General features: G+C 44.0%; 1 protein-coding gene and 1 long non-coding RNA gene across 3 annotated transcripts; both read left to right on the top strand.

Annotated features, from left to right (window-relative positions):
- The first annotated feature begins 25,272 nt into the window (after nucleotides 1-25,272).
- LOC124996944 lies at nucleotides 25,273-26,444 on the top strand. The gene is made up of 3 exons (XR_007110905.1): nucleotides 25,273-25,567; nucleotides 25,676-25,754; nucleotides 25,863-26,444. It is a non-coding gene; the product is annotated as an uncharacterized LOC124996944 (long non-coding RNA).
- A 4,208-nt stretch (nucleotides 26,445-30,652) lies between these two features.
- Nucleotides 30,653-98,062, top strand: col5a1 (procollagen, type V, alpha 1). 2 transcript variants are annotated; one of them, XM_047570111.1, is made up of 66 exons: nucleotides 30,653-31,111; nucleotides 45,661-45,828; nucleotides 51,390-51,603; nucleotides 52,020-52,182; nucleotides 62,836-62,964; nucleotides 63,595-63,696; nucleotides 63,789-64,184; nucleotides 64,693-65,205; nucleotides 65,314-65,370; nucleotides 66,655-66,696; nucleotides 67,110-67,172; nucleotides 67,304-67,378; nucleotides 68,880-68,972; nucleotides 69,275-69,331; nucleotides 69,415-69,468; nucleotides 69,627-69,680; nucleotides 69,850-69,903; nucleotides 70,008-70,061; nucleotides 70,138-70,191; nucleotides 70,586-70,630; nucleotides 71,322-71,375; nucleotides 71,847-71,891; nucleotides 72,446-72,499; nucleotides 72,594-72,638; nucleotides 73,801-73,854; nucleotides 74,969-75,013; nucleotides 75,138-75,191; nucleotides 75,730-75,774; nucleotides 76,120-76,173; nucleotides 78,028-78,135; nucleotides 79,404-79,457; nucleotides 79,795-79,848; nucleotides 80,574-80,618; nucleotides 80,814-80,867; nucleotides 80,942-80,986; nucleotides 81,083-81,136; nucleotides 81,226-81,279; nucleotides 81,382-81,435; nucleotides 82,018-82,125; nucleotides 82,220-82,309; nucleotides 82,781-82,834; nucleotides 83,028-83,135; nucleotides 83,354-83,461; nucleotides 84,458-84,511; nucleotides 84,605-84,658; nucleotides 84,751-84,858; nucleotides 84,945-84,998; nucleotides 85,091-85,198; nucleotides 86,857-86,910; nucleotides 87,026-87,133; nucleotides 87,243-87,296; nucleotides 87,398-87,451; nucleotides 87,553-87,606; nucleotides 87,722-87,775; nucleotides 87,862-87,969; nucleotides 88,111-88,164; nucleotides 88,275-88,328; nucleotides 88,458-88,565; nucleotides 88,757-88,810; nucleotides 88,899-88,934; nucleotides 89,194-89,247; nucleotides 89,372-89,639; nucleotides 89,843-89,955; nucleotides 91,614-91,682; nucleotides 94,059-94,292; nucleotides 95,607-98,062. In XM_047570111.1, exons 1-66 carry the CDS (start codon nucleotides 31,012-31,014, stop codon nucleotides 95,751-95,753), a joined length of 5,982 nt encoding a protein of 1,993 aa, XP_047426067.1. In that variant the 5' UTR covers nucleotides 30,653-31,011; the 3' UTR covers nucleotides 95,754-98,062. The 2 variants fall into 2 exon arrangements, with proteins under 2 accessions (XP_047426067.1, XP_047426066.1); XM_047570110.1 differs by lacking the exon at nucleotides 91,614-91,682 and adding an exon at nucleotides 91,485-91,553.
- The last annotated feature ends 46,117 nt before the right edge of the window (nucleotides 98,063-144,179 follow it).

Here is a 144,179-nt window from a genome sequence, read left to right as displayed (position 1 = left end):
TGATAGCTCATGTGGCACCTTTGTAGTCTGTTGTTAGCATGGAAATTTGCTAAGTCAATGTAAAGCAGGTCAAATACAATCATTCCGTGCATTTACATGCAGAGCTTAATCGAGCTATGCTCAAAATTCGACTAACTAATCGAATAACTGTTCCCCTCCTCCACACTAGGTGGCGATACGTGTCTTTTCAGCGGGATAATACCACGTTAATACGGCCCGATTTCCGGGTTGACCTATTACGTGATATAATAAACAGGAGTCGTTCATGCGGCGGATCGGCATTTCAAACAACAACCAGACGGATAATACTACATTTTTTAATATTGTACGTAATGTTCGCGCTACTTCTGGTGCAGGTAAGATCCGCGCTATCCCTCAGACGGCTCCGTTTCTCTTCTTCTTCTTCTACGCCCGGCTTTCTTGGACGTGTTTGTTCTGGGGTCACACGCCAGCGCAGCGGTGGTGGAGCATGCGCACACGCATTATCCGATGAGAACTCCGATTCCAATCGCAACGTGAGTAACGTGTTTACATGCATTTAAGTTCTCCTGTTATAGTCCGATTTAAGCAGTAATTCATTTTTTTTTCACGTGCATGTAAACGCACTGATTGCTAAATATCAACATGTTGGCATTGTGGTTCTAGCCTTAGCCATTTAGCTCAAACACTTGTCGAGCCTATGCCTTACAGAGCCACTACCATAGCTGTCTACACCGATCAGGCATAATATTATGACCGCTGCTGGGGATGGCTGGTGCCATCAAGGAGTGTCATTGCTATGGGGTGGGGGTTGCCTAGTGTGGTCTAGGTGGATGCTATATGTACAGCCACATGAATGCCAGGTCCAAACGTTTCCCAGCAGAACACTGTATTGTCGTGGTCAGCGTTAGTTTACAAACTAACATTGGTTGGCTTGACTATTGGAGTGTTTGCGACATCCGTTCAAGTGCAACTTTTTCAGACCAAATACTCGTTTGAACTGTTGAGATTCTGTTGTGGTTCTTACTCTTCAATACCACTGATGTTATATCCGTCCATGTCTTGTAAGCCACAGCTCAAGTTTGTGTATTTCTTCCTCAGGCTTCCAGAGCCATTCATTGCCGTCTTTTTAATGACAAAAACTGCTCTGACAGCAGATGGGATTACTTGATGCGATTTTAGTCGTCCATTAAAGATGACTGACAGACTCATCAAGCCCACGTCGCAAAGGAGCTTAAAGCTTCCCATCGTCCTGGACATGATGGGACATCAGTGATGTGGGGTTTTCTATTATTACCAGCGCGTTTGACTTAATGAGCAGCTCTTGTAAAATACTGCTGTTTACATTTTTCTCTGGAACGAGTGGAGGACATGTCTGGTTCTCATCCCACAGACTGGAGCCATCCTCTTTTTTTTTCTTTTTTCTTTTTTTTTTTTAGCGAACACCCACCCAGTCAAAGTATACACTCGTGAGACAAACCTCAAAGAAAATAAGGCTCCGTCAGGCCGTGTCAGACACATCTGTGACGGGCTTAACTCTGCTTGATTGAAGATGATCTGTACCCTCGGTGTCTGTCAGTCTGTCCCAACCCTCTGTTGCCTCTCTGTTTTTCACTTGGCGTCTCAGCACACCACTCCTCAACGTGATTGGTTTAAATCACGCTGACAGTAGGATACTGGATCACGGTCACAGTAAATGACAACTCTGTCATCCAAGACAGAAATGGAAGCAAAACCAAGCTCCGGGATGGGTTAGAGAGTGACGAGAGGGAGGGGAAATAAGAGCTCAGACATTACAAAAGAGAGGTGAAGCGGAGAGGAGGAGAGGAGGAGGAGGAGGAGGAGGAGGAGTGGGGAAGAGGGATCTGGGAGAAAGGGGTCGTAAATTGGGGCGGGTGGGGAGGGCGGTGGGCTGAGGGGAGAGCTGCCCGAAGCTTTTGAGTAGGAGAAAGAGAATCGAGGGAGGGAATGGAGGAAGGAAAAAAGTGACTGAAAGTTAAAACGTGGGAGCTGCGAGAACGTGAGGCAGGCGGAGCAGTGAGTGATGCAAATGGGTGTGATGGAATTTGCTCAAAAGTGGAAGCCAAACGCGCAGCTGTCAAGGACTTTTGTTCCCTTTAAAAACATCTTTCTCCCTTTGTGCAACTTGTTTCGACACACACGACGGCTGAAGAAAGCCTATCAGACGGGAACAGAAAAATGCGAAGCGGAAATAGCCGAGAGAAAATCGGCCGAACAGATTGAGACGGGCGAGAAATGAGAAACAGGGACGCTCGAAGTGAGGATCAGCAAGTTCTGGGTACATATGGAACAAAGTAGGAGTTGGGAGGGGAAAGTGGGGAAAACCATGCAGCAAGTCAGAAGTGAAAAGATCAACGTATCAGTGAAGGAAAACAGGAAGAGAAGAGGAAAGGAAAAAGAGAATTAATAGTATTTTTTCAGTGCACCATGTATCCCTCACCCTCCCTGTGGACCCAGGGCCTGCGCACATGTCAGCACACCAGTGCGCATATGTTTCTACTATTACATGATAGGCTGTGGAGGAAATATAGGAAAACCGTATCTGTGTGTGCATTGGGAGGGGGCAGAGAGGGAAGGGGCCTTTCCAACAATGAGCTCCACCTTCGTGCGCCTGAAGTTTTTCCAGTTATGGCCCAGAGTCCCGCCCTGTCCCACCTCCTCTCAACCCCGCTGCTTATTCTCTCGCTGAACAATGACAATATAACCTCAGGGTGAGCCAGACTCCTCGGCAGCATTACCTTCGATTCTGTTTTAGATCATTACAACCGTCTCCTGTTTGTCTAATCCTAACAAAATCATCTATGATTGTACCACATTAAACATTCGAGCGAAGCCTCGGAGGATTTGCCATTCAGTTTTTGTGCAAGCACAGTGATGTCAGAACATGAAAGAGCCGTCTGGTATGTGGCCGTTGAGTCGTGCCGTCTGCACGTTGATCTCGTGATGCTGATGTCTGGCAGGACCTTTTCTACAGCTGGGTTTGGTAAAGTGTGTTATGGTAACGAAAAGAAGAAGGACTCAGCAAAGCTGTGATGTCACCCCATGAGGTCATTTGTGCCCTTATGGAATAGTTTAACAGCTGCTGTTATGGGGGTTTAAATGAGCACCGTATACTTTAATTTCCAAGAAAGGCTTTTCGTTTCCTAATTTTGTGTCACTCTCTATAGAGTCTCTACACATCCAGGTTAAAGTAGGTTATACAGCATAATGTCATGTTATGTTCACTGACCAAAACATTCATGACGGATTTCTGTAGAGGCTGTTTTGAACCTCGAACCCTAAGAAATACGATTAATCACGATTAAATATCACCAATGTTTAATCTATATTAATAGCATCCACTGCAAACTGAGTCTATTATCATTATTAAAATGTTTACATGATTGTACAGATTCATACAATATAAATACTGAAGCTGTGTGATGTATATTTGAGCTGTATCTCAAGTATAAAGGCCACAACTTAGATATGTGTATATGTATATACACAAAATGAGAAATTAAGAACTTTATTGTCTACTACTAAAAGATCAACCGTGTGGTTACAATGCCATTCAAAGGGTTAATTATGCCTAACCCTTGAGATAACAGGCTAGTTATATAAAAATGTGGTACAGTTGACAGGAAAAGGTAAATTAGCTTTAAACAGCAGAACCATTTTAGTACCAGGCAGTAAAAAACTGTTATCTGTGTAACATAAAGGTTTGTGGGGGATTGAATCCTTTTTAGAGTGAGCCTCAAGTGGCCATATAAGGAACTGCAGGTTTTGGCACTTTCACTTTTCTGGCATTTGGTTAAGTGAAGCGAATTTCAGCTAAGTTCATGTTTAGTCATATTAACTTTCTTTTTAGCTATATTTTGGTCTCCATCTACTCCCGAAGGAAATATCTGGCTCAGATTGTTGCCGGGGTAAAAAAAAAAAAAACTTTTTTACATGTAAAAAGAAAGACGCTATGAGAAAAACAGTAGTTTTGGGACAAATCAATAGACAGGGTGATATCTCTTTATGGAACATGATCAAGATTATGTCTAATAGATTAGAATAAAAACAGAACAGCTGTGAGTTAAACTGTATTTTCTCATGTTATCTCGCCATGGCTTAAGCTGTAGATTGTGTATGTTAAATCATTAGCAGCATTTGGAACGTACATCTGTCACACGCTTTAATGTCTGAATACCCCAGAGGCACGGAGGAGGAAACACTTTGTAACCTCCACTCGCGGCAAATGGTCCTGTCAAACAAACTGTGTGTGGCACTAAATGTATACGAAAGAGAGAAACGTGTAAGTCTAGAGAGCAAGAAGTGGAGGAATTCCAAGGATAATGAGTTTATATTCTTCCGGTATTAGTGCACGAGTGTACATATTAGCACGGAGAGGGGCATTTTTCTCTGTGTCCATGCCTTTACAAAGTTTTGAGGGCTGTAAACGCACCATGTGTGTTTGCATGTGTGTATTTGGGAGGGGTGAGTAAAGACACAGATGGAGACCAGTTAAAGAGGAGAAGGGCAATATGTGTCCCATGTCAACAGAGTTTATATTTAGCAAAGACTTTGTGTGTTTGTGTGTGTGTATATATAAATATATATATTTAAATGTGGGGTTGGCCAGGAGCAGCATGCACAGGTGATGGTCAGTATTATTAGATAACTCATACGGTGTCTGACTTGTGGTTGTTGCTGGGGATATTGTGACTGTAGTGTCTCAGCAGCATGAGCGTCCTTTAACAAGTGTGTTGCCAAAAGCTGTGCACTAGGCATCGGGTGATTATTCTTCCACCCAACAGTGTATATACAGCACTGCTGAGGTGTTTAAATTCTCATCCATCATGCAGGACTACCAGGGAGGCATCTAATTGACCTGAAATTCTGCTTGCAGCATGACAACATCCCAAAGCAAAGGGGAAAAATCATGAAGTATCTATAAACTATCTTCAGCCATAGTAGTACAAGAAGTCCTGCAACATTTTTTTTTTTATTCTGGAACTTTGGGGAAATGCACACATAAGGAAACCAAGCAAAAAACCTTGTGTGAAATGACGTATTTTCATTTGTACACTTTAAACCATAGGTCTTCAACAGGGGGGTCTGCGGAGGTACTGCAGAGGGGTTGCAAAATCTTTTGTTGATTAGAATTTCTTCAAATACACATTATTGTGAATCTAACATATTTCAGTAAAGGGATAAATGGACGCCAAAGTGTACTAGTGTTTAGAACAAAGAGCAATCAGAATATGTAAGAGACAATAGGAGTGCGCATGCACACTAATCTCTGATCAGTATGTGTTTCAAATAAACAACTCTAGTAGTTGTGCAATAACCAGTGTGCAGATGGGTACACTCATATAAACTGGGGTTTTCTTTGCCACCGTTGTCCCAGTGCTCACTCTGGTGGACTCAGGCCATGCTTCTAGATGGGTTTTGTAAAGGGTCTTGGGAGAATTTGTATTGCTACTGACACTGTTTACATAAAATTGGATTGAATCAAAACTTTTGATCTACTGAGCTAACTGATGTGTTTTGGAGTACCAAATCATTTCAGGTTCCTGTATTAACCAAATAAAAGTTGAGATGCCTTCAGCTTTTTGACTGTTATACTATTTTAATGCAAATGTGCTTTCATTTAGCATATGTGACTCTTAGCTCTATCCATCGGCCACTTGGACCAATACTGCCCTTCATTGAGTCACGGCGCTAGCGTGACTAAAAGCCAAACATAGTCAAGAGCTGCAACCATGGCTTCAATTAAGTTACAACAAAAGAGCGCCAACTGTTTACCAAATTGCTTTTTTTTTTATTCAGAACAGACACATGCGTTTTTAAGTTCCTGATCTGAGTGTCTGTAAGTGGACTGAACTGCACATAATCAGAATCACTGCAGCCCTGTGAATCAACTGGGAGAGACACTGTGAATCCAGGACATTTGAACTCACTGTTAAGCCTTCTTGAGGTGTTGTGGGCCTAAATAAAGGAAACATCAGTGAAGGGAGGTGAACACTTGAAAACCCCAATGATGTGCCGCATACTGCCTACTGCTGTTGGCTAGGTTAGTTAGCTGGTGTCTCCTTGTTGGTTGCTAGTTGGTAGCTGACTGCTAGCCTGCTGGTTGATTTTTCAGTTGAACTGGGCTTCTAAATTTAGCCTCGGATCTTGGCACAAGGGATTGTAACATTTCATCCTGTGTAATAATGAACACTGGCATCATCTTCTAGTAAGTTCTCACATTAAAGAATCTGTCATCAAGCTGCAGGATCCCTACAGTTTGAGTTACTCCTTGCATGTCTGCTTGTGACACTTTCATCCATTCCATTCTGCTTACTTTTGCATTGTGCTTTCAACTTGCGATGACGTGTACAAGCCTTAAGCACTGTCCCATCCTGACGTGGACTCCTGGACTCTTAAGGAATAAAAATGCTGACTATTTCTAAAGAAAACACCAGGACTCTCTGGCTACAGCAAATCACCAACAATTTGATCCCACTGTGATGCACTGGTCAGATTTATGTAAGAAACCCTTGACTGAAAACTGGGCAGATAGAACAAAAAAGTCTGAGAAGTGACTGTTTAAGAACCCGTGAGGCCAAACACATGGTCTTCTATATAAAATGCTGGACCTGGAGGAAATGAATAAGCCAGTTGGCCATTGCTTTGTAATTCCTTGCGGCTCTCAAAGACACTTTCTTGATGCCTTTATTGATTTTCAGCTCGGCTCCCTCTATGCCCTGCTGTCCCCATCTGCCTCAGATAGAGTCTCTGGCTTTGCTGTGCTGTTGCTTTCACAAACAGGACAGAGGACCGAGCACTGAGCACTTCAGTGGTGTTGGTACATCTATTCAGATCAGCACTGTTAAAGAGTGACCTTTGACCCAGCAGTATGTGTTCCAACCAATCAAGATCAAACCAAATGATGGCATATCCTGTGAAAGAATTGGGCTGCATTCTTTCACTGGCAGTCCAGATGGCTGCTAAATCAATGCCAGGGTGCGCTCCAGGATTTTGACTGTTATGGTGGTTCACAGTCACATTAGCCCACATTTCACTGTGCGATTCGGCTTCTTTTTATCAGCACCTGCATGTGTTTGGACAAAATGGAAGAGGAACACAGTTCACTCAGTTCAGCCGGAGTTCAGCCTCCAGTAGGAAAAAATTCAGACGGCTTCACTGTCATTTAGTTGTTTATTTGCAGGTTCTGTGTCAATGAATCATATAACAATGCAGGACATTTTATCTAATGGGGCTACCAAGACTTCTAAGCATGTTCAAGATCTGATTAAAGCCCCTTAACGTGTGTCCTGTCCAACTAGAATCAAAATCATGAATGTTCTTTTGAATTTAAACTGATCAGGCATAACATTATGACCACCTTGGCTGCTGCCATCAACGAGTGTCATTGTTATGGGGTGGGTGAGTCAGCTTTTTTTGCACTGCCTATCTTGCACTAACTACCTCACTGTCCACGTTTACTATCCTTGCAATTATATTCCAATTTTTTTTAGCATTCCTTTAATTCCCAGTCCATACTATACTGACTGTCAGCGTGCAGTTATATTCTTGTATGTTTTGTACATTCTTTCAAATTTGATATTGTCTTTTGTTGTTTTTTTGTGTATATGTCTTACCTAATTCTACGCTACTGTGACAAGGCAAATTCCTATGTGTGGGATAAATAAACATTGTCTTATGTCTTGTCTGGTCTAGGTGGGTGGTACATGTAAAGTTGCAAAACATGACGTATGACTATCCCCGAATTAATGCACTCTGTGCAATGCCGGACACTGCACAGTTGTACACTGTACACAGAGTTGTACACTATACATATTGAATAGTAAAAGTATTTAAAGGTAACAAAGTTACAAAATCAACTAATATTAATCTTAAAATCCCTATGATTGTCCCATTCTGGAACACTGACACTAACATATCAGTTTATACTCAGATTTGTTCCCTGTGTCCCACTGCTTTTGAACTGTACTGCAGATGATTTACACACAAGTGGCAGATGATCCAACTTCCTCACAGAGAGACTTGGATCTTGCAGTGCACTCAGTCTTCCGTGAAGCTACTGTAATCTGCGAATCTGACACGTTCATGAAGAAGATTTTTTTCCTTTTTCTTTTTCAACCTGGAGGTAGTGGTTTCGGAAAAGGATGTCAGCAAGACTACATGCCATGTTAGACTCTCTGACCTCCTCCTTTCATGCCATGCTGTCAGTGTAATGAAGCTCATTCGGTTACCGGCTAATTCCACTGAGGTGTGCCAAGCCAAGGAGCGCTTGAGGCACTGATCTGTGCCACAACGGATGATTTGTCTGCCTGTCTATCTCGCTCAAACACGCAGGATTTCAGTACATGTGCACAGTTTTCCCAACGAGTAGCTACATTGTCTTCTAATTCACCCAGTCACATTCATCTTTCATTCTGACTCGTTTTATGCTTCTGTTTGAGTCATCTTTTATCACGTTGCATTGCATATCAACTTCTTTATCAAGAAACCCTTCCCCCCAGTGCATTCTGACGTCAGCCGTCTGCCAAACTGCAGCAAAATCGACTGCAACCAAATGTTAAGTCATCTTGTTTAATTCTCTTGGGTCATTATTTCTTCCCCATTCTTTCAGAGAGTGTGCGTTAAAGACTCTCTGACTACCACTGCTGGCTTCTTTTTTTTTTTAATAAGTTTCTGGGTGTACATTCTTCTCAGCGGGTTGCACGGCTTAATAACTGCCAGCAGCTCCCTTTTGGAGAAGACAAACCTCCACGCTTCCTCTCCCACACCTCCTTCCCCTTGGCCTCCCACCCTTCTTGTAATTTTCGGAAGATTCTGGAAAGCGCTACCTCACCCTTTCTATAACCCCCACCACCCCTCCCTTCCCTTCTTAAAAGCAGGGCAATAATTTATGTGCGACGTGCTGAAATGTTTCCACCACTGCTAAAGCTGGATTGTTAAAGACTAAAGTACATTTGTTCAACTGTAGTACAGTGCTGTTGGTCTGTGCTTTTGGTAGAGTCATTACCGCTGTGATTTTTTTTTGTTTTCTTTCTTTTTTTTTTTTTTTAAAGTGGAAGTGCCTGACTTAGAGTTATGGCCTCTGGAGAGATCAGACCCGAAATCTATTAGAGCATCCAGGTATGAGTCCTGTCTTTGTGTCTGATGAAAAGTGAAATCTCTCTCCATCTCTCCCTACCAACATCTGCTTGGAATGCGGCGGGGGCCAGCAGCCGTAAAGAGGACGGAAAATGGCGTGAGGCAAGGCAGGAAGGCAGGAAAGAGGAGGTTGCGCAAGGGGGGGAAAGAGATCAGTGGATGGAATATGAATGGTAGGGGAAAAGAAGAGACGGCGCAGTGCTACGGGCACGGAGACGATAAACCCGGAGATGATGGTCTAAAAACAAAAGATCTGGCGTAAGCCTCATCAGAGCCCTGCACACATGCCCCGAGAGTGCAGCACGCATCTCTTGCGCACACTTCAAAGGCCAGAGCTCAGGCAGGCCAAGAACGGTCTAGACGAGCTCTGCCCATCACACCATCCAGACCCCGCTCTGCTCTCTTCGCCCTGGCCTCTCTCCACTTCTTTTAACTTTTTTTTTTCCCCCAACCATGTGTCCCCCTTTGGACTCTGTCATTGATTTTTTTTTTTTTTTTTTTTTTGCCAGCACTGACAGCACTAACTGGAGAAATTCACTTCACTTCAAAGTCACGTTATCAGCTCCAAGAGGCTTTCAACTAAATGCTAAATGGTGATGCAATGATATAGGCGATGGATGCTTCTGTGCCAATTTGACACCATAGCTAAGCTATTAAAACCATAAGACCCGTCTTTACTCCTTGGGTTTCAGTAGTATTTGATCTGTTTTTATTTTTTGGGTCACCCTGGGTGTTAATAGCTTTCATTTCTTGATACATTGATGTTGATCTGTATTTTACATGTTTTATATGACATGCTGAATGTGAAACGATGTATATCACGACTGTACAAGACTTGAACCCAAATCCACGACTCAGAGACTCACAGTCTTAAAATCGCCGAATGCGAGGCGAATAAAACTATAAGAAAACAAATGACGCACAAAATCGCTCTCTACAAGGAAAAATACCAAGAAAACAAAAGACAAGAAAACTAAAACTCACAATGAGGAATAATCTAAGATAAGAATAACAAAGGCTCTAGGTAAACAGTGACCTGGCAAGACAAGGCAGAGATGACGCTGGTTCCAGACACTAATGGAGACACAGACAATACATGCACTCTGAGGTAATAAGGCACAGGTGAAAACATTCAGGGCGGGGAAGATAATCACAACAGCTGGAAAAAAACATGACGGACAAGATAGCCAAAACACAAAAGAAACGGTTAACAAAATAAAAGAGGGAATAACAGAAAAATAGAACACAATGCAAAACATGGGACACATGAGACAAAACATGAGAAGCTTTACAACGTACGTAACATACCTGTCGGGGCGACAAAGAGCACAAGAGCTGTGATCGGTCCACTTGGTAGTAACATGTTTCCTCTTTAGTATACCTGGCTGCCTCTTCATCTCCATTTTTCGAATTGATTGTTTTGGATCAATAAAGATGGAACACATTGAGGGAAAATTATCTGACGAGGTTCGGCTATATAAACATTTGTATGACTCGTCTTTTGCAAAATTTCTGCGAAAGTTTCAGTCGGCATTGTTGAAGCAAAAATTAAACCAACTGGCAAAAAAAAACACACCTTTGACTTAATTTTTGAGGGGCCGGGCTTAGCTGGAGGCAAAACATCTCAAACACTATAGCCTGTAAATGCCAGTTAGCATATTTCAACGGACTGTTTTGGCAAGAAGGAACAAAGAAAACGCATATTTTAGAGAACAAACTAATACACTCACTCCCCTACACTCTCACTCACTAGATGGACAATTTGACCAAAGGAGGACACAGAGGGGACAAAGTCTGGTCTGTCTTTATCAACTGAAGCCTTTCCAACAAATATATTACAAGAAGTAAGCAGAACCGCTGTGGAGGGCAACGTAGCGTATGCAACTTCTGCTTGGACACCTTTGAAGCATACAACTAGCGCTGCGTTAGCTAGCAGTTAGAATTAGCTTTAACATGTAACAAAAATCACTCAAATAATGATTAACTTTACGTAATATCAGTCACAATTTATTCTAAACCATAATGTAATAATGCATTACATATTAATCTTATCTATTATGAAGTGTGCGCGCTGTCTGACTCCAGTCCTTTCGGTTTTGGCCCCCAAAGACGATAGCAAGATGATATTTTAAGGGTTGACAGTGACAGTGTTCGCCTCAAGCTTCCCTCTGTTTTGCCTGTAGGGGTCTAGAAATGACTTGCAACGGCTACGTAGGTTACGTGAGCAGCAATTATTACAAAACATGAAGAACTGCTGAGGCTTATGGGAACGCCGTTACTTTTGCACATACAGTATATTGCTATTTTATACTGCTTGTGGGGACCGTGGACATAAGTACCAATGTAGATGTAGCAGTGTTTTGATGGAAAAGTTTAAATTTGACCTATTGTTGGTCCAGTGAATGCAGTAAGAAAGCTGGATGGGTGCCCTTGGTCCCACTGGCCAACTGCACTGCTGAGACAAAAATTCTCAGCCTCCCATAAAGCATTTATCCCGGAGACAAAGCATCTGTAAAACTGTTGACACTACAAACACCAGCTTCAAATGAGACCAGTTATTACTCTTTGTGTTGAATCTGCAAGCCACGAAGGTCGGAACTGTGTACAGCAGGGGTTTAGGACACGAACAAAAACAAGGAAGCTAACAAAAATAGTTCCGGCTTTTAAACTTTGTTCTTATAATACAAGGATATGTCAATAATCTGTTGCATCACTCGACGAAATGCCAGAAGTAATATGAAAAAAAAAGAGAAGCAAATTCAGGTCAACAGAAGTCATCCTCACGGGACTACGAATGTCTATTCAAACTTTTAAGCAATTTCTTTTGGTAGCTGCACGACTGAAGAGGGATTAGGGCATTAAAAAGTGGACAACTGCCGGAAGAGAAAGAGGGAGAGAGAATGAGATGTACAAAGAGTGGATGAGTAACTCCCCATTGAGCATTGGGAAAATCCCCCCTCCCTCCTTGCATCTTCCTCCCTCGTCCTGCACCAGTGGTTCCAGTCTTCATGCAGAGACCAGCTCTGGAAAGGACTGAATCGAGGTCTGATGCTGAGCAGAGAGACGGACATGTTTCGGGATTGATTCTGTCTCCCCATCAGTGCTTCACCGTCCAGTTTACGTCTTATGGTTTATGGAGTAAATTGCCTAATCCCGAGCCAGTCCGGAGTTGCCTTTGAAGGAAAAATCTTTGCAGACATTTTTTTTTTGTTCATTCAGAGTCCTGTGGCGCGGTCGTGTGTCGTCAGCCACATGAAGCAACCACATGCTGACTGACACGTCGCCTTTTGGTGCCACTCGTTCTTTGAATCATCGGGGCCTGTAGCCGTCTGCATATTTTTAGTCCGTGCCCATCTGTGTTTTAACAAAGACACCAAAACAGTTCAAGCCGCATGTTTTTTTTTTGTTTTGTTTTTTTTCTGTCTCGAACATCTCCACCAAATGTATCCCCTTACGACCCCCCAAACTCTGTGCCTCCCTTTCTGTCTTCCGCTCCCTCCCTCTTCTTTCCACGGAAAAAGACCCTCCTCCTGTTCTCTCTTTTTCCTTTTTCTTTTTTTCCCCCAACTGTGCATTCACCAGGAGACATCTGGATTTCCACTGCAGACCATAACATGGTAACAGCTCCAACTTTTATGATCTTAGCAAGAGAAGTGGCAAGTAGCAGCCGTAAAATGACAGACACCCAAGCAGGCGTTACTGTAACAGGCATGTTGTGAATGGGCAAGTTGTGCCTTTCATCCAAACTCGGATAAAAAAAAAAAACACATGTAGATATTCGATATATATCTGAGCAACAAATTCACAACAAGACGTCCCCGCTGCGCTGCGAGTCCCCCCTTCCAGACGCTGTGTTTATCGAGACCAAAAGAGCACTTTGGCACGTGCTGCAGTGTTAAGATTTTCCATAGGAGTGCTGCCAAACCTCGATGAGATGTTTGTGATGAATTGCGTTAGATGGAAAGTGTATTAAACAGGGCTGAGTGGGGAGATTACCAGTAAAAAAAGAAGGACACGGAGTGGAACAGTTGTGTACATGTATATGTTGGGTACTTTATGTGTGGTTGGGAGCGTTCGTTCTGCAACTCACAGAGGAACCGGGATGCTTGTATAAACACGCATCATCCCAAGAACTCCATTGCTCTTTGCGTGCTAGGCCTTGAGGGAAAGCTGGGGGAGGGGTTTCGTAGTTTTAAATCAAGCTGGTGTAGCTGAGGTCCTCCTGTCCGCATGCAGCTGTTGATGCTTTAATATGCTCGTCCTTGCATACAATAAACATGGGATGTTCTGAGGCAGCAGAAACAAGAGCCGAGGTGAGAAGGATTCCTCCTCCAGGCTTAAAGCACCACAGGGAAATAGTTCGAATGTCTGAGACGGGCGCTCCTGGAATTCAGAAAGGCCCATTAACTGCAGCAGGTCCTAACCGTGTTACATTCGGTGGGGCTTTTTTTTTTTTTTTTTGAGTGTGAGAACATCTGCTGGACAGATCTGGGATGGAAGTGAAACGAGAAGGAGACTTGGGTCGGCATCACTCCTCGATTTCTGTGAACTTTATTCATTTCGGATGAATTGTATTTAAGTTTCAGCTTCATGAAAGGGACATACACAACGGAGTCAGTTTCTTGGGCAAGATTTCTCTGGTAAGAAAGACACAAACTGTCTCTGAGCGACTCTTTCATAAGAGAGTTTGAGTCCAAACCCTTGGGTTGGACCTCAGAGACGCTGCCGAGCCAAAAGGCACCATGACCAGTTAAGGAAGAAGAAAAAAGATGACCACAGGCTGCTTGACTCAGCACATCTCACTGTTTCCAGCATTTCCTGAAAGTCTCACAAAGCTTCATACATAGAAGGCCTCACGAAGCTGAGTGAAAGGTTAAACTTTTAAGAGGGGTTTGGAGAGGGCCAACAAGAATAAAAGCCTGTTAAACTGCACAATTTTGGGCTGTCTGAGATTTAAAATGACAGTCGAGAGAAATGTGGTAAAAAATACGATCGTCAATCCAAAACTGCACGGCGCGGCTGCCAGCGGCTGATCTGATTTGATGTTTTCCGACCAAAGACAGCCCATGGCAGATGCGTGACACAAACTACTGACTTCCTTATACAGTGCTTTTCTATACTTGACATTTTCACAGTTCACCACACATTCATCACAACAAGTCTGTCATTCCTCAAATTTATATCGCACTGTCTGACACAGATTCAGACCAGGATGTTACTAGAGTATATCCATCTTACACAGTGTGATGTGAAATAAATTGCCAGCTACAGTCTCTCAAAGAAGAACTGCCTTCCATTGTACTCAGCCCTAATGCTAACCTTCATGCACGTTAGTGAGCACCATAAAATGATATGTGAAGAGCTTAAAACGCATTGCCATTATACTTGATTTAACGTGCTTTTCACATGCAATTTTACATCATCATATACACCGATCAGCCACAACATTATGACCACAAGAGAAATGAATATCATTGACCATCTTGTTCAGTGTTCGGCTGGTAAACTTTTGGACTTGGTATTCATCCATATGGATGTTAATTGGACCAGCACCACCAATCCCATAGCACACACACAAAACAGTTTAGGAACAACTAAAAAAAAAAAAAACAAGGTGTTGACATGGCCTCCAAATTTACTACATCCCAAACTGATAGCGTAGACCGCTATGGTAGTGGCTCTGTAAGGCATAGGCCCGACAAGTGTTTGAGCTAAATGCTAATGGAAGAGTCCCAATGCTAACATGTTGATATTCAGCAATGATTATATTTGAGCTGCTCTATCAAATTTCCATGCTAACAACGTGCCACATGAGCTAAAACCTTACCAAAGTCAGTGGTGCGTGGTGCCTTTTGAAATGTCAATGGATCAGATCAACAAGTGAATGCTACACATTCCGTTGGATCCATGAATCCAATGGCAGATTTTGAGCTTTTTCACTGGATAGCTGAAACCCTTCGTATGACAACACAGGAAGAACCAGGGGATGACCCTGAACGTCTGTGCCAATTTTACAGCTGTCAAGGCGTGAATAATGACATTAAATGGAATGTCAGAAGAATCCTCTGGGGACAATACATATGTGAAAGGCACATTCTTTGGCATAAGAAATATTTAAACTGTAACAACAAACAAGGAGTGCGCTCTCATAAGTTACAGTGTGTTGCTGCGATTAATTAGTTTTATTCAGATGTACTGTTGCGCTGCAGAGAGCAGTATGCTCTCTGGATCTGAATCTGAATCTGAATCCAAGCAAACAAAAAAAAAAGCTTTCAAAAAGAAACTTTCGCCACAAAGTTTTTCCCTCAAATTTCGCTTTTATAGGAGGGGATTAACCATCTGGCACGCCATCAGGAAAGAAGATCTCTCAGTTCATCCCAAAATCATCAAAGCTACGACAAACCGACAGAAATGGAGATACCATAGAAAAAGATTTGATCCAGATTTCGGGACAGCCCCTGCCTGCACCAAGTGAAATCCCTAATGTTTCAGCCACGCCACTTCAGACACGTAATGTGGGCATTCTTCTCTCATCTGAGGCGCACCCATCCAGACTGCAGCTGGCTCTGTCTCTTAAACCTCTGGCGTTGAGTCTCTGATTAGCATATCCTGCTGGCGCTTAATTATTACAGCATGTATGTGATGTTTAATTTATGACATCAGCTCTCCAAAGAGTACAAAAAAAATAAAAAATAAAAATAATAGAGCGGGACAGAGAACAGCAGGACAGCCGGAGCCAGGAACAAGGGCTGCATGCCACATGTGAGACCAAGGTACTGTATCTGAGTGGCGGCCTGCCTGCAGAGTTGAGCGTACAGTCAGCCTCGAGGCACGGAGCGTTCCAAGGTGTTTCTCAGCTGCTGACAGAGTCAATGGGGTCATTCACTTACATGCAAGACAAAGAAAGTTACTTTACAAGCTACAGGTGGTCACAAATGACATGACAAAAACTGGCCTCCAAAACAGTTGTGACTCATCAGAGAATGGACGTGGGCCTTCTGAGGGCGTCCTGTGGTGCCTGGCAAATGAATGTTATTAGTGGGGGGGCTTTGGGTACTATGCGTTGAAGGGAAGGGGCCTCTGTGGATCATCCCACTGTGAATTTGGAGGCCGGTTCAACACCTTGTGCTGTTTTTTATGTTTTTTTGAGTTATGTCTAAACCACTTTTGTCACTCAGGCTGCATCCTGCCATCAAGGAGTGTCATTGCTAAGGGGTGGGGGTGGTGGTACCTGGTCCGGTCTAGGTGGGCGGCACACGTCTGAGTGTCATCCAGGTCCAAAGGTTTCCCAGCAGCACATTATATTGCCACAAAATGATCAATTACATTTACTTCCCTGGTCGGTGGTCATAATGTTGTGGCTGACCGGCGTGTAAGCAACTGGAGGACGACTCCTTTAAAAGTGTTGTTGTTCATTTTTCTGTCATGCTCACATAAATACAAGTGTCCGCCACACACCGACTTCAAATATAGAAGCGGTGAAAAACAGCTCGCCAGACAAAGGACATAATTACTTGCATAAATCGTTGCCCTGCAGACGAAGAACTTTCCCTCAGGTCTCTAAATATATTCTCACACACACACACACAAAGGACTAAAATACGACTTTTGTAAGCCTCCATTCAGAAGAAGAACGTGTCGCGTAAATTGAAGCCTTAACTCTGTCATTCCAGACGTCGTCACTTCTCCGTGGTCGCTGCCCTTGATTGTTAGCCCCGCCCACTATGATGGATCTCACCTGTGCCTCATTGTTCAGGTTGTATTTAGTCTCCGTGTTTCCTTCCCACGCTGCCCTTTTGTGTTAGTAGTTCATACCTGAAACCTTCTAGGCAGTTCCTTTTTATTTTCATGATCTTCGTCTTTCTCTGCTCTTTGAGTCCTTCAAAGTTGTTATGTAGTAAATATAATTTATTTTAATATTATTTAATTTTGTGGTTTATTTGATAGGGACAATGCACGTTGGTGAACAATCGGTGCAAACACATGACATCATGCAAGACTCTCAAGCTTTGAATTTAGCTTGAAGTGAGTTTTTCTTTAACTGGGAGGGCTGTTTAAAGATAACCTAAGCAAATATTCTGCACAGTTCCTAGACTGTAATAATCATTTATTGTAAATAATAATAATAATAATAAATTAAGTGATGAAGTGTCTTCCACTTATTCTTTGACTAATGCACATTTTAGCGCATTTGTGCAAGGCGTGGTTAGGGCGCACCTATTTCACCCTGCAACGACAAATACTATTTTCTCATTGGCCGGTGATTGAAGGGGCGCATCGTGCCTTCGCCTCATCTATTCATAGATCACTAATCTCTTTTGAAGTCTATGTGCGGCAGATTTTTAGCATTTTTTGGCGTGAGAAATGTCATGTGTGGCGTGAGATTCGTGTGAACTTATTGAAATGTCTCAGCCCTACGTCACGTAAATGTGTCCTCATTTAGTCCTCACATTAAAAGACAGACGCGCCATAGACAGCAATTAACTGCTTAACTGCAAGAGATATCAGTCTCAGAAAACCATTATTACGTGAACGCAGGCCAGGCCGCAGAGAAAATGAACCAGACTTGGACTGAGTGTATCTTGTTTGAGCTGAGGGGATTAACACTTGATCCATTACTGCAGCTGAACACTTGACTGATCCCCTCTTCTGATATCCCACTCAACCTAGTGCACCCTCCTCAACCTCAGACTTCTAGTGCTTCTTTACTCAAAACAGACTCAGTGGGAATGCTAACACACTGTATATATACTAATGGTTGAGCTTGTTTGAGAAAACGCACACCTTAAACTTAGCAAAGATGTTGAGAGTGAGAGTATACGGCTGGGCAGTCTAAAAGACCTGCACATTACCAAGAGGTGTAGTCTAAGGAAAGTTATAAGGAAATCATCATGGGTTAGTAGGCAAAAACCACATGGAAGGAGCTGCATATTGATTAACACTAGCAAACTACTTTAACCTCCTGAGACCTGAGCTTTTGTTTGCGATGAATTTTTAATTTCTCCAAGGTATTTCTGGGAACATTAAGCATCGTCTTTGCACAGGAAGTTGTTTTTGAACAATAAACGATGTCCTCAGATGTGGATACAGGGATAATTTCACTGTATAACACAGTAAAGTCACCAGTGTGTAAGTAACATCTAAAAACTGTTTATTTTACTTAATGAACATGGCTGAGCAAAGAACTACTAACACTGAAATCCCAACATCCTCAAACGAGTGCTAATTAAAGACGTTGTGGCTCGTTACTATTGATAGAATTTGATGAGGTTTTGCACATTGCAGAATGAAAAACATAATGTCCCCATACGAGGACGCAGGGTCTCAGGAGGTTAAACCTAATGCAAAATATCCAAAAAAGCATTTAACAAAAAGGCAAGTGAAGTCCACTTGCCTTTTTTTAGAGTTTTTTTTTCTAAGGGACACTAGTTGAGCCAGTTTTCTTGTCATTTACAGAAACAAGCCTAGAAAGTTTCTGATGCGTTATACCCACAGATGTTCCTATTTAACCTCAACTTCCCATCAGTCTCTTAGAACTGAAGAAGCTTCTCGTGGTGAAACGTCTTCTCAAAATAAACGCGAAAAGTCAAATTACTTTTTTAAATGCTTTTTTGCATATACCATGGCCTGGACAGCTGAGAACATTCATAGATGCATGCAATGCTGTAACACCTTAATGGTATTTGAAGGTTTTGATTGAAATATTCGATTAAAATACCATTATATACAGGATAAATGCTCTTTACAGTGTTTGTCCTTCTTCCGTTGACACATTGCAAGGCAACGGCCCGCCGCTGGAATGTCTTGTCCAAGAATTTTAACATGTGGGATGAGTCCGTATCAGTATCAAACTGTGATTATTAAGCACAGTCTGATATCTGCTCCAATACCTGAGTCACAGCTGGCCAGATGTGAGTGTGCTTTACGTGTGTTAAGTATGAATCAGTCTCTCTAGGAAATGTTAAAATGAACCCACACAAGGAAAAAAATTCTGATGTGTCCAATTTTAGTTTTTTTAAATACCCATCATTTGGTCATTTTATGATATGCATTTTAATTTCCAGATGTACGTCCTGCCTGCCCATACTTCCTTAGATGTACAAGAGATCCTGTGCATCTAAGGATTACATACAATATAAACATATATTTTAGTTTCCCCAAATCACATAAATTCAATATGTGTGGATTTACAACTACTTACTGTATAGTTTACTTAAAAGTTTAGAAATAGTCTTTTCCACTTCAGATCATGTGACCATTTTGACTGTTTTATATATCCCCATGGGATGAATGATGAAATGATCTTGTCCGATTTCGCACTGTGAAAGTTTTGAGCGCTGAAAGTTTTACCACAGGGATTACAGTCCACACTCAGGAGAGAGGTATTCCTCTGGTGCTCTAACATGCAGGCCGTGACACACTGCCAACACAGGATTTGCACTCAATTGATAACTGGCAGCTGGTGAGCTCATGACAACGTGTCAAGTGTGTTAGTGTGTACATGTGGAGTGGATCTGTGTGTGTGTGTATGTGTGTGTGTATTCATGATTCCTCAGTCTAATCTGATCTATTGCTCTCTCGCGAGGAGCAGCTGAATACTTTCACATGTGCACCAGTATTATGCACTCATGATAATATTTATATATGAGCTCCGTTCCAACAGAAGGCCTGTGGAAACTCTGTGCATCTTGAGCACTGGTATAATGGTGATCTAAACAAACAGAAAAAGAAGGGGGTGTGCCATGTGAGTTAATTTCTCGTCCGTGCAGATGTCTCCAAGCGACCATCAACCTCGTCTAGCCTGGAAGCAGAAAATATACAAATTTACTCTTAATTCCTGTGTGGATACTTGCCATTTCCAACTCCATGTATTTGTTTTAGAGGATAAATATTTAGAAAGGCAGAAGAGGCTGTCTAATTATGGAGTGACATGAAGAAGAAGCTTTCAATTTTAAGATATAAACCTCTGACAAACTGCCACGTTCCGGTGTCCCTGCGAACTTCACAAAGGCCTTTGAGTGACAGGAGGCGGCTCTCAACTTGACCGCGGAATCGTTTGGAAATCAGAGATAATCATATGCTAATGGATTCCCTGCAACAGCAACACATACACATATCCAAAATCGAAGAGGTCTGGATGTGGGAGTTGCGATAAATATTTTTTTTTTTCCTGCCAAATCTTAAACCACAGCGCTGCCTGTGTGATGGTGGAGCCTACGTGACCCAAATACAGACTGTTTGGACTCGATGTGATGGTGGGGTTGGTGAGGCAGTGTGGTGTCATCGCATTTTAGGGGTTTGCAAAAGGTTAAACGTCCTCAGCATCAGCAAAATCTGGAATGGGATTTATTCATTAACTCAGCTGCCAATGCAGAACTGTCCTTGTCATTTAAGAAACGCTTAAATCACTGTTGAATTATACTTGAAACTGTGGGTCGACCAGACAAAGGCCGGTGGTTTGTTTGTGAGGCAGCAAGCCTCATAAAAGATGACCCAGACCCTCAGCTATTTTGTTTTGAATACACAAATGACATCCCACAAGCAGAGAATGTGGACGGTTTTGCAGGGAGCACATTAACTAATCAGATAGGCTGGATGCAGTGTTACATAAAGCTTTCATGTTTGGAGCAGGGACAGTAGATAGAGGGGCCCGCAATAGAGGATTCAACACATGATTCCAGGATCTACTGTGAGATAAAGTTATCAGTTTGTTTTGAAACTGTTCATTATTACCGAGGATATGATGTTACAGTCCCTTGTGCCAAGATCCCAGACAAAACACATTTAGAAGCCCAGTCCAACTGAAAACTGACCAGCAGGTTCCAGCAAGCAACTGATAAGATGACACCAGCTAACTAACCTAGCCAGCAGCAGTAGGGAGTATTGGTGCATTCCATTTACCTAGATGGCCATGTCCATGAAAGCGCTTGCCTTGTCCGAATATAATATAAATATATATATGTGTTCATTAATTACATATTTTGTGTGAGTGCAGAGTGACATTAATTAAAAAAAAATCTTGATATTATTGCCATAATGTTAAATTAAATTTAGGCTATTTAAGCCACACAAATTGTAAAAATTGTAAATAGAACAGATAACTTGAACCAACTCATGAGTTTTTTACTAGAATTATTTACACTGATGGAATTTACAAGACCACACCAGGCAGAAATTTATAAAAATATTCAAAACTTTTAATTGTTTAACATAAATGTAGCAAAAAAGTTAATCACTGTAGTGTTTCGTTCTGTTGTGGTTTTACCAGGCTATTGCTTTTAGCCGTTGTTAGCGCGACATGGGCTTGTAGTTCCCATATAACTCATGAAAAAACTTAAATTGCACTGTAACAGCATTTCAACATGTATGTCGAAAAATACTGTCTATACGACTGATTTAATGCAACAAAAACTAATCAAAAGTGCTAATAAACAGAATATTACAGGAGCTTCTAACACACGGGGCGGCCATCTTGGTAACTCAGCTCGGGGGTAGTGAGGACTCTACGACTTTCTGAGTAGAAAATCTGACTTTGGGGGGTGTTCCAGTTGAGAAATCCAACTCAGTACTCAGAAATTTTGACATCAGAGTGGCACATCACTGGGGTTTTCAAGTGGGCACCTCCCTTCACCAATGTTTTGTTAAGTTGGTCCCACAACACCTCAAGAAGGCTTAACAGTGTTTGTCAAATTGCTGTTTTGAGGATATTGCTCTCTTGTTCACTGTCAGTGTTGGTGGAAGTGGGAATGTTAATCTATGCTATTGGAGTTTTTCAAATCTCATTCTTGCCTGGTTACTTGTTGTATTTCAAGTTTCTTTTGTGGTTTTTAATTTTGGTCTTACAGTATTGGTTCTGTCACTGACTAAATTTCAAAATGTCAACTGGAAAACTAACCATATTACAACCCACACAAGACCTTCATATGTTTTTTTGTGTATAATTAAGCTTTAGCCTTGATGATTTCACATCATAAAAGTGATTTGTAGCAATTGACATGTTAAGTTTTCCAGCCAACGGGGACGTCGCATCAGGAAACATTTATTGTCTTTCTAGAGGGACAACACATTATGTGGTTTTTCATAAAAATTTACAAGTTAAATAAAAGTCACGTAGGAAGAGTATCCAAAGTAGATACAGTTTAAGTTTCTTTGAGTAAAATGGTCTGCATTTGTGCAAAACTTTTCTGTCTTCATGTCACTTTTCATGGAGTGACCATTCACATCTGCCACCAGGAGCAATTTCAGGGCCGGTGTCTTGCCCAAGGACACTTGAGGTCAGGGATTGAACCGCCAACCCTGCAATCAGTGGGCAGCCCGCTATACCACTGCACTCATAGTCATTTAAAATGCATCTTCTTTCCCTGTAATTTGAAAGAAATCTGTGTCATCCATGGCTCTAAATGTTCTATCCCGTTCACGTTGCGAATAACAAAATTAACTGTATCAGTCATTTAAGCCCTAAAAGTAAGTTTAGTTTGATCAGCTTATAATGAAGCGCCATTTAGCTGAGAGGAGTCGTCCATCATTGCCATATCAGCTAAAGACAGATGTTAAGAAAAGAGAAAAAATGATCATTGATCATATATATAATAAGGCAGGAAGGCATAGGCAGATATGTGAGGAAAACTGAGGTGGAGTTGAAAAGGATAATAATGTCCCTTTGGGGCTTCATTCATCGTGCTAATAGCATGTCAACTGTTACTTTGATTTGAGGTGCAGTATTGAGCTCCGATTCAAGATTACTGTGAGTCACAGATGAGCCGCCGGGGGCCCCAACCTTTTTCTCAAATGAACAGAATGGAAAATGATCTGGAGAAGAAGTGAGTGAAATATAAATGGGTCTGCATTTTTCAGATTCTTCGGGGTTGACTTCGGCCTCTTAGAACGTCAATATGCCTATTTCCACTTTTAGGCATGATTTTGCTCGGAGCCTGATTAAAACTGATTTACATTACAAAGCAAGGGTTTCATTCTCCAGTATTTTTTAAACTTTGGAGGGCCCAGGATTTCAGAAAACACTCAGCATCTTGGACAGGGTTTTATCCTGAAAACAGTAAATCCCTGTTCTGTTTCAGCATGAATGTAGTAATTATTTTTAATTAAACATAATACAGCTGTGTCTGTAATGAAGTCCTCCTCCTGTTCACAGCCTCCACAAAGGCCTCATTACATGGACATGGACCGGTAAACTTGTCTGCGCGTTGTCACTCCTCAGACCTTTGCAATTACGCGACGAGGCGCCTTTAGCGGCACGCAAGTGAGAGAGAGAACATAACAAATGGGTCTTATTAAAATGCATGGGCATAAACCGCCTTCCATAATTACAGCCACCACTACAAACAGCCGACAGGGCGGAGCTCGGACTCACAGGGGTGGAGAAGGAGACATGGTTAGTTAATTTCTTAGATGACAGGCGACAAGTTCGGCGCTTTTTATGCCCGCTGCTTTGGTCGAAAGGTTTTTATTTAAGGGAGGGTTAGGTTTCTTTACAGGAGTGTGAATCTAAGTCTGAGCACAGAGTGTGGGACACATTAGTTTATAAAGTGTGCTTTTGTAGTTGCGTTGCAGTACTATTTATTTGGTAGAAACTTTGCACATTATGTCGACGATCGCATGCTTTACATTCACGATGTAAGGATCTTCATCTAATTAACATGCACATCAAAGAAAGCCTAATTTGTTCCAACTCTTCCCTTCAAACTTGAGAAGAAAGCACGTATAGACTTGATGTTTGGCAGCTCTCTTACCCCGCTTGTTTAAAGTGTCAGCTTCTCCACGTATCAGTGCTTGAGGCTTTATTCATATAGGATTGGGGATTTTGGGTTTTGCTGCCAAATAAACATTAAAACAAAACTTGGCGGAAAATGGAACATCATCTGCGTAAAAAAATATTGACATTTTTGATTTGTAATCTGCAGTCTCCACCATGAAGTTATGTGCAGCAAAGCTAAACTTACAATCTGCGGTCCTGCTCCATGTGCAGATCATCTGTAGTGGAATGAGTTCAGAAATGTCAGATTCAAATAGACATGGAGAGTGAATATATGGATAACGGACATATGGCCATTGATGGAAGGTCAAAATCCATGGATAGACCCTTAGCATTTATACACTTCTACCTGGACTACTGTAAATGTCTGAAGAGCTCCACTCTGAGGTGATGCAATTGAGGCACCGACCAATGAGAGTGACTGAAACAGTTGACTGACATGTAATTGAAAACATATTTAGCAGGGACACACTGTCCACGACTCAGGACCCAGCTCCCAGCTGATAGACCTAAAGCACAGGTCTTTAACAGGTCTTCCCCCCACAAATTTAAATTTCTTCAAATACACATTAACATGAATCCAACATATTTTAGTAAAGGGATAAGGGATAGCTTAATATTGGATGCAAAATGATAACAATAATGCCTATTCATAAATAGCTCTACGCGGAGTTTAATATAGAACACATATAATCCATCAGTTTGGGGATCCTTGGCCTGAAAAGAGACCTGACCTAAAGTATTGGCTAAACAAATAAGAATAAACCTCGAATATTCGTTCATTTTTTACTCATTCACTCAGATACTCCAAGAAATTTTGCCTAGTTTTTGACCAGACCCAGGTGCCAAAAATTGCGTGGATTATACAGTATTGAGAGAATGCAGTTGCCAATAATAATATAATTTTTTTTTTTATTTCCCTGTCTATGGCTTTCAGCCCGAGGACCTTTTACTCAATCGATCAAGTAAATGTTTAAAATCTTTGCCAAAAAAAACACTTTAATATTTCAAATAAAAGACAAATTATTTCAGACAGCTGGCCCTTGTAGTGTTTAGCAAACGTCACTCAAACTCAGGTGTTTGCAAGTGGACTATTTTCAGCCCTAGATTTCCTGTGCTAATGAGTTCTTGCAGCAGCAGAACGGTGTGAGACCGTGGGGGCGAGACCGGTTTAAAACAACCATTGTGCAGTTCAATAATGCGGGTCATTGTTGTGTTTTAAAGGCTGGGTCTATCTCTGTTCTTTTCCCAGTTTGCAAACGCCCGCTCAGCTGTTTGCGAACAGCAGCGGTGTGGCTCCGATGCCCCCCTCGTCCCTTCGTACATCCGCAGAGTCGCTGACATGGAGAAAGAGAGAGGGATGACCGTGTTAGTTTGGACGCCCGTTCACTAGGTGGTACCTTAACACTGAGAAGTGACCGGGTTAGGTTGGAATCGTCATGTTCTCCAACACTTTCGAAGAGTGTAAGCAGATGTTCCACATTTCTTGAATAGCACAAGCTGGATCAAGCTCAGTATTAACAGGAAGGTCGCAGCCTTTCTGAACTCAAGCATCATGGAGAACGCAAGAGTTTGCCACATGGCAGCTAAACACCGTGTTACCTCACAGATGAAGATGCTCCCGGAGCTTATCTGTTTCACACTCTTTGGCATCTTTAGGTAGGTCACACAAGGCCGTACATGCATCTCATCCTATTTAATTCACCCAGTGCCCTTTGATTGATTCATACTTGGCATCACTAATTTTTGGCATGCCTCTTTTATAAGAGGAAATCTCTACATGGAAATATTTTCCAATACACTTCGTCAAAGGACTTGAGCAGCAGCTGGAAGTCTGAGCAGACAGGTGAGAATGACTCATTAAAACCGGTGTTTTTCTTCTCTGATGACAGACCGTTTTGTCATCATCATGTAAGCTTAAGATTTTTTTTTCTCTGTCTCTCTCTCTCTTTAGACTCACTGCAAAATTTTCCCCCCACAGTGTTCTTGGGGAGGTTCGCCACGATAAAAATCTGGCACGAGAACGAGTCACACAATGAGGAATGGAAAATATGGTCTCTCGCCACAGTGCGCCGAGCCAGAAAGGCTTTAACTATGATAACAACAAAAGTGTGTATCTGTCAGGGAAACCAAACGGTTCATTTTCTGGAATTAATTCTGGTGCAGCCAAAAAGTAAACTTGAAACTTTTTTTCATGCAGTTTTTTCTTAAAGGTCTTGATAATCAAGTAAATAATGCAACTCTACAAACACATCTGTGACTTGACCTGAAGACATGCATTTGTGTTTCACATTAAAGACAACAAATTATAATTTGATTGTGGTTTGAAAATGAATAATAAAGCAAATTTGCATGTACACTTGTCACCTCTTTTTCCCCTGGGCTTGTATTTGTGCCAGAGAGAGCACAACATTTAGAAAAAAGAAGCTACATCCTTATACTGTTACTCCCAAATTCTTGATGTGGAGTAAAACTCCTTACAGTCTGGAAAAAACTGGAAGTTTGCAGCTGCCAGGAGCGTCTCTGTATCAGGATCCGCCGCTTATCTGGTTTCCTGGCATGCTGTATTTGAATTTCCCTCTCTCTGTAGCTCTCATAGAAACTGTGATTAAAGTGAAACCACAGAATCAACTCTGTTCTGTAATTCGTCTCAATCACAACACTGACGAGCCATGTTTTGAAGAAGGGTCGGTGAAAAATTACTGGTTTGCGACTGAAATGATTGAAAAGCTCTAAACGGCAGGTTTGAGTATGTGTAATTCAGCGTGTACAAAGTTTACAAGTCCTTGACGAATTAAATTCTGCGGTTTACAGGGAACTTGAGCGGGAAGAAGACGTGCAGATGCAAGCTTCTTTCACACCCCGTAAAAAAAATAACTCCTAAAATCCTCCATGTGCTTTTGGATGTCACCGTGAAAAAAGCAACACATAATTCATTTAAGCAGATGTAACGTATTAGAAGGCACAATATATTTTTATTTATTTATTTCATTTTAATAATATAGAAAAACAGGATATTAACAATGTTCAAGTTTAAGCTTGGATTCGATTAAATTTAGCCAAAGTGGTGCCATAAAACATATGGTGGTTATGACTTTTCTTCCTCGTTGGAGTTCGTTCACTTTAAAGGACCCATATGTGTAGTTTAGTGCCACCTAGTGGCGAGTTTGTAGATTGCAACAAACTGAACATCCCTCTCCAATCGGCCATTTATCGGTGTTTCTTGGGCATCTTGGCAGTGCCTGATGACGCAAGTATAGACAAAACCCCATATTGGTTAACACCCAGGTGCATAGAAGAACATAAGATTAGTGACATATCTATGGTTTTCAATTGTTTTTTCCATTCTGGGCTACAGTAGAAACATGGTGGACACAGCGGAAGAGTACCTGCTCCTTATCTAGATATGAAAGGGTTAGGTTTATGCTACCCAGAGTCTGCACCATTGCCTGCATGAGTGGCCTATGCCTGTTGAAGCCTTTATGTCTGACAGCTTAAATAGATAGACATTTCTACGAGTAAGGATTTACAGTAGTGTATACAGTTTGAAAAACATGCTATAGCCTAGGTTAACTTAGGAATTTACCACTTTACATAATCATCAAACTGCATTTAGTCAAGGGTCAAAGCTTTCTCTGTTGTAGTACTTTGAGTGGGTCATACAGTTGTGAGCTAGCTTCATCAGTTGGTTCAGCTGACAGTCACTGGATGTTTTAACTAATGTTACAACTAGGCTAAGTTTAACATATAGTGTGTGTTTATTGGGATAACTAATAAGAGCAAGCAAGAGTTTGGAATTTCTTGCTTGTTTCTGTCATAGTCTCACAATGTCCGGTTGTTGCTTTAACAGTGCAGGAGCATAAAAAAGATGGACGACGAAAAGTTTCCCTTTGTTTTCATGTCCAATCTGACAACAAATGAAGTGGAAAATACAAAAAAAAAGAAAAAAAAAAGAGAAACAGAAACACTTGAGCACTAAATTCCAACTTCCTCCAACTTCCTGTGTATCTTATCTCTTGTCCCGAAGGGATTTATATGTCAAAAAAAATTAAAGTCAGCTCAAATGTAGCACAACCATCAGTGCTCCAGGTTGAGATAAATCAACATGTTCCTGGTCAGGAGACAAATTAAAGGGAACAAATGAAGGTCTTGTACAGGAGTACTTTGTGAGCTTTCAGATTAGTATGGTGCTGACATAAAGCCACCCTAAATACAGGCCTCGGGCAACGATTTGACCCATACATCTGACCACGTAACTGTTACATGGCTAAGTGGTCAGCTGCTGGTGTGCTCTTGATGCTTTAACCCCTGTTCAATACAAACCACATAAAACTGAACGCAAAGTGTCTTTAAATCCAAGCAGGTTTTCACATGTGCTACGAGGGGTTATTTGAGGTAAAACTGAAAATATTACAGTCTGTACACGGATGACATCTGAAAGAGAATTCCAGGTGTGCCCTCTTTCTTATGGTCTGCAGAAGGAGTCCCTGGCTGTGCGCTAGATAACACACATGCACATATGGACTAATCATTTTACAGATGTTGAAGCTCCGAACTTGAAACTTTCAAATCTTTTAACCGTCAACATTATTAGAGCTGCTACTCTGCAGCATTGGCAGCATACGTACAGTCTGCAGCACTGACGCCTACATGTCCACGTGCAGTCTCTGCATCCACGTTCAGACTCATCCTTTACAATGTGACATGGTCTTAGCTGTCGCCACAGCTTCATTTCTATTTGTTCACTGTCTTTAAAACCAACTTTTACTGGGCAGTTAATGGAAGCCGGTCCCCCCCCACTGGAGCAGCCATATGACGGCTTATAAAAGACAGCTGCCATTTTTGATCTTGAGACGACGGTGGAAAGAGTTTGCGTATGAAGCTTTCTGTAGATCAATGAAATGATATACACCGATCATGCACAACGTTATGACAATCTTCCTAATATTGTGTAGGTCTCCCTTGTGCCTCCAATATAGTTGTGACTCACCAGAGAAAGGACATGGACCTTCTGAGGGTGTCCTGTGGTGTTTGGAAACAGAATGTTATTAGTAGGGGCCTTTGGGTCCTATGGGTTGAGGGGAGGGGCCTTTGTGGATCAGGCTTGTTCCAGTGGATCTCACAGATGCTTGAACAGTTTGGTCTAGTGAATTTGGATGTCAGATCAATGCCTTGTGCTGTTTTTCATGTTTTCTTTTTTAGTTGTTACTAAACCCTTTTGGCTTTGGCTTTAATGTCGGTGTGCGTATATACTGTATAAATGCATTTATGAAGTACTGCAAATGTGCTATCACTGCAGTGTCTTTTTCATAATTAGGTCGCAGCAGTAAAGGAGGCTTCCTCAATACACTCCTCCTTCAATCTACAATATTGTTTATACAAGGTAGATAGAGCAACATTTTTAATACGTATGCTGTTCATTTGATTGCAGTGTCATGTTTTATGGAAACCATGAAGATGCAAAGCTATTCTGAAACTTTAATGTGATCATTTAAAGCTAAAACTTTCATCCAAAGTGCCTCTAATAGCTGGGTTGAAACAACTCCAGGCCCATTTACAGTACTACACTTTTTTTTATTTATTTATTTTTTACAGAACTTTTAATTGGGTGCAACAAAGAAAATATAAACTAACCTTGCTCTGACTCTGAAAGTCATGAATGTACTTTTTTTGTGGTGATTTGAAAAAAAAAGAACAACCTTACTTGTGGGTTATGAGTTGTGTGAGCATAATATAATTAAGATAATTGAGGCTGTAAAACAGATGACACTATGACACTATAAGCCCACTTAAGAAGACAAAACGTTGAGTAACAGGCAGTGTTCGTTTTAAGCATTTCAAAAGAGGAAATTTAGAGGCAGATTACTCCAATACTTAAACTTTAATAAGTTTGCAGTATCTTTGAACAGAACAGAACTAAACACTGGCACAGGCCTGATGTGTGAAATTAAACGAACATATACAAACATATGGTATAAAATTACCTTATGTGTTGATCACTGAAAGGTCACAGATCTTGCCTTAGAAGAAAGTACACATTCTCTAAACGTATTTGAAGTATGGCCAAAACATTATGACCTAATATACAACAGTTGTGAGTCATCAGGACATGAACCTGAGGGTGTCCTGTGGTATGTGTTGTTGGGGGGGCTTTGGGTCCTATGGGCTCAGGGGAGGGGCCAGTTTACACAATTTAATGTGCAGATAGCAGTTATAAGTTTAATATTTGAAAATTAACAGGCATAAAGTGACCTCTTGTGTCAATTCATCATTTAAACCCTCAGTGCCCAGAGGCTTCTTGTCTTGCCATAGAATAAAGTACATATTATCTGATTTAATATGCATTTAATCAAAGACTAAAAATAGTCAACAGAGCTCTAAAGTATTGTCAGTAACTGTCATCTGGCAAATTATGGAGAGATTAGTACTGCGGTGCAACACAATCCTTAACTATTAGATCCAGCTTTGAGAATCAAAAGAAAAAAACCTTTGGCAGATTAAAGTCCTTGTCTTTGTTCGTGATTTGCCTCAAAGGCAGTTTGCTTTTCCCGCTCTGACCCTCTCCCGTGGAAATAGCGGACTCCATGTAAAAGGATTCCGAGCGCAGGGATTGTAGGCGTGAAACTTTCCCCTCAACTTTTCCTCTCCCACCCCCGGCCAATAACAGGGCCGGCCCTGGTGTATGCGCTCCTCTGATTTGCCTGAGTCTCCTGTCCGCGCAGTGAGTGACAGCCTCGGGGGGGAAGAGTCTTTTCTTTTTTGTGCGTTGCCCCGTTGACTTGAAGGGGCTCTACGTGACGACTGGAAGAGGGGGCAACACTTGAGCTCGGAGGCGCAGCGGTGCAGGACAGTTCAGAGAGCGCAGAGAGGAGAGGAGCAGTGCGGGAGAGACGGCGCCCATCCGTCAACCAGCTGGAGGAACCCGCAATAACAAACTTATGGCTGCTTGAGAAATAACGATACACCCCCCCTCCCCCTTTTTTCTCTTTCTCTGGGACTTTTGGCTTTTAGTTTTTCCTTGTTTTGTCCTGACCACAAGTTGTCGCGCGTCTAATTAGTTGCTCCAAGTTGAAATCCACTTGCCGTGGACGTCTGTGTCGGTCATGGATACGCATATAAGATGGAAAGTTAAATGGAGGATAAGGGACGCCCTAATCACTTTAGCGGTGATTCTGCTTTTTGTCACGTCGCAAGCAAGTTCAGGTAAGATGCCGCTGCGTGGATCTGTGGATAAACTGTGCAGGAGCGCAGCGCTGAAAAGTTTCCCCCCCCTCCTCTCTTCTGGTTCTGGTGGATCACTGATGTCCGCCCCTCCTCTTTTGTTGGTGTCCTTAATATATTCAGCTCGGTCTGGAAAATGTGGACTTGTCAGAGTATTAAAGAAAAAGTACTTTTGAAAGTCTCCTTTGAGGTTGTTAAAGAAAAAAGGGCAGTTTTTTTCCATCTGTGGTCTGTGGTGTGCGTATGGATGAGCTGCAGTGAAGGTTTCATTTATTTGCAATCTTAATGACTTTGCATGGGAAGGATTACAAAAAAAAGTTGTCAGGAGTCCCTCTTTGAAAGTTTTAAAAACACTTTTTCTTTTTTTTTTTCCTGGAAGGGATGAGAAGGATGAGCATAAATTTCATTAGAGGGAGTGGCTGTAAGCTCCTCTGAAGTGGTAGGGTGGAGCCGCCTTAAGGACTCCAAAGGGCCCTGTCCTCAGGCTCAATCGAACAGTCTATTTCCCTAATTGCATTCTGCAAATTCTCCTCATGCTTCTCGGCAACGGTCCCAAAATTTGATCGTAAAAGTATCTTTGCGCACTCTGTTTCTTAAGTATCAACCAAAGTTCAGCAGCAGTGACTGTACGGCGTCGCTCTTTTGTCCCACGGTGTTAAGAGGTCATGCAGCCGGGCTCGGGTCTGGCCTATATGTATTATTAGCACTTTAAGCATGGGTGGTGGTCTTCTGACTGCTGTGGGGCTGTGACACGGGGCTTTGAGGTGAACAGGTGGCTTCTTCTGTCTTCTCAGGGCACTCGGAAAGCCTGGTCATGGTGTGAATTGGTTGTGGTGCCTGATCGGGCAGAAAACAAGATGTAATTGTTGGAAAAAGCAGATAAAGTTGGTTTTAGAAGGGTCTCATATTGTTTATGTTGCCTATAAATGCTGGTTGCTAACTGAACTCAACTTAGGTCACTGCAATAAAAGCTGCATTCAGATCTGGGTCATTTTTGTTGACAGAGGTGGAGTCAAGCAAGTTTTTTCTTTTTTCTTTTTTTTTTTTGGGTTAAGAGAGCGTTGGGCTGAAGTCATTTTGATGCTGCAGGCTGGATTTAATCATCTCTCTCAAAACTGACAGAGAGGAACCACAGTCTTGTAAGCGATCCTCAAGGGTACTGGTACACTTCCTGAAACTTGACACTTGACACATGCCAAATGGGAAATACTTTTTTTGATTGAGTGCTAGCAGCGACATGCCAAGTTTAGTGTAAACTAATTATCTCGTTTGTCAAATTTAAGGCTTTTAATCGCTAAGATTATTGTATTCGGTTCTGTTTTCACTGTATTACACCTAATAATGGTAGCCTGGTATAAATTAGAGGGGGAATCTAACACAACAATCCCCACATCTTTTCACTATCAGGTAGACAAATAGCGGTTAGAGGCAATTAGAGAGGTTGTCGGCAGTAAAGGATTCATCTTGACCCGAACCTCGTGACCTATTAGCCTTAGGGTGGACCCGAATGGAAAGTCAACTGAACACTTGTAGAGACCTGCCCAGACACACCGTCACTGGTAATCTGGGAAGTGTCAGCCCTATATGCTTGCATAGCAATGCAGGTGTAACAGCACCTGGAAGACACGGCATTAATAAACATTAGGGCGAAAAAAGAAGAAAAAAAAAAGCATCTTGATGTTTTGCATTCATTCCATATCTGTGATACATTTGTGAATAAAACATCAGGATTAATATAATATTCATATTTCGCAGTTAATCATTTATATATGAATACATTTCAGGTATTGTGCACTGTCTCCAATAACTGCCTTACAAATCCCTTATTAGCATCAGCATGTCATGTATTAAGACAGTTTATACATAAATTAAGATAGTTTGGCAGCAAAAGAGAACGTGCATGCGATGTAAAGTCTATTTAAATGTGAAGTTCTGAAGTGTGCCACCACACGGGGGCAACAAAACAAGCTGAACACACAAGATTAGATTAGCAATAATTCATGTTTGTTTCCAGTCAACACAAATGGTGAGCACGTCCAAGTCTTCAGCATGCTACCTGTGCTACCTAGCTAGTTGCTAACTTTACTGTATGAAGGTTGGCGCAGGTAGAATACAGTCGGTTTATCTTTTTTTCCCTTAACAGAGTTGCCTGTTCACTCTGTTTGAGACAAAGGTGATAGGAATAATCACAGTGGGGAAAAAAAACTATTAAGAATTTAGTGGAAAGTTGTGAACATTCCCTGTTCCTAAGCTAACTTGCTGCAAGTCTCTAATATTTTTGAAGCAGTTTGTTGATATAAAAATACAAACTGGTGCAGTTTAAGGTTCTTTCGGTGTCTTTTTTTGGTGCTTTTTAAACTTAAAAGTTTAAAAAAGTATACTCAAAATTCAAATGTCAAATGTAGCTTCGCTTGCTGAACAGATGGCTTATTAGCATATGAGGTTGTTATTCAATAGCATTTTAGTTAACAAGCTTAATGCCAACAGGTTTGTGGGTTATTCTTTATATATCAAATGAATATTTAGTTCAAGGAACATCAGTTGAAATCTTTTTGCACCAACCCCCCAAATGGTTTCACCATAACCTGAGGTCGCTAGTGAGCAGCACATTAAATGTAAGGTGAGCTTTGTTGGCTAAACTCAGTCCCCGTCCTCAGATCTTTGGGGAAGTCATCTCGTCTTGGGGCATTCATGAGGAAACCACACTTTGGAGCTGTGTGAAAAGTGGTAATAACAGAAGGCCCATAAGACATAAAGGTCAAGAATGAGAAGAGGGGTCAGAGTTCAAAGGTGAAGGTCGGGACTTTCAGATTGCCACCGCTGTCAGGTTTACAGTTTCACCGCCTGAAGAAAGGAATTCTTTCTGTTGTAGCTCCATTGGTCTTCGTTCCAGTCAACACTTGGAGGTGGGGGCGAAGAAAAAGACAAAGAGTGTGTGTGCTATTTATGGAAAGAAGCTCTAGCTTGAACTCTTTTCCATATCAACCTTTAGTCAGAGATGCAGAATGCAGAACATCTTGCTCATTTCCAATGGTTTCCATCTGTGTTTCTGTAGAGTTGCTTTTTCCCCTCAACTAATGAACTCTTTTACCCAGTGTTAGAAAATCACTTTGGAGTTTTTGACTGGTTTATTATCATTAATCACCCAAAGGTTTTAGTGGAAGGCCTTTGTCTGTAACAAACACAGGGGTAGAGCCTACTTGTGTAGAGCGTTTTAGTCATCAAAAGTACTAAAATAACATTCTTTGAATACCTTTTGCAAATGAAAACAAGGATGGATTTTAGCCAAAGCCACCGACGGTGCTATATGACGGCGCTGAAGCGGCTAGCCGATACCAATAAATATATTCTCGATTTAAGAATTACCCTACACATTAGGATTGTTGTTTGTTTAATCCTCATGTACGTTTTAAAGGGATAAACAGAAGAAGGCCGTGCTGTTTCGCTAAGCGCCTTCCCATCTGGATTTGATAAGTTCCATTGTGCTGTCTGCTAAGCCCTCCAGAAAGCCAGAAAAAATGTCTTCCAGATGTTTTCTTCCCATTCTTGGTGGAACAGGGGACCATGAAAAAAAAAAAAGGAAAAAAAAAGGCTGTATTTTTTTCCAAGAGAAAATACACTATTTCTTGCTGGTTTTAGAGAAACTTTCTAATCGAATAACATCTGCAGTCATATGGCACTTAGTGAAAGCAATAGCAGTGTGCCCTGCGTTTTCAGCCAGGTTTACACCATAGACCTCCAGGGTCAATAAAAGGTTCTTTTTTGTTTAAGCAAGCTGCCTTTATGACAGGGTTAAAGGTCGAATCCAGCTGGTCCACAGCTGTTTTGCATTCACAGTCTCTTTATACCTGGACAGCACTTCTTCTAAAGGAATTTATGGATCAGTCATTTTTGCTGTACATAAAATTCTTCATGGGGCCAATTAGAAAAGGGTCATAGAAGTGATTGAATCCATATAGAACTGATCAAAATGCTTCCTGTGTGTGTTATTTCTGAATTTTACAAGATGTTAACAGCTGGTTGCCCCGAAGGATGCTATAGAAGTAATGTCCGTTGATTTACAAGACTGCATGCAAGGGCAGAGACGCAGTCAGATGTTTGTTTTTCATTTAGAAAAGTGGGTTTTAATGAGACATGTTAAAAGGCAGATGCATCTCTGCAGAAACAGATCATCACTCGCTCCCCCTTGCGACGATTTTCCCCGTAAACGCCGGTAAAATCCGTTCCTGCGTGAGCTTCTTCCTTGTTCACCTTCATGTGGCAACCGCGAGGTCACGTCCAGCTCAATCAGATAAGTGCGGATGAGAAAAAGTGGCTTCTTGTGTGTGCCTATTGCCGTGGCGCTGGGGAAGGAATCCGAGTTAGCTGGGCTGTGGAGAGAGGCAGTGACCCTGCAACTGCATGTGCCACTTCAGCCCGTAAATGCAGGCTTTGTGGAAAGGACTCTGTAAATCAGCCCTAATGCCTGATAATAACACGGAAGATAAAACAAAATATGCGGGACAAGTTTTTGACCCGGTGTCAGAGTTAAGGAGTCTCTTTGTGCTTCACAAATAGCGCATTATTTGCCATATCCTGGACAGTATATCGTCTATCCCTATCCAGACTAATTAAGGGTCAAATAATTGTTTTGAACTGCTCAATGGCGCTCTGTGTTCATAACACAGTGTGCTTGATTTGAAGCCAGTTGCAGATTTTCTCTAAAGGTGATTCCAACGCCAGACCCTGGTGTCTGCTAAAAAGGGACAGGAAAGATTCCACTTGCAGACTTACAGCTGTAGGAGGACAATATGTTCTTTACTCCCTGTGAGACAACAGAGAGCAAAATAGAGACTTTGAAATGTCAGCACATCAGTGATGTCAAAGTTGGATGTGCTACCTCGTGATGCAACTCCCACTCCTGTATTTGATTTTTTTTTTTTTTTTTTTTTAGTAGTGTGATTTGTTGCAGCATGTAGTGCACGGCAGAGTGAAAAAGTCTGGTCCAGGCTCACAAGCCGAGTGTTCACTTGAGCTGGGAAACAGTGCTTTTCTCTGTAATGGGGTATTATAATCATTGAGCATGGAAAGCAATGTATGACTCATCCTTTCCAACCCCAATCCCCCTTCCCCAGCCCGAGCTCAGCCACAGCCTGGGCAGCAGAAATAGAGTGTAAGCATATTTTTTTCCTACTAGTGGAAATACAATGGTTTCTGGTCACTCCAGCAACTTTACTATTGACAGATGTATTCTATTTTCAATTTATTAGGTGACGCAATTAGTAAGAGTTGGAATGGAAAGGGCATATTAAAGTCACGTTTTTTTTGTTGTTCTTTTTTTTTTTTTTGCTTCATCTGCAGCATTTGTAATTAGGGCCAAGCTTTAATTAATTGGGTGTTGTTGCAACAATGCACCGAGCCTTAGGCTCACCACAAACTCTAGCATGTTCTGGGGCAAGCAGAAGGAAACATGGTGGACAAATGAAAAAAAAAAACAAAAAACAAAAAAAAGAACACTAAGTGCCAGCAGAAGTAAGCAATGCACTGTCCTAGATAGTAAATTCATTGTCAGTAATGAAATTTGTGTGGAACGTTAACACAAGCAGGAAACACTGTTCATTATTGTGTCATTCAAGCTGCATATTCAAGTTATGTAGTCATGTTTCTCTGCAGTGTCCACGCTTGTATTAGATCTTCAACGTTTTTCAGGCGGAGGAAATCCAAACTGAGATTAAGTAGGGACCCCCTACCTACCATATGTGTTCTGTTTTAAACTCGGCCTAGTGCTATTTTTAAATATACATTATTATTATTATCATTTTGCATTCAATATTAAGTATTATTATCCCTTTACTAAAATATGTTGGAGTCATGTTAATGTGCATTTAAATTTGTGGAGGAAATTAAAAAAATATACAAAAAATGTCTAATCAACCAAAGATTTTGCGACCCCCCTGCAGTACCTCCAGGCATCGATCAATTGTAGCTGCGCAAACCAAACTCCAGGCAGCTAACCTTTTGAAATACCTGGAAGGAGGGATACCTCTGATGAGCCCTCATTAAAGTTACGACTCGGATCGAGGGCTGCAACATGAAGTGGAGACTAGAAACTTTATGAAATGGTGAGATTCACCGAGAAGAAGAAAGTCGCTTCGGCCATGGCAATGATCCACACCTTCAAAAGTGTGGCTGATTAGGGTAGTTAAGCCCACGCCCTGGCCAAATACACTTTCACTGCTACTGCAAATCCAGCTGGGCGTAACATTTCTGCACTAACAGTCGAGGGAACAGTTGTGATCTCGGGAACATATCTGTAAATTCAACTGTTTCTTATATCCCGAGACACTAGTGTGCACCAAAAACCAAGACATTTGCTAAAACAAAAGCCAAAAGACTTTTGTTTTGTAGACCTGACCACATGAGGGACTTACGGTGCAAACCGTGACCTTATTTGGTTTGCGAGGAAACATAATTCAAGATAGGCGCCGGGGCGCGTTGAAAAGCGTAGAAGCTCGTAACGCTGTGCAGTGGATCCGACTACACCGTCTACAAAATTTATCTCACCGTGGAAGCAAAGTTCAGCAGCTGATTTGGATGATTTATAGCTGATGACTCAGGTAATGTAGCTGACTGTCTGCCCCCCCCCCCCCGTGGCTGAACTGATGTTCACCCGTTCAGCGTCTGCACGCCCACAGGGCTGATGTTGCTCAAGTATGACACTGGTTGAAGTGTCAGCAGGAGATGAATTGATGGTTGACTTGGCTGTCGCTGTTATATGGCGTTGCAGGAGATGGCAGGCTTTCCTCACCCCGGGCTTCAGTTACAGTGTGTGTTATCACCACTACAAGAACAATGATTGATAATATAAACATTCCAACAGTTATTCTGGCTTTTCTTCCCCGTCCTCTGCCTGTGATTTCCTCTGTTGATGAGATTGCTCGCGCAGCTTTTGATGACGTCTTCCCCCTCATGCCGTCGGTATCCTAATGTCTCCTCTGGTGTATTTATTGCCAGCTTTATGCTCTCAGCTGCACACAGAGGAAGCTCGGAAATTATTTCATGAATGTTGCACCTGTGAGCGGATACTGTGTGTTTTACTGACTACGAGCGCTGGGAGAAAATATTTCTGCTTCACTGAATTCACTAATGATTACGAAACTCTTCTTTTGTGAGGAATCATTGGATGTTGGATTGATTCCCATCATTAGCCGAGAGGCACTGCACCTCAGTGAAGTGCTGGATAATATCCTCCTAAGCTTTCGAAGGGCCTTCACTCGTTCGAGTCAATGCTGGATGGGCCTTAATAATGAGAAAAGCTACATTATTGTACAGGACTTTGGATTCTGGGATCAGTGTGTTGGTGCTAGAATAATGGTTATATGCGGAGCTGTGTGAGAGGAAATGGTTTTGTAATGTCGGTGCTGCAGGGCCCTCCTTTATCATAAATTTCTCAGCAGTCGGCCATTAAAACCGTATCTGCTGTGGGAGAGACAGAATGAGGGAAGGGCTTCATTGCTGCAAAAGATAAAACAGGCAGTGGGAAATCAGGCCCGCCTTTTAATGGAGATTAAAAAATGAAACTGAATGAAGCTGGTGAGGAGGAAGAAGAAAAGGGGCGCAAAGAAAAAGACATCAAAAAGATAACAGCGGTCACACATGTGCCTCCAGACTTACTGTTCGTCTACTTTCTCACTGTAAAGTGAGCATTCGGAGGTGCACCGTGGAATCTTGACTCAGTTTTTCCATCTTAGTCTGTGGCGGACATTGATTTATCTTCACTGCTGCAAGCTGCAGCGTTGGAGACAGTGAAGTAAACCATCTGGTATTCCCGCTGTTAAAGCAATAAGAGTCCGGCTAAAGCAGTGAGCCTCAGAGTACACAAGAGAAGCTCTGGTCAGAAAAAGTCTCTCTTGTCTGGATCGTCTTTCAGGCGTGTGTGTGTGTGTGTGGTTGTGTCTGTGGTTTAGTCTCCTACTGCTTGTCATTTCTTGGTGTCTTGACCGTGGGGAATGGACGCGTTCTGTGTCTAAGCAGTAAGATCCAGCCAGTTCCTCCTTGAAGCTGGACGATGCAACGAAACACAGATGTTAGCATGTAAAGCCTCATGCATGTGTGGACGGATCCCAGTTAGTCTATGTTGCCATAAACCTTCATTTGACTGGTGTGACGATTGGGAATGCTATTAGTGTAGCACATACAGCCATGTAAGTTGCACGACATTGACATTTGCAAGGCTACGCCAGCGCAGAGGGCGAGTCGTACAAATGTTTGTATCTCCGAACCTCCTCAGTTTCAACCTTTACCCGATGTGTTCCATCTATCGAAAACAATCCATTAGCAGTACTGAGTTAGAAGTATACAAGTATTTTTAAATTGGTAAACTGAAGTTAGCTAACATTAGCTAATGGTCAGCGTACTTTATGTCAGGGGTCTTCAACGGTTTTCAGGCTAAGGACCCTGAAACTGATGGAGAGATTATGTAGGGACCTCCCATCTACTATGTGGTCCATATTTATATGGAATATTATATGCTATTTATAAATATACATTATTACTATCATTTTGCATCATTCAGTGTTAAGCTATTCAAATAATACACAGGTTCAAATATTCTTTTTTTATTATTTCAAACATGTGCAACTGTAGGATATTTGAGGAGGAAAATTAAAATAAAAATGTGTATTAAAAAATGCCTTATCAACCATTTTGTGACACCCCTGCAGTACCTTTGCGAAACCCCTAGGTGTCGCAGACCCCCTCTTGAAGACCTATTCTTCAGGTCATCTCTTTTAATAGAACCATGCAATGTTCTCAGGAACCCCTGGCAAAAGTATTATATTATTAGCGTCACCAGAAACATTTGTTTGTTCTGTTTCCTGTCACCGTGTCACCGGGCCTTCGGTAGAGTTTTACAGCCTTTTTCTTACTCAACATCTACATGCAATATTCACTTTCATCTTTGCGGGATTGTGTATGTGTCTGCATTGTAAACCGGCATCCGAGCCTCGCTGCAAAGTGTGCAGGGGAAGCCGCGATTGCCAAGACGTCTGTCTGGCTGTGGTTTAGTCACAGGGTTTAATTAAGCGGAGGTTGCGGAGGTATGTGCGACTGCTTGCCGCGTTGCTTAATAGCGTCGCGTTCACGTTGGCGCTTGCCTTAGTTTACTCACGTGCACCGCGTCTACTATAATGTCTATTCTGGCAGAGCATGTAATGCGCTTGATCCGATGTAAGCACATTGCCTCCAGTATGAGTCTTGTGCCACATGAAACCCAGGAGGAGCCACACAAGGTCACAGCTGATGTGGGTGTCCTGAAGAGAGGCCGCTCCTGCAGAGTTAATAAGTGGAAAAGATCAGACGTTCAATAGATATTTGCATTGGTTACGCCTCTTGTCGGGATTTTAGCATCGTATGTTTTACTTAACATCTGCTAGTGTGGCCGCAATAGTATGAGATAATAACCAAAGAAGTGTAACAGTATGTCCTATCTTGCTATCATTAGCTAAGATTAACCAGCATGAGGCACTGGTCACACCAGACGAATATAAAGCTTGCATAACCCCATGAGTGTTTTGAATTGCATTTTATTGCCCTCAGATTCCACTCTTAATTTGCAAGAGCAGGAATGTCTTACTTCCTCTTTCGAACGTTACGTAGTCTCGCTTTAAGTAATTAAAGTCGGGGGCCTTAATTGCAACCCGCTGTACTCACAGCGAGGCTCCAGCTTCACGACAGTTGGCTCCAGGTTTTATAACAAAATCAGGTAAAAAACGTCCCTGTCGGTGATGCGCTCTAGGAGGGGGAAGTCTCTCATTGGGCATTCTTGTTTTTGGCTGCGCCGGTTTCCAAGTGAGGCTGGGTCGTCTTTATGGCTGCTAATTACTCCTTGTCCTCAGCGCCAGGTCAAGCATGTGCCTGGAGAGTCAGGCCTCACTTCGGGAAGGGCTAGAGGAGGAGGATAGGGGGCAGCGAAAGAGGGAAGAATGTTAATCCCCCTCCTCCTGCACACAGACACACACCCCCCCTCCCCAATGAAAAAGTCCTAATTCACTGGTCCGGCACCCCTCCTCCTGTCAAATGAAACGGTGCCGTCTCGAGTGCTGCTATGGCGGAGCCTGTGTGTGCATGTATGTGTGCATCCGCGGACGTAAAGGGTAAATGGATATTTAGAGGAATGGGATCCACCACAGTCTTGGCGCCGCGCCGAGAGCTGGATTATGAATCAGGGTCTTGAGCTACTGTTAAATACAGTAAAGAGAGGAAAAAGACTAGAAAAGCCGAGCGTTCGGGTGGAGCGATGGAGGACGGCAGTCGGTTGTTTTTACGTGATGCATCGCCACACCTTTTTAAAACGTCTCAAACTGCACTTCCATGAATTCGTTATCCTCCAAAAACCTCGCCTGACAGACAGACGGGCCCATAAAAGGCTCAAGCGCAGAGTTAATTGCCGCCCTCTTTTACCACGTCACATCAAAGGCGCTTCATTTCGCCGAGTAATTTGCAGGTTTTTTTCTTTTCCTCCACATGTGGCTCCACAAAACACGGCTGCAGGAGTAAAATGCGAGCGCCGCATCCGTCAGGAAGTTTGCGCTCCGACGACGGGAGATCCGCTGCGAGGAACACAAATTATGTGCAAGCCTGGCTTTGCAGCTTGGGCGAGATGAATCAGTCCTGTGTGAATCCTGTTAGTCCTTAACTACATTTACAGTGCATCCCCCCCACCCACCTTCCCCTCCCCTACCGGGCGTCACATGATGGAGGGGTTCCTAAAGAGCAGTGTGCTGATGGAAGCAAATGTATGGACAGGACATCGGGTGGAAAACGATGTTTTTATTTGCGCGAGAAACTTCCAAATGATGTACTGTGCTGCTTACTCATGTCACTCCCATTAAAGCAGCATCAGAGGGACGCCAGACTGCCCGCGAGCAAATGTACACAAGACCGTGTCATGTAAACAGTTCTTTGTGTACATGCGGACAACCTGCCTCTTTTAATGTGAAGGGCTGCGGTCGGGGTGGGAAAATTATTTTTAGCGTCCAGCGCGAGAGGTGTTTGCTCTCTCGAGGGAGCTGCCATGCTAAGTGGGTAAACATCTCAGCCTAACAAGATGGGATTGAGGCCCATACCTGCGGCTTGGGATGTGGTCAGCGCGGCTTCCGCTGGGAGGTCGAGCGCCGGTGACGGGAGTCCGTGAATGGAGGACGTGTGCGAGGACGTGTTCGATGTTTGCGCTTCTCCGAATGGGCTTTTAGAAGGAAAAAGCTCTTTGCCCCGTTTCCCAGTTTGGGTTTTTGATCGGTCGGTGTTTTAGTTTGCGGTAGCACATATTGACACATTCCTGTATTCTTGCATGCACTTTTTGGCCCTGTCCGCCTGGCTCACCTCCAGGCAACCGTGGCCGCTGTTAGGAGGTGAACTGAAACCCTCAGGTGGGTTTTCCTACGCGGATAAAAGAGCGCAGGAAGTGAGAAAGCTCGGTAACAGATATACAGGTGGATATGGCGGCTGAGGAATGCGCGCTCCCCTGGCGACAGCTGTTTCCTTCCCGAAAAGCTGCTGATCTCTTCTGGGATTCGATCGCGTCAGTGTGGATTAGCGCTCCTCAGCGGGGGGCGGTTAGCATCGACTGGATGCTCCTTCACCTCCCCCTCTTTTTTTTTCTTTTTTTTTTGCTCTTCTCCTCCTGTGGCACGGGGCTCGATTTTGTTACGACGTTGTTAGGGTCAGTTTGACAACCGCATTGTTGTGATGCAGTGTGACTGCAGCCCACACTGTTGAATCATTTATCAATAATACGCGTGCACTCTTGTGATCTATAAACTGATAAGGCGGCTCTGACTGTGAAGTAAGTTGCCATTGGCTGCCGTGGCTGCTGCTTATGATGAGATACTTTCATGCAAAAATACAGACCTTGCAAAAGGAAGTAATGACAGTTTTGAAATGCTCTGTTTGAGTGTTTTAAATGTCTATAACTGTGAGGTGAAGCGTCCGCAGCAGTGTGTCCAAATAAGGGAACGTGGACAACGTGTTTATGGGGTGAAGAGACTACATGGAAGATGTATAAGGCTGAGATGGAAAAAGGGAGGCTCTCGCAGGGGGTGGCTGTAACCGGTCCGAGAGGTGAAGACGGCGTGCCGCAGAACGAACCTCCCAATCAGTTCTGTAGCGCTCGGCTTCGACCTGAGCCACAGTCCAGCTCCCATCGTTTAGTCGGCGGTCACCGCGATAACTGCAAGGCACTTATTTCCACGCCTTGTATGGGCTGCCTCCGCTCGGGCCCCGCCGGTGATTGATTGATCCGTTTCCCAAGGGGTAATGTGCTGTTGGATGTTGGCAGGTTAGAGGGACTTGCAGTCGTGTTGGAGCAGACTGTCGGGCCTTTTTTACAGGGAACATTTGCGGCCGTCTGAGAAAAAGGGGCAAAAAAAAAATATATATATAAATAAAAAAATGAGATTATGCCCTTTTGGTTAACCTTTAAATGAAAATTCATGTGTTTCATTTTGGCGGCTGACTGGAACTGAATGGATGAAGGAGTGGTTAGCTGGATTTTGTGATAAACCACATAAATGCAGTCCACGTAGACGGCTTGACCCTCGTATACGGAAACGAATTGATTTTAATTTTCTGGGGAACTGGAATTTCATAGATTGTGTTGAAAAATGACCCATGAAGGGATCGTTCTCTAATAACCGTTCGCCACGTCCCAGATGTATTAGCCGTTCATGTCAACCAGTCCTTTAATTCTATGTTGCAGGTTAAAAAGACAACCGAACGTCTCACTGGAGAACAGTTTGATTTAGCCTTTTCCCTCCGTCGTGTCGTCTCTCATGACCTCTCAATTATGGCCCATTAAGTGAGAACGGCGTAGAACACAGACGCTGGCTAATGAAGAAGTCCATTTCCCATCGGCTGACAGTGTGACACACTATTACTCTGCTGTATGGCTCTGAGAGTCTTTTTCATTAAAGGAACCTCTGTCATCATGGTGAATGATAGACATTTACTGGCTGGCTGGGGGAGTTTATGTGTCTCTTCATTGTGAGCTGATGACGGATGAAGCTCCTTCACCTGCTTAGAGTCTCGCTCATCCTTTCGCACTGGGAAATGCATGCTGTTATCCTTTCCAAATGCTTAAAATTTACACGAGGTGGCTTCAGAAAGAAGCGGACGGGGTAGCTAAGCTGTGTCGCCACCGCCTGATGTGTTCCCCCAAAAGGCGACACTTCCCGAGCAAGTTACCTCGTCAAGCATATTCCGCTCAAAAACAGTGCTCGAAGAGGTTATTTTTGCTCATATCGTGTTTCATTTGCCGAATAATGACTTGCCCTGATTCCGATGTCTGGTGTCTGAAGCAAAAATCTCAGGTTTCTTTAACAGGGAGCTGATATTAGGAAAATGTAGGCAACCAGACTTCGGCTAGCGAGCAGGAAGTATTTATTTATTTTTTTTGTCTACGGGACAGCTGTAGAGGAACACGTGCGGCCAAAGCGCTCTTAAATGGAAACCTCTGTTTAAGAACGTCGATTTTTCTTCTTTCTTTCTTTTTCTTTTTTTTTTTTTTTTAATTGATCTGCGCCGCACGTGAGTCATGCGTAATGACATCCAGCTGGAGGTGGTTGCAGGCAGGCCTCGCTGTGTCGCTCTGGCCCTCTCCACCTTTCATAGCGGCCCTTTCACGATGAGATGGATGGATGGGACTATTGAAAGCTTTTTTTTTTTTTTTTTTTGCACAGTGTGTGTGGTCTTTAAAGGCTGAACCAGGAGTCTGTTTTACCTGTGTGCCGGCTGTGCATCCATTTAGCCTCGGCATTCACATGACAGCACGAAAAAATGCGCCAGGCAGGAGCACTGCACTACTTAACTGCCATAAAATCCTCTTGTTGTCCTCTGTCTAGTTCCTCACTTTATTGTTTGCCCTCCTCTAAAACACCCCGACAGCCCCCGATCCTAAGGCGTTTATGTGCCTGTCCCTATAGACATGACCTCTGTGCTGATCTATGCTAAATACGTTGCTTCTTGTGTGTGTGTGTCTTCTGGCTGCAGGAACAGCTGTTTGTCCTGGGTGGTTTTGGCATGTGGCGGTGCGGTCCAGGGTCAAACCCTGTGTCACATTGTTCTGACCCACTGTACTTCTGTGGTGGCCTGCTTACAGCCGGGAGGACCGGCCTGAGAGTGTGCTAATTGCACGGTTGTGGCCTGAGGGAGGCAGCGGTAGATTGTGCATTGCAGGGGGATGGATGGAAGGACGGCTTCTGGTGCAACTGTAACCAGTGATCATGGCGATCTATAAACGGGCACATCTCAGTTTAGCGCCTAAAGTGGATCTTCTCCGAACCACAACACTGGAGGAAAAACTGGTGCTTTTTTTGACTCAGCAAAAACAAGGAAAATGGAGGCAAAGGAACCTGTGATAATTAATCCAGATGTTTTGGTCCATTTGTGCGAAGCCAGCATCTGTATGTGTGATGATAAACTGCTCTGACGACCAGTTTTCTTTTTATGAATCTAACGTTTTTTCTTTTCTCTTCTTCTTCTTCTTCTCTCCGCAGCCGAACCAGCAGACCTCTTGAAGATTTTAGATTTTCACAGTTTACCTGAGGGTGTTACAAAAACAACGGGTTTCTGCTCACATAGGCGGTCATCACAAGGACCCGATGTGGCTTACAGAGTATCCAAAGACGCCCAGCTCAGCGCCCCCACCAAACAGCTGTACCCAGGTGAGTGCAAACCGACGCCGCCCATCTCTTTTGGATTCCTCCCTTTCGAAACCCCCCCTAAAAAATGTACGCCCGTAGCGAATCACGGCCTTGCCACCTGGTTGGCTGCGTGACCTTTAACCCCAAGCTCACAGTAAACTGCACATATAACGCTTTAACGTGCTTAGAGAGCACTTTATATTCGCTCCCACCTAGCCGGCTCCTTTCTCGCCCTCCAGGTAGCAGTTTTATCGGCTCCTGCAACTTGATTATTTATGTCAACTCCACCTTGAGTTTACACGATTTTAGGCCTTCGCTCCCCCTTTAACATGTCTTCTAAAAGGATGCGCACGTGCACGTGTTTTAGCCCCCCACACCCCGAGCCCCGCTTATAATGAGGTCAGAGACTAGAACACACTGTGGATACATACTGTGCATAACACTCAGCGGATGCATGCGATGCAGCCCTGTAATAGGCGATGTTGTAGGAGGAGCTGGACGGTGGAAAAAACAAATCTGCGAAAATAGGGGTGGGAAGTCTGGGGTTCCACTCTTGCTGTGTCCCATTGTGCTGACGTGGCTTTGAGTTACAGCTCTACAGTAACAGTGCGCCGCTTCAGTAGTGCTTCCCTCTGTCTCCTCCCTCCGTTTTCCCTCAAGCGCCCTCCTTTCTTCCCTCTATCATTTGCTGTGCAGTGTTTTCTTTTGTTTGTGTTTCATCTCGCTCCTGTCCGCCGGGCCTTGCTAAACTTTCTGCGCACGCACTTTAGCTTTTTTTTTTTTTTTTTTTTTTTTTTTTTGTTGGGCTGAAATTTGAAGCCATAATTCGGTGACCCAGACAACCAGCTTCTGAAATTATCATTGCTTTTCCGCCTGCGGTCCAGATATAGAGAAGACAGAGATATAATGACCCTTCCTGTGATCTAAGCTTCCACAATGCTTAGATTGGATGACAGCCCCCGTGCATGGTCCTCGCAGATGTTGCATTGGCCTCAGTGGACCTTTGATCCGTGGCACGGCTCTTCTTCCTTGGGGTTTAAAAGTAGAGCCGCAAGTCTCTTGTGGCCTGCAAGCCCTTACACGCTCTCCAATCAAACAAATACAGCTTCCTTTGATGCTTTATGACAGCACACAGCCTCGTATGACTCTACTGTTTAGACACACATGCTATAATTACACACACGCTGCTCCGGATCATCCAAAATAACAGTCCACATGAAACGAAGCGACTGGAGGAGTTCATAACAGACACCGCGTCGTCTTAAGGTGCAGGCAGAGCAACAAGCCGTCTGAGGCTTTACAGCAGCGTCTGCGATGCGGCCCCTCTCTCTCGTCTGCGAGAATGTACAGCTAATATATTCCAGAAGCCCGCTAAACTTGTGAGATCATTTTATCCGTTTCTTATTTTCCCCCTTTAACTAAGTTTGCTACTGAGTTATGGCTCTGGCCCGAAGCCCGGAGGCACAATTTGTCCAAATTATCAGCCTCCGAAAAGGTGAAAAAAGACGCTTGCATTTAGGAAACAATGCCATGCGAACACACCGTTTTTTGTTATGACTGTAATGCTGGTAATGAAGACCGCAGTGGCTCTGACCGAGAACACTCTGGCCCGTGACCCCGTAAACCACAGACAGTCGGCGATGATGTGTCGGAAAGGAGCAGGCGCAGACATGCACTCATTAGGCAAACATGTGGAAGGGATGATTCATTTGAAACTACAGAGGCAGTGAAAACAGAGGAGAGCTTTCTTACCTTTATGACACGTGTTAGAAGGGAAGAAACAAACCAGTGAAACGTCACACACACTTTTTAATAGCCGGTCCGGACTCTCCTTACGTCGAGACAAACCCACGAGCCAGTGCTGTATGTTTAAGTTAACATCAGCAAAGGAGAAAAATGGGGGGAAAAAAAGAAGAATGATGCAGCAGCTCTTACTTTCTCTTTAGCTGTAACTTGGCGTGTGCACTTGTGGTCTGAAGTGTGGCCGTTCAGTTTGGTGCCTCTGCTGCCGTGGCGCGCAGCGAAATCCCAATGGCCGAGCTGCGATCACGAGCTGTAAACGAAGTGGCAGCTCCGCTGTTTGCCAAAGTGGCTCAGAAGTGACATATTGTATTGGGGATGCTGCAAAAGGTCCCATGCTTCATGCATAATTTAATTCTGGCAAAAAATATACCGTGATTGCCATTAATATTTTTTAGTGAAAGACTTTGTAAATGCCCATCATTAAGTATTTACAGGCAAAAGATCGTTAAGTAGTGACTGAAACATGGCGCGGCTGTGCACTCATTATTGGTGTGGTCATTATAGCAGATATAATGCCACTGGTTTAGGCTTCATGTCTCTGTGGTAAAATTAAAACGAGCGAGCTCTAACTATTATTTCCATCTAATGGGATGCACAGTCATTTACACAGAATCATTTCCTATTGGCAATTTTACTATTTTAACTAAGAGCTAATAGCTGCTTCTCCGATTGCCTTTGTTGCGCATAGATCTAAATGAGAGGGGTCACAGGCAAACAGTCCAACACTTGTATTTTTGAACGAAATATAATTTAAATGTGTAATTGGAGAGGATTTGTAGCCTTTCAGACAAGGCTTCATCTCATCAACACAGGTTTATAACCATTACTAGCTTGTTAGCATTCCAAGCTAACAGCAGCTCCTCTAGTTTCAACTTTTGAAAAATAAATGCAGGCTATTCACCTGAATTTATGTGCTAACTGGCTGTAGCATTTGCACTTTGTTCAAAAGTGACGTTTTAGTCCAGTCGCAGTGGGTGCAAGACGACATCATAGTTAGCCTCGGTTGCAGCCGAGCTGTCATCTGGACCCGACCGCAAACGTATATTCATGTGTCTGACCTTTCCATTAGAGCCACTAACGCGCTCACGAGCTGGCACACTTGTTGTCTCTGTTGCTATATGCAGTCCCACTGGAATGCAGCTCAGCCCGTACAGATGGAGGGATTTAGACACAGTGATGACTGAATGACCAATTACAGGGCGTAGGACTTTTTACCTCATTTACCTGCCTGTGTGCTCACTGACAGACGGCAGAGAGCATCCGCCAAAGTGCCAACGGCCCTAACCTCTCTTTCGAGCTCTTCTTCGGGTTTGTACGTGACGAACTGAGGCGTAAATGTTAAATACCAGCACCGTGAAGTCAGTCAGAGAGGCAAGCCGCGTTCTCTTTTAACTTAATATTAATATAAACCCTCAGACATATGTGACTCAGCAACTTTATTTAGTCTGCGCACTGATTGACTGGCTCTTTCTTGCTGTCCCAGACCATTTTTTATTGGCTTCACGCTTGTGGTGATGCCAGTGTATACTCCCAGGGCGTCTGGCATCACAGTCACCCCATTCCCATCATGCGTCGACACACACACACACACACAAAACACACTTACAGACTGGATGAGGAATGAGGTATCTCTCATCTGGTAGAGGGTTCAGAGACGCATTCCAGAGAAACCAGAGCTCTTCTGAAGGATCCCACCTCCCTTCCTTATATTCTAGAGAGTGAGGAGGAAGATCCTTTTGTTTTGAAGCAGCTTGTCCATGTAGTGATGATGGATAGAACCGTCCTTATGAGACTCATTGCTTTGTAAATGCTACTTAAAACTAATGCCTTCATGCCTTCCACCCTGTCTGTGAAGGTTCTCAGTCATCCAGGTCATGATAATTCCAAAGGCCTTTGAAGGAAGGCAACTGGACTTCTTCAGCTTCTTCAGTGCTGGTGGGAAGTGGGTAAAATCCATCAGAAACTTGCTTCACTTGTTTCTAGAAAGAAATTCCACAAGTCCAGTTGCCTTTCTTCAAACACCGTTTGGGTTCCTTCCACCCTGTTTTGTCCCCAATGCCCCTGTTTCCCTTTCACCCCTCAGCTGACCCCTCACCTCTGCACAAACACTCCGTCCTCAGCCAGCGCTGAGTCATTGTCTCGGCGACAGACTTGGCTCATGTGCAAACGGGCCCAGCAATAAACCATCCTTCATTATTTCTCTGCTGGCGCTTACTTTCATGTTATTCATCTCGCCCGAATAACCCTTTCGTACGTTCTCCTTACTAACACTTCCCATGAAGTAAGAGGAGGCTCGGCCTCTCATGCCGACTGTCCTTGCGAAGCATCTGTCAGCCGAAGTTTGTCACATAATGCCGTGCAGAATTCCTGAGGAGGAGCAGCGCCAAGGACATGTGCTCACCGCATGATGCGATGTGAGGCCTGGCATTAATGAAGGAATGATAGAAAAAGGCAGGGAGACAAGACAGGAAGGCAAACAGACGTCCAGATGCTGAGTGGGTGAAAGACGGTAAAAGCAACACGGAACAAAGCGAATGGGCGACGGTGGTGAACTTGCTCGCAGTCTTTTCCAGGGTTTCCACGCGACCTTCCCTCTGAGACCTTCTTTTTTCTGATTGGCTGCCACACTTTCCCCAGTTTAACGTTTTCCAGCCTGTCTCTTATTATCCTGCAAACTGTGGCAGGGTACGGGGGCTTTGATGGCTGCATGAAGAGCTACAATACCACTGCAGCCACAAACCCTGCTTCTCTTTTCCGGTCGTCTGGAAATATGTGCTCTGCACATACTGAGGAGCACGGGGACTGCTACTGGAATTTGAGTGGTTTCTTTGCTTACGTTAAACATAATTCAGATAGCTGGTTTCTCATAACAAGAGTGGAGTCCAGTAGATCACCTCGGTTTCTATCTTCCAAAAGATCAGAAAGCTCCGTTCGCCTCGAGTGCAGCCTGACCTCAGCATTTGCGAGCAACCATCTCCTCGTGCGGCCTGAAAGCCTGCCCTCTTTCTGGGGTCCTGAGAACACCCCGGCGAGGGAATGTGTCTGGCAGATGTGTTTTGCCCTCAAGTAAAATGGAGGAAATGGCTGAAGCCTCGCAGTGGAACCATGCAGATGGAGGCTAGCACTTTTAATTTTTTCCTAATCTTTATGTGCTTACATACCGACACATTGTTGGTATTTCCACCCCAGTACAAACGTGTCTTTGATTATTTGTCCAAAATTTTTTGCACTCCAAGCCTTCGATGGAGAGTCTCAGAGTCTGCTAGATCCATCAGCTGTGGGAGAGGAGAGAAGTGGAGAGGAGGAGTTTGAGGGATAGTTTGACAAACTCTCCCAGGATCACATGCTTTTGTCATTATGCCTCTCATCCCGCGCCGCGCTGGAAACCAGCCACTTTTCACTCTTCCTCCTTACAGTTTTTCTCTTCTCTAACCAGGCTGTAGTCTGCCAGCCGTCCCTCTCAGATTAACCGTCTTCTGTTACGTTTTGGGCACAAATCACCTGTGTTTCCTTTTGCTGCTCCAAGCCCACATTCACGATTCCTCCAATCGAAATAATCTCCGTCTATTTTTCTAACCCTTCTTTCCATTTGAGGTAACAGTGTAAACACAATACTCCCCCTTGACACCAAAGATCATAGTCAGTCTCGTAAAATAACGATCCGATTGCAACATCCTGAACGCATTCCTCTAGAGATGACTCAGTGTTGCTGCTTTTTATAACTCTTCCAAACTTTTCTCTCCCCTCATCCAACCCCCTGTCTGATCCCGTCCTGCCAGGTGATGCCTTCCCTGAGGACTTTTCCATCTTGGCCACGGTGAAGCCTAATAAGGGCAGCCAGTCCTTCCTGTTGTCTGTGTACAATGAGCAGGGCATCCAGCAGCTTGGCCTGGAAGTGGGCCGCTCTCCTGTGTTCCTGTACGAGGACCAGACGGGCAAACCCAGTCCAGAGGACTACCCCCTCTTCAGAGGAGTCAACCTAGCTGATGGAAAGTAGGTGCACCCGCCGTCACTCTTCCGCCTCGCTTAAACAAACGAGGCCTGGCTTTTCATTTATGCGTCGTTCCCTCTAATCAGAGCCCAGGTGCATGTTCCGGGCTTTGACAGTGGTTTATTTTCATGTTAGTGGTTTTGCAGCGCCCGACTTAGGTGTCTCTTTTAGCCTCTTTATCATTGCACCGCTTTGCAGAATTGTACTTTCAGTACTTCACTGTCCTTAAGCGAAGAATTCTATTTTCATCACCGGAAAAAAAAAAAACGAGGCTCCGTTTCACGCTAGAAAACAGAAAGGCGTGTATTTGAATTTGAACGAGGCCGACACAAAAAGGGGCCCTTAGCCTGTTGGCGCTTTGTAATTGGGCGGCGTGTAACCCAGTAAGTGTGTGAATTAACTTTACCTCCCATTCCAGGTGGCATCGAGTGGCCATCAGTGTGCACAAGCAGACCATCACGCTCATTCTGGACTGTAAAAAGAAGACCACCCAGAAGCTGCTCCGAAGCCCCCACCCCATCATCGATACCAAAGGAATAATAGTGTTTGGAACTAGAATACTTGATGAAGAAGTCTTTGAGGTAGGAGTGAATCTGCTGCAGCTCATTAACTGTGCTATTTACATTGTGTGTAATTTACCAATTTAATGGACCGTCTTTTGTCATGCCTCTATGCTTGCGTTGGGTTCACACAAGTTTTTCGGTGCGTTGGTGACTATTTAACTCGACATGCACCAAACTGGAACAGATTTTTAAGTTTGGACGGCGGAGTTTTGCATGCGCCATTATTTTCGCAAACAGCTTCATACCAGCGTCCTTTTTTTTTTTTTTTATTGGCGAATTCCGGACTGCTTGAATTTGATTTGAAGTTCTTAAGAAAATTGGATAAAAGCTAAGTTGATTCTTTATTTGACTACAGAACACAGACATGTGGCTGTGGTGCTAATGATGGTCATCCCCATTCTGCCTGATGTTGGTGCTGGTGCGGTGGAGGTGGGCGGAGGGGGGGGCGGTTGCGGTCATGGCCTGCATCGTCTGTAGATTTGCGGAATTGGCGGCTTGACCCACCACCCACTCAAACACAGGCACCCGGTCACAAATCAAAGTTAATTTGAGGAGTCCCATGTTCCACAATAACCACGAAATCTGCGTCTGTTGTTGCTGTTTTAAAGTTCTGCATCTTCTCTAAGTCACTCTGTTTGTGGTTTCGATTCTCGGAAGCATGAGCGAGACACATTTTTCGTATCTTTCAACGCTGTTATATGGTTTAAATTCTTAGACTGAGACCATTTCTTGCTTTCATCTCTTTTTACGATTCTAAAAGCTCTGTGGCCGGATATCAAAGATTTATTCTTAGTGACAGGAAGCCCTTAGGGGTGTATAGTGCTTGGAGATACCTGATATGGCTCCGATACTCCTTGCTTTTTTACCTAGTGTGAAGAATCCATTTGGCTAGTTCCTATAACAGGCTTTTGTGTGGATATTTGCGTCTCTTAAACATGACCCCTGTGAGGGACACACACAAACAACCCAAAAAACACACGGCGCACAAGGAATAGTGTTGTCTTTGTCCCCTCAGAGTTGTGCTTGTTTAAAGGGGGATTAGTCTACGAGGCGGAGGCCCTCAATAATAATTAGCAACAGAGGCTGAGTGATGTGACTGATGCTGAGCCAGATGACCTTTAGCCTCGCTGCTGCTCTGACAGAAGACGTCTAAGGAGGAAATATGACATCACGCCCCCAATCCTCCAAAATCCCTGGGGTTAGCTCTGCCAAGCCATAGGCGAGACGGATATATGACGGGATATAAAAGGTCTCTCCCTTATTCCGAACAGCGAACATATAAAGGGGTTGTAATAAAGACCAGGTTTCTATATTTAAAGACAGACACATATCTCCCAGATGAGCTTAACCAGTTTTTTTCCTTTAGGAGTTGTGGGAAAACTTCTTTATTATACTGCACAGACTGTTTACTTTTAACTTAAACTGTGTTCTATTTAATGAGGCATATGTACAGATGTGTGTGTGTGTGTTACATATTATTTACGCTAAGCCCAAGACTGTTGGTCAAACCCTCACGTTGCCAACAAGATAACGTCGTATCATAAGATGGAGACGATGCAGGGCCCATTTAAATCGCAAGCCGCTATCGGAGCAGCAGTAACACCCCGGTGGTTACCGTGGGAACAGACGGATATTTTGCGAGAGATGTTTAAAGCCCTCCCGCTGTGCGTCTGCCAGTTGGGAGACAGGACAGGCTCCAGTGCGTGCTGAAAATGGAAAATATGCCACATAGTTTCCAAATTATGCTCAGGCTGCGCCGCTTTCCTCCCCTTACTCCCGTTTCCCCCTTTTGCAGCTCAGTCTGATCCTGTGTTGACTTTAGTCCAGTAGTCACTTACCACCAAGAGGTGGCCAGCGTGAAAACATTGCGAAGAGAAAAAACAAAAAGGGAGAGAAGAAAGGATTTGATTTCATTGGCAGGCCAATTAAATTTCAGCTGACTCGAGAGCCTGAGAGTTCCAGTCGGTCCCTTCTGATAGACGACATGTTTTTGGAAGTTTCAGAGCGTATAACGAATGATTTAGAGATCACATGCTCAACACATACTTAAATCCAAGGGCTTTATCACACCAGTGATTTAGGGTGAATGGTGTGTGCCTTTTCTTTACATACAGCAGTCAGAAGAAAAGTGGTAGTTATACACTAAGGTGGTTTGTGGTTTGGTTTCTTACAAGGTTATTGTGGTCACAGAGAGACTGTCAGCCCTCTATAAGTACCATAATGTTATTTTTTGTTGTCTGCATTGAAGTGCAATGTTTGTGAAAGATCATGAAAGATCACGAAGGCGATTAAAGTGATATAATTAGGTGTTGATGCTGATCGATGCTCATCTCTTCTCAGATTCTGTAGTAATTACTGTCTATGATGGCGGCGCGTGTAAATGTCTGTCATTAAGCGTCATTATCTTTAGCAGTTAGTTATCTTTAGCGGTGATGTTTGTCTTCACGGCTATAAGCTGAGGGTATATTTTTATCTCAGCTAAAGAGAAGCCTGCTCGGCCGTCCCCTGATTTGCCTGCTTGGCCGCTGCTCCCAAGTGAGGTTGCCAAGGAAAAAAAAAAAAAAAACTAGAGATAATTTTAATGTCCCATCCCTCGGTTTTAAGGAGCGCTCACTAAAATAAATGCCCGCGGTCGTTCGGTCGGTCGGTCTGAGGCGGCACAAGTGGTGCAGATGAGCCGCCTGGCCGCCTCACTCGGAGGTAATCCGCAGGGGACGGCGGTCGAGTCCAAGTGGCCGAGGCGGAGCGGTTTGAACACAGCACTTCTTGTCTGGCATCCATTGTCCCCTTCCCGTATGAATGATGATGGGAAGTTTTTTTTTTTTTTTTTTTTGTTATCACGACGCCGAGGCTTTGGCCTATTTAAGAGTTAGAGGAGATGAGGTTTCGGTGTCCAGAAAACAAGACGTGATGTTCAGGTTGGATTGGTGGGGGGGGGGGTTGGGGGGGTTAGCCAGAGCAGTAGACGAGGGGAGCCAAAAAGTTTGGGTCATACTTTGGAAAGAATGAGGAGCTCTCTCCCCGAGTGATGTCAGTGTTGGAACGGCAGCCGCTCCACATGACATCATCCAGAGGTTTCCGTGGTATCTGCTGATGGGGTGAGGTGGTGGTGGTGGAGGTGGTGGAGGTGGTGGTGGTGGGGGTAGTTAACAAATTTTAACGTGAAGATGGCCGAGGTTTATAAAGGATTAGAGAAGGAATGAGCGGAGGAGTTGAAGGCAGTCAGTGTGATAAGTGAGCGGTGCAGAGGGCTGGAACAGAGCACAATGTGGGGCTCCCAGGCCGCAACCAGAGACGGGAAGAACTAGTAAATACGCGCAGCACATGAGCCCGGTGCTCGTAATGAGCTATTATATTTTGATGGGCCAATGAGCGCCACACATCCCGTTTCCCTCATGTTCCCCACGAACCCTTTCTACTGTTTTTTCCAGACAATACAAACTCACAATAGAATCTAAACCCGTTTTCGTCTCAGTTTTCGTGGTTTCGTCTCGCCGGACCCTGCCAGTCCTCGACTTGGCTTCCGTTTTATTTTTGTTAATGGCCCGGTAGTTTATGAAGCTCAGATTTTGGTTGTTAAAAAGCCCTGCTGGGTGTCGGAAAGCAGTAACAGTCCGCTCACTGTTTAATGCGCGGGTAACGACTTCTCTTCTGCGCCGAGCCCCATTAGAGGAGACCTGGAAATTCGATGCCCTGGTTAGGCCTTGATGACTGCTCTGCTGCAACAATATGAGGGGGTATTAAAGCTCTGCTGCCACACACACACACACACACACGAAAAACTAAAAACGAACCTAAATGGACCTCTGGAAGCTGCAAGTCGCTGAGTGTGCATTGAGCTGTTTCCCGCAGCCCCCGTGCATACGTGCAGAAAATCATATGTTACAATGCAGTCTGAGGCGTGCATGTGCGGCGAATTACGGCGGATCGCCAGCTTGTGTCACCCATCTGCGCTGCTTGTGTGTTTTGAAACTCGACAGCTCTGCAAGGTTTTCCTACACAGCCCCCTGTCACACAGACTTTTTTTTTCCATCCCATTGTTTTCACTGGTGTGTGTGGGCTGCAGGCCACTGTCTTCAGTCTTTGGCCCTTCCAGAGAAACACTCTGCACTTTTAAAGTAATTTTCGAGCAGTTTAGACCATGTAGTTTAGTGAATTGCAGGCTAATTATTAAATTAATACCCTACATCTTGTGCAGGGATCTTCAACATTGTTCAGGCCAAGGACACCCACTCTGATGGAGACATAAATATACATTATTATCATCATTTTGCATTCAGTATTAAGCTATCCCTTATCCCTTTACTAAAATATGTTGGAGCCCTATGGCCTAGTGTAATCCGGGACAACTGTTTTGGATTGATAACCACAAATTATACGATATTTTTCTCCATATTATTTAAAACTGAACAGCGTCCACAGACTTCGTTTCCACATTCAGAGCTGTGGCCGCAATTTAGCAGCGGTGAAACGTTTGACGCGTCACAAAAGTGATCAGTCGACGTGTAACAGACGACTCCTCAGTCTGATCCAACGTGTCACACGAATCCTGCTGTCATTCGTGTTGACGCAACGTCATGTTTTATAGTGACGCTGAGCTGGAACAGAACTTCAAAGAGTGTGTTTCTGTTCTTTAGCTCACTGACATATTAAAAAACTGTTGAATGCAACTCAGCTACTCTGCTAAATGCTACATTTAAAATGTTACAATTGCAGTTTTCTCAGCATTAAACTTGACTGAAGCCTATTCAAGTGTCAAGTTCTATGTCATAGGTCTTCAGTAACAGGTCTGCGGAGGTACTGCTGGTATCTTTGGTTGATTAGACATTTTTTATACATATATGTTTTTTTGTTTTATTTCCCCCCACAATTTGTCCCATCACAAATTTAAATTTCTTTAAATAATCATCAACATGAATCCAGAGAAATCCCAGATGCACGCTGCAGCATCAGCAGATGAGAAGCTAACTGTGCAGTCAACAGTTAGCTTCTGAGACCAAAGTGACTTGGTGATTCCACTTTTAGCTATGTTTAAACTTAAAACTCGAATCTGTCAACCTTTTCATGTATGTTTATGTTTGCTGCAGCTGCACAGCCCCCCTGCTGCTGCACACGTTTGAAATAAGGAAAGGATAATGTACATTTATAAATAGCACTAGGCCGAGTTTAATATAGAGCACATATAGTAGGTATGGGGTCCCTGCTTAATCTCTCAATCAGTTTGGGGGCCCTTGGCCTTCCACCTTCCTTCCTGTATGCGTCGTTTAATTCACATTTGCCCACTAATATCTTGTCCAAGATATACTGTATGTCACGCTTCACAGACGGAGCACACTGCTTTTGTGCGTTTTCAGGCTAGACTACGGCCGCTCCGGGGAAGATGGAGTTTCCACCATGGATAATTAAGAGAATTTCCTTAACTCATGTCAGATGTTTGTCTTTCGCCCCCTTATTCTCTATGTTATTCCTTTACTGTGTCAGCAAGTCCTGAAGTGTGCCCTCAGCACTTTTTTTTTTTTTTTTTTCAAATGGAGATTTCAGAGAACGGCCAATCCAAACACCGGGAATCTACGTCTGCTAGGTGAGGGGAGACGCTCTGGTTTCCACTGTCCCAAAAAGTACAGGAAATGGGAATATGGCTGCCCACAGCCCTTGGAGACGGGGGATTAAAATCTTAAACAGTGTAGGGAGTGTTGTGGGGGGGATGGGATGGGGAAGATGGCGGAGAAACGGGAAAGAATCGACGAGGGTTAAGAGGCGCTGGCCGTGTGGTGGGCGAGCGGTGGTGGCACGCCGGCCTGTTGCTCTTGGCGGCGGCTTTGGGTGGATGAAAATGATGTCTGGGTCGTGTTCACTGGTTTGAGTGGGGCGATTTCTCAGCGAGGACATGGTGTTTTCGTTTGTTTCTGTGCCCGTGTGCGTTTCCGTGTGTGCCGGCGCTGATTTATTGCCCTGGCGGCGGGCTGACCTCTGCAGCGTGCTGCTTGGTTTTTGCGGTCAGGCTGGAGAAAGCCCAGGCGCTGGGACCTTTCGAGTGTGCCGGTGTGGGCTGGCAGGCAGCGGGACCGGGGCCTAGCTTTGGGCTCTTTGGGGGGTGGGGGGGGGGAGTGGTGACTGTGTCAACATGTTGTGAAAGTAGCTCGCCTTAAATGCAGCAGGGGCTCGGACCTCCCAGAGTTTTATCCTGCTGCGTGGGGCCCTCCTACCCATTTTTCTTTTTTTTTCTTTTTTTTGCCAGAGTAGAGAAATTATCGGAAAACTCACTTTTTCTCTCCTTAAGCTCCACGAGGCGCGTCGAGTTAAACAGAGCCGGGGTCAGGTGTCGCTGGGGATGCGGAGAAATAACGAGCGCTGTTTATTTCGCGGTTTGCTGAAGAAAGAGGGGGCGCTGCATCCGCCCCTCCCCGCCTTAGACTGATCACCGGGACGGTGCCTGCTGACCTCACCTCGGCTCAATCAAAATAAGCCTCCCGGTGGTCTCCTCTCACCTCATGCTCCAAGTATGTGTGTGAAAGGAAGAGGACCTCAGCTTTTAGCCCCTCGTTTGGTTATCTACCCCACTCAGCCCCCTCCATTGTCTCGTGATGATTCAATACTGCCATCATTTGCCACACTTTTTCTCGCCATGATTCACAGATGAACTCGGTCCAACCTGCATGATTGTGGGTCAGATTCAGGCGAAGGCAGATGTTTGGTTCGGCACTCGCCAGGAGCCCTCTCCTGCCCCCGTCTGGACGCATCCAGAAAATTCCGGCAGGGACTCCAGTGTGGGAGTGAAACGGGGTGAGGCCGAGGAGCGGGAGCCCCGCGGGACGGTGTGTGTGACATGCAGGAACAAAAGAGCCACTGACTCCGCTCCGCTTCCACGGCCTCATCTCGGGGTCAGAGTCCCGCGCTCACCTGCGGACTTCGCGCGCACGTGTTTTCTGTGACTATCTCGAATAATGAAGCGTGTCAGCCGGGGGTTGGCCGTCGCTCACAGCCACAGGCGATGGCTTTTCCACCAGAGCGCAGCGCGAGGGGAGCGTTGGCCGGGAGCAGAGTCATATTTCAGCCGAGTCCGGGGAGACGCTGACAGCGGCAGCCCTGTTATTGTCTGAAAATTCTGCCTTAAGCACCACTCTGATGTGCCACATGATGCTCAAGAGTGAAAAATGTCACCGTCCCTTCTCTAACAGGGGAGGCTGATTACATGCGTTCTGCGGCTCCCTCAGAGATTTTGGGTGTGATGCTATAATTCCAAGGTTTGTCACCGCTCTGTGTCCTGCGCTGGGGCGTGGGTGTGGCGCGCCCGCGTTCACATGTGAAGCCGTACATTATTCATCTCATATTTGCCGTGTTTCGATCACGCCTGAGCTCCCCGCCGACGGGAATTTCGCACAAGGTATCATTTCCTGTTTTTGTGGCGTTAAGCAGTCAGCTTTATTGCAGCACGCGTGGAATCCCTGACTCTGCATATACATTGGCCGATGAACCCCCCCACCCCCCTTTTTTCCGTTGACAGCAATAGAGTAAATCTCTCATGTTGATTCAGCGCCGGAATACGAAATGAGAAACTTAGCATTCAGCCGGGATACAGCATAGGAATATTTACCGCTCCGCTACATCTGTAAAGCAGCGGCTTATATAACATTGGGCCCCGCAGTTTCGTTGAGTGACGTGTGGTGAAAAGTGCAGCTCTGACACAAAGAAGGGAAATTAAAACCGGCTTTAGTGGCTCTTACGACGGATCAGGTCTTGGAGTGTGGTGTTATTGTGAAGGCGCTCAGGTCGTATTTGCAATTTTATGTCCTGGATTAGATTATTGTGATCGTATTTGCCCGTATTTGCCTGTAGCATATGCACCAATCAGCCGCAACATTATGACAGGAGAAGTGAGTAACATTGACCATCTTGGTGGGAATCTTCTACACCTGGCATTTGCATGGATGTTACTTAGACATGTAGCACCCACCCAGACCACCCCCGCAACATAGCGACACATGCACATGCTTTAGGAACGACTAAAAAACTCACTAGACCCCAAACTGATCAAGTATCTTTGAGATGATCCACAGAGTCTCCTCCCCTCAACCCATTGGGCCCGACATCCTGTTTCCAGACGCCACAGGACGCCCTCAGAAGGCCCATGTCCATTCCCTGATGAGTCGCAGCTGTTTTGGAGGCACAAGGGAGACAGAGTATCACGAACGTGGTCATAATGTTATGCCCAATCGGTGTATGCGATCACAGTCACAGTCAGAAAGAAGACTGGATATTTTCATATCTGAAAATATTTTGTATGAAATCGCAATGAGAAATGACAAGTTGCACAAATGGGTGCAGCCTGTGAAAGCCTGTAAAAAAAAAAAAAAAATCTTTAAATAATTCATCACGGTTATCTCAAATCCATATTTCACAACACAAAGAAAGTCTGCGCTGCAAACTTGACACGGAGGTTGATAGATGTCAGCCCTCCCCAGGCATGGAGGCGTTAATTATGGGAAAGATAGCTCCGGCGTTTGACCAGGCGCACGGACGTTGTTCCATAAGTGTAGTTTTAAGTTTGCAGATTGGCCCTCAGAGTGAAAAAGAAGTGTGTGAAGTGTTTGTTTCTAACTATTCTCCGGGTACCCATCTGTAGCTGGTTTTGGGCTGTGCTCAGTTTCTGGCTTGCCTTTTTATAGAGCAGAATTCTTAACACAGGATCAAAATTCGGCTTAGCTGGAACTGATTGCGCCTCTGCTTCTTCTGCTTCTTGTTCTTCTGCTTCTTCTGCTTCTTCTTCTTCTGCTTCTTCTTCTTCTTCTTCTTCTTCTTCTTCTTCACATACCTTCAATCAGAGGCTTAGCATCATCAGGTTGTAGCCAACGCCCTTCGTATACCCACGCCTGTTTCTTCCTCTGTGTACATGTCACACGCCGCTAAACACATTCCACCGCGAGGCTCTGTACGTGCTGCGAGGATGTTCTCATTAGGGCCTAGGTGTGCCATTAATTATCCCATCTTGGCCCAAGTTAGCATCGCACCGCTCGCGGTCATAATGTACCCTGACATTCCTCCGGCTGCTCTGGGAGATGGGGAAAAAGAGAGATGCGGAAGAATAAAGGCGCAAGAATGGCATGTGAATAGGAGAGCAGTTTGCAGTATGCTTCAGACGGCGGGGCTGTTTTGTTGTGCTGGGGGGGTGGGGGGGGGGGCTTATTTCTTATTGAGTGTGACCTCATTTCAAACACTGAATTCCCATCGTCCCCTCTCGCCGCAGCTGTGACACAAGGTATTTTGCCTGAAGGAGGGAGGGGGTGGGGGGGCTCGTCAAACTGATAGCGACTCCTCGCAGATTTAAACAAACAGCTCAGAGGTGGACGTTTAGGAAAGTTTCCCGGGAGCTTCTTAGCTGGTAGTTTGCTGTGTAAGGGCCACGGCGTCCGTCCCTTCTGTTTCGAGGTTTGTTTTCCCCGCGTCCGCCGTAAAACCCCACATAAACCGGGGGACGCAGCAGGAAACATCATCTTGTGAAGTAGTTTTGCAAGAGCTGTGTTGCATGTTGGAGTGTAGCAGCGGGATTGATGCTCCTCGGCGAACAGTCACTGGGTAAACCACAAACGCAATCCATTTCTGTTTGTCAGAAAAAAAAAAAAAAAAAGAGAGAGCCATCCGAGGAGGATTTAAGCTAGAAAGACATGTTGAGGGATTTCAGGCTTTTGGCAGTTGGACTTAATTAAAAACACTTCGCCCTCCGTGGCGGGTCCTTTCCCACAGTTGCGTCGCTCCGCGATCCTCCTGCCCCCCGCCCACCCCCCGTGAAAATATATATTCGCTTCAGCCATGTTGACACTGTGTGCGTGATGGATGTGGAATGACATCACCGGGTTTGGATGTGTAATCGGGACATGCTTGGATAGATGCAAGACGCCGTTCTGGTGCCATGTGCATTCTTTTCAGAAACATGTGGCAAACACACCCAGCTCCCTATGTAGCCTGGGGATCCTTCTGAGCCTTTGCCGTTCCTCTCTTGTTCTCTCTTGCTCTTTTTCTATCAATCTCCTCTGTTCTGTCTCTTTTGTGAGCTTTCTCACCTTTCTCTCATTTTTTTTTTTTTTTCCTCACCGGCTACTGATCCAGCCCCCTCACCCCTGACTCGGCATATATACATACATACATACACGTCTTTAGTTCAGCGGTGCAGGTCTGTTCCTGTTCCCCCGTGTTGCACATTCAAACCATTCGTCTTCCACAGTCAGCTCAAAGGCAAAAATCACTCATGTCTCATGCAGATCGGTGCCGGGCTTCCATGTTCTGCTCAGAACCATTAATCTTATTAAAGGCTGTGTGTGTGTGTGTGTTTGTGTTGCTGCATGGTTTGTGTATCGCGTCTCGCAATCTGGTGCTCAACTCTGATGCAAAACGGAACTCTTGGACCCCGGACAAAGTTCCTCATCATTTAGTCACCCTTAGATTCCCGCTGGCCTGACCTACTTTCACGGCTTGCCTGTTCTGCAGCACTACCACATGTGCACATGTAGACTTTTTTTTTTTTTACCCCTGCGTATTACAGCATCAGACCGCCACCTCTGTGGCCGACAGTTGTTTTGCTCGTTTATTTGCATGCAAGATTTTTTTCTTTCCCCGTGTCCAGAGAATCTCACCGCTTCCTGTTTCTTCATGTTTTGTTTTTTTTTTTTCTTTCAGGGAGACATCCAGCAGCTAATGATTGTAGCAGACCATCGTGCTGCCTATGACTACTGTGAGCACTACAGCGCCGATTGTGAAGTGCCCATGCCCGACCAGCCGCAGAACCAGGACCCCAACACAGATGATGTGAGGAACATTACTTTTTCATTATTCTTACAGTTTACTTGTAAACCAGCTCTCGAGTGCACGTAGGTACAGTGACCTGTTAAATAATAGTAGAAACCAGCATTTCCCTTTAATCCATAATTGCCCCTAATACTCAAATCAGATCTCAGTTGTGCTGAAAAAGGCCTTCTTGGCTTATTCTGGAGAACTGCAATCTGCCAGAGGAAAGTGCTGACTGGGAAGAACGCCGTTATCAGGCTGTGCAGTTAGTTAATAACATGCGCGGATGATGTGGTGCCTGCCTAAGCCTGCGTCCCTGCACTGTGCTGTTTTTCTGCACCAAATGCCAATAAACTAGAAGATGAGCAAGAAGCTCCTCCTCTTGACCTGCTGCTTCGCCTGCAAGATACACAAAAACATGATGTGTTTTTTTTTTTCCGTGAAGATGGATGAAATGCTACATTCATTTATAGCAAGTCACAACAGGGAGACGAACCATGAGGCTTCCACCAGTACAAAGCATTCCTGAGTGCTTCTGATCGATGGCCAGCCTGTCACACATACGTCAGCCAGCCAGAGGCAGCAGAGCAGTGGATCATATTTGAAAGTTGTTAATAGTTGATCCTTATTGTTTCTCTCATGCTCTTTCAGCTGGACAAGAACTACTATTACGAATACCCTTACTATGACGATGTGGATGGCAAGCCTTACGAGTTATCTCCCGATACTGACGACACAACCAAGGAAGTGACGGTAGGCTGCCAAATGCTCTAAATGGACCCGCCCCCCCACCAAACATACTAACACATGCCGCAGAGCTATCAACAGCAACGTCTTCTGCGCAGGTCACAGATGGAGCCGATGCGATAACTACATTCGAGGATGCGGGCGCCGGCGGCAAAGTCCTGACCTCCGTCTCCACCAGCTCGTCCTCCAGCTCATCCTCCAGCAGCTCTTCGGCAGGCGCTGCAGCCACGGGAGGAGGAGACGCCTACGGAGACGAGAACAGCCCTTACGACAGCTACAACGGCTACGACACCTACGACAGCTACTACGACGAGGCCACGGCTGCGCCCGACGGCGGCGACTCCCAACGCGTCACCGTCAGCATTGGCACCGGGGGCGAGCTGGACCTGGGAGCAGGTGGGATGGTTGACTTAGGTACCGGGTCCGTAATCGAAAGGAAGGTCATCACCAGCGGTGGAGGAACGTCCATAACGATCACCAGCAATAAAACATCAGTAGGTTGACATTAATCACCTCAGTTAACTGTTTTTTTTTTATCTGAACTCTAAATTTAATGGATGTATTGATGAACCGAGGGGTCTTTTACACGCTCTGCACACTTCTTTTGCTACTATAACGTGTCGGTATTGCTACAATTACTTGTTTTGATGATCATTGGTCAATTATCCGGTATAATGGGGGTTAAGGGGTTGTAGGTTGAGCCAAACATGACTTTTAAGGAAACCAATTTTTAAAGAATTTAGACTTTTTTGTACAGATATACAATCAGTTAATTGCGATAGGACGCTAGGGTAGACCCAGGGTTCGCCGGAAAGATATTACATCTCATTTGGAATTGGAATTCCTTGGGATATCCCATGAGGAACAAGAATATATTGCTAAAGACAGACACATCACCCAACTTTGGATGAAAATGGAGAGCCTTAATGTTCCACATGAATGTCCACAAGTGTAAGGTCAGTATTGCCTCCTAGTAACTACTGTATACCTTTGCTTCCATAGGCAGGAACTACCTATGATGACTACTCTGACGCATACGATTACGGGGTGGACTACACCACTGGTGGAGGCGGCGGCAGCAGCAGCAGCTCTACCATCACCCTCGGGGGCGGGTCTGCCGGTGGAGGAGGCAGTTCCGTATCGGTCGGAGGCGGTTCCGTCTCCGTTGGTGGAGGTTCTGTCTCCGCTGGAGGTAGTTCTGCCTCCGCTGGAGGTGGTTCTGTCTCCGCTGGAGGTGGTTCTGTGTCCGTTGGCGGAGGTTCCGTCTCCGCGGGAGGATCTTCCACCTCTAGGGGCGGGTCTGCTAGCGCCGGCGCCGGAGGCGGCGGGTCCATTGCCACTGGGACGGACCTTGGCTTGGGCGGCGAGGACGACTACAAGGATCTGGATGGGTTCAAGGAGGAGTCCATCACCGACTACGGCGACTTGGACGGCTACGACGCCTACACAGACCTGGACTACTCCGACAATGGGGGCAAAGTGCTGCCCGCCGAGACCGACGAATATTATGGCCAGGTGAAAAATAATAATAATAAAAAAAAAAGATATGATATAGAGCACCATGAGAAGTGTGACAAAGAGGAGGGAGCTGACTTTCTTTGTGTCTGTGTGCTTGGTTTGTAGGTCGACGGAGCTCGTGGTGAGAAAGGACAGAAGGGAGAGCCTGCTGTCATTGAGCCTGTGAGTGTCTCGTTTTTAACAACATACTTGGGCAGCAGATGTAGGCCGCGCGTGTGCACATGTGGCTACATAGTTTTGATTAATCTAAAAATAATACAGCCAACCACGGTCATTGGGGCCCACCAGACCTTTCCCGTAGCATCCTCGCTCCTGGCTGTTGGTCAGGACGACAGCATAAACATTTGGAGAACGTCCATGTAGGGATTGTCAATAATCTCCAAACAGAGCGCGGGTAGCGTGTAAACACGGAGGGAGACGGAGCGAGGAAAGGAGCACAAAAGGCATCAAGAAGAGAAGGACTTGCCAAAAAAACGATGCTTTGAATAATCACAAACAGCTGGAACGCAACCAATCCTGATTCAAATGATCATGAATGCGTTGTTAAAAAAAAAAAAAAAAATGAGGATGACTCTGCGTGACTCCTCAGCGTGTTCGCCAAGGTGTATATCGGGCACAGAAGGAATTTACATCTCTAATACAACTACAGCTGTTTCACTTCAAACAAATGTCACTGAGCTCCACTAAGTATACATGCCTCTGTGACTGAGTGTCTTCGTGTTTACACATGAGAGCAGAAAGCGCGGCGTGTTAGTGAGTCAACTTCCTCGAACGACCCTTTGTGTAAGCACGATCGGGGTGCGCATTCCCAACCGGTTTGAGGAAGCGTCAGCCACCCAGCGAGAGCAGGGATCAGAAAACCTCGAATGTGCATGCTTTTTTTTTTTTTTTGCAAAGATCCAGCACATAAACACAGTGCTCTACAAACCTCATTTCATCTCAGCGTCACAGATCAAATGAAGTCATTCCACAGCGAAAATGTCCAAAAATTGGGGTCAAATTAGTTTTGCACGTTTGATGCTTTGGAACAAACCGTAAGCCGGCGTGCTGCTAATGCATGTACATTAAGAGTATAAACATGATGACACGTTGCACGCTCCTGTGACAAAGTTAGAAAAGGAGCTGTCCCTATGATCTGATTAGTGCTTCCTTTGGCCTTGTCCAAGTTAGAGGACCACCTCGGGGTGTCTTCGCCTTTGTTTGCAGCCATTCCCGTCCCCTCCTGTTCTCCTCCTTGGATTAATTGCGAACATACCTGCAATGACAGACAGGAATGTACATTAAGTTAGCAAAGATGGAAGCCAGATAGGCAGGTGTGTCGGGACACGTTTTCATGCATATTTAACTTTTTTCTTTTTCTTTTTTTTCTAACCAGCCCTGACTGTTAATTGATGTGCGTGTCACATTGTGACGTTGCGTTGATGATTTTGTTTCTGTGTGTTTCAGGGGATGTTGGTGGAGGGTCCTCCCGGGCCTGAAGGTCCAACAGTAAGTCAATTTGTCTCCAGTTTTATCTCTTTGTCATTTTACTAGATTTTAAGAAAAGATTATAAAGACTTTTGTCATCCGTCTTTTTTTCCCCCCATCTATAGTTGCTTTAATGCCATCCTAATTTTCCAAATGCACAAAGAGTAACAGTGCCACTGAAGAGATACAGACTTGCTCAGAGTTTGTCATGACACCCTGCACATGTAGTCCTCCACTGAGGACTCCAGCGCTGAGCCACAGGCGTAAACAAATAACGTTCGCCTCACAAAAGGATTTACAACTCCGCAAGCTGTCCCATATGACTGCATACATTCCTTTCGCTTATGTGCGGCCACTTGAGGAAGATGAAGGCGCGGCATTTGCTTTGTAGTGTGTTTACATGGGAGTCAAATAAGTTCTTCTGTTTAAAATAGGGTCTCCCTGGACCCCCAGGTGCTTCTGGCCCACCAGGCAGTCCTGGAGATTCAGGAGAGAGGGTGAGTAGAAACTTTAAAGTGTCCCACGCGTTTGCACATTTTCAGAGCTCTAGAAATGCATCAGACATATTAACACATTAATGTGTGTGTGTTTGTGCTCATCTGTGTATCATTTATTTATTTTTTTTAAGGGTCCTCCCGGTCGTCCTGGTCTTCCTGGTGCTGATGGTCTGCCAGGACCCCCTGGAACTGTCCTGATGCTGCCTGTAAGTAAATTGTTAGGAAATGAGGAATCAAAACGGTTAAGGGTTCTTTTTCATGTTTTTAGACATTTTTTTTTGTGTTCCTGTTTAGCTTTTCTTAATGCCAAGTGCGATGCATCTTTCTCTGTTTAATCAATAATCCTGACGGGTGTTTAACACTGTGTACTGGAATGAAGTGGATTTCCTGAAACAATTTTCAATTGGCCTATCCCCGACCAATATTTCGTGACGTAAACCTGCGCTTTAGCATCCCCTTGTGGCGCGCTAAGTAATGTCCGTGTCACCTGCGCCGCTCCCCCTCTCCCTTGTCCTACTACCTCCACCATCTCAGATGCACATTTCGCAGGAATTTCTGCATATTTTCAACTTATTCCGCGCGTCCTAGCCAAAATCTAAGCTATCAAATACCTTTCCAGGAAGTCGTCTGGCTTCAAACAGGAAGCAAAGCAACGCAGTGGCTTATTTCTGTAGCTTCAGCTGCGTCCAGTGACTCGGCCGCGGCAGCAACGCAGCCGTCCCGGCGACTTGCGAGGACGTCTACCTCCCGTTACTTTTCTTTTTTCGCTGCGTTTGGAAGACGTCTTATGCCACTGCCGTTGGACCTGATTCGTTGTACAGATGTGAAGTTGCGGTTTCAGGGGTCCGCAAGAGCTGTCTGGCCGCGCCATGTGGCAAGCTCCGTTGGGACAGTAACTCAAGTTGTCCTGGTGTATCCACTGGCGGAAATCCACTCAAAATCTGACGCTTGAGCTCCGAGCCTAATGAGGAACATGCATTGTTGTTTCGCCCTTGTTTTGCCAAAGGACTTTCTGGCTCATCTTTTTGAAATTGTGGAATCAGCGTGACGGGGTTAGGTGGCAAACCCTGACGCTGGTTATGAAACATCTTCTCTTTAGTTTTCCGTGGACAGCCTGCTCGTTGTTCCCGTCCACTTTTTCCCCATCTCTGTTCCTTGTTAATCAGCAGTGTAATGCGGCAGAACATTTTGTTCAGGGTTCGTCTAACTCAGCATAAAATTAGGAGTTTAGAGTTTGTGCAGAAAGGGTGTGCGGTGATAGTTTATAGCCAATGAGATACAGTGGATCTGACAAGGCCCCGGTGTTCTGAATCAAGTGTTTGTGTTTTGCCTCCTGGTAACAGCGATTTGGAAGTCATGCACAGTATATCACCGCTCTGTTGCTGTGTGCGTCCAGACGTCTGGCTTTTTCACCTGCGGTGTAATGCTAGCTTATGGCCACCAGATGGCGGTAGAATTGGAAGGCGAACAGCTACTCTTGGTTGTGACAGTTGTTGGCCGATGCTCGGTTCAGCATCAGTATTAGAAATACAAACACTTGACTTAGAGAAATACTGAAGATTCAGTTTGGAATAGATGTGAATTTATAGTCTAAAATATTTATCTCTTTGCTGCATGTCAATATTTTGCAATTGTTAGTTTCTCTCGGTTTTCACTTTTGTGTTATTTATTTATTTATTTCACCAATGTGTCATTTTCCCTCTATAGTTCAGATTCAGCGCTGGAGGTGACTCCGGGCAAAAGGGACCTGCTGTGTCAGCACAGGAGGCCCAGATGCAAGCCATCATGCAGCAGGCTAGGGTAAATGTCCAAGACCTCAGCTTACCTGCAGCACTGACTATCATACATTATGTTATGTTTTAATTTTTTGTCAATTCTTGCATTTTCCTCTGTTCTCTTTGCATACGTCTGTTTATTTTGTCTGCGTCCCTGTCGGTTGCTTGCAACCGTGTTTAGTTCATATAGCAGAGCACCGCAACATCACGGCCTAAACTCCATGATGCAATAGATCCTAAATCCAACCTGACTTTCTGTCCTCTTTTTCCGTCTTTACTTTTATCCTTCTTTTATTTAATTTCTAACACTGTCCCTCCTGTGTTCAGCTGGCCATGCGCGGTCCGACAGGCCCAATGGGTTTGACTGGCAGACCTGGACCGCTGGTACGTATTTCAAAACTACTTGACAAGATTCATATATATATATGTAACTGGATCAAGGTTAATATAAAGTCCTTTCTTTCTAGGGTCCTCCTGGTGTACCGGGTTTGAAAGGAGAGTCTGGAGAGTCGGGACCTCAGGTACCATATATCAAAACTCTATTTCTGACCTACTAATTAACTCTGTTAAGCATTTGTAGTCGTGCTACTAAATCAGCAGAGCCGTATGCAGCTTTTCTCCAAGACTGTATCGCCAAAGATTGAAAAAAAGTAAAGAAACTCTGTGTTTTTTGTTTTAGGGACCGCGTGGACCTTTGGGATCCCCAGGACCGTCCGGAAAGCCTGGCAGGAGGGTGAGTAGTCGGCAGCAGACACCGTGACTAAACTCAACTAAATAGCTTGTACACATGTGTTTGTGAAGGAAGAGAGCGTTCCAGTCTGCTCCTCGTGGTATAATCTCAGCGATCCTCTGGTGCCTCCGCTTGGACGCGTTGCCTAACAGTTGGTTTGTTGTTCTTAAAGGGCCGGGCCGGAGCCGACGGTGCCAGGGGCATGCCGGGCCAGACCGGACCCAAGGTATCATGTCTTCTGCATTCACGATGACCAATATTTTCGTCGCGCCTGTTTCAAATTTCCATGGCTGCGCAAGGAGGCGCTGAACTTTTTATGTTCTTCTTCAGGGAGACAGAGGATTCGACGGTCTGGCTGGACTTCCTGGTGAAAAGGGCCACAGAGTAAGCAGCTTTATGATCCCACGACTGTGATTTCTGTGTGAACCGCTGTTAATCACAGTAATGTCTGTCGTCATAGGGTGAACCCGGGCCATCTGGACCTCCTGGCTCTCCTGGAGAGGATGGAGAGAGGGTGAGAAACCTGCCGCTCTGCTTGCGTTACGGCGGCTTAAGAATTATAGATGTGATTTTTCCCGCTTGTTATGCTGCCGCAGAGCTCTTCCCTCTGTCATATTCACCTTTTTCGTCACCATCTTAATTCCACGCCCAGCTTCCCTGCCTCTCTCTCCTTTATTATTCCTTTTTATTTCTGCACACCTTTATCTGAGGCTTCTAATCCCGCACTCCTTTCTCATTACCCACAGCTGATGCAACCTGATCCCTCTTTCCTCTGCTTTCCCTTTGTACCTTCACGTTATCTCTCAATCTCCTTAACAGCACGCGCGCGCGCATGCACGTCCTCGCCTCCTCCTCCATTATCATTCACTGTCTGTTCCACGGCCTGACCCGTTCTGTCTCTTTCCCAGGGAGATGATGGAGAGATCGGACCCAGGGGACTTCCTGGTGAACCAGTGAGTGATCGCACGTATTACCGTTCAGCCTTACACGGGGGGAGATTGCATCACAGAGCCGGGAGCTCGGGGCCCGCTGTCACCGTCTTATTGTGTTAGCCAACAATCACGCACCCGGACGTTATCGTACATCATCTCGCGGGCTCCCGCCTTCGCGGCCCGTGTTGACTGAGAGTTCGCACGTTGGTCAGGCCTCGTCCGTGCGAGAGAGGAGAGCAGGCAGCTCACATCAAGCTTGTTATAATAGCCTCCCACTCTCAGGCAGGATATTCCCCACAGAGGAGGGGAAGGAGACGGGGAGGGAAGTCAGAAAGCCCTCGACGCCTCCTGTTATGATTTAATTTGTCCACCAGGGTGTGCTGCGTTGGTTTGAATTGCCAGGACAATGCGTGCAGTACAGTTAGGTAACTGTGTATGAGAGGCACAGCACTTAAAAAGTCACAGCTCTGTTTGACAGCTGTGGGGAATGAAAGTGTAGTGAAGGTAAAAAAGAAGAGGTTTTTCCTCCCGGGTTCGACTCTGTGCTGTGTCCTCAAGGACATTTGGGAAGTGAGGTTATATCCAGAAGTGTGATTTTGAAACTCGATTTAGCCGAGCTTGTTTAATAATTCATCCTTTCTTTCACTGACGTGATATCACTCTAAATCTCATTTCCCTTCTTCTTCTTCTTCTTCTTTTTTTTTCCTTCTAGGGGCCCCGTGGTTTGCTGGGACCAAAAGGACCTCAGGGACCTCCCGGACCACCTGTGAGTCCCCTCTCGTTTTTTTTCACATCCACCGTATATTTACTGTTAAGAGAGCACAATCAGTTTTTTTTTTTTTTCCTTCTCACTGGCGACGACACTGCAAGCAACAGCCACAGGGAACCGCTAGACTCAATAAATCTGAATAGAAGTATTGAAGTAGCGCGTGTCGCTGAGTTCGTCTTCAGTGTTTGAGACAAGCTTAAACCTAACGCTGGTATCGTTCCAGCCGTTTTATTTTAACACGCGCAGCGCCAGATAAATAACACTGATGTCCCATCCCAGTCCAGGACGTAGAAATCTCAAACACGTTAAATCACACAGTGCACATGAGACTACACATTTCTCCTCAGCTAAGAATTCTATGTAACAGATGGGAACAGCCTCCTGATTTACAATTCACTTACAATTCGACTTTTTCAGCAAACTTCCTGTTATTTGTGCTAATTGTTGTGTTCGTCTCATCTCCTATAGGGCGTTACTGGAATGGACGGCCACCCTGGACCCAAAGGAAACATCGTGAGTCGAGAATTATGCCAGAAACAGATAGAAACACCCTAAAAAACGTACCCTTTTAGGGTTAAAATACAGCCTCAAACTCGCACAACTCTGCAATCAGAGGACACAATGAAGAATGGTCCGCTTAGATCTATTAGAGCAATTTGTACGTTTTCCCAGCTCGATTTTTCCGGTAAACCGCCGGCCTCCACTACGAGGAGAAGACAATTTCTAACTGGAGCGGCTTGTCTTGTTCTGTTGGGAATGATCCAACGAGGTAGAGATGGAGGATGAACCGCTTTCCCAGAAGCTCCCAGACTGAGGCAACGTAATTGATTGCCAGTTATCTCGGAGGGGAGGTGTTTTCTGTTTGCGGCTCAGCGGTTTCTTTCATTAGGGAAGTAGATGTGAGGATGTGTATGTGTGAGACGAGATATTGTCCAAAAATCACAGTCTGATTTGGTGTAAGAATCTTTTAATTTACATCTACTCAGCCAGGTCAGGTTTCAACCCTTAACAAACAATATAAATATAAACATGAAGTATTTATATTGAGGTTCCTCAAATTTCTTTAGGGACCTCAAGGAGAACCAGGACCTCCCGGTCAGCAAGGCAACCCAGGTGCCCAGGTGAGTCGAGGTTCAAACTTACCCAACGTCCATTTTTTTCCCCTCTCATTCATCATATAAAAATGTTCTGAGCATCTCTGAATCCCCTCCGCAGGGACTCCCAGGGCCCCAAGGAGCCATCGGACCACCAGGAGAGAAGGTAACGCATCACGCGATTCGGAAATCCCTGCAACCCGATAAAACGTGAACACACGCGAAGCGAGAATCCGGGAGATTGAAGGGAAGCGGCGGCCTGGGTTCATTTGCATGAGCACAAAGCCGAGCCGCTATCTCATTCACTTGCAAATGCTCATTGCGCTGTTATGCAAAGGCCTCCCCCGACGCGCGGGACCAAATATTGCCTACTAGACAGCACGCGCAGATTTTAATCCTGATACAGTTTAATCCAATTTGAGATAAATCGCATTTACCTGCAGAAGATATTCGTCTCCTCCCGCCTGATTCTGACGGGAACGAAGCGTAGCAGAACGGAATAAAGAATAAACCCTGGTTTATGTAGTTGATAATATTGGCTCAACTATCTCAGGAGGAAGTCAGTGCATCAGTTAACCTTTGACATTAAGACGACACGGCCTCCGAATGTGGAGAATTTACATGTTTTGATGAAACTAAGGGGAAATTTAGATAAGCTAAGAGCTAATGAGAGAAACAAGGAACGTCCTGTAGCCGTATTTGAGGATTCTCCATTAGCCGCCGTTAGCCCTGTTCGCACAGGACTGCTTTTACCTGGGGACCTGTAGGAATTCGGAATAATTGCAAATGTCCTCTGAGATCTTAATCCAGTGTGTCAATTTGTCCTTAGCCCTTACACATATGTCTCAGGATCCCCTTGATTTAGGAGGTAGGAGGGGGTGTGTTTTCTTTTTTAAGGATGTGCTAGAAAATCAAAGGCTCGGACAGATGTCACGACGTATAAAAATGTATAATATTATCTCTGACGTGTGGTGGAGCGAAGCAGAAAGTAGTTCATTCATGCATTTTCGTGTCCTCTGGAGGGTCGTAGCTGTCTCCAGTCTGTCTCCAGGGCCGACACAGAGGGACAGACTCACACCTACAGCCAATTTAGAATCGACATTCAACCTAACGAGCATGTCTTTGGACGACGTGGACATTTATGTGTTTTACATTCGGTTGCATCACCATGAAATCTGGTTCACCCCCCTCTTGGTGAAACATAATGATCGGTTCAAATATTCTTTACGCGTTGCCATTGAAACCTTTGCTTGCACACGTGCTCTTTTACTATTGGAGGCCATATTTACCCTCTTTTTCTTTTTTTTTTTTGTCTTTAATCCGTCCAGGGCCCAACTGGAAAGCCTGGCTTGCCAGGAATGCCAGGAGCTGACGGCCCACCGGTGAGTTTGTGCACATATACACATCCAACAGAAACACGTGCAAACTGTTACAGCTTCTCTTCCTTTCTGCCTCCTCCTCCGGCTCTTGAAGGCATATTTAGTGCATTAATTAATTTGCTAATTGGTTTGTGGGGAAGATTATTATCAAAGCACCAAATTGTGAAAAAGAAAAAAAAAAAAAAACACAAAACACATTGAGATAATTATTTACCTCAAACATATGTAGCCTACGACACATTACCACAGCTGTGCAACCGAGGAATAACACTCCCACACACAGACATATATATTTATATATATATATATATATAAACCTTCTCTTTCACATCTCTGTGCAGAAAACAGCTGCACCGGTGGCAGATGTTTCTCTGAAGGCAGCAGGTGGCACCTGAGCGAGATGAGGACAGTTTTAAGATTGAAATAACTGCGGGGTTAGAAGAGGACTAAGGGAGACGGTGTTAAAAGAAATCACTTAAAAAAAAAAAAAAAAAAAAAACACCGCATACAATACTCCCAGCTCCTAAAATGCTTTTCCTTTCAGAGCGGAGATAGCTTTCACCCATTCACACACTCTGCCTCCATTTGTGTTGGGCAAACCCCCCCCCCATAATGTCCCAGGTCTCAGTGCCTCCTCCCCTGTCCCTCATTCTTTCCCCTCTCTCTTTCCGTCCTCTCGTCACGTAGGAACCCATCTGGAGGGTTCGGAGAGCTCCTTTGTATCACAGGATTGCAGTCAATTTCCCGTCACGTCTTTTTTTTTTTTGTGACTGGGTATCAATGTGTGCGTTCCATACGCGTGGCCTTTGTGTTGTGTTGTGTGTACCGGGCGGGCGTATTGTAAAGTCCCAAAGCAGCCGTCTCGCCCTTTTAAAGCCCAGTAACAGCTAATGGAGCCTCTACAATGCTGTGCATTAAGGATAAAAATCCCAAATGAGATTCAGCTTTAAAGGCCTTTTTTTTTTTAAATATATAATCATTTTACAGTTTGATTCCTCCTCCAGTCGTTTTACAACCTAATACCTCAGTTATGGCGGGTGGGCGGGGGTGTTGTAGTATTTATGGTGGTAATTAGGCTGGGATGATGTGCAATAATATTACTCTTAATAATTCACAGGGTCACCCTGGAAAGGAGGGTCCTTCCGGAGATAAAGGACACATGGTGAGTTTTTATTTCCTCTGATTCTTTTCTCTCCTCGCCCCTCAAAGACGTTTTGCCTAAAATCTTCCGCGTTCGTGTAGATAGCATTAGCTACCCTCCACTCATCCTACATCTGTCTCTCTAGGGCCCTGCTGGCCCCCAAGGACCCATCGGTTATCCCGGGCCCCGTGGTGTGAAGGTGAGTTGACTTTAAACCGTGAAGAAATTATCTTTTAAATCAACTAGCGTGGTGTTGTTTTCAACATTTTGTTGCAGTTCAGTAAAGAACTCAATAATCTGCACAGAACGTTGAAGACGCATTAAGATGGGAAAAGTCATCTCCTCTGATCCGTCGGCTCGTGGCACGCTGCCCCGCTCTCATTAGCGGCTGATAAAGCAGGGGGACAAAAAGAAATCCCACCAAATAAATCTCGGGGAGAGGGTGTGACCGATCCGATCATTAAAGCTTTCGTTGAGAGTGGGGGCTAACGCGAGCGGCTCGACCCCGCAGCCTGGCTGCTCCCGGGGAAGACGTGAGGATTCCCCCGGTGCAAGCGTCCTCTCGGCCTTCTACATCAGACCAGATGACTTTCGGGAATCCATTAAGGAAAAAAAAAAATAATAAAAAATGTAAAATATCCTCCTGTCACGGCGAATGCCCGGCAGCTCCAGCCCCCCTCCCGTGTCCAATATGCCCCCTGTTGGCCTGTAACTTCCGTCTCTTCTTGCATCAACAGGGAGCCGACGGCGTCCGCGGCCTGAAAGGAACCAAGGGCGAAAAGGTAAGAGGGAGAATTCAGAGTCACGGCGGAATGATAGCGTTCGTATGTGTTACACCCGAGCGCTAACGGGCGCATAACGGTGATTAAAGCAGGTAATGGGCGGCGGGTTTCTTGCAAATGGAAATCTCAATTAAAGCGCTTTGAAAACGCGCCTGAGTTTCACCGGTGCCCCGAAAGAGAAAAAAAAAAAAAAACAGGCCATCAAGAGTTTCTATGGCAACAAGAGATCTCGCCACGACTGTGTGAATATATATGTGTGTGTGTGCTTGTCTTTTTTTTTTTTTGTGAATGTGAACACGTTTTCAGCCTCATTCATTACACACCTCTCTTTGTTTTCTTTTTAAGGGAGAAGATGGTTTCCCCGGCTTCAAGGGAGACATGGGTATCAAGGGCGACAGGGTAAGACATTTTTACATTATTTTTTTTTTTTTTTACTCTAGTCTCAGGATGTGTCAGTCACATCTCGAACTGCTTGATGAATTATTCACATCATATTGGCCAGACAGAGGTTCGACTCCTGCGCAGTTTTGTTGTGGGGTGACCTTCGTCCACAAACACATCCGTCACGTCACTCGCTACCCTTTTTCCTACCGTGGAATTGTGGGTAATGAGGAAAAGGTTGTGTTCCAGATGCAGTTTCCAATTTCCCTCCCGCATCCCCCTCGGTCGGTCCCCGACCTCGAGAACTTCAGGAGAAAAGCGCGCGAGTTTGACAGGTGTAGCCCGCGAACAGCTTCCTTCTCAAAAGCGCATGAGGGATTTGTCAAGTCGTAGGCGAAAAAAAAGAAACCCTTCTACAGTGAGAAACATAACTCTCACCAGCCTGCACTTCAAACATCAAACCTCCAATCCCTGACCGGGCTCGTCTCCAGCCCGAGTGCAGAGAGGAAGCAGAAATCGATGGCACTTTAAACCTCCTCGAACCCACGAGAGAGACGCGAGGCCTCCTCTGGGGGCGCAGCGCATCCGGATGAAAGCGGGGATTCGAGGAGGGCCTCCGCGCGCGCACACACACACACACACACACACACACACACACACACACACACACACACACACACACACACGGACTAGAATCTAAATGACTTTATCTTAAGCAAAAAGGAAAAAAAAAAGCGTGCGCTCAATTTAAAGTGTTGTCTTTGATGAGCTCGCAAGCGTGAGTCAAGTGCAGTTTGCTTGATGCCCTTTTATGTGTACTCGAGTGTGGGTGCTTGCTTTGCAACCTCCTTTAACCAGATACCTCTCACACACACACCACCCAGTCTTGGAAGCAGCGACTGGTTGTCAGAATGAGTTTGTACTCTGCCATTTAGCGTGTGTCCTGCTAGAAGGGGAGCTCACTTAACAGAGAGGAGCAATAATAGGATCACTAACTGCTTTAAAGCAGCCGCGGCGAGGGAACACGGTTCTTTCAGTAACTTTACACTAACGGCTTTAAGCTTGTTACATACTCCGAGAGAAGCCAGAAATTTGCTCTCGCGCTTGGGACTGTGAGAACGAGGAAAAAAAAAAAAGTTTAGGCCAGGTAGTTTATACTTAACAGGAAACTCAAGTGCAGAACTCCTTCTCTGCAGAATACGGCACATTCTGTTCTGTTTTTTATTTTATGTTCATTCAGCATAAACCCACACAATCCCTACCCGGGACAGACTAACAATCGAACTGTGGGCTGACACCTTTTCTGCTTTTCCGCATCAACCGCGCCTACTTCCAATTTCTCCAATCTGGACCATTAACAGAATAGAAACTGGGCACCACCACACGTCGAGAAAAACTGCGAGAAAATTTGTACAAACTATGTAAAAGCCTTTACAACGGTGACCACCTGAACCAAATTAATAAAAAATAAAATATTAGGAATGTGTCGTAAATTAAACATTTAATAAAACATTTAACGTTTCATTCTCAATGGTGGAAGAAAATAAGAAAAAGAATTGAAAGAAAAGTTTTCAAGGTTTTTTGATTGCTTTACTAGTGGAGCAACAGTTTGATAAGACATTCGGTGTAAATGTATAAGAACAACACGAAGGAAAACACATTCAAGCTTCTCTGCACTCCCAGATCGTAATCTGCGAGATTATTCCAAGCAAATCTGATGTTAAGAGTCGAAAGTTAGCAAAATTATGAGATGCATCCGACTGTTGTAACCTTCAGCCAAAGGAACAAACTCATCAGATTCGGTGTGAAGGACCCTTCAGGTCCAGTGCTGACTGTTGACGAAGTGTCTCTGTGTTTACTTCATCTTTGCAGGGAGAGCTTGGACCAGCAGGACCCAGAGGAGAGGACGGTCCCGAGGGGCCCAAGGGTCGCTCAGGCCTTCCCGGAGATGCTGGCCCTCTTGGTCCCACCGGCGAGAAGGTGAGCACCATTGTTTTACTCTTGAAATATGCAGATAAACCAAAGTGAGAAGCTGATGCATCTTCAGCCGTGTTTGATCTAGGATGATGGCTCTGCAGGGTTTAACAAGCAAAACAGTTTTCCCAATCGTTTTTATTGCTGCAGCTCTTTAACCAGCTGAGAGCATAAATGGATTCGGATACTTATTATCCTTTATTGTCCAACTGCCTACGCTGTTGCTTACAATGCTTCTGCTACTCACAATTCTCCTGCCAAATTAAAGTGCTCTTTTTTTTTTCTTTTTTTTTTGGTGTTTTCGAAGAGGACGCAGCCTCCTAATTATCCTTCACTGAAGGTTTAAGAATAGTCTTGAACAGATGTAGAGCATCACGGGACTGCTAACATAATCGCGCGCTGCCCGATTTGGCAAGTTGTTAGCCGGCGAGCGAGAGCGTGGCTTTGTTGTTGTGTTTTTTTTAAAAAAGTTTTCTTCTCATGGTGAAGTGTTTGTGCTGAAGTCTGAATGGTGTTAAGTATTAGCACCATTGTGCTGCACTTCAAAAGCAGATATTTGGTCTGTATCTGGCTCACATGTTAGGTAACAGCTTAGTCATTTTCATGTTTAATTAGATGCTGCACGCCAGCCAACCGCTCTATGTCCAAGCACAGATCTAATAAATATTGGTGTGGTGCATGTTTTTGATTAGATAATAATTCTTCTTCATCTTCTTCTAATAGTTTACATCCGCAGGATTGATTCAGGGACTGATTCAGTCTTTTTGCTTCCGCACGTAGGCAGAGAGTGTTCCTACGAGGAGATGAGTGTAGTATAGAAATCCTACAGTTCATTTTAGAGCCAAGTGTGGGCATCTTCAAGCACACCTGCTATTTTGGTTCGTGAAGTGTAGGTGCAGCAGCAGTGGCAAAAGAAAGTGCAAAAAATACTGGAAAAGTTGAGTAAAAAATAGGAAGTGTCAGCATTTAATAAATGCACTACATCATGGTTACATTTATAGCTGGAGAGGAGGTGTGGATGTAGCCTCCCGGACTGAAAAGCTAAAGCTAAGTTTCTTGAACCTGCATTCTTTCTATTGGCCAGCAGGGGGCAAATCCTCCAGCTGCAAATATGTCTGGCTGTAATGAAGTCTGTGAGAAAACAACCCTACTTCTGTCTCGATTTATCACCCCTACAGATGTTCCTCATGGGTTCAAGGATTCAGACATGAGTTCAAAATGTTCCCGCAGGAAATCACACCAATATTTCTCTTTTTTTTTTTTTTTTCTTTCAGGGTAAACTTGGAGTTCCCGGATTGCCAGGATACCCAGGAAGACAAGGACCAAAGGCAAGTGAACAACTTTAATTAGATGAGAGGCGCATCTAGCTGGCCAGTATGTCGCTGTACTCCTGTGTGTATTAGAAAGAGAATAAAACAAAAGAAATAAATCAAAAAGTCTGACGAGTGAACGTGCTTGAAGCTTTCCGATCAAAGAGCAGGGGATATATTAATGTGCTATTTGGCGTTATTTGCTAATATGATTAAAAAGCGGCTTTTATTTATGAGCACACAAGCTCCTGATGTATTTAATAAGCTCAGCATGTCTCAGGGAATGAATTAATAAGTGATGTTATGTTTTAGGTTTGTCTCGCTAATGATTAATTACTCTCCGTCTCGCACACAGGGATCTCAAGGTTTCCAAGGTTTCCCCGGTGCCAATGGAGAAAAAGGAACTCGGGTGAGCTCTCGTTATCCTCCTCGTCCCTGCAGTAGCTGGTTTCCAGCTCCAGGTTCACCGGCCGAGGCGAAGGAGCGGGGGCTTCTTACCGCAGGGCGGAAGCAACGCAACCGCACTCCCCCTTCGTCGCCGCTTACCCCGACTCGTTTTGCGCCCCCAGAAGCCTTTGTTCATCACTTTCGGGGTGCCCAAGCAATGCTTCACTCTCTTTGTTTAAGGGACGGCCCATTAGCTCGCCCCGCGAGAGTAATGGTTCGCCGCCACGAGGGAGGGGAAGGACGCGCAAAGCTTTTCATCTTCGCGAAACATTTGTAAAGTTTAACGAGACCAGGCTTCCAGACAGAAAGAGATAATGGCGCCTTTAAAAGCAGTTTCACAACACTTATTTGAAAATTTAAGAGCCGCACAAACAGCGTAATTGTTTTCTCTCATTAAGGTTCAAATGGAGCCGCCGTAATTGTGCCGTCGCTGATTACAATTCGTGATACTGTATATTAAAGTGTAATTTTTACCCTCGGACGTAACGGCTCGTGCGTGACTCACGGTGAATGGTGTCGGTGATTCTGACACATGTGGCTCCTAATTGATGATAAAAGACGCTCTCAGAGGTGCACCCGCAAATGTCACTGTCTGCTGCCATTAGGTTAATTCTTCTAGAGGATGCAGCATCTTAATGGCGCGAGTGCCACTCCTTTGATCATCCTGTGTGTTCTTTGTGTCTGCAGGGAACAGCAGGAAAGCCGGGCCCACGCGGACAGAGAGGACCAACGGTTAGTCTTACTCAGCAGACTCGTGCTTACATACAGATGGCGGGCTTGGCATGAGCAGAAGTGGAGGTTCTGCCTTGGCATGCTTAAAGGGAAATCCAACCCCAGACAATAATTAGACTCAACACTTTCAGGTCATTAGTGTCTCTCAGGCGCCTTTTTATGATTTTTTTTTTGCTTTCCCTTTCTTTTCTCAAGGGCCCTCGAGGAGAGAGGGGACCGAGAGGACCAACAGGAAAAGCTGGACCAAAGGTGCGTAACATTTTTCGCTGCCGCTTTCTTCCATGCGTTACGGTACGAGCTCAACGTCGGTTCTGTCTCTTCAGGGTAACTCAGGAAATGATGGCCCACCAGGACCTCCCGGTGAGAGGGTACGTACGATTTCACCATCGTTTATTTTCGTTATATATTAAAAGGTTCAATTAAAGATGTTTGATTACTGACCTGGAGTCACGTGTTTCTTTCAGGGTTTGCCAGGGCCTCAGGGACCAACAGGTTTCCCAGGACCAAAGGGCCCTCCTGTGAGTTACGACTCTCTCTAGAAACCCATTATGCCCTTTCACTTGTTAGTTTTATCGTAAATCCATTTGATTTTTGTGAATTTCCCCAGGGACCTGCCGGTAAAGATGGACTGCCTGGACACCCTGGACAGAGAGGCGAGACTGTGAGTAAACAGGCTTCGTTACTCGGCCTCTTGTCTGTTTTCTGCAGAGACGATTATATGTCAATTTCATTTCTTTCTTCTTTTTGTTTTGGTAATACACAGGGATTCCAAGGAAAGACAGGTCCTCCCGGTCCTCCAGGTGTGGTTGGACCTCAGGTGAGTCGCTGGCTTTCACCATTTTCACCACCTTTGCACGTATCAACGCCGTTTGTTTTCGCTTGCACAGTGCATCCCTTTGTGCGAGCCTCCATTATGCGCAGCTCTTAAAGCGATGCCATCCATTTATATGTACAAAAGACAACAGAACCCCCGTAAGTGATCATTAGGAAGACTTTCTCAGCATGCCTTCAGTCCAGCAGCAAATTGATTTATCCTCTTACCTATATCTCAAGAGCCATTACTTAAGTGTTGTTTATCCTCTTTCATATTAGCAGCGGGCTCTTCATCCATTATGTATAAACATTTAACAGACTTTCCCTCCCAGCCACTCTGCCGCTGCCAGCTGAGAACATTCATGATAACGGAGCTGTATGTGGCTTTAATGACTAGTAAGCCTCCCACGCAGCAAATGCTTAGCTTCTCCTCACCACGATTTGTAATAGATGGAGAAACATCCTTTTTTAAAAAAAAATATATATATATATATAAACTACAAGTCAAAAGTGTGTCCTCTGCTCTCTTTATATTTTAGTTTATCTATCCATGATTTTTCATTTATTTCTTTTTTTACAATCGTAGGGACCAACAGGTGAGACTGGACCAATGGGAGATCGTGGCCACCCTGGACCCCCAGGCCCACCCGGTGAGCAGGGTCTACCTGGAGCTGCAGGAAAAGAAGGAGCAAAGGTGAAGCTTGAACCTGTGTTTAATATATTTGTCAGTGCACCGTAACCTGACATAGATGTAATAACACCACACATTGTGCTCTTTCCCCCTGTAGGGTGACCCCGGACCTGGAGGCCCAGCCGGCAAGGACGGTCCTCCTGGACAAAGAGGTTTCCCTGGCGAGAGAGGTCTGCCCGGCCCTGTGGTTAGTATCGCGTCTCGCACAGATTAATACCTTCCAACAAATTCAGTGTCCCTCACAGTTTGGTCGTTGCACAATAGTTCTGGGCTATTATATTGCTGCAAGAATGCGGTGAACCTCAATAATCTGAGATGGGTATTCAGGAGAGAAAGAGTTTCATTTTAACTTGATAAAGTCATGTCCTTGCAGTTATGCAATGCAATTTTCTTACTGCAGGCTTGTTAGAAAGAAATCATTTTGGGGGATTGAAAAGAAACGACGCCTTCTTTGTAATGTAAAAGATGTTTGCAGAAGTTTTGGCGAAAAACTTTCCTCCCCCATCTGCTCTCAGCCTCTGCTTCGGAGGATGTAGGAGGTTTGGCCCATCTCACGCTGAGCCTGTTTGAAGATAGGGCGTCCAGTGCGAGGCAGGATGTGTGCCTCCCCGGCAGATGTGTTTGTTTTCTGAAGCTTTCGTTTTATTTTGTTCTGCAGGGGGCTCACGGCCTGAAAGGGAATGAGGGTCCTCACGGCCCACCTGGCCCTGCTGTGAGTAACATTTACTGCATCCACATCCTCAATTTGTCTTCATAGTGGAGTTCCCACCCTTGGTTGTTGCATGCTCCTACATAAATGAATGACAGAATGACATGCGTTGGTACTTAATAGAGGTCTGACATATTTGATAAGGTTGCATTAAGACGTCTTTATAACTAACTAACTAATTCACGGTGCGCTGTAGGGTTCTCCTGGTGAGCGTGGTCCTGCTGGCCCAGCTGGACCTACAGGTCTCCCTGGACGTTCAGGCCCACAAGGACCCCCTGGCCCTGCTGGAGAGAAAGGTGGACCGGTAAGAACAGCATAAATCACTTTGCCGTACAAATAAAATAGAATACAACTTTACTGTCCAGACAGACGGTACTAAAATACAAAAGGTGACATATGTACAGACACATGGCATTACATAGACACAATAATAAGGCACTGAAATATCAGTTCAACTCACTTTATGTCAATTGATTACTTAGTTGGGATGTTAAAAATTGTTGTACTGTGTTGTACCTAAAGGGAGAGAAAGGACCTCAAGGACCAGCTGGAAGAGATGGTATTCAGGGACCCGTGGGTCTGCCAGGACCAGGAGGACCTCCGGGACCACCTGGAGAGGACGGTGACAAGGTGAACTTTCCGTTACTTGATTCCCTACCCGAGCGCAGAAACGCAATTTAGTAAAGGGGCGCCGAAGTGATTTGATGTTCCTCGCACACAATATACCTCGGCCAGAGCTCGGCCAGATACCCTCCCTTGCCTCTTTCTCTGTGACCTTAAACGCTCTTAGGGGAATTTGTCCGACAGAGTTTGCATCGATTAACAGATCTTTAAATGGCAAAGCGGCCTTGTTGCTGCTTTGTACCGCTCTCTGCACAAACAGGCAGAGGAGAGGAGAGGGAGGAGTTTTCTGGCAGTGACACAATGTGTGAAAGTGACCCTTTAGTATTCAGAAGCGAGAGCGACCACTCATCCCCTCTAAAAACATTTGCAGGAAGATCAGCTACAGAGATTCTCAGAGGATAATCTCTTATCCTTTGAAGAACGCCTCGGTTCTTAACCGGCCTTACAATAGTCCCTGCGGTGTCCACGGACACCGAGGAAACAGAGGGTATTTGCCATGCAGATAAAGAGGATCTTGCAAGCTAATGTTTACACACATTCACACACTTTCTCATTATAAGTCCTGTCCACGGGGAACAGGCAACTACGGGGCTGATATTTAGGAGACTAACACTGCCTCACGAAGAGCATTGTCTCAAAACCAAAAGGAGACGCCTTTGGCCTCAGTAGTTATTAGCGTTGTTCCTTAAAACACTTTTGCGTGCAAACACTTTTATTCTACTCCAGTAGCTGTTACTTCCAGTGACGCAGCCATCACGATAAGCCCCCCCTTCAAAAGTCTTTTTGTCACCATTTGTCACAGAAGTAGAGATGTCACGGAAATATCTGTAGGCACATCTGAAAAAAAAACAATCCTCTCAAGAGGTTGGATGCAGTTCTTCAGCGTTCTTTTCTATGTCATCTTCTGTTGTGGTGATTGTTTGATATTGTTTAACATTACACAACCTCTCCCCCTCCTTATGTGCGTTAACACTTTCACACTGTGACGATTTCATTTCACAGGGAGAGCTCGGAGAGCCAGGCCAGAAAGGAAGCAAGGGCGACAAAGGAGAGCATGTAAGCTGTTTGTCCGTTTACTGCGTTAAAGAGAAGTCACCATTCATTCATCGCTTCTACTTCCTGTTCATTTTCACCTGTCTCTCTTTTCAGGGTCCACCTGGTCCCACTGGCCCTCAAGGACCCGTTGGAGCTCCAGGTCCTGCTGTAAGTGTCCATATTGGGTTGTGTTTTCAGATTATGTAACGCCCTGTCTGTCCGTCGGTCCATTGCACCTCATCGTCTGTTGCTCCGTGCAGGGTGCAGATGGTGAGCCTGGTCCCAGAGGTCAGCAGGGTATGTTCGGCCAGAAGGGAGACGATGGATCAAGAGGATTCCCCGGACCTCCTGGCCCAGTTGGGCTGCAGGTGCGGACTGCGGTGAACAATAGAAATTCTGAAATGTGTTTGAGAATGATGAAGCGACTTGATTAAATCCTTTTCAAACTCTTTAGGGCTTGCCTGGTCCACCTGGCGAGAAAGGTGAAACTGGAGACGTTGGTCAAATGGTAAGAGTTTAGTTTACACACGTTCAGACTGTTATTTATTATTTAGTAGGAGATATGCAGCTGAAATGCTTTTTTTTTTTTTTTGCCTATAGGGTCCACCTGGTCCCCCTGGTCCCAGAGGCCCCTCTGGACCCCCAGGAGCTGATGGCCCTCAAGGACCACCTGGTGGTGTTGGAAACCCTGGTGCTGTTGGAGAAAAGGTAGCAGTTCGTGGTCTTTTGTAGCTCGCACAGATGTGGGTGGAGATTTCAGAGAGGATTCTGTGCACATAATTACACAGAAGTGGTGCATTCATTGTCTCCAGGAACATTATCCCGTGTTTTTCTGTGTGTGTGCCTGTGTTTCCCGTGACCCACCTTCCAGAAAGGAGACGCCAGCCCCAGCAGCACTTTTGCAAAAAGGCAGATTCAGCATTTCAGTTTGTTTCTGTGCTCTTTGGTAAAGACTGCGAACGATCCCTCTTTACGAGGCTTTTGCAGCCATTAATATTTCACACGCCTATTTATATGATACCCTTTTAAATGGGCCATGATCATTTCGTCCTGCCACACAGAGTGACAGATGCACACCAAATCTAATGGACAGGCTGCGCATCCCCCGACAGTGTTGCTGGGTGGAGGGAGTATGAATAAATAGTCAAAGGCATCGTGCTGAAATTCTAAGAGGACGAATGCATTATTAAAGACGGCTCTCATAAAAATCAGCCACGGCCCTCGTTTGTCGCTGCTCTTTCATTATGAAAAGGCCTGCTTTGGCAGCTTTCCGCCGGAGTGCTGCGCCCTGCACTTTCACATCGCTGTCTGTCTGTAGTGACGGCGTGATTTCATTTTATCCGATTCATTCGATAGAATCACCTTTTGGTCCTTCATAACGTCCCGGTGGATAGCCTGTCCTCATCCCGCGCAAACAAACGCGGGCTAATCGCGCCTCAGCTGATGTGGCATTTTATTAGCCAGCCCGGGGAGCTGGCAGGCAGAGGGGCTTTTTTTTTTTTTTTCTGTAAACACATCCCTCATATATCTGTGATGAGCAGCTGTCTTTCATACCCCTTCGCTTTCCCTGTTCTCAGCACATTTTTACCAGCGGCCCCTTTTGTTGGACACAAGGATTGGAGGCAAGATCTGTGGGGCGGGTGGGGTGGGCTCCTCGAATGCAACGTTGCATAAAGCGCGGCGCTAATACCGAAGGATCAGTCATGCTTTTAAACAGGCATACCAACTGCTTAGAGTGAATTTCTTGACAGCAGCAAGAGCACTTTTGGAACGCGGCCGAGGCACTAATTTAGAATATCGGTTGATGTTCACAATACAGAGCTGTTGTTCGTGCTAGAGGGAGTCTTGGATGTGCTTATCATAACACATCACCGCTCAGCTTGTTGTTGGCTCGGCAGAACTGCGCCATCGATTGGCTTACTCGTCTCCCAAACATGACACCGGGTGGGTATTTTTCTCGCGTTAACAGGTGTGGCCTCCTGCATCTGCATTAAACCCCGGCACCGAGGGCTGCAGGCTTATGTGACAGTGAATAACGATAGAGCCTGGCATATAGGTGAGTCAACAGGGCGACCGTCCAATAAGGCAAGAGGACGAGGACAAGATATATGGGCAGGGTCTGGGGAGAACAGTGAGGTCAGCGCCCTCCTTGCTCCATCCGCCCAATCTGCCCACGCTGATGGATCGAAATCTCGTGTGTCATCTTTTTCTATTCCCATTTGGGTGACAAGGGCGCCGGGACACCGAGGGCTGCTGTAAATGATGGGAATTTTAGAACCGTGTTCGATCAACAAATCACCCTTCCGTTAATGCATGTGTGTTTCTATCACCCGCTAATACGTCTTCTCTTTTTTTTTTTCTAACAGGGAGACGCTGGTGAAACAGGAGAGCCCGGACTGCAGGGAGAAAACGGCCCACCAGTGAGTTATCTGATTCTAAAAACGATTTTACCACCAAAGAAAATTAATGCTTGATAGGTCAATAGCTTAACTGCAAGCGATCTGGACCGCTAATGCACCGGCTGTGTTATTCTAGGGTCCAAGAGGAGAGCGTGGAGAAAAGGGAGAGTCTGGTCCCGCTGGTGCTGCTGGACCTCCTGGTCCTAAAGGTCCTCCTGGAGATGACGGTCCCAAAGGCAGCCCGGTAAGTTCTACTCCACCATTACATAGTAAAAGTCAATGCACAAGGGTGATTAGAGTGACAGCAAATGTATCGTGTCAGAAACTTTAATGCCGCCTTTGTTAAAATTCAGGGTCCAAGCGGTTTCCCCGGTGACCCAGGACCTCCTGGAGAGCCCGGTCCAGCTGTAAGTATAGCGTCATCGTCTGTGAATGAACTTTAGACTTCATACTGTTTTAAATGTGAAGCATCACAGCTGAGGTTCTGTTCTGTTCTGTTCTAATTCAGGGCTTAGACGGTCCACCAGGCGACAAGGGAGATGACGGAGAGGCCGGTCAGGCTGTGAGTGCTTGTGTTTGTTTTACAAAATGCTGTGTGTCGTTAATAATAGATGTAAGTAGTCATTTAAATGTTAAATTGTTTTGCTTTTTATGTTAAACTAGGGCTCACCTGGACCTACTGGAGAATCTGGTCCCTCTGGACCACCAGGAAAGAGAGTAAGTACCAGCCTGCGCTCTCACCTTCTCTCGCATGCGGAGGGTTATCTGTATCAAAATGCTAAAATGCCGTTCTTTTGTAAACTATAACATTAATCTTTATCTGGGGACAAAGGGACCTCCGGGAGCAGCTGGACCTGAAGGAAGACAAGGAGAGAAGGGAGCCAAGGTAACTTAACTTATTGGATTTTTGCTCATTTTTTCGTACTATTGGCGTATCAAACAGTCTGTGCTAACCCTGTTTTTGCATCAAAGGGAGAACCTGGTCTAGAAGGTCCCCAAGGAAAGACAGGTCCTGTTGGCCCTCAGGGATCACCTGGCAAGCCTGGTTCTGAAGGTCTCAGAGGAATACCTGGTGCAGTTGTAAGTAGGGAGTTTCTTACCAACGCATAGTTTCATCAGATCTGTATCTTGACATTGTGTGGTAATGTTAAAGCAGCATGTAGCTAAGGGTATAGACACCAGTGCTTTCCTGTCAGCTGTATAATTGATATTTCTTTTCAGGGAGAGCAAGGGCTACCTGGTTCTCCAGGCCCTGATGGACCTCCTGGACCCATGGTGAGTAGAAGTGACTCCTCGCCTTTGAAATGAAGTATCTCACATAACGCTTGTTCTCGTCTGGTCTCAATAACTGTTATCTCTTCTTCAATGTGACATTTCTCTCATAGGGTCCTCCTGGTTTACCTGGTTTGAAGGGAGATTCTGGTGTCAAGGGAGAAAAGGTGAGCAAGTCCAGTAGCTTCCCAGCTCAGCTGAATGTTTGATCTACTAAAGCTGATGTTTAGAGGGTTGTTTGTGATGGTGTATTTTTGAGCATTGTTTTGATGTCATACTTCATTCTCTGTTCTTAGGGTCATCCAGGTCTTATCGGCCTTATTGGACCCCCAGGTGAACAAGGAGAAAAGGGTGATAGAGGTCTTCCTGGTCCTCCAGGATCATCTGGTCCCAAGGGAGACAATGTAAGTAAAAACTTGCTGGACACTGAAGTCATCGGCCTCTAGTATGCTCTCACACACACTCATAATTCTACGCAGGCCAGCTGTATTTGTGCCATTATTTAGTCCAAAGTGATGTTAAAATCCCCTGTTCTTGTCAATGTTTTTGCTTCAGGAATAAACAAGGCTTCCTCTGTTATCCCTTTTTCCTTCAGGGTATTGCTGGTCCTTCTGGTCCGCTCGGACCCATTGGCCCACCAGGATTACCTGTAAGACAGCACTAATCACATGTGTCATATGGCTGCAAGTGTAACGAGTGAACCGGTATTGATTACTCCATCATCTTTGTGTCTTTAGGGTCCTCCAGGTCCCAAAGGAGCTAAGGGGTCATCGGTAAGTCAATACTGAGAGCTGCCTTCTATAAGAAACAATTGCAAAAGTATTTATCCTGACTAGGTATGGGTACCGATACTCAGTACCATAATGATACCGGTGCTGATGCAAACGGTAGTAACCAGACTGAAAAGCAAGGCCGATTTTGGCATTTCAAGCGTACCGGTTTGGCACCAGCATCGGATAAAACCGATACCCATCCCTAATCATGACACCCCTGTAACGATATTAAGCCGTTTGTTTTATTTGCCCTGCTCAGGGTCAAACTGGACCTAAGGGAGAGAGTGGTGTACCCGGACCTCCTGGTCCTCCTGTAAGTAAATGACATGATCATCATACGATGTTCATCACATATTCAAAGAACATTTTGATAAACCCCTTTCTCATTACTAACTGCCGTATGCCTCTTTTCCTCCTCCTCCTCCTCTCCACAACAGGGCCCTCCCGGAGACGTCATCCACCCGCTCCCCATCCACGCTCCCATGAAGGGCAGGACGCGCAGGAACATCGACGCCAGCCAGATGATGGACGACGCACCCATGGACGCCAACTACAAAGACTACGACGACGGCATGGAGGAAATCTTCGGCTCACTCAACTCCCTGAAGCTGGAGATCGAGCAGATGAAGCACCCGCTGGGCACACAGGGCAACCCCGCTCGTACCTGCAAGGACCTGCAGCTCTGCCACCCCGACTTCCCCGATGGTTTGTATCACGTTTAGTAAAAGGAAAAGAGTGGCTTCTGTTGAGTCTGTCCTCTCACGCAGACTCACAAGACCTGATATTCTCATCGTATGTGGTCTTGCCGTTATTTCCTTTGTGTCGCTCTATTTAATCCGAGTGAGCGCAGGAATTATGAATGACAGGTTAAAAATTGCACCCTTTCTCTTCCCTCTTCATCTGTTCAGGTGAGTACTGGATCGATCCAAACCAGGGCTGCTCCCGGGACTCCTTCAAGGTTTACTGCAACTTCACAGCAGGAGGAGAAAGCTGCATCTACCCAGATAAGAAGTCTGAAGGGGTGAGTCTGGTCACGCGTACATTAAAAAAAAAAACACCTACAGACAGTCAGCAGAATTGCTTGAAGTGTTAAAAAAACACTAAATATTTGTGCTACTTTCAGCTTCCAGGTTTGATTGACAGAGGAGTAACGTAAGCAAAACGCTGAAATACGTGAAATACTTTCCCCTAACATCTGGGACTAACTGCCGTGCGTGGTTTATAAATAGCGCCGCAACGCAAGTGACTCTATTGTACCTCCTCGTGTACTCGTATAATTAGCCTCCGTGAGATCGCGCGACGGTGCTGCTGCCGAGAACACGTCGGGAAGATGATTCACCGGCTCTTCCTACACGTCCCACGAGGGTCCAAGTTATTTTACAAACATGCAAAAATCTCAGTTTGTCTCTGACAAGGCGCTGTCTCAAACACACTCATCCAACCCGTCGCGCTCAGTGCTGTTTTTAGATAGACTGTCATTAAGGACTTTATCACCTGTGAAAGCTGCCGGGAGGTGACAGGCGCGTCGTGAAGACTTTTGGTTTGTTACGCGCGAGCGCGCGGTGATGGAGGGAGGGAGGGAGGTGTGGAAGCGTGGTGAGGTGAGGTGAGGCGCTGGGAAACGCCGCCTTTTGACAAGCGGAGGGCTGTGTAATAGCACAGCTCTACAGCCATTTTAATGATCCCACTCACCAGGCCTCAGAGGAGCGGGAGTTTGCTTAAGCTGAGAATAATGAAGCAGACTTTTTATAGCGCGCCGGCGACGGGCTCTTCTCGTTTGTGTCAGGGGTGAAAAGAAAAGCCTGCGCCTGTCACAGCGCTAACACGCGCACTGTGACGAAAAAAGAAATGACTCCCCTGCATGCTTGCCACTGTTACTACAAGAGTTCACACTTAACAGTGTCCGCGTTCTTTGAAGAATCCCAAATCCAGACGTCAGAATGTAGAGAAATGGAAAGTCAAAGCAAGGATATCGTTCCTTCTCTGGTGAAGGTCACCTCCGAGGCAGCGTGTGTCTAATGTATGCCGTCCCCCAGCGATAAGCGCTCTCTAGCCCATCATTCATTACCGCATTAAGCTACTGATGACAGTCCCGTATCAAACCCTTCTCTGTAATTATTGAGAAATTCATCATTGTCACGGCGGAGACCATTAGAGCGCCGCCCCGTCGGTCATTTCGCGGCTTGTGACGGCGTAAGCGCGCCGCGGCGGGAGGTGGAGGCCGCGACGGCCCTGGGAGCCTCCTCGCGGGCGATCACTTCTTAATTAATCACTGTGTACTCATGAATTTTTAAGGAACAATTAACCGCCAGCTACAGTTTGTACTGTACAAAATGACGTTGCGGCTTCTGGTTTTCTGTTGATCTCCCTGGATGCCGTTTCAGGTCCGGAAGACTCCTGAGAGGACAAACGGAAGAAGAAAAAAAATAACAAAAACAAAACTGAGAGTTGGATGTGGGATTTCTGTCTGATCTGTTTTCTTTCTGTAACACTACTGTTTTTTCCCTCCTCCTCCTCCTCTTCTGCCTCTTTGTTGATCCATGCCCCTAGGCTAGGCTCACATCCTGGGTTAAGGAGAATCCTGGTTCCTGGTTCAGTGAATTCAAACGTGGTAAACTGGTAAGCTCCCGACTTGCCTAAGTCCCTTTCCCTTCCCTGAACGCCTCTTATATTTTGCAGAGCAAAATGGCAAAATGGCCCAAAGACTCACCGGGCACATGGTATAGTCACTACAAGAGAGGTTCCCTGGTAAGTGGCCTTGCCTGCGGTCCCAGAATCCGGGCCGAGGCCTGGATTCTGTGTGCCTAAGGCTCTGCATGGTTCTGGTTCTGCTGTATAATGTATGTATAGACATTGGTGGCACCTTGCTGGTTGGTTTTTAACTTACTGGTGGGGCGGGGCATGATTCAGCACAAGCTGCACTCACCTTCAGTCCAACAACATGAGGGATGCTCTTACAAGGGAATGGAGGAGAGGTTTGTGCACCCCACAGGCGAGAAATAAATGTGGAGAAAATAGCCATTTGGCATCTGGTGGATTTTAACATACCTCTGCTGCATTAAGAGAGCATCTCTTAAGAGTGACTGCGTGCCTCGACGCCGCCATGACTCAGGAAGCCTCCACAGGCGGAACCATTTAATAGTGTGGACAAAACGTCTCAGAGTTTTGTTTACCTTCAACAGGCTCATCGTCTATACCCCACAAATTGCCTCTCCGCTGTTTCCATTCAGCTGCACTTACGTTCCCAGCGCCTCACCTTAAACGCTACTTAGATCCAGGCGGAGGAGCCCTGAGTCAAACAGGCCCGGCACTCAGTCACCACCCAGGGGCTTCTGGGTACTCAGTCAGTGTTGACTTGCGACTGTGATGATGAAGAGGTAACGTTACCCTGGCGATGTCGGGCTGGATCCACACGCTGCTGGAATGGAGGGGGATAAGGAGTGGTGGGGTAAAAGACATTAAAAGCATGGGACTACCCGGCCACTCCGAGGATTTTATTTTTATTTGAGTCGCAGTGCTGACACTCAGAGACGATAAGTATGGAACGAACGTTTATCAATCATTGGCGCCAACCTGGAAATCCTGATTAGATCTCCGTTCCTGTCAAACCTGAGTGTCAGTACTCTTATTTTTTTTCCATGCATGTGTGTGCAAGTTTTGGCTTTTGTGCAAAGTGAGTAAGCCGAGAAAGAACATGTAAGGACTCTGCTCTGGCTGCACGGCATGGATGCTGCATGCGCTCTGCCTTCCTTCAGTAAGTCCCGTTTGTCTGAAAGACGAAGCGACCGCGTGGATCTAATGGGTTCCTGATGGTTGGTATGCACATAGACGTTTGGAGACATTAAAAAACAAAAAAAAAGGTTATTCTACAGAGCCCTGTAATCAGCTTAATGAGCTCAGTTTTCACCAAGACTAGTTAGAAAAGCCGGATTCTAGGTTAATCATGGGTTAATTCACAATTAACATATCATTACGGCAACATATTCTCTATTTAGATTGATACTTTTTCATGATTCCGCTATAATTTGTTCATATTAGTTTTTTCTTTTTAAATTGCACAATTTAAAACTTAAATTATTTGTTCACTTATGTTTATCTTATTTATTCTTTTACTTTGAACATGAGTTTTTTCTCCATTTAGACTTCAGCTGCACCAATCCTCCTCCTCCTCATCTTAACATTTAGACATATTTGTTATGCAGGGATGAGACTGGTAACGTTGACAGTTTTTCAGCGTCGACTAGTTTCACGAAAGATCAAAAAGCTGACAGATGCGTAATATTTTAGATTTCAGTCTAAGACACTCACTGCATATAAATATGGAACTTTAATACTCTAACAATTTGATATAATTTAAAGAGATGTCATGGTCTGAATGGAGTAATTATACTGTAATCATGTTTGTTTGGACATGGAGGTCTGTTGAGATCAACTCACTTTTGAAGGCTGCCTCAAGTGGCCATTTTAGGAACTGCAGTTTCCTTAAAGCACTGGCTCCATTCATCAGCCCCAGTTTGGCCTGTAGCCTAATCTAGTCCCAGTGTGGTGGTGTAAGATTCAGCAGTGCACTAAATTTGTACAGATCCACAGATGAAAACAGACCAACAAATGCACTTTTTGTTGCCTTAGTATTTGTTTTGCAACATTTGCCAAAACCGACATCTCTTTCGAGCCGTTCTTGAGAACAACAACTAAACATCTATGTAGTTTTTCCAGTAGGAATCTGAGTGCAAAAAACGAGATATTTAAAAGTACTGAGGTTGGTTTAGTTCCTTTCATAGGATTTGTTGAAGGGCGATTAACATCAGCTTCCTGCTTTATTGATTAGGTCAATAGGCTGCAGTATATTATTGGATAAAGGAAGTTCTTTTAGTTTTCTTTGAGGATATTAACTCCTTGTATACGCCTACTATTGACGGTGTTTCCAATAGTAGAAAATATGTCCTAGATGGCAATAAAACAGGAAAACAAATGACCACATTAATTCATAGTGACAGAGAATCTTGCCAGTGTGTTCAGGAAATCGTTCCTGTTTTTCTTTACATTCTCCCCTTATACGTTTTTGTTGTCATTTTTTTTTTTTTTGTTTTAAAGCTCAACTTCATCTGTGATCTTTTTGTGCAGCTTTCCTACGTGGATGCGGAGGGCAACCCCATCGGTGTGGTCCAGATGACTTTCCTGAGGTTGCTGAGTGCAGCAGCCAGGCAGAACATGACATACAACTGCTACCAGTCAGTGGCCTGGCACGACCAGGAGCAGGACAACTACGACAAGGCCATCCGCTTCCTGGGCTCCAACGATGAGGAGATGTCTTATGATAACAACCCCTACATCCGTGCCGTGGTCGATGGCTGTGCGGTAAGTGGGGAAAAAAAAAAAAGTGTGTGTACGTTAGGGCTGGGTGGTATGACCAAAACTGTATATCACAGTATTTTTCAAAATTCTGACTGTACCACAGTATTGTATTTTTTTTTTTCATGGTTTTATAACATTTTCTACTAGTTGACAGATTCATTAATGCAGTAGATGCTTGTAGTAAAAAAAGGTTTGCATGGCCCTGTGTTAAACGTTGGGACATTTACAGCTCGGAGTTAAAAAAATAAAAAAATAAAGAATTAAATGTTATCAAGATGAAACGAAGAAACAGACAATTACAGTTTCATTTATTTTTACATAATTATTCACATTTAAACATATTTATACTACTATGTCTGTAATGTGAATGGAAGAGAATAACCTTACGCCCCCTTTTGGGTGAAAACGTAGGAGACGCTGCTGCATTGTTCTTTGAACAGCTTAAAAGCTGAAACTCTACTGAGATTTTCTCACAGGGCCAAAAACTGTGGAAAGCCGTGGCATCCTGATAGTCTATGTGTACGTGTGCGGCAAACACTTAATCATGATGATGCTGACGTTAGCTAATGTCATTCGTCAGATTTGTTAGCCATGATGTAAAAAATTCAAAATTTGTGTTAAAAAGTCAAAGTAGCGAATGTTGATGCTGAACTCAAATGACAGGACAACAACATTATATATGTGTCTGCCTGACTAATGTTAGCTATTTCACTTGCTTTCCAGCCAACAAATGCTAGTTACACAAAATAAACACAGACTACGGGGGGAGTCGTATTTACCACCAGTGGTTTGTTTTGACCCAAATGATTGACCCTAATTTGCTACTCTCTTCTATAGCAGCGTGACCAGCTACCGTAATAAATGTAGTTATTGTGCAACTTTTTTTTCTCATTAATAAAAAGCTAACATCGGGTCACCTTAAAAAACAAAACAAAAGACAACCAACATGGCATCTCTCGTTCTGCTGCTTCTTTTTTTTGGACCTTTCCATCTTCACCACGCCTCGCAGTAACGCAGTCTGCACCACACGTGTTTAGAAGCGCTACATTGAAACGTTCCAAACGCTGTGTAATCAAATACACGGTATCCCAGTATATTAGAAATTCATATCACAACAGAAAACAACACTGGTAATATATAATATTCGGGATGAACCGGTATACTGCCCAGCTCTAGTTTGTGTGTGTGTTTTTTTATCGATGACTACTGCCTATTTCTGTTCTATCTGCCCTGCAAAAGAACTAAAGAAGAGCCCCGATGTTTTTTATTTTTATTTTAAATTCTCCTTCCTGCTGTGTCTCCTCTCTCTCTCCACAGCTGAAAAAGGGCTATGAAAAGACAGTACTTGAGATCAACACACCAAAGGTGGAACAGGTGCCATTTGTGGACATCATGTTCAACGACTTTGGCGGCTCCACGCAGAAGTTTGGATTCGAAGTGGGGCCCGTCTGTTTCGTCGGCTAAGACTTTTCACTGAGCAAAAAAAAAAAAAAAAGCATATTTTTTTTTGTTTTCTCAGAAAAAAAAACAATTGAAAAAGAACAGGACAATTCTATTTGTAAAAAAGTAACTTTTTTTTTCCATAAAGCAACAAGTATGAGTAAAATGAAATCAAGTTGAGAATACAGTGAAATTCTGTAGGAATAGAGGAAAATAACCTTGAAACCTCAGTGTGCCTTCTCCATCACATGCAAGTTTTGAAACTGGATGTCAGATCCTGCCTCCTACTCAGTACACACTCACTCACTCACTTCAGTCACACACAACCTAGCCCCGTGTCATCACACTTTTTTTTGACTTCCCAAAGAACGAAGGCGACCCTGAGAGCTGCAGCCGTTCCAGACGGTCGCAGCGTTTGCCATGGACTCCATCAGATTTGGCTCTTTTCTCTTCTTCAGTTTTGATCTCCTGTTTTCCCTCATCTCCCTGCTTTCCCTACTTTTTGATGTTTTGGTTTGCTCATTCACTACAGGAGCTTCGTTTGTGCATAATTGTCTCCCCATTATCTCCAAATGGGACTTATATATATATATAAATATATATAAAATAATTTTTATGTTTGTAAGTACATTCTGTATATTTTTCCCGGTAATGTTTATTGCTTCTGGCTTCAAAACATGCATGTGACTTTATTACTTTTGAGGTAGGAGACCATGGATACGGGGACAGCATCTAAATTTCAGAAAGAGAGGAAATTGGACTTGGAAATTGAAAAGAAAAAGGAAAAGAAAAATTGGGGAGTCCTGTCTTTTTGCAGATGTGGAGCACACCTTGTTGTAATTTAAGAGCAAAATGGAAATAAAAAGACGAAAACCAGCTCTGTGATATTATGTGACAGTTGATTTGCAAACAAACAAAAAAAAGTAACAGTACATTCCTCCTTTTTTTTTGTTTCTTTTTTTTTTGTTGTGCCCTCTGAACACAACACCTTGCCTTGGTGGCAAATATCATTAACTTAATAAACAGCTTCTGTATGTTTTCCTGAAACACTCGTCTGTCTAACTATGCAGTGGGAGATGATGTCTCATTTGAATGAAAACACAAAGAAATCAAAACCTAGGTGCTATTATTTTCTCTCTTCTGTGGTGCTATGTATTTTTCTAGTTTGTGTTGTTTGAATGAAAAAAAAAAGAAAAAAAGAATTTGTGGCGATGATAACTCCCATCACCAGCGGCCCCCCGCTTAACCCACCCCATCGGGTGGATCTTTGCTGCATCTGTTTTGTTTTTTTTATTTTTATTTTTTAATTTCTTTCTTTCTTATGTTCAGTGGTGGTATCTGCATGCCATTTCCCTACATATCCACTCACAGATGAGTGCAGCATGGCGCTGTATGTTATCTCCTGCTTCAGCGGACCGCGCAGATAAGAAATGTGTCCAAATGTTGGAATGACGAGATGAAAATAGGTTGGCTTTTGCGTGCCGTTGCTTTATATATATATTTTTTTATTTTATTTTATTTTTTTTTTCCTTGGATCGTCGTTGCTGCATCGAACTGATGGAGCTGAAAAGTGGACATGAAGCGATTGGGCCAAAGGGAAATGCTCCAAAAGTTGTGTTTGGTGTGTGACACACTTCCACCAAAGATTTTCACATGCAATTATTTTCTTTTTCTTTTTTTTTTTTTTTTTTTTAGCTTTAAGTAACGTGGCTTGGAATCCTTTTTCTAAACATGGGAAACGACTTTAACACAACAGTAGAAGTTACCAGCTTAGTCAGATGAAAAAGTTTTCTCACGCGGCGTCAACAAAACTAAAATAAATATTTTTGCTCTTATTGTAACAATGCTCTGTGTTTCAAACTATGCACTCTCTATGCTTATGACCACTAGTATCTACCACAGATTTTTTTTTACAGCTCTTCATACGTAGGTTTGTTTTGTTTCCTTTTTAAGTAAAAAAAAAAAAAAAAAAAAAAAAAAAAAAAAGAATCTTCAAATATGTGACTTGAACCATTTCTGTTAGCTCAATATGCTTGTAGATCCTCGGCTTTTACTTTTCATTGTGATGCAGTACACCCAAATTTAACACTCTCTGCTCTCAGTAATAATAATTATAATTATAATAATAATAAAATAAGAACAATTTTTTGTAAATTTCCAGAACCAGCAGTGATGCTGCCATTGTTTTTGTTTCTGTTTTTATTTTATTTTGTAGATTTTCCGTTTTGTCTTGTCTTGTTTGTTTGTTTCCACAGTCTTGTCAAACCTGTGTAAGGAATAAAAGAGGATAGAAGATATATTGGTTTTATGTCAATAAATCCAAGTTTACTGTGGCCATCCACTCTTGTATGTCTTTTGAAGCATTAAAACCTATCTGTATGCATGAAATTGTAAAGTTTTTTCTCTTGTTACGGTTCTGTAGAGCGGCATGATCTGAGTCCACGTTCGATTCATCGGGACACGCGAGGAGAAAGACAAAGAAATATATATATATATTAAAAAAGAAAAAGGTCATGTCCACAATTGTGAGGTGGAGAGAGCATGATGAACTTGTAACTCTACCAAAGCCAATGTTCGTTTGTAGTATATTTATTGTACTATTTAAAATAAAAATAATAAATGTTAAATGATACCATAGTGTAAAGTGTAAGAGCCCCCCTCTTTACGTTCACAAAGGTAAAAAAAAAAGAAGAAACAAAAAAGGTTATCAATTCACCACATGCTGCCGGAAATGTCTCCTTTCAGTGGAGCTGCGTCGGCCACAGTCGATTTAAATAGTCATGTTTTCATCTTTAGAGCTTGAGTGTGTGTGAGAGAGAGAGAGCAAGAGAGAGGAATGATTGGATGTCTGTTTAAGCTTGCGTAACAGGTAAGGCTGCTATTAACATGTTTTAATGGTATCAAACAGCTCTAGCTCCACAGATACCTCCGCAGATGGAGAGATCTCGGGCTGCATCGCGCCATCAGAGCCGCATTCATCAGCGGATTATTCCCAGCTGACGCCTCCAACGAGGACTGGTTTCCCCGGCATTTTAATGTATGTACTTCCATCACTCCAAGCTCAAATCTCCACTCCGCCTGCAGCTTGTTAAGATAAGCAGAAAAAATAAATATGCATTTCACGCAGGCCTTCCACAGTGATCATTATAATAAAAGATTTGTTTTAACCCTTGGTTCACACACACACACACACACACACAACACTAATTTCAACGATGTGTAAAGCTTTGATCAAATGTGGTGCGGGAGATGACTTGCAGCCTAATCTCATTAGGAGAAGCCTTTGCAGTGTGCACAGTGGCAAAAAAATACATATATATATATATATATATATATATATATATAAATAAAAACTTGTTCCGCGTGATGCCCTGATCAATATTTCATGCAGTGTTTACAGGGCGGATTTGGGATGATCAGAATGCATGGATTCGACTGAGGAGGCATCCTGGGCGAGAGAGAGGAGGAGAAACCAAAAGTTAATTCCTCATCCCGAGCCCCAGAAATACTTACAACTGCAGAGTGATAAGTGGGGCACCGAGGCAGAAAACAGGAAGGGATTTAGCTCCCTCCGGTCATGGCAACAGGTGATATGTCAAAAAGACTACAGAGGCACCCGAGTGCAATAAGCTTGTGAAACATTTTGGATTCTGGCTGTGGTGAGATTTAGGATGGATGAAGAGATCAGTTTGAGGGGGGGAGAAATGCAAATGTGTTCGGAGGAATGCGGAGGAAATTTGCAGTGGAGGAGAGTGGAGAAGTTCCTGAAGTGTAAAAAAAAAAAAAAAAAAGTAACTTCATTAGCCTTTCACTTAAAACCAAAGTACTTGGTTTTGCCGAATAAGACAAAGGTATTATTTCCTTGTTTAGCTGGTGGATGTAGTTTTAACTACTCTAAATAGAGTTATTTGAAACCCAGGTTGAGCCTGTCCATAATCTAAGGATGCTGCAAGGCTAGCTGTTTCCCCCCTGTTTCTAGTCATTGTGCTAAGGTAATTAGTTAGCCGACTTCTGACTCTTGTTTCCAGATTAAATTCAAGGCACCAGAGGCACATGTTTAAAGCCGATACAAAATGCAATAAGACAGATACAGACAAACAAAACTATTGAGGAAGGCCCTGAAGAGGCAAAGGTAGGAAAAAGAGAGGGGGGGACACACACGGAGACTACGAGCAGTGTGGTGCCAAGAGACCATGGGATGTTAATTAAATTCAGCTTGTTGTAATGATTACAGCGTGATCCCAGATGGAGCGGCAGCACTGGTGGTGATCTTTCTTCAAATAAAGAGCTACCTCTGTTCAGTGTTATTTGGGCAGCCAGAGCCTTGAACATCTACAACAAAACGATGAGTGACAAGCGTATCGCTTTTCACGTGGTCAGGGTTTGACCGTCCCAACACTGTTAAAGGTGCTGAAGATGCTGGATGACAGTGGCATAGATAAAAAAGCTCTCAATTGAATTCACAGAGAGGGCAACACTGGGTAAATGAGGCAAAAATGAAACAGAGTTGTGACGTTTGTGAACGAGTCGACTCTATTGACCGGCTCTTTAAAACGACCGCTGTGAACCAGGTCGCAGTCACGAGCCGTTTCTTTTTTTGACACGTTTCATATGTGATTGCCTCAGTACGTATCGGTCTCGAAAAGTGGAGGAGTCGCTTCAAGGACGACCCAAAAAGTGTCAGATTTAGTCAACGCAAATGTTTTGACCAAATTTCCTACTGAATAAATACAATATCTACGTATCTGGAATCGATATTTCAGAATAAATCAAACTCACATATCCCACCAATTGAATATATATTGGTCAAATGTCTTAAGTTTGATTAATTTCAATCTACATCATACCCCATCATTCCTCCTATGTAAATTAATTAGCTCCAATTAATTAGCATCTAAACAATGAATAAATATTAAAGTGAGCCAGTTTTTTTGAACAGCTCTTTGAAAGGAATGATCCACAAGACGCGACTCCCTTTAAAGAGCCGTGAATCCCATCTCTAGAAACAAATCATATCAAAAAGAAACTAAGTGCAGGCCAGCAGATTTATTACAAAGTTAAAGACTTATCTAGTTAGATACCACAGACTGAGACTAAGTGCAGTACCATTCATTTTTAAACATATACGGTTTGATAGCTTTACATCTAAAGCACACACTGATCCAAACTTATCCTATTTTTTTTGTTGTTATTGTTTTTAAATCCTGTATATTCTCAGGTAATTTCCAACAAACTTTGACTGGAGGCGTTTGAACCCATATCCTGAATATTTTAAAATAGATGACCAACTATCTCACTGAATAATAAGTTCAGCAATTTTGGTTAAAACAATCCTCCACTGCAAATGTGGAATTACCATTGAGTGTCTCATGGGCTTGAACAGCGCCTGCTCTAGTCTGAAGTGTTTTTCCACAATTTATTTTTGATAGATGGCAGCGGCACAGGGACATGGAATTAGGTGAGAGTGAGGGGATGACATCCGGATCAAACCAGCGCCACTGCAGTGGCCTGGGTTCACGAGGCACACGCTCAACCACAAATACTGGCCAAATAGAGACAGAGCAGCAAACTGAGAGATTTAAAGCACTATTTTTTATTTTTATCTTTTTTAAAAAAAGGTGAGTTGTAAACCTGGCTGAGCTTTTAAAAAAGAAATGGTGAAGGAAAAATGGCAGCGGCAGCCAAAACTAAAGAGTCGGGGTTGTGAACACCGTTCTGTGTGCTATGGATTTATTGACATTCTCTATTTACTTGTTCGTTCAGCAGCAAAGAGCGTCTCTGTTTGGGATTATAGGCCATTTCGGAGGCAGCCCAGAGGACCAGGACACCAGTCAGACTCCAAACACAGAGCAAATGTGTTTCTTGATGTCACTATTGTCACTGCAAACTGTTCCCAGCTGCTGTTATTTGCTTCCTCCATCTGTCTGCCGCACTGATGAGCAGTTAAACTGGGGATTCTTCCACAATGACTGATCCCATCGATCAAAAACCTACACGTTCTCATCTTTTAACACCAAACGCTCATAATAAAACATTGTAAAGCGTGTGTTAATGTGTTGCCTGGGCTGGTTGCTGAAGAGCGGAAGGGTCAAGTGGCGGACGTTAAAAAAGGAAATTTGGGACGGAGCCTCTGTGTTAATGTGTAATTGCTTTGCGCCGGTGGATCTTCGACTAAGGGAGCCCATTCACAGCTACCACTGACCTACTTACATACGAATCAGATAGCGGAGAGAGAATGAGATGGTGTTACAACACAGGCACCGACATATTGGAATATTAATAACAGGCTTTTCTGCTCTAATAGACTTTGAGATCGAGGAGCGACTGTCGTTGAACTTGCTGGGTTTTCTAATGTGATTAGGGCTGGCCACCCGTGCGTCACACATGGGCGCGCCTCTCAAATGTCACCGCCACATTTATGCAGCCTGAGCCTCGTCACCGGGATCAAAAACAAAGTGAGCTTTCAGCTCCATTCACGGAGATAACCTCACAGAAAAGACAGGCGATTACAGATTCAACAGATACTTAGATGATTGGCTGGACCGAAAAGGAACAGGATGAACTCATGAAGCTGGTCCTTTTCTCATTTTAATTTGGCAAAAGCTCAAAAAAAGATGCAAAACATGTCAAAATGTATTGGTGATTTAATTTGACTTCATAGCTATTGCTGTCAGCCCAGACCCTGCACAGATCCTAGCATCATAGCTCATGTGCACCTCCCCAGAAATGTAATGGTGCGTTCCATTTCTACTCAGAAGTCGGAATTTCCGAGTTCCACGTTGGAATTTTCAACTGGTACGGCCCCCACCCACGAGTTGAGTTACCAAGATGGCCGCCCCGCGTGTAAACGGTAGTTAGAAGCTCCTGTAATATTCTGTTTATGAGCACTTAGCCCTTAGCTGTTATAGTGTAATTTAAGTTTTTCATGTGTCATATGGGAACTACAAGCCCATATTGCGGTAACAATGGCTAAAAAAAATTGCCTGGTAAAACCAAAACAGTGTGAAACACCCCTGTGGTAAACTGTGATTAATATTGTATTTTTTTCTACATTTACATTAAAAAAATAATTATTTGAATATTTTTATATATTTATGCCTGGTGTGGTCTTGTAGATTTCATCACTGTAAATCTCTCAACTCATTAATTGGTTCAAGTTATCTGTTCGATTTACAATTTGTGTAGCTTAAATAGCCTAAATTGTCAAGGTTCTATGTCTGTCTTTTATTTTGTGATCATGTTTTGAAGTTTCCTGTTTTGTCATGTTTCCTAGTTGTCATGTCTGTCTGTGCCATGTTGTGTATCCTGTTTTATTTTGTTAAGTTGCTGGATTTCCTGTTTTGTTTCACCTTGTCTCTTGATTGTTTATTGGTTTCACATGCGTTGATTGTCATCATGTGTTTCACCTGTGTCTTGTCATCCCTCAGTCCTCATGTGTATATATAGCCCTGCCTTTCCCTTTGTTCCTTGTCGCATCGTTAATGTTACTCTAACGTCTCTATGCCATGGTCCACGTGTCCTCGTCCTTGTTCCACATTACCTTGCCATGTTTGATGATTTCTGGTGATTTTTGGAATTCCTGCCGTGCGCAGCACTTTTTGTTAATTACTAAATACCTTTTGTTTTGGAGATCCTGCCTCATCAATAGTCCTGCATCTGGGTCACCTAAAACCTCCAACTCCCCCTACCTGACATATATTTAGTTACAGCAATATTATTAGTTAAAATCAAATATTAAAAAAAAAAACTTTATGGGATAGATACTTGCTTACATATCTTGTTGTATTTCATCTTGTGTTTGCTTTTATTTTGAAAATCTCCTTCCTTGTGTGCTCGACTACCTCATTTCATATGCTTCCCTCAAATGGAACTCAGGAGCTGGTGATAACAACACGAGTGGATCTTTGTGACGCATTTCAGAAGCATCAGAGGCTAACAGTTTTGCAAAAGCGTAATCAGGAGGAGGAGTCAGTTGGGAATACATTCTCGTCATGCATATTGTTTGCAAAAAAAAATAAATAAAAACACACACACACAACATCCACAGCCTCCACAATTCCTGAAAACAAACAAACAAAACAACAATTCTTGACAGCAGATGTGTCACAGCCTGTGAGCTTGGCAGCTTTCTGACAATTTCCCCAATTGAAAGTTAAAAAAAACAAACAAACGTTATAGGTCTGTTCATTTGGACTCTTCTGGTCAACATTTGAGAGAATCACTGTTTAATTCAACATGGTTAATACACCTCTGACCTTGTTACATGAGCTTAGATGTTAACATGCAGCTAAATTCAGAATCCGATCATGCAACCACTATCTATTATGCAGAAGGCCTGTTATTATGAAAATGATTTGCAACAATGTCAGCACCACATGTCAGGCATGGAGAAGAAGAGCGTAGGAGATTATTTTTTTTGGAACAATGTTAAAACAGTAGCCTGGATATGATTGACTTTAAGTAGGCTGGATTCAATACGGAATAGAATTTATGTCTCTAAGTCAAAGCCTCCATTAGGAAGGAAGTCTATTTTTGAAAAACACAAGGACACGGGCTCAGTGTTGTCAGTGGCAGCGACATCCCTGCAGTGTACAGCCCAAATTATACCTCAATTATGTCGTTTTTTTTGACCTTCTCAGCTTCGAGACTTTGAAGTGGTCTTCCTTCCTCCCTGATCCCTCCTGGAGCTGTGCCAGGACCTCGACTCTGCACACAGGCATCAGGCCGGGCTGGAGACATGGAGTATTGTTAACTGCTCTGCCAAGGCAGGATAGAACATGAAGACACGAATCGTTGTACAGTGAAAACACAAAGATGAAACAGGAGTCAGGAATCAATCAGGAGCTGCCACTGTTTGAAAGTTTAATCTGTGTCAGTGCTCATTTATTCATAGGAAGCATTTAGAGAGTACCTCAAACATTTACGAGCTGCTGCTATTCTGCTTTCATTCAGCTTTAACTAGCAGAGCACATGTAACAAATCTCTATAGTTTAATTTCAAGGTGAATATTATTGGGATAAGATAAATAAGGCTGTCAAAGTTAATGCTGTAATGCAGATTAATCCATCATCATTATTAATCTGATTAAAAATTTTAACACAATTAACCCATCTGCAGCTCAGAATGACTCTGGCAACACATTGCAGGCAGTTTGTCCAAGTAGAGCTACCTTCACACATGTCCAAATAGGCTGATCCCCTCGTGGCGTTGCCAGACATACGACAATTATTGTATATGTACGATAATATCACCCTCTATACAATCAATAGTTCCAAACACCCCATAATGTACGATAATTTGACCCCTTCAATACATGGCAATTAGCAAACACAAACAGTGCTGTTAGCTTATTTAAAGGTAAGACTGCATTGTAAGCTATACTATATGGTCTGTGGTAACATTTTACTGTAAAAGATGGTCCTGAGCGATGTCAAATCAAGGACGTATGATATTTTTCCTCAAAATGCCCCATCAAAATTTCCCATCTGACAACTCTGTCTGGTAGTGACAGGCAGCAAAACTAACCAATAAAGATGGAAGATGCTAAACAGCACATTGGCCCTCTCCATGGGAAATTTGAGTACAAAATTAATAATGAAGTGTCATGCACATGCAGGAAGGAGTTTTCTTTTCACCGAACCACTTCCACCTGAAAATACCACATTAACGCAAAGCATTAGTCAGGGACTCTGCTAGTACTTTGGCTAATGCCAGTTAAACTCAAACTCAGTTTGAGACAAGAGAAAGACAAGCTGTCAAACAAATATCTCGCCACTCCTGCAACACTGTTCCGTGTGAGAGACTGTTCTCAGTTGCAGACAACATTGTAAATTGGACAATGTCACCAAGTTGTTTTCAACAAGTTTGTCTTAGTAGCAGAGCTAAAAGAGGAGTAACATAATATGTGGATAAATGTTTGTTCAAAAGAAAAAAATAAAGTTGTTTTTTTAAACTGTCGAAGGTGCTTCATACATATATACATATATACATAACATATTAAGTGCATATATATTCCCTTCTTGAGTCTGTTCGCTCATGCAAAATGAAACACGATTAATATAGATTAAAAATTAATGATATTTAATCACGATTAATCGAAATGAATCCACAGAAACCCTGTGATTAATCTGAAACTTTAATCATTTGAAAGCACTAGTTTTAAAGGTAAAGGATTAGAGAGCATATAAAGTCAATAATAAAAGCAGATGGGAGTAGGGGGAAAAAAAGACGAAAAAGGAAGCAGCCATGGGGAAGCAAGGGAGATGTTTGATGTGTAAATACGCCACACGCAGCCGGTGATGTTTTCCCCACAGAAATGCAGGTAAATAACACATGAGTTTGGTTCAGATTTAGAATAATATTCAAATAAGTGTCAGCAGATATCATTAGCATGCCAGGAATGGATTAGTCTTGTCATCGTCCTGCACTCCTCCTTTGTTCCTCTCAGCTATTGTCAGCAGGGGAAAGAACATCTGGGATGTCGTTAAATTCAGTTTCTCAAAAGGTGGGAGATTCTCAGGGGCGAAAAAGCTCAGATGTCTCCAGAAAAGAAGTATGAAATTAGAAATATTAAATTCTGCCACATTAACATACCTAAGCGGCACATTCTTTTAATACCGCATGTCAGTGTAGGATGATCAGAACCTGAAAAGTGAGACGGCTTTAAGGAAGAATCCTTGGCATTAAAGTGCTTTGCATCTGGTGCCAAAAAGGAATAGATAACAATATGACTTTGAACCTTCTCTCAGCAGGAGAAGCTTTGTCTCACTCATGTAAAACTTAGCACTTGATTTAATTAGATTTGCGGCCAGAAGGAAGAGCATATGGTCCTGCACTTTTTTCCCCCCCTCTTCACTCACATACAGTAGCTCTGTTCTATTTTCAGGATCCCAGAGTATCGGCTTTGAAGCTGCGGGTTTCTCCTCCACTGTTTGGTGATCCCCTGTAGATAGACAGGGTCAAAGAGACCTGTGTGGTACGGGACCCAAACAGAAGCCAAGGACGGGCCCAAATTAACAGCATTAATTAGTTTTCCTAGGCACAGTGTGAGCGCATCTTTTCCCCCTTGATGTCATTCAAAAGAGACAAGCAAGGACAGAGTAAATTATTCACTTAATTTGAGTCTAGTGTTCAGTTTGTGCACCAAATGTTCTGCCATTCCTGATATGAAAATGTTGTTAAAATAGCTTCATTGCTGATAACATATTCTATCAGACCCATCAAATTTAGATTCAGATGTGTCTCCAATCGGTGCACAAGTTCAAATAACATCTTCTTTTTTTCCTGACTGAAACACAAATTTAAAAAAATATATATCTCAAATGTAGAATAACTAAAATCACCACATGCACATGTTGTTTTCAGGTCTAATTGAAATCATTCCAGTTGAAGAATTTAGGTTAACATGCTGTTTACTGTACACGTGAAGACACAATTAACAGGAACAGCTGTGTGACATACATCACAAGAGATGAATGCGTCATGCATCCGGCTTCGTCTGAGGCGAGGCCATCTCGCACGTGTAATATTTATTCGTCCTGCAATGGTGAATTCTTTAAGAGTTTATTTTTAAAGTCTCTGCAGAGGAGCAGATGCAAGATGCAAGCTCACAGGTAGGCAGAAAGTAATCACAATGAGAGGTTTACACAGTGCAGTTTTTCTTCTGAAAGGCGCATGGAAAGGTGGAAAGGTGCTGCTGTGCAACACATTCTGTCTGCTGTAGGTGTCAGGTTTTGAGTTTTGAGGCGGGACCCAATCACGGGACACAGAGGGGAGGAAAAACCAGGAAACAAGATGAAAACTCTTGAAATCTGGAACAAAGGTGAAGACTAAAACGAAGACAAGAACTAAGGAAAATGAAAAAGCCCAAGGAATTGAATGTAAGACAAACTAGGGTACATCACAGACAACCTGACAAGGGAAAAGCAGTTTTATATATATTATATATATATGTGTGTGTGTGTGCACTCATACAATGATGATGGAATAACAAGAGACAGGTGAGACCAGTGAGGGAGGAGAGTGCAGTTAAATGACACAGGGCAAGACAGGTGAGTGCATTCACTGACAGGAGACACGAACTGACAAAGACTGGAGATAAAACTGAATACAAGATAAAGCAGGAGACAGAAGAAAAACTGGACAAGGTTTCAGAAAACATTCAAAACTCAAAGCTATGACAGCAGGACTGCATTGCTCACAGTAGCAACATTGACTATATTACCTCAACCTGAACAAAATCATTCTGAACCGAGCTTCCAACATGATCATTTAAATGTAGGCTAAATGAAATGATGAGATACGTATGCATCCTGGCAGAAGATACGCATCAGAATTGACATGCGCTGACATCATAGACTGTACATAAATATGGACGTGTCATCACTTTTTTTGTATTGGCCAAAATGACACAGTGCCGACTTGTGAGTTTGGAGCCACAGCCAGAGTCCTCACACATTTTCTTTTATTAATAAGGAGCTCTGCTCTACCTCCACCAGTTACAAGGAAATTTTGGATGATTTTATACAACTATCACGGTCTGCTTCACAGAGTGGTTGGCATGGCAACTTGTAGTCATCACGAAGTCACATCTTGTTTCTGTTGCATCCAATGATTAAAACAAAACTTACGCATCGAACATGCATCAATATTATATTAGCTACCTAAAATGACAGAAAGCATCCTTGAAAAAAAAAATTTATTTAATGTGCAGGTGGAGCTTATGACCTATACTGCAGCCAGACACCAGGGGGAGCTCTACTTGCCTTGGCTTCACTTTTGAGGAGCAGTTCCTCTATCCATATTTATGCAGTCTGTGGATAAAGTGGCTGAGCCCTCTGTGGAGTATGAAATATGTCTGTAATATCGCAGAAAAGGAAGTTTTTCCAAACTTAATTTACAAGTTGGTTCATTCAACTGAAGAACTACCAAGGTGGAGCCATGATTCCAACTGTGGCGTCCGAATCAGTTCTGGTTTGATTTGTTTGAGTGCTTCTGCTCCTCCTGGAAGCTCATCACATGACCACCTGATCTTTACTCCACGTGGGACAAGCATGCGCAGAAAGAAATGTATTCATTTCAACCAAAGACAAACGTTAAGATCAAGCATTGACACGGTTGGAAGGTGCCAATATTTAATGGAATATCGTAAGATTTGCACCAACCCTATGGACTCTACTCTGATTGAGGTGGTTACACGAGGCGCTTTTGTTCTGACTGGATTATAATTCAGTAGTGTAATATTTGTGTCCATGTGAATAAGAGAAGCAGATCGCAACTTAAGCTTAAGGTTCTATCCAGAAAAACTACAGGAAACCAGCCACCTAAAGCAACTGGGTAGCAACAAATGTTTATTTATTTGGGCAGAAGCCAGCACAAAATGTTTGCACATATATAACTTCAGTGGAAGTGGTTTGGGGTTGGAGTCAGAGGAGACACATCTCCTCTGGCTTGACATTTGGAGAAAGTAAGGAGGAAAAAGTAAAACTTTATACACTGAATAAACTGAAGAGGTCTTACGAGGTCGATGAACACAGAAAGCAATATAGTTCACTCTTGGATTCAATCAGACTTTTATTTGTGGCCGTGTTGGCCATGAGCAAACAATTCCTCCTAATATATTTTTTTTTTAGTTGTGTGTTTTTTTTTTTTTTTTTTCCTGCAGATGGGAAAGCAATGGAGAGTTGTTAATGGGTACGAGAGAAATGAAAAGCAGACAGTGTCAACATTGTGCAGTTTTGTTTAACATGCAAGTGCACACCGAGCTCTGCGGTGGGCGCTCGACAACTTGGCTGAGGGTTGTAGACACTCATTATCTCTCTTATGGGTTCATTTACTGTGATGATCTGGATTTAATTGGCAAAGATACCTCCATTAGCTTAAGAAGAATGTGCATCACTACGAGGCCGTTCATAATATGCATTCGTAGCTCACTCACGGATACGACTGAGAGATTAATGTTAAAATAGCGCACGTCTCATGCCGTATATTAGCTGCTTTCAACAACGTGAGGAAAGATATCATTAAGAATAGGCCGCCTTGATTCAGTCATCTTTTTTTGTGTCTCGGGTGGGAGACCACATCTCTCAGCTCTTCCTTCAGCATATGTCTAACACATTGAAATGAATCAGTTGATAAAATCATTTCAGTGTCTGTGCACTCAACTGAATATTTCATGACGGCGGCGAAAGCTAGCGGCGGTGCCATCTCGCATTCATCTCCCATGCTTTTACTCGCTATTAATCCATTCGCAGAACGACAAAACAGAAGGCAGGGTAGGTGATTTGCAGACGCGCTGTAACATACGTGCGCGTTTGCGTAGGAGCCTTGTACATATTGCGGACATGTATACGCCAATAGTGGCGCAGACTTTATACACTGATCGGCCGCAACATTAAAACCATTGACAGAAGAAGTGAATGACACCGATCATCTCGTGACAATGCAATGTTCAGTTGGGAAATTTTTGGACCTGGCCTTCGTAGGCCGACCGAATATCACCCACCTAGGTCAGACCAGACACAGGATGCAGCCTGACACAGCCAAAACACAAAAACGGTTTAGAAATAACTAAAAAACAAACAAAAAAAAACAAAAAAAACATGACAAACAGCACAAGGTGTTGACCTGGCCTTAAAGCTCAAACTGGTCAAGTGTCCCACACTAACAACCTTCTGCTTCCAGACGCCACAGGACACCCTCAGAAGGTCCATGTCCATTATCTGATGTGTCACAACTGCTTTGGAGGCACAAGGGAGACCTGCAGACAGAGAGACTAATATCCTCTAATATAACATCTGAATGGCTCCTTGGACTAGCCTTGACCACTTTGAGTACGTGCGATATATCAGCCTGTGCAATATCAGTGGCCATTCGGATGATTTGTATTCCCAGTTCATGCATACAAGGGTTTGCCATTACATGTGTGTGCGGGTATGTGTATCCGGCAGTCTTTTGAGTCCAAAGTCACCTGAAGGTGTTATTTTAGCTTCAGGTCTTTTCTTTGTTCATTAGAATTATATGCGAGACCTGCAGCTGGTTCTAAAGTGATTAAAATTTCAAAATGCCAAAGAATCAAGGCACCCGAATTTGATTTTGTATTGATTAGAGTCACTTGGACTCACACAGCGTCACCGCATCCTGCCAAAAAAAATAATAGAAGTTAAAGAAAAAAGGGAAGATTGAATTACAAAAGTGTGAATGTACCACCTGAGGTCACAGCGCGTGGAGGTAATTCATCAATGTCATTTCGACATCAACACCTTTCCAGCGGGTCAAAAAGCATCCCCTGATTAAACATCAACAGGAGACAGTGATGCCAGGACGACTCAAACCAGTGAAGCGTCTTTGGCCTGCAGGAGGATCAGTCTGCCGAGGAAGACGGATCTCCAATCTGTCCTGCAAAATATTTAATCATAATGAGGTTATTCTGCTCACAGCACAAACAAAGTGTTTGTTTTGGTACAAAAATATAAAATCTTGTGATGGATTTCTTTGCTCCCTTGTTCTTCCTTTTTACCTACAGTCTGAGAAAACTTGGTAATATGATGCAGTTCAATACAGTAAACAAAACAAAAAAAATCAGGCTATTTCTATCACAACAGACTGAGTAGCATGAACTGTTACTGTGATATCATAAAGTATTATTTTTTTAGCAGTTACCAGTTCCCACAAAATGTATTTGCTATTAGTATTCATGTATTTGGTTGCCAGGGTTGAATAATCATTTAAAAAAAAAAAAATCACATACAGAGTACACCTACACCAACCTGCATAATGAAACGTTGTTTACTTTGGTTCCTGCCTCCAAAATTCGCCCATGTCGATAGTGGACTCAGAGGATAGAGAGGATAGAGCACAGGCGGCAGGAAGAGACAGCTCTGTCCATACACGCGAAATATTTTTAAGTTCTTCTTGTTTGACTCTCAAACGAGATGGTTACTTAGACAATCTGAACCTGGAAAAGTCCACGAGTGACCAAGTGTGAGCTACAAAAATCATTTTATATGCAGAGGGGCCTTTAGGATCTATGACTTTGGTCAGGAAGAAAACCAAGGAAGTAAATCCTGAAAAAAGCTTCAGATGTTCCTAATCACAAATAAAAGAAGAATTATAGTCTAAGACAGTGACTGATGTCAAGGACAAACACAGACTACCCCTGGTGTGGGTTATCCTTGCTGGAGAAAGGAAGAGAAGGGACTGAGGGACTACTGAGGGACTGCCAGAAATGGGTGAAAAAACATTACGGACTGCAGTTTTAAGCACTATACGAATTTCTTATTTTGCAAAACACCTCAAATAAAGCTTTGTTCATGTCACTAAACGGTACAACAGCATGTATCAGCATGTTCTAATGAAATCCTTGAGGTTGTTGCCGACCTGATTAAAGTAATCCCTTTTGGCCAGCTCTTCTAATTTCTCTGCACTGGCTTGATTGGTATGTTGTTTTCGGCGGTTGTTCATCATTTCTTTCAATGAAGACTTGTTGAAATGGGAAATGGGAAAAGAAGTTCTTCTTCGAGAGCAAGCTTGGTAATTAACTACAACACCTCGTTAGCTCTGACACTACAGGGGAAATAAGATCTCACAGGTCACGACTACTGTCATCCCCTGCTGTGAAGCAATTTATACGGCGTTGTGATGCTAATGTTCTGCTCAAGGTGGCCTCCTGTTGGACAGCAGTGACACTTTTTCAGTGAACTGAAACACACCTGTGCTTCTCATCCGCTAACATGTCCAAATGTATTCTGTAAAAAGACCGATAGCTGACGAATGTGACTAAAAATAAACAATTCATTATGCTGAAGTGAAATACTTCGACATTCGGTCTCTGTTCTGGTGCTTCATGCGTTGGAATGATATTAGAGACCGGACCGGCTGGACTGCAGCCTGTCAAGCTTGTGCTACTTTCTGTCCAGAGCCAGACAGATTGATGGGGAGAATAATTCATCTAATGGTATTAAGTTGACACAGCTCACCGCTGTCATCGCTCGTCTGCTTTGGTACCAGACGCTGACCGTGTTGTCGGCTCTCGCCGTTTGCACATTTCCCATTTGTAAAGCTTTCTTTTTTGAGGACGTAATCCATCCCCTGTAGTAGTGTATGGACAGAGCGGGCTCCCCTTGACATCACTGCTCTCTATTTGAGAAGAAAGTGGGGTCAACAACACCGCTACTGCATTTGGATGCCCCTTGTGCCCCCAAACCAGCTGTCAGCAAAGTGAATTTAGCGGTAGGAAATGAAGCAATAGACGTTGCTTGCTTATTTGCGGAATTAGCTCATGCAATTTTATCATTGTTCCATGATATGTTGAAACCATATGGTTGCATGTAACTTCTTGTTTGTACGTCCATTTACCCTCACTCTAACCATCAGGGCTGAATTCCTAACCCGAAAACCTTATTCTAACCTTAATTCCATTATATACACATATGCTGTATAGAGGGTATGCACTGATGTCACCACTGCCTGGGTCCACGCCCACCTGAGTGGCAAAAACATGGTGAAATGTAGCAGTAAATACAGTGAGACCAGGAAAAATGTGAATTATCAGATCAAATTAAGGACAACTTGACTCGATAATGATCCATACAAACTAGTATGGATTTGGAAAAGTGGATTAGCCTCAGTTTAAGTTAGTTTTAGGTCGTTTCAGTTATGATAAATGTAGCTAAATAAAAGATGCTAATGCTTTAAAATAAAATGCTTTCCGGTCACTTTTGGGGAATTACCAAAGAATAATATTTCCTGGAGACTTAGCCTAACCCCAAAGACAGTGACTAACGAGAAAGACAGTAGTTTGCACCAAATTGTCCCCACTGCACCAGTGACAGGTCTGGTATGCGTCCCTAAAATGACCATAAGTCAGGTGCGCACACACTCTCCATCAACTTTCTATAAATCTGACCTTCGGTATCTATTATACACAACATGTTTCCTACCATTTTGCAAAGAAAAGAGTAAACACTGAATTTCTACTTGTTGTGTCTCAACAGCACAACTCTGATCACGCTTGATACAGTCGAACAGATTCGGCTGAGGAGCTGACTTCACATTACCTTTGTCTGTGCGAGGCGTCACTAAGCGTTAGCTAAAATGACAGCCGGATAAGGAAACTCCAAGCTCACTGCGTTAGAAGTACAACAAAGATATTTCATCATCAAAACCTCTCCGGATCAAATAATACTTGGGTGATACATCTTTAATAAGGCCAAGGCAGGCATCAGGAAGCATTAACTGTTTAAGGAATAATCCACCTCCAGGTATCCTTACGCTGTTAGTTACCATCAATCTGTGACACTCCTATGATGAGCGTTTGGAAGGTGCTTCTTTGCCTGAACCAACTTCAACTTCTATTTTAGTTTGTGAGTTTCTCTTTCCCTGAAAGGCTCTCCAACTTGCACAAGAGAAGAAGTAGCTTTTATTCAAAAGGCATGTAAATATAGCAAGCTCTGCAATTAGTAGATGTAAATTGGTGCACGTCTGTTGCCGCTTGCATGCCCCGTCATTTAGAAAGCTTTGTGTCTTGTGCAGGTATTGCAGTTATGGTTGGCTGCTACCTATGAAGAAATATTTCCAACTTCTTTTATGTTGATTAGACGGCTAAACCGCTTCAACTGAGTCATTTCCTTCACTCCATTTCTAATCCTCCTCGAGCAATTCTGCAAAAGAAAGTAATTTCTGCCACCTGGATCCAGACTTTCAATCTTTTGGCCAGTATCCAAAGCTTATGATGATAGGTGAGAGTTGGAAAATAGACAGTATCCTCCTTCAGACTTGGCTTCATCTTCAACACAGCATTCTGGTGTTGTACCTGAATTGCTGCTAATGCATCAGCCTCGCACTTCTTTCATGAAAAGGCCCTCGGTTCACAGTTTTCCCTCAGACTCTGAAGTGCTTGCTCATCCCACACATTTCGCAAAGTGTCCCACTGTGCTGCGGAGGTCACAGGTCCACGGAGCCAGCGTAACCACATCATTTGCAGGAAGCAGAGTTGCAATGCACACAACAACAGACATTTTATACCCACTTAATACTTTGAGACTCAGAATAGTCGACAAGGCAAAAAAAAAAAAAAAAAACCCTTGCAGATTTAAACGTGCGCTGAAGACAAATCGCCTTCTTGTCGGGAATGCAGACACAAAAGCGGAGCAGTGTTGTGAAACAATCATGAGCTCTGACAACCTTTCTCGGGATTCATTTTATATGATTTCATATGGGAACAGATTTGAGTGTTTTCAGTTGAGAAAATAATATACACTGCACTGAAATGGGGACGAATGGTGGATGCTTTTTTACCTAAAGAGTAGGTCTTCAGCAGAATATTTGGTTGATTAGACATTTTTATATATTAATTTTCCCCTACAAATTTAACTTTCTTTAAATACACATTAACATAACTGAAAAACATTAAAAAAAACTAAAAATAGTTTAATATGACATGTTCTTATATGTCACCTAAATGACAACAAATGCGGCAGGAAACAGCAACGTGGGCCCGGATACATGAAGCACGTAGTCGACAGCTGTTTTTTTATAAGGGACAATATGGCAAAAGCAGGAGCACACATGCTCTTCAGCATGATGTATTACATTCATCAGGGCGACAGTATGTTGTGACATCCTGCTTAATGCATTTTCAGAGCCGATGACTTGCAGCAGGTGAGATGCATCTGCAATAGACAGCCCCATTACGCTGTGATAAATAAATGCCGGCTTTTGAATATTTACACGAATCAGAAAGTGATAAGAGCCTCCGATAGGATTGTTTGCAAATTCATAGCCCCGATGTGTTGGATTAGGTTCTGTGCGCGCGGAGTCTCTGAAGCACTTCTAAGCATTAGACGAACAGCAATTCACATTTTAATTCCTCCTTTAGTTCAGCCTCTTGTGCTTAGAGTAAATCGACATGCCTACTAATATTGAACTACTCTTGCTCACAAACATATTTCCCAACTTGTGTAAATAAATGTTTTCCATAAATAAATGACAAGTTAAGATTTATCCTGTTTTCCTTTTCCTTTTGAGTTCTACGTGTTTATTCTGTTACGCGCCGATAAACCCTCAATCTGGACTCCCCACACCTTATTTGACTGTCACAAATAAAAGGTGATAATCTTATGAGAATGCGGTTTTTCTTAATTAAACCAAATGCCAGACATGAAATTAGGAATTAAGTCAGCCATTCCTTTGTCGCGAAGCGGCAGGCTGTCACCGCAATCCAGATGCTTCCCCGCGCCTCCACACCTCTGCTTACCATTTGTTGTTGTCACTATCCGTTTCAGACAGTTTTCAGAGAGAAGGATGCAACCGCGCCCGTCTGACATGTAGACGCTACTGAGTGCCAGCGCAGGTGTGCGGTTGGCAAGTATTCTCACGCAGAAACAGCATCTGACAGCTCAAGACTCGGTGTGATGTCTCCCTAACCGTTTCAAAAAACAGACGCGATTATGCAGCATTTTTACAGCAGCGCAACATGTAGATACCCTTCGTTTGAGCCGAATGAGGTCACGGGGGAGTTTTATCGTATATACAGTGGGAAATTGAAGTTTCTAGAGCAGGTAAAAATGTGAGGCAAGACCTCTGAAGAACAAAAAGAAGGCACTTGTGAATACTAAATATGTTGTGGCCCAGTTCGGAGGAAAAAGAACGGGGACGAATAGTTAACCTGGAAAAGAATGGCAACCCTATTTCACCACTCAACCACTTTTTGAACCTGCGTGACAGTTATAAGTGGTGTGAATATGTATCTTGGCATCAGTCGGAGCTGTCCGACCTCCTCTGTACCTCGTGCCCATATTCAGCAGGGGGGGGATTTTGTATCAGCTTTGATGAGAGAAGAAATCCTGTAGCAGTCGGGGGGCATCATTATGGGAGTCGTGTCTCCTGCAGAAGCCGGTAGCTACAGCCTTCAGTTCGGCGCGGCTGCTGACAGCACGGAATTAAACCCAGTTTGAGCTCAGAGAGAGAAGGCCGTGACCATGAGACTTTTTTTTAACGGCTTGCTCTCATACATCTCAGTGGTCCATCACGGGGTCCGTCCTCTGCAAAGCATCCTGCGCCGCGTGTGCCATCAAAAAGGAGTGTGAGAGCTGTGCGGGGAACTGTAGAATATTTACTGTAAAAATATATACTGTTTCTGTGTGTGGGCAGGTTTTGCAGGCCTTCCGAGGACTGATGTTACAGCCTGTCATGTGAGGACAACACAGCAGTTTTTATATAATGCAATAAATGAAAGTGAGTAACTTTTGTTTGTATCCACCTTATTCCTTGCGCCAATTATGGGTGCAACTTCCAGTATGAACTGGAACCGGCGTTTGTTTACATGTTAACTGTTCGCATTAAATCCACTTTCTTTGTGAAAACACCAGCTGTCACAGCTCAAACGTGATAATCTAATACAGAGGGATGGGAGGAAGACATGAAAAAGTGGCCAAAAATAGCATAATGTAGCATTTTTAGCTACTTTCTTAACTCTGTCGCTTCAAACAGTGAGGCAATGCGCAATCTTAAAAGCTCTGAGGTGCATCAGTACCTACAGAGCAATAAGGTTGGTCACGTTCATCATTTAACATTAACATTTTGTTATGTCTGAGCTGAAACGACAGCATTTTTAGGTTAATACTGACCAGCAGTCCAACCGTACGTCACATTTTAACTGTTCAGACAAATAATACCTCATGTTGTTGTCTGACTAATACCACAGTGTCCTCCACGCACATGAAATCATACCTGCTGATGTTTTTGTGACACTGCCGTCAATCCTCCTTAGCAGCCGGCGTGTTTCATATTACATCCAGTAGTGCAAAATAATAGCACAAATAAAGTTGCTAGGGGGACATGACACGTAAGAACCAAAAAAAAAAAGAAAAGAAAGAAAGAAAGAAGGGCAAAAACATGCTACATTTCACACATGCACTCAGTCTTTTCAGCCTTCTTGTTTTTTCAGGTATTGTAAGTATAATTCAAAGTCCTTCTAAAAAACTGAAAAATTGTTATTAATTATTAATTTAAAAACAGTCAAATGTTCAGATAAACCAATACGGGAAACCCGGTAGCAATCAATGCCTCGTCGCTACGTCTGGTGTCTCAAAGGAAGTCACAACCATAATCGCTCGTACATTAGCGCCCCCGCAGGAATAAGGTGGATATCACGTTTCGGGAGCCGCAAATAAAACGAAGCACATTTAACCACAACTTGTATGAATTTAAACAAGATACAGTATAATCCTGTTCAGTATTAGACCTTCTGACTACAGTGCTGAGAGAGGTATCGACTGCCAAAGAATTCTTACAAATGCAGAAAAGTAAAATAAAATCAATGCATGTGAGTAAAATATACCATTTTTGAACAAAATGAAAACAGAAAGAAACCTTAGTGAGTAATTAAATTAGATTCCAGTGGTCATATCAGTGCTTAGTGTGTGTGTAACTGAATATCATAGCTGTAAAATGTGCAACTTCATGTCTGCATGTGAGACAGCTTGCACACAATGTGTCCCAGAATACAAACTTGGATGAAAAAGCAGAGCAGTGTCACAGGTGATTCATTCACGACGGCTCAAAGTCTTTGACTCTGGAAATAGGATGTCATTCAGCCATCTGTCTTTGTTGACTCATTTTACTTCTGCCACACATCCACTTTCCCTTCCTTCCCTTTCCCTAATTCGCTTTTTTTCCTCCTCGATGATGGCCACAGCGCCTGATGCAATGTGCTGGCATGCGCACATTAACGCCAAAGTCAATGGGAAGACTAGGAGGGGCAAGGAGGGGGGGCTAGGAATGATTTGCACAGGTCTCGGGGAATTAGCTGCACGGCAGTCAGAAACCCTGGGGTTACACAGGAAGGAAAAATTGGATCTTGAGGGAACGTGAGTGGGCCGTGTGATGTCATTTATTACAGGAGGTCTCGGGTGGAGGTGGGGTATCACTAGTTACACAGAGCAGTGCACACAGCCGAGCTGCTGCACAACATGACGACAGGCTGCAGCAGCCATAAAGTCTGACAGGGCCCTACACACGCATGTAATTGTCAGTAACTAGCCGAGCACAGGCGTGATTTACAACCAGCAACTATGAATCCGCTCTGAAGATGAACTTGTAAAAGCCGAGACCCTCTTTATATTCTTGTCAGTATCTGTATTATCTCAGCATTTGTCTGTGTGACCTCCTTTAGTTTGCGTTATTTATCATCTCATATATCCCCTGCGAGAACAGCAGCGCTTGGCAGGAAAGCGCTAGTGGCTGTGGTGGCGCCGCCATTTTCTGCTGTAAATAAAAGACAAATCTGTGTATTTTCTTTGACACAGAAATAGCTTTTGTGCCACGGACCACATGGTTCTCTCAGTCAGTGCATTATTAATGATGTTATGCTATAACACTGTGTGTCCAGAGCTGGATGGGCCAGGGCACAAAATGAAAAAAAAAAAAAAAACTGTTGGCAGCAAGCCTCTCATGCAGCCAGGCTTTACGATATTAATACTGATATCACTGTGATAATTATTTAATAGCTGAACAGCTGTTTGAGTCTCCGCTGCGCATTATTCATTTCTTTGTTTAACGGTTGAATAAAACGCACCTCGCGAACAACAAGTGGAAGCAAATAAGAGAACAAAAAGCTCGGAGTTCGGAAGGTGTCGTTCTGACACACTCCTTCAGCTTCAAACAGGACCCGCGCAGCTCTGCACCCGTATCCTTGTCATTTCAGCTGGGCTCATTTAGGCGTAAGCTGGCCTCGGAGAGAGGACGAGGCTGGGGAACAAGGAATTAGCCGAAAGCCAAGTCGCAAAGCATTCGGCACCTGATTCTCAGCTAGGACAGATGGCAGAGTTGCAGCACGATGGCACAAACATGCACAAAGGCGGAGAGGAAAGAGGGAGCGGCGGAACACCACACACACACACACACACACACACACACACACACACACACACAGCCATGTCTCAGTGTCCCCTTGGGCGCGTGGCCAAGACATTCAATGTTTCATAAGGATTAAAGTCTCTCTATGAAACCTGTGACTGAACATGAGACATCGGCTCATGAGGCATTGCCAAAACAGCTGCCGGGGGGACAGTCACGGTACCAGCAGTGAGTCACAGTTCCTGTCCACGGGCCGTTTGTTTTGTCATGATACGAGGTTGTGAAGGAGGTTTTCAAATTTTTGCACGTCGTGTTCCAAATCCTCCCCCACCCCAGCGTCACAGACCTCCGAGGTGTTGAGCTTCCGGTGCAGCCGACGTCCCATAGCTGGTTACTGTATTTTCAAGATCAGAGCGGCTTTCATGACATGCCAGAATTTGTGCGGAGGTATTAACTGTACCCTGCTTAAGCCGCCCAGTTTCTCAGGGGCAGCATTAATCCATCAATACTTAGATCTGTTTCCCTACTCTTGCGTGATCCAAGGCGATGAGCTGAGCTAATAAAAGCATGGGCAGGCAGACGCTGGTGATAGCACATTATCCTCACCATCTAATCCCCCCCTTCTAATTAGAGATGCAGCCTTTAGACAAAGCAAAAAACAACAAAACAAAATGGAAAGAGACGGTTCCAGACACCCACTGGGTCTTTTTGATGGGTGTGAGCTCAATTAGCCGACTACACTGCTGGAATTGTATGTTTAAGAGCAACGGTTATGTATGCTATACATGATGTTAGGATTATCCGCTTTAGTATTTGACAGCAGTTTAGTATCTCATGATGTTACAGCCTCAGCATAAAGTAAAGACAGGGTATGAGGTTCACAGAAATAATGGATTGATCAATAAATAAATATACTAGCTGAACTCTAGGAGGGAAATGCAGAAAAGAAAAAGCAGCCATGAAGGCAGGGTATGGTCTATCAGGAAAGGCAGTTCAGGTCTGCCAAGGCATGTCTTTTATCGACACCTTCTCAGGTGAGGGCAGTTAAGAAAATTAAGGGCCTCTGCACCACCCAATCACTCAATCCTCTTGCAAGGGTGAGATGCGCAGGAGTGTAACACCTCCCCTTTCAAAAGGCTTCCTGCGAGAGCACTAAAAATAGCGAAGCCCTTCTGCAGCCTTGTCCCATCTTTGATCCTTCAGACATCAGATAAAGAGAGGAGGGAAAGCCGGAGGAAAACAAGTGCGGTGCGCATCAGCCGCAGATCAAGAAGGTCACCTACGGAAAGTTACTCCAATCACCTAATGGAGCAGCAGGTGGCCAAAGGCATGTAGGTCTCCTTTGACATGCCTGTTACCTTCTAATGTGCAGACAATTAGGAAAATGAAGCCCGTGCACCAAGCGAAACTGGTCTGGTCTAGGTACATGTCTGTCAGGTCCAAAGGTTTCCCAGCAGAACATTGAATTATCACAAGATGGTCAATGTTATTCACTTCTCCTGCCAGTGTTCATAATGTTATTTGCCCTGTCTGTTTTATTACATACGAACTAGTATTGATTTTGGAAAAGTGGATTAGCCTCAGTTTCAGTTAGTTTTAGGTCATTTCAGTTATGATAAATGTAGCTAAATAAAAGATGCTAACGCTAAGAGCTTCACTGAGAAGTAATGTTAGCCATACAAGTTACTGTAGCATCTGACCGGACGTTAAAATGACGAGGAGTGATCGCAAAAATGCAGCACATGTTAATTTTACCTGACGCTAAATGTGAACCACAGCACCAGGTTTCTAATGCAGCGATACATTTACTTTTCGTTAGCAGTTGGAGATATCTGTAAACATGTTATCTCCAACCGCTTTTCAAACCTGTTGGTACAATCACAACAGCTCTTCTCCATTTCTTAAATTAATTTTTACAATTTAGATGCTAGTAAACCCTGTGATTGAAGCTAACGCGGCTAATCTCCATGTTCAGCTGTCACTTTTTGGCACTCGGTGGCCGTAACCATGGAGACCTCCTCTCTCTGTGACGTCACGCGCAGACCCTCTGTAAGGCAGTAACAGAGGCACAGTCCCGTCAGGAACACAAATCTGTCCGTCACTTTCATTCACGTTTTATGAGCCTGTTAAAGAGGGGGCGGGGTTGTTTTAGTTTTCACTCCCGCGCCGTTTCTGTCTCATTTCGTCACTGCCACTCTTATGAGTCTGGCATGGAGGTGGCATCATGCGCATTTCTGCATGCGTCTGTCTATCACATTCTGAGAAATAAGTGGAAAGGTAGAGTGATGCTCCCCGCCAGTGACACCATCTACTGTTGTCACTCATCTCTGCTTCTCATTATCTCTTCACAGTCACCTCCTCATCCACACACACGCACACACACTCACACACCGTCATCGCGCTTTCTGTGGCTCTTCTATTTTGTCTTCCAGTGAACATTTATTGCTCCGCTGAATTTAAATCCCCCTCTCTTTCCGCCTGGGCTGCATATTCTCCGCTTCCCTCCAACTCTTTGTTTACCTTCCCTATCTGTAGTATTTTACGCCAGTCGCCAATTTTCTCCTCTCTCTCTGCTCTTTTATATTCCATCTCTCATGGTGATTTTCTGCCGCTTCTCATCTCCCCTCTGTGTGTGTGTGTGTGTGTGTACGGTCGAGCATCATGATTGTCCTTTCCTCAGTAATCTAAGAAGATTTTTCCACGTCCCAGACAGCTAGCCACTGGATGTTAATGATTAAATATCAAGACGTCAAATAAAAGAAACACAACAAGAAGCACAAAGTCAGATTGATTCATATTTGTTTACTAAATGTAATGCAGCTTCTATCACACACACCGAGAAGACAGATTGTGTACAAACCGGCAAGCGGCTGAGTTACAATAAATCACAGCTTTGTGACCTGGAAAAGGATGGCAGCAACATTTCAAAAGGAAGCTCCACTGTGAATTTCAAAAGTTAACTCGCCCGAGCTGCTGATGTTGTGAAGATACTTTGCTGAGCCCGGAGAATAAACTGGGGGTGGTGGATGGCCTAGCGGAGGCTTTTTTGAGGTGTTACTTTCCCTCCCCCTGAGCATGCATCCTATCCTCCCCTCTCCACAGGGTAAATTGCAGCACATTCACTTCTGGACAAATCCCTCTCAAGCCCTGGCCGGCACCCAGTGTCAAGACTTGTAAAAGTTTTAGAGAGCCATAAAGAGAGTGATCTCTAATTGGCTCGCCGTACTTTGCGGCAAAAGCTCTCGCAGTGACTTTTGGACAGAAGTGGGGAAACTCAGATCAGAGATGTCGACAGGTAAAGGCGTGATAGGAGGAAAACAAAAAAAGAGGGGGCTCTCAGGGCCGTATCCAATAAACAAGAATCTGTATCATCGCTGTTTATCTCTTGCTGTTGCTTACTATTTTTGATTGTTGATACCGAAAACGCCAGACAGGCCCAGAGGGTGGTGATGTCAGACCGATCATCCTCTACTGACGCGCAGCAATCCAGTTCTATCACCCGCAGGTACAGCGGTTCAATAATGCACAAACGCTGGCCTGAAAAGAGGGAGCCTCCGTGTTATTTATGCGGGGAGTGTCCTCTCCAAATCAAAGTTATATCTCCCCTATGCAGCATTCCGCGTGAACTGTGCCTCCGAGTAATGTCACGTGCACGCATTAGCCAGCTGAGAGCAGCATTACCAGACAATAGAGCTTAATGAAGGCAGCGTATCTTCCTGTGGGGAAATGTAGCTTCCCAGACTACTTGGCTGAAAGCTGCATCATCCACAGCAGAGTAAAGAGGGAAATCTCAAGTTACCCAAGGCGTGGAGGAACTCATCCATTCTGACTGTAGGCAAAACCTCATCTTCTCTCCCCGCTCGTTCACTCGACAAATGCCCTGTTGTCTGGCTTAAGAAAAGCCTTTTTTTCTTTCTCTGCCAGTGTGTCTTTAGTCGTGATGGTGTTTTCAACGTGGAGAATGAATGGAAGGCTTATGAAACACCCTTCATCTTAATATGAAATGCGAGAGTCATGCAGTCTGTTTGCCCATTTCAAAAACCCGGTCTGGTGAACGGCAATTGCCCAACCACAGCCTAGCAACGGTAAGTGGGCACAGCGGGCCCGTCAAGCGTTTGGATTTCCTGACATCAGCATCCAAAGAGTTTGGAGGCATGTGTCATTTTTTTTTAAACGCACAAAAAAGAAAAGGTAAGCGACAAGAAAGACAACAACCTGCCTGTGGACAGACATTTATCTGTCAAAGAAGAATAGAATAGAAATAGAATGTTTAAAGCTATGATCACGTTAACAGTGTCACAGATATGCTGTAGTCATTGAAAGTGATGGCACAGAAACAGTGTGACAGTCCTCAACGTCATGACTTCCTGTCTGGGCTGTCCTTCCCTACTTGGAAGGAAGCAGGAAGTAATTAATATGCCACCTGTGATTGCTGCTGCTCCTCAGCTATGTAAGCTGGAGGATCCAGCCACTGCTATCTCTGTCTCAGCCTGGGTGTATGGTTGGTTTGTTTGGTAGTTTTGCTTTGTTTTCTTTTGACATTTCACTCCACTGCACAATCACGCATACGTTTAACAAGTTTAATTTGAAATAAATCCTTAGTCAAAACACGTGTTGTCCTCTCCTCCTTGTCCCAGTTAATTTAAACTAAATTACAGAAACAAAGATTTAAGCTCAAGCAATTTTAAGTGAAATCTTCAAAGCTGTTTCCTTCACATGCTCCAATTTAAGATGCTACTACAGAAAGTGAGCATCATTTTTGAAATGCTGTTGCACATTTCATTGGCACGCTACTTTATTTTGACAGGTGGCAGGTTATGCTAACGAGCTACATCGAGGACTAGCACCGTAACAATAAGGTTAACAGGTTAACCACAGTGGCAACACTGGATCTGAGGAAAGAACTAATTCGCACTATATTTGCTAGCACTTGTTAGCAAGTGTACGTAGTGTAGCATAACATTTAATTCAATCCAAAGATGCTATGAAACAAAGACACGTTACCAGCTGTGCTAATGGTCGATAATTAGCGCATCACGCCAGTTGTGTAGCAGCAAGTGTCAGACATGATTTTGAGATTCATATTGTCGGCTTCCATTGAAAATGAATTGTAAGTTCTTGGTTAATCGACGTTAATGTGAATGCCGCATTAGTGGTTGTGGTAAAAAGTGTAATCGTCTAACCGTGATATGCCAGGTCTCATACAAGTGGTTTGCTGAGGTCTAACACAAAGCTAACTTTGTCCAATTTTCTGTGTCCATTTTCTGTAATTTTAGTGTCAGATTGTTGAGAAGATACGTGGTTTGAAAATCCTCGGTCCAATATTTTGTCTGGAGAAAAAAGGTCAAAGAAACTTTAATTGGATTACCATTGGAGTGAACAGACTGAGGACCTGCTGCTAATCTCCCAAAGATGTGTGTGAAATATTTAGTGGCTTTTTTTCCTCAGAACACGTTGCTCCGTAATTGTAGGTTTTGCATCATGCATGCTGCCGTCACACACACCGGAGGATATTTGTTGATAAAATGAGTCAGGCGCTGAGTTTAGATTTGAGTCATGCAAGGCTTCACGCGCTCAGAGTGAAATTTGTTCGCGATTTGAGTCGGCAAAATGGCCGATCACCAGCTGAGAAGTCAACCGCTGTCTGAAATCGGGCGAGGTGACTGAACTCCGAGCTGCAAATCAGCTGTGAATTTTTATGATGCTAGAAATTTTTTATGATGCAGAAGAAGAAACACAGGCAGAAATGGTGCTGACACTGCACGCAATGGGTGTTAACATTAGCATTAACTATACACTGATGAATTATTCATACTGAAATTAAATCTTAAAAGAAAAAAATCATATAAATTCATATCATAGAAGTCTTATCCTGCAACGTTTCAGAGGAAACACTTTTTTTTTTACTCATAAACAAATAAGTGGAGCAACACTCTCGCTGTGTAAAGATTCATAAAAGCTGCTAATGATGACCAGTGTGATGCAAATTACTCATTCAGAGCCACCGCCTGGCTTTGCCTGGAATAGATTTGGGGGTGGGGGACTCAGAACTAATGATGTTTTGATGGATTCTCTGTTCTGCAATAGCGCTCAAATTCATTTGCAAACACAATATCTTTTCTCCTACCACTGCTGTGAAATCAAACACAGAAAAGAATCCCGCCGAAGCCTGTGGATGTTTGCTCAAATTGCATTAGAAATTCTGCTCCAAAATGAGCAGGCTACAGTGACCAACCTGCTCATCATCACACTGACAATTTTCCTCCCCTGCCGGTTGCAAGGAGCTGAAGACGCCGAGGTGTCACACTCATTCAGAGAAGTATGGCTGTGGTTTAATATTGCATGCTGTGGGCTTCAAGTGGCTGGGTTGTGTGCAAGCATCAAAACTGCACAATCAAAATCAATTCCACGCCGGATTGTTCTCGTGCACATCAAATACACAATTGCGAAGGCAAAGGAAGTAATGTTTTCACATGATAAAGTGGGAACCATTTACTCGGTGTCCAGCCGAAGCGACACTTACTACAAACATCTGTCTGGTCCCTGTCAGCTACACATCAGCGCGCGCCTTCATGATGCGGATCTGTCAACACAAATCTAACTCAGACGAGCACTCTGTTCAACGACAGTGTTGATTTATACGAGACCCGCAACTTCCTCCTGTAAAATAAAGAAAATACGTCTTGTCAGAAGGCAGCTATGCTGCCGGGTGATGCTGATTTACTCCGTAAATCTGTGCAGGCCGCCTGAAATAATAGAGGCAGTGACTTTATGGAGTAATCGTAACTGCTGGATGCCTCAAGCCGGAGGAGACTATGTGTGCTGTGCATGCTGTGTTAATGCTGAAATAAGACCCCTGTTTACAGGTTTAACAATTCCTACTAGCCCTGGGATGAGGAGCTCATTTAACACAAGCTGACTCACCTTTTGTGTTAATAATTTCAATCGGCAAACGGAGTAAATCTGTCAGATAAATGAAGTTAAAGAGCTAACTTTCCACTGCAGGTCGCTCTTTAAATTCAAATTACTGTCGTAAATCTCTATAGCCGTTTTGATTAATAGATTTTTTTTTTCAGAGCCTATATTACTTTATCAATCATTTCGCGGGACTGCCTACACAATGCAGAAAGGGCAGCAAGTTTATTTGCAGTTGAAAAATAAATTACTTACAGGCTCGCTAATGCTAATACATTTTCTAGCTTGCGCTTACGGATGACGCTGTTGAACAGAAAGCAGCTAGCTAGTGACTTTGCACTATGTGTGGCAGCCGAAAGTGACGCCAGTACTGGAACACTGGCGTTTCTCTCTGCCTTGGCTTCGCTGTCCAGTGTGTGACTCTCACATGGGAGTTAAGGCTCCTGTGTACATGTCAGCTAGCAAGATGGATGTGTGCTGCCGTACAGGTGTAAGTGGATCGTGCACCTGTCTCTGGGCCGGACATTGATTTCTTAACCCTGCAGGGCCTAATGTTTAAGGAGGAGGAGCCGAGAGACAGAGCTCCTATTGATTTTACCCTCAAACTGATCATGAATCTTTGGACACATGCAATAAACCTTAATATGTGGCGCTGAGTGATGACCAGCAGGGGCTCGGGCACTCCTTTCAAACGGCCTCACTTCAGCCCAGATGCGACCCTAAATGAAGACTCGGAAGCGCAGCTAAGCTGCACCACTGTTCATTTGAAATCAATGAAATTATGTGTTGACATTTGGCCTGATTGGTGTGACGATTTATTGACGAGCCAGTTCTAATGAGCGATGAGCCAGTGTTAAGGCTGCAAGGAAATCTTTACCGTAGACGTTTATGCCTTAACACAACCAAAACAAACCAAACCGACCTCAAGTCAGCTGAGATGATGCTTCACATCGTGTGACCAAAAACAATGTGAACTCTCGTACCAGCAGGTGGCAGTCGTCTTGTGTTTGTCATTCAAAACTACTAGCTAGGAGGCTTTTAAGAGCAACAGGCAAAGGTTGATCTGTTGGTCTATAGTTTATTCATTGTAAGTGATTGTGCTGTGAAAATATTCGTGTATTTGAATGTCAAGATGAGATGAAAATGTGAAACAAGAACACCCTTGTATGCTTCTATGTGCCCTTTAACAATTTTCTTTTGTTTTGCGCGTTTTCATCACTTATGTTCCTATTCTTCTTCTTTTTTTTTGTTTTGCTCCAGCAATTTCTGTCACACGACTTCTTCCACTGCCGGTTCAGCATGGTAATCAGCTGAAAATTCGTCCACTCGTGTGGTCCGACTAGTGCCAAGGTTGGAAGAGACACCGCCAACGCCGGGGCCACCGGTGGTCCAACACAGACCACGGCCAAGCATTGGCTCTGTGTGTCACGGCCTTTATTCTCAACCTAGGATTATAAGCGTTCTCTTTTCTTTTTTTTCCACTTGCAGTCACCAACTCTAAATGTCTCTAAATGTCACTTACACCTTTCAAATAAAAGGTCCGTACTCGTGTGCATGACATTGTTCCACATAAAACTGTTCCATAACGGCTGGGTGGTTACCTAGGTACCTACTCGGATGAGTGGCGAAACAAGAAATTCTACAAGTCCAGTTGCCTCTTTTGAACGCCTTTTGGATTACCATGACCTGGATGATTGAGAACAGGCACAATGTGCAGCTGCAATAATTGTACCCAGGTACATCTATTACAGCCCAGAGTATTTCTGTGTGTTTAATCTGCTTCAACTGGACAACTGCAACTTCCTGGTTCTTCAATCCTCACACCGCCTTCCAGTGTATCTACTCCACCAAGACTGTGGAGACTGTGTCCATGAGGTGAACTGGTTCAAAATTCAAGGCACATGTGTGTAGAGGAAGAAGGACAGCCTGCCTTAGAGTAATTTAAAATAAATTGTTGTTGCTTGACGAGTTTTTAGTTTTTGACCTACTTTACTTTACTTTGTTAGAAAGCTTAGTTTTTTTTTTTTTTGTCTGTCTCGTTCTGGGCAGGCCCTAGACTTTAGATATGTTTTGTACATGTAACAGTAACCAGCAAACTGTTTCAGACCTGGTTAATTTATGTCACATCCCTTTACCCCTAGCGAGCTGGGTCTAAACGACGTCCTATCTGTAACGATTGCTCCTACAGAACAACACAGACGGTAACTAGGAAAATACTGCAGAGGACTGAGATGTTGACGTTACGTAATAAAATCCATAGAACAGCGCGTGCACATCTTGGCATCTGTTTCATGATTAGATCTGGAGAGCATTTATAAAACAGAGGCACACGGTCGGGCAGCTATTTGTTACTGAGGCTGTTTTGTCCCCCTGGATGACATTTACTGGGCTTTAATGGCTTCCACACATAAAACCCAGAGGACTGCAGCGCCCGCGGAGGGGGTCAACAAAGCAAACAGTTAAACAGCATCATTATAATCCATAGAGCCAGGAAGACCGGTTTTATTTTTAATGTATGCAGGGCATGTCTGTTTGAGCGAGGCACAAAGCCAATAAACGAGAAAAGGGAAATGTATTTAGCTGGTGAAGCTGCTGGGTTTGTAGCTTTGTGCGAGGCTGTTTTCCAGATCAATTGACATGTTTACACACACACATTTCTAATGTATAGTACATTTAAACTAACATGATAATAATGGGGTCATTTTACCCCACATTTATCACGTTTTGAATGGTGGTTTTTGTATCCATGCAAAATTTTCATCCATTCATTAATTCCACCGTGCTACCCGTGTGTGTGCGTGTGTGTGCATAAGTCCTCTCCTCCAGCTTAAACGGTATTCCTGAACAGCCACCTCTTTCATATCAGAGGATTACACCAGACACTGCTTGATTTCATGCTTTTCAGTGATGCTCTTTGACCAGCTGCAAAAGTGGCCTGAGGCGCCCAGAGCAGAAATGTTACAACCGTAATGAATATTGGAAAAGAAGAAGAAGAAGAAGGAAAAAAAAGAAAAAAAAAGAAAAGCAGTAAGAGGGTTTTTAACAAGTGCTTATACACGGTGTATTAGGATGATGAATTTGCCTGGAACCCTCCAGATACGGCACAAAAAAGATGAAAATTATGTCACGGAGAGAGGTGCATGGATCTAAAAGCGGAGGAAATACCAGGCTTGTTGCACGGTGGGCAAAATATAAAGAGCACCTTTAGATACACTGTAATACATTATAACACCCGGAGATGCATTAAGATTGTACAGGTGTTTCCCTTGAAGGTACGACTGACATTTGTCAGAAACAGCCAGCAGGCAGGAACAAAGGCATGCAGATAAACCCCAACAGCTCCTCTGGATGTTACAAAGATTATCCTCACACGACAGACCAGGGATGCGCAACCACTTTATGATTCATGGGCTGTCTTTATTTCCACACAGAGGTTGCTTTTTTTTTCCTTTCTTTCTTTCTTTCTTGTTTCTATGGCACCCCAGCGCTCCAGCCAAAGGAAGTTGCAGTCACCACTTTGAAGTTGTAACACTCACACTGTGCCGTCGCAGAGTAGCAAATACATCACGATAATCCAAATACTGCCTTTGATGGGCTCTGAAATAGTGTTTAACTCGACTCCACAGTGCTACAGCGAGTGCCAGCGAGCCGCATTCGATTCGCTAATAAACGGAGAGGGCAGTTATTTTTTTTTTGTTGTTTTTGTTTTCTGTTTTTTTTGTTCTCAAGAACAAATCGCACATATTCAAACTCATAAATCACCGCAGGCGGCTCGACTGCATTTCCCCCCGCGGGCCGACTTTGAATACTAAGTCACTTCTCTTGTCTACCCTTCCTCGCTGCTTATTTCCTTGTGTGCGTGTGCCGTTCGACCAATTCCGCTCATGATGTATAATTGAACAAATTATTTATGAAGTGTAGCACAGTATCAGACTTGCAAATCTAATTTCCAGACAACATGAAGTGAGATACAATTTGTGGGGGGGCATCGACCAAATCATTGCTATTGTGAGGTGATGATAGTCTGAGAAGGATTGTTGGGGACACTCGTAACGCAAATGAACACATCACACCTTTCGAGTGAGAAATGAGAAATGAATTACTGCTACGCCTTTTGTGGGGAAACAATCAAAGCAGCTACATACAATGACACATAAATAGCTTTTATCTAGACTAGCATATTAGCAGATGGCTGCTTAGTTGGACTGCAGCTACTGAGTAAAAGGCGTTTAACCACAATCGATATGAAGGATATACAGGCATAACATTAGGACCACCTGTAGGTCTCCCTTGTTCTTCCAAAACAGATGTGACTCATCAGAGAATGGACATGGTCCTTCTGAGGGTGTCCTGTGGACAGACACTTTGAGATCCACAAAGTGTTGACTTCTTCGCCATCGACGCTCTCAAATCTCAGGCCGAACACTGCTTCAGTAAAGTGACTTCGCAGCTACCTGAGGACATTCTGGGGGGAAGTCTCCAAATTTGTGGAAAGGGCCCAAATCGCACAACATACAAAAGGTAAGAAACGGCAGAAACGTAAATTTCATTACTTACAAACACGATACAACAATCAACACAAGTCAGAAGAACTGACACTGGAGGCGAAAGGATGAGAAGAAAGATAGAGAGAAAGATATCTGACTGAACTTTGACGAATTCCAGCGGTAGACCTCATCACTGCCGCAGAATCTGCCATAAACAACAACAAAATTCAAGAAAATCTACAAGTCCAGTTGCCTTTTTTCAACACCTTTTGGATTACTATGACCCTGAGGACCTTCACAAACAGACAGTGTTGAGAGATCAATGGCCGCTCCAAGCACCATCTTTCAAAATTTTGGCTGTAGGAGCTTTAATCAATTCAATTCAATTTCATTTATATAGAGTCAATAACAATTCAAATGGCTGGAAACCTCCAGAGGGAGCCTGAAGGTGACGGTGGGAACAACTCCTTTTTTAACAGGAAGAAACTTTAAACAGAACCCAGCTCATATGGAGGGACCCGGGACCCGGGTAAAATCAGAGAAGAAGAAAGAAGAGCAGGAGAAACAACATATACAAAGTTCTGTCATAGATACATACATCGGCTCGACGGACACAAGTAGAATCTAATAATACAAGATATAGCTGATGATCTTATGTGATGGTTTGGGAGTGTAAGAGGAATCATGGGCAGGTTGGAGAATTGTTCATCCAGGTAGGAGTGGACAACTGCTATTGCTATAACAATTTAGGCTATTTAAGCTACACAAATTCTAAATCAGAACAGACAACTTGAACCAACTCATGCATTTTTTACTAGAATTATTTAGAGTGATCAAATTTACAAGGCCATGTAAATGTAGAAGGAAACACTCCATTAAGTTCCACAGTTTGCCACGATGGTGTTTCGCTCTGTTGTGGTTTTACCAGGCTATTGTTTTTAGCCGTTTTTAGCATGACACAGGCTTGTAGTTCCCATATAACACATGAAAAACTTAAATTACACAACATTAGCAGCATTTCAACATATGTATGTGGAAAAAATACTGTCTGTACCGCCGATTTAATGCAACAAAAACTAATCAGAAGTGCAAAGAAACATAATATTACAGGCGCTTCGAACTACTGTTTACACACGGGGCGGCCATCTTGGAAACTCAACACGGGGGTAGAAAGGATTCTACGACTTTCCGAGTAGAAAATCCGACCTTGGGGCGTGTTCCAGTTCAACCAACAGACGTCACAAGAAGATCAACCTCACGGTTAGTAATAGATAAGAAATTATAAGAGATAAGGGGGCAGGTGCTTGGTGCCAGAGAAGAGAAAGTCCTCAGTGCATCGTCCCTCTGCAGCCTAGGCCTATAGCAGAGTAACTAATGCATGGTTAAGTCCAGCCCTAACTATACGCTTTGTCAAAAAGCAAAGTCTTAAGCCTGACCTTAAAAGTAGAGACGGTGTCTGCCTCCTGAACCCAAACTGGTTCCACAGGAGAGGAGCCCGACAGCTGAAGTTCCCCATGTAAGTTTTTTTTCCCACAGAAACTGTGTTACTCACGAATCAATACTTGGTCTGATATGAGTTCGATAGAGCCTGGACTGTTGCGTAAGAAGGCAGAAGAAAGCTTTAGCAGTTTTCTTTGTTATGACGATACTGAGGCCCAAGCAGAATCCTAGAATCAGATCGATCACATAGACCCGTCTGTGGATATTGACCAGTACGTTACGCCCATTCCCTCTAGCTGGAACGTAGAGTATGAAGGGAAGTTTAAAACTCTTTGATCCTTCACACTTTGTCACACCTTCACGCTATGTCCCTGCCAAAGTTGTGGAAGCCCGAGGAAGACAGAAGAAAGTCACATCTGCAGCGCTTGCAAGGTGAACGAAAAAAGCTTGTCTTAAAAAGCGCCTCACACAACAACAACAACAACAACAAAAAAAACGCTCAAACAGAAACATTCTCCACACAACTGCAGTGGCGAGGATTTAAATAAACACTAAAGCACACTTGACCTTCGAGGCAAATGCACTGAGGAAAATCCAGAGCCTACTGATGCTATTATTTGAGGACACACAGAAGGTGAGGCATCGCTGCGAGCTTATGCGGCGTAATTAAGACGTCCACAAATATGGCAGCCCAGTAGGGCGTAAAAAGCGCGTTGCAGAGACGCTGCAGCTCCTTCCTCTTAACTACCGATCTAGCAACTGGCGGCCTCGTCCTGTAATTAGCTCCGACACGGATACGAGAAGCGGGCAGAGGAGCCGTGTGTGATGAGCAAACAAAGGATGGTGCTGTACGACAAAAATACTCAAGAGCGACTGCGAGCTCCGCTCTGTTCTCCATCCATCAGTCCGGCTCCTGCTGCATTTCTCTGACTGTTTCTTTCTTTTTTTTTCTTTTTTCTTCCTGTTTATCCATGATGGCTTCCAGGCTGCTCAGCCTCACCCCGACTCCCATTGTCTGTCAATGTCTGCGTGCTGCATCATTCTGCGCTGACCTACATAACCTCTGGTCATCAATTTTGTATATAGTTGATGCATCATGATTCATGCATCTCTATGACAGCGAGATCCCCCTCCACCCTCCACCCTGCACCCTCGAGGGATGTCAGGCACACACACACACACACACACACACACAAAAGCATAAATCAGAGCTGCAGCAGTCGTTCTCTGACATTAGCCCCCCCAGCAAAAAAAAAAAAACACAAACCGCAATGTAGCCTATTCAGAGGCAAAGAAACGCGGGGGAAGGAAAGGCAGCACAGAACCTCTCAGCACAGACACTGGGCGTAGTGAATAAAGCAATAAATGGAATGGATAATTAAAAGATGAACGGGGGGCACACACAAACCTTGTCTCAAATAAAGGGTTGAAACCGAATGGGAAGCAAATAGGCTAATACGGACACACTGAAACCTCCTAAAGCCGCGCAGTCAGTCATCTGTGGAGACGGTTGAACGCCGTCAGTTTATCAGACTGGAAACACTAAAGAAAAGAGCATCCACAACAGGCATGTGACAAGGCAAATGAGTGTGATTCAGTTTTGGAACGGCTGCGTTCGTGGCAGAGGGTGCACGCGTGGGCTGCATAATGTTTGTCAATTTAGGATGTTGTGCTGTTGCTGTAAATGCCTGCATTAGTCAAATCACAGCGCTTAGTCAGTGAATCAAAGGCAGGGCCCGAGGGTCGGCCCGTAGGCTTCTTACACAACCGGAGTTGTTGGGGGCCGAGAGTTGCCTGCGCTTATTGAAAGTGTGTGGGTTTCAGCCTACACGCCCACCTACGGAGACAATCAACATGTGCAAATGACAGATTCGGAGGTAATTACCGTCTGCTCCACATTGCATAAGTGCACCACACACATTTGGATTGATGAAGCGACGGCATATTTTATCACGGCTTCTTTAGTGGCCCATTGGTGCTTGTGTAACGTTTGAAGGATCCGTGGCACGGAGTTCTCATTACCAGCGAAACCGGCGAAAAAAAAAAGGAAATAAAAAAGCAGAGTTTTTCTTACAGGGTGCAGGTAGCTGGGGTAATATTACGGTATGATGAGCTAATTCCTGATTTGAATTCATTTGTTTTGACATTTGAAAAGGTCAAGACTGCAGTGACTTGGAGCACTTTTAATGGGCCAGTGCGTTTCGTGGATTTCATCGGGGTCATCTAGAAATACAATCACAAACAGCATTTTAAATAATGTATAAGTAAAAAAAAAAAAAAAAAAGAAAGAAACTTTAAGCAACAACCAATCATATACATGCACATATACGGCAATCAGGAATAACACTGTGACCACCTACCATCTAATATTGTGACTCATCTGAGGATGGGCCTTCTGAGGGTGTCCTGTGGTGTCTTGCAACGGGATATTGTTAGTGGGGGGGTCTTTGGGTCCTGTGGGTTGGGTCATCCCACAGATGCTTGATCAGTTTGGGATCTAGTGAATTTAGAGGCCGAGTCAACACCTTGTGATGTTCTTCATGTTTGTTTGAGTTGTCTGTTTGTCACCGCTATAGACCCCTTCACGGTTTGAGGGGCGGGGCTTAACTGGATGCAACACATCTCAAACACTGCAGCTTGTAAACGGCGGTTAGCATATTTCCGGTCTAGGTGGGTGGTATGTACCTAAGTAAGATCCACACGGATGCCAGGTCCAAACGTTTCACAGCCAAACATTTAATTATCACAAGATGATCAATGTTATTTACTTGTCCTTACACTGGTCATAATGTTGTGGCTGATTGGTGTGCATATGAGCAAAGGGGGCACCTGCGAACTGGGTTTGAGCATATGGTCCTGTCACATACATCCACATATATCTATACCGGCCAGGAGAGAGCTGGAAATGTGGCAAAGAAAAGGAACGCTCTGCAAAGGTCAGCGCTTAAAGTCAAGGTTGTTTTGACACCTCCTTGACTGAATGCTTAGCAACAGCAAAGCATATACTGGCAGCGTGGATGCTTATGTACGGGGTTCTACAAAGCTAAAGGTAACACTGACAAGTCACTTTAAATGGTTAAATGGTAACCATAGGCACCGAAGAAGCAATTAATAACTAGGCAGCACTTGTGATACATTACTCATCCCACTCCCTCAAGATTCCTTAAATTACTCAAAATAACTGCGGTCCTCCAACGCCCACACGTTGTGAATTTCATATGTGTAAAAATAGAAAACGAGAATTTGCGGTTTAACAAGGAGGCAAAATCATCCAGCAAAAACTAGTTCAGCCTCCATGCCTAACGTTATCAAGTCAGCTAAGGGCACACAACACTCATTACTGCCTTGCCCCCCCACCGCCCCCCTCCTTGCAGCTCTCCCCTACGCTAACATAATGACAACTTTTGGGAGGATAACAAACCAGCTGACAAAACATTCAGGCGATTAAATGTTACTGGAATTAGCAACTGAAAATGTCAGCAGACAGAAAGGAAAAAATCCTCCTACAAGGTGGACGAGGTGCATTCATGCTGAATTTTCTTGTAAATACAGTAAGGGAGCGTGAGCTTTCATGCCCATTTGTCAAACTGTTAAATTTGCTGTTGTACAGGTACCATGCAGAAACGAATTCATAAAGCCCAAAGGAGGCGTTTTCAAATGTAACCTGTGATCAAACAAAACCTTTAAGTCATAGCTCTAAGTTAGCTACCAAAGCAGATAGCATGCTAGTTAGCCTGACATGCTAACATTTGCTGTATCGTTGTGTTTTTGGCTCAGAAACACTACCAACCATCTCAGGCATCTCCACAATAAACCTCTTCCGACTATGGAGAAAAGTCTGGCAGACTGCCTGCGACTAGTTGTTGTACCTCGACTGCACATAAACACTTTATCCTGAGGTTCACCTCTCTGAACAAGAAGAAAAACTTGCACTCCTTTGATTAATGAGGTTAGTTCAAGGAGGTTAGACTCCACCAGCCTAATTCATCTTGTGAGATTCCAAACGTCCCATAAACCTGTAACGACTGTTGGACGCGGTGATTGGAGGAGCCCTGGAATGTGTTTGACTTCATCCTGACATCAATGAAACCACTCTTGAATGGCTCTGGCAGCCTGTCTGTTGGCATTATCATCCTGCAAAACGGGAACACCGTGAGGGGAAGATATTTGCCTCACTGCGCGCAGCTAATGCTGTAAACACAGTCTAATGTACCTCAGCTGCTGCACGATCCTGTAGCGCAATCATTGTGTCTAATGCCGTGCAATTCGTAGCTGTCTGTACCACTCCGGTCCTGAAACATTTGACATCTGGCAACTGGCTCAAAGGCCTTATTATTTCGCATGGTTTTGTTTCTCAAGCACAAATGTGTAATGAAGTTTTTATTTATTTATTTTTTAAAATTGCAAGGTGTGTGCCAGGTTTTATGTCTTTCTGAACTTTCTAAATGGAAGTTGTGCTATAGATGCCAATTGTATTAGACTTGTGCAATTTATTGCTTCCCAGGGGTGTTAGCTTTATTCAAATGTAACCTTTAAAGGGATAAATGTCGGATATTTTTTATTTTTTTTAAAAAACTGTCAAACGCCTACTCGTCATTGGCCTAGATGGACAGATAAATTGCCTTTCTTCCCCTTGCACGCTTCTTTTCTGCCCTCTCGCCTTTCTCTTTCACTCTCCGTGCACCACTGTGGCACTTTCTTCTTTATTCTCCCAAGGTCTGAAGGCTGAATGCTGATAGAGTGATTATAGAGTGCATTAATACGGACTCGAGAGCAACTCGCGGGGGACTGTTAAATCATACTTTTATGGAGGTCTCCCTATCAGCACAGAACTGATCATGACCGCGGACCTATCGTGACCGGCTCTCCGGCGCGCTAAATGAATGTAGCATTACTGAGACGCGCGGGGAGCACGGGGTACATCTTTAACAGTTATCTGCGGCATCACCCTGCAGGGAGCGCAGGGAGAGAAGGTGATGAAAGCGGGAAGTAATGGCTGCTCGCCTAAGAGGAAAGACACAAATTCTATTAGGGCCTACATCTAAACTGAAGCCCTTGCACTCTCGTCGTCGCCTCTCGCTCCCTCGTTTTCGCACGCACGTGCGCGCTCGCAAAAAAAAAAACAACAAAACGAACCGTGGAGCAGAGAGGAATCAGCGGATGCAATTTGCCGCCGAAATTCCCGCGGCGGCGCCGCATCTTTTTCGTTAATTCCGCGATCGCAAAAGCCGCCGCCGCCGAGCCGCTTCCCCCTCCGACGCACCTGTGATGAAGACATTTTCCATACATCTGCATGCAAACAAGACAATTCATCAATTTGCATTTTCAGCTCAATGGGCAGGAAATGAATCCTTAGGAGAAATATCCGTACGAGCAGCCACATTAAAATCAACATCCCCTGCTCTGTGTGAGCAAATACTTTCCAAATGGCAGCAGTGCTCTATCGTCTATTAATTCCCGTGTCCACATCGGTATCTTGGATTGTTTTTCGTGCTTTAGAAGCTCACCGCTCGCCAAAATTCAAATCACATGAAATCTGCCTGGAGCGGAGAAGATTCGCCCAGCTTCTAACATTCCTCCTAAGAATATTTAATGAAAGCGCTGGTTCGCAAAACACCTCCTTTCTAATTTGCAACAGTTGTTGGGTTACTTGGATCTATCTAAGATGCAGATGTCCCTTTGCTGCAAAGGGAAATGGTCATTTTAAAGTCTAAACCAACTAACAAGACTGGACTTAGTCACTAACAGTTTTACAAGCCTTTGTTTAGTAGCAATGAGGCCAGGAGAATTTGAATTTAAATGGGAAAAATATACTTTTTTATACGTCTGCAGAAGATACTGGTAAAAGCGATTCAGATATCATAAAGACAGCATTACATAAATTGTTTAGCAATCAAATTTCTCTATCCCTTATCTGTTCTCTTCTAGTCACATCCTCCAGAATTCTGTAAGATGAGGCTGAATAGTAATAATAAAAAAATTCTCAACTTCTGCTGCAGTGCCATCAAAGAGCCTATAGGACCCAAAGAATCCTCGCTGGGCAGCCGCCACACAACTGTCTTCACATCCCGTAGTTCTTTCCAGAAGTCTTTCTCTGCTTGAGATGCTTGGGTCAAGGGTGATGCAGTGTCCCCAGGCAGTCAGTGAATCCTCTGTTGCTCCTTTAAACCCTGGGTTCTATACCTTATAGGCTACTCTCTCAAACACTTGTCCCTGTCTGGTTTATTCGCCCAGTCCCCAAGATTGTTTTTCATGTCCTTAACTCCGCGCGAGCGCCCCTTTTTGTCTGCATCTACAACCCGCAACGTGTACCGTGCGTGTCTTTGGTTCTGCTGTCTTCAATCAAACGGTGGAGATCAGAGGAGGGGAAGAGGAAGAGCGAAGACTTTCAGCAGTGACGGACAAGCCACGTCCGCTGCATGTTTCCTGGGCCACAATGAAAGCAGAGATGTGCCAGTCTCAAGCTGTCAAAGGGAGGTGGACAAAAAGTCCCGGCTCTTCAAGCTGTCCGGAGATGTCCGTGGTCCTGAAAGTGCTGTGAAACACTTTGCCTCGCTGCTGACAAAAGCAAACAAAAACGTAATAAAGAAGAGGCAGCAGGGCGGCGGCTGTACATGGACGGCAGCTGCTCATGTTTCTGTCTCCGAAAAAACCCGCTCTCCGTCAGAGTGGTGGCAATGCGGTGGTCACAGAACTGCTCTACGGATCTGGCCTTTTACAAGAATTTAGAGAGATTTTAATTAGAAAGTGGAGGCGCCTTTACGAGAAAATGTGCAATTTGCCTTGTGGGTAAGATGGTTAAGATGACCCTGAAGCAGATGCATTCTGTCTCCGGCTGTGGCTAAGAGATTTCCTCTTTGTGTTGACCCTTATTCCCCTGATGCCTCACCTCTTAGTGCCTGGTTGGAAGAAGAAACTAGCAATGCCCAAGCATGTCAGGGTGTCAGTTATGGTTCAGTTACTAGTGAGGAGGACATGGTAGCTCTGCTGATGAAAGGATTTTACTGTCACAGTGGGATGGCACCATATAAGGGGGGAAAGTTAGGACAATTCCAAGGGTCCCACTGACTTTCTTGGGCCCCAAAAGGTAGGTAAAAAAAAGAGAGAGAGAAAATTATTAAACCATCATCATAAATTTTGTTTTTTTGTAATATATTAATAAAATATAGTAGTAAAATAAGTGGATTTAGGCCTAAAAGTTAAATATCTGCTAATCAAAAGATAAATGATATTGACCAACCACCCCCGAGGTTCTGCATGGAATGGTTTGTTCCTGCGCCATATTCTTGCACACAGGTGTGCATGTGACGCGTGTATGCACCTGTGTACACGTGTGACCTGTGTATGCACATGTAAACTAAAAAAAAAAACTAATTATGGTAAGTTGACGAAAATCACACATTTTATGTTTGAGCAGTTGTAACATATGTCACATATGTCATATGATTTAGTGAAATGAGTGAAATTATGGCATGAACAATGCAGACATCATATATGATCATAAGCCCTGTTCAGGTAAAACTAGCGTTATCATGGTAAGTGCATATTTAGACACAGCCTGAAGTGTAGTAAACCGTACTTTACTTGACTTGTTTTATGTGTTATTGCATGTGTTTAATTTTAATTATCTGTCCGCTTGCCTGCTTCATGTCAAAAAGAGGGAGACTGCTCTTGTACCAGCCCACCCTGCCATTAGTGGCGATGATTATGGGGCAGCCCCCCCACTCCTGACTGCATTGAAATCACTTTACTGTACTTCATGAGGTACTCTGGCCCTGAAGTAATTGGGCATATCATGTATCAAACCCATTTGTACGTCACACAGAAGGACAGAAATGGTCGTGCCCATTTATATGGGAATTGCTGGGCCATGGAGACCAGGGTCCATGTTGTCAACCTGATTTCATCTGAGAGGTTCAGGCAACATTATCAGGTCAAATATGATCTGCAACGTCTACAGGGTCCACCTCTAAATGAACGCTGAGCAGAACTTGCTCATTCGGTACCACAGGCAGTGGCCTAATGTCATGTGTAAAAAACGTTGTTGTAATGTGTATGTTTACAAGTATCTGTATCAACACCATATATGCTGTGATGTTGAAAAAGTTATGTTATAAAATACATGTTACTTTCACCTTCTACCTGTGTTTTTCTTGTATTTTTTACACAGAAAACTTCTTGGATTTAGTTTTACCACATAAGGGCAAGTGACCATATATGGTCACTTTGTTGGCCTGGAAATTTTTGAAAAGTTTCACAACAATAAAAAAGTCTCGATGTGTCCATTTTATAGATTTTCAGGTCTGAATTAAAATTCAAATGAACGTATGGGACACGGACGGACCCCAAAGCGATTTTCTTTCATGGGGCCCAAGATTCCTGGTGGCGTCCCTGGGTCCAGTCCCTCACCTCCCGGTGATAGAATAAAAGCTGGGGTCTCGGCCTCTAAAGGAGAGATGTTTGCAGGTAAATGGTCTGTTTCTCCGGCCCTCATGCTGACCTATCTCCGTGGTAGAAGAAGGAACTGGCTGCATCTGCAATTACGTTGTACGCCTCAACCATCTCATCCCGTCAGCAGGGCTTCGGGGAGACATGTGTTATTGCACATCTTTTAGTTAAGTGCTTTTTGAAAGGGGTGACCGAGACCCGTCGTGCCCTCTCTGGCACCCCAGTAGGATTTCTCACTGGTGTTGCAACCTCCGGGTGAGGCACTACGTTTGCACGCGTAGACGACATTTATCTCAGTTTGTTGTGTAAGAAAAAAACAAACCAGAACGAAAAACCATAACTCACCTCGTTTCATGACTGCAGCTAAGAAGCGCATTGTCAGACTTGTCGTCTTGTAACTATCAGAGGAGACGGGAGCGCGGCTATCTCGCTTTCCCAGGTGACACGGTGAAATGGGCCGTAACCATCTTATCATCACGCACTTTTCTTTGTCAAACATTCCTCAGCTACATGTTTTATCTTAATTCACGTTCTCATTCATCTTCTAAATACACATTTTCTTACATTTCTCCAGAACACAAGTCATTATTTCATCATACATTGCACCTAAATGGTTATACTTTGGTGGTTATGTATTGATGTAGAGGACTGTGCCTCTACTCTGCTCGTTAAACCATGTTTTCTTTTTTCTGTGTTAGCTCCCTCTTACTGTTCAGCTTCTAATTTTGGATCTCTTTTTTGGGTGTGAAAGGTCAGGTGTCTGGGACATGCAAGTGGAATAATCGACAGCCACCTCGGGTTCTGTTTGATAGTTTGTATTCTCAGTGGAAGAGTGGGCTTGGTTCATTTCTTTGTCCCTGTCTCTGACCCTCCTTTAAACTTAGGCTTGTATTTCTTCACCCTGACTGGACAACAACATGAAATTCTTAATACTGAGGCCTTGAGAATCTGACATTGATATTTTTTGGGGACTATTTAACAATATTTTTGCCTAAACTATAAGATAAAAAAAAAAAAAAAGCCACTGCATATTTTAATTAGGAATCCACTTCCTTTCATGCACACACGCCTCAAAAATCAAAAGGCAACGAAACACAAAGGCACTGCACCACTCCACCAAGAAAACATTTACTCAGGCGTGGTTTAAGGGTTTCGCTGTGCTTTGTGGTATCATCAGTGGCTTCACGCTTTTCAGCCAACCTTCGGTGTTGGCCCAACGTGCCAGTGAGACGTGTCTCCTGCTGTCCAGTGTGTGGGCTGTGCACCACCACGCAGGGAAGAGCTCACGCCGACAAACAAATGTTCTCCTTTATGTCTGGAGTATTCCACTCTCATCACTCGGAGGCTGCTTTCTCCCTGTCCTATGATAACACAAGATGAGATAAAGATGGGACAATCCTGCCGGCGGTATGTTGAAGCACACGTGCATGTATGTGCGACAATCTACAACCTGTGACCTGGGAAAGTGTCGTGCCAAGCGCCGTGAATTTTAGATTATCTGTCCTTGTTTTTAAATATGAATCAGGCAAAGGCTTCTCGCTTAAACCTCTGCGCCGTTTGACCTTGTATTATTTCTTTCAGCTGAACAGACCAGAGAGAAAAAGAGGAGAAATATAACACACCGGAGAGATACGACCCTGTCCCGCCGTCATTTCCAAGGTGATTTGTGCATCTTAGCGCCACAGGAAGACAATTTATTTTACCACGGAGCTGTGGACATATAACGCAGCTCGGGGAGCGACGGGAAGGGCAGCAACACAACGGCTTCAGAACCGCGCGGCCACCCAGTAATTAACGGCCTATTGTCGACATTCACAATGGGGATGAGTGCTGAACTGCCCACACAAAAACGTGGCGCTTGAGTCTCAAAGTAGCACTTCATGCCTGCACACATGAACACACCAGCTCTGCTGCTGCCAGTGCTCGAAAGCGCAGTTAAAACAATTCCCACGTAAAACCTCGCAACTGAAAATCCAGGTCCAGCACGCCCACATACAGGTGTGATAAACAGACTGCATTCATGATGGTAAAGATGTGATTAGCAATGACTTAACAGGTGCAGCAAGGTTAACTTATCTGTAATTGTTCAAAATTTAAACATTATGCTGTCTTTTAAGTGTGCATAAAACACAATAACAGAGCTGTGGTTGAGCAGAACATGAGGCAGGAGAAATACTTTTCACTTAAATGAAAATGAAATAGAATGAGTTGTTGGCAGCACAGTGGTGTGGTGGTCAAAGTAGGAGGGTTCTGGGTTTGGATCCACATGCTGATTGGGGCCTTTTGCATGTTCCTCCCACCACTGTTAGGTTCATTGACGATTATAAATTGGCCGTAGGTGTAAGTTTGAATGCTTCTCTGTGACCTCTCCATGGTTTTTACCCCGATGAGAGCTCCAACGCAAGCATGTCTTTGGACGGTGGGAAGAACTCACTGAATTCACTGTGCTGCCTGCATTTCTTCACTTCGGATCAGCTCAGTTGGGCCGGGCGACAGGCTGGGCCACTCAGTGATTGGTCCTGGGCCACTAACTGAAATATGCCAAACATATTTAATGGAAATGTGACGATCCATATTTTAAAGATCACATTAACTCCTGCAAAATGAATGAACTTTATGGCCTGACTCATTCATTACTATGAAAGCTCTTTTTAATTAGCTTCAGCGGAACCTGCTGTGTGTAAATTCTACAAGACCCTTGAAAGGCCGAGCTCCATCATATCTTGAAACCACACATTCGCCCTACACTGCTCTTTGCTCTCAGATTGTGGGCTTACTCGTGCTTCACGGGGTTTCATAAAGTGGAATGGGAGGCAGAGCCTTCAGCTATCAGGCTCCTCTCATGTGGAACTATACGCTCCCGGTCTGGGGTCAAGAGGCAGATACACTCGCTCTACTTTTAAGGTTAGGCTTAAAATTTTCCATTACGATGCAGCTTATAGCCGGGGCAGGCTCAGGTGACCCCGAACCCTCTGAGCATCGATCTGATTACGACGCCTCATATATTCATGCGTCGCGCCGGAGGCTCTTGTGGAATATAACAGCTATTGTCTCTGGTGTGGGTTCCTGGTTCTGTGCTTCTGCTCTTTCTTAACAGTGACATTAGGATTTATCACGCATCACCTCGTATTATGTGTACTTTTTTCTGTATCGAGTCCGTATGCTTCATGTGCGCTTCATCCAGAATATCTCCTCCTCTCCTTCCTTCACTCCTACCTCCCTGGGTTCTGGAAAGCAACGATTGTTTTAGATGCCATGTAATTCAAACTGAATTGAACTATTTACATTTAAATGCCGGTCGTGA

Source organism: Mugil cephalus, chromosome 19 (genome assembly GCF_022458985.1).
Source record: "Mugil cephalus isolate CIBA_MC_2020 chromosome 19, CIBA_Mcephalus_1.1, whole genome shotgun sequence".
Classification (NCBI taxonomy): Eukaryota; Metazoa; Chordata; class Actinopteri; order Mugiliformes; family Mugilidae; genus Mugil; species Mugil cephalus.
The sequence above is the reverse complement of the archived record's forward strand: the minus strand, read 5'-3'. Positions and strand labels throughout refer to the sequence as shown.

Coding starts and splice junctions, on each gene's coding strand:
- col5a1 (XM_047570111.1), top strand. CDS start 31,012: ATGGATACGCATATAAGATGGAAAGTTAAATGGAGGATAAGGGACGCC. Junction 69,469..69,626: donor CTGGAGAGTCGGGACCTCAG/GTACCATATATC, acceptor TTTTTGTTTTAG/GGACCGCGTGGACCTTTGGG. Junction 70,631..71,321: donor GGGGACTTCCTGGTGAACCA/GTGAGTGATCGC, acceptor TTTTCCTTCTAG/GGGCCCCGTGGTTTGCTGGG.